The 115,122-nt window shown below is 39.9% G+C and overlaps 3 protein-coding genes across 8 annotated transcripts; 2 read left to right on the top strand and 1 right to left on the bottom strand.

The window, feature by feature from the left end:
* Positions 1 to 2,738: 2,738 nt before the first annotated feature.
* Positions 2,739 to 8,460, bottom strand: LOC146494959 (twist-related protein 2-like). The gene has a single exon (XM_085145305.1). It carries the CDS (start codon positions 7,712 to 7,714, stop codon positions 7,079 to 7,081), a length of 636 nt encoding a protein of 211 aa, XP_085001431.1. The 5' UTR covers positions 7,715 to 8,460; the 3' UTR covers positions 2,739 to 7,078.
* A 12,258-nt stretch (positions 8,461 to 20,718) lies between these two features.
* Positions 20,719 to 25,669, top strand: LOC146494958 (E3 ubiquitin/ISG15 ligase TRIM25). Its single transcript, XM_085145293.1, has 4 exons — positions 20,719 to 21,500; positions 22,314 to 22,453; positions 24,234 to 24,401; positions 24,583 to 25,669. The coding sequence occupies exons 1-4, from the start codon at positions 20,871 to 20,873 to the stop codon at positions 25,289 to 25,291; spliced, it is 1,647 nt and encodes a 548-aa protein (XP_085001419.1). The 5' UTR covers positions 20,719 to 20,870; the 3' UTR covers positions 25,292 to 25,669.
* A 118-nt stretch (positions 25,670 to 25,787) lies between these two features.
* On the top strand, positions 25,788 to 106,791 carry LOC146494957 (MICOS complex subunit mic25a-like). Of its 6 annotated transcripts, none has more exons than XM_085145299.1 (9): positions 25,789 to 26,108; positions 28,059 to 28,152; positions 29,059 to 29,173; positions 30,463 to 30,607; positions 53,288 to 53,311; positions 57,051 to 57,134; positions 69,423 to 69,493; positions 71,972 to 72,085; positions 73,064 to 76,786. In XM_085145299.1, the coding sequence occupies exons 1-8, from the start codon at positions 25,845 to 25,847 to the stop codon at positions 72,060 to 72,062; spliced, it is 888 nt and encodes a 295-aa protein (XP_085001425.1). In that variant the 5' UTR covers positions 25,789 to 25,844; the 3' UTR covers positions 72,063 to 72,085; positions 73,064 to 76,786. The 6 variants fall into 6 exon arrangements, with proteins under 6 accessions (XP_085001423.1, XP_085001425.1, XP_085001424.1 ...); XM_085145295.1 differs by lacking the exons at positions 71,972 to 72,085; positions 73,064 to 76,786 and adding exons at positions 80,791 to 80,926; positions 105,903 to 106,791 and having other exon boundaries at positions 25,820 to 26,108; XM_085145297.1 differs by lacking the exons at positions 71,972 to 72,085; positions 73,064 to 76,786 and adding an exon at positions 70,164 to 71,965 and having other exon boundaries at positions 25,788 to 26,108.
* Positions 106,792 to 115,122: the final 8,331 nt, after the last annotated feature.

The following is a 115,122-nucleotide window of genomic DNA, read 5'->3' as shown; positions in this document are numbered from 1 at the left end:
GTTGCCTGGATCTGGTGTGAAGCCGGCACTGCTGGCTGACTTCTGGCATGGTAAGATGGCACTGTTTATGTGATGGCATGCTACATCTGGCCTGATTGGGTGAATGTGACATGTTGTATAGAGCACTTTGAGTAATATGGGTGAGTAAAAAGGCGCTATATAAGAATGGGGCAAGATACTAACCCCGCGTTGCTCTCCGATGCATCCATCGGAGTGTGAATGTGTATGAATGGTAGATTACTTAGCACTTAGGTCAGAAAAAAGTGCTTGTGTGAATGGGTGTGATTGGGTGAATGAATTAGTTGTATAAAGCGCTTTGAGTGCTCAGACAGAGTAGAAAAGCGCTATATAAGAACAAGTCCATTTACCATTTACCATTGTCTTCACTGACTCGCTTTGAAATCCAGATTTTAATTTTGGAATATTAAGTGTACTTGTGGTTCCTATAGAATTTTAAGGTTGAACAGGAATCATCTCTCAGGCCTCTCTTCTGTGGATGCAGCTCACATCATTCTGTACAATACGATAATTTTTAATTCTACAACTGTTTATAACCTGCATATTTCACATTTGTGTATAGCTGTATATCTCATATTTCTGTATAGTTTTTTTAATTTCATATTCTGTATAGTTTTTCATGTTTATATCCTGTTCATAGCCTGTACATACTTATAGTTATAGCATATTCATAACATACCTTCATACCGTGTACATTGTAACATACCATAATAGACCCATTTCTGTAATATACTTACATACCTATATTATTGCTAATATATATTGTAATATATCTATATCATGGCTAAAGCACTTCTTGATGGATGCACACTGCATTTCGTTGCCTTGTACCTGTGACATGTGCAATGACAATAAAGTTGAATTCTATTCTATTCTATATTAATTCAGAAGACAAACACCCGTCTCTGCTTTTGAGATTAGCATTAAAACCCTCAGTTTTGACAAATAATACAGTTAGAGTGGATCAGGTGACCCTGAATCTTCCCTTATTTGTGCTGCAATAAGCCTAGGCTCTTGTGGGCTTCCCATCATGTATGAATTTTTTCCTTCTTTGCTCTTTCTGTGTTTATACACCTCTCTGCATTTAATCATTAGTTAGTATGTATCTCTTGCACAGTGTATATGTTGTCCTGTCTCCTTTTCATCAACCTCAGCCAGTCACAGTAGATGGCTGTCTCTCCTTGAGCCTGTTTCTGCCAGATGTCTCTACCTCTTCAAATGGAGTTTTTCCTTCCCACTCACACTAAATGTTAGCTCATATGGGGTACTTAAATTGTTGGGGCTTTCTTTGTATTATTGTTGTGTTTTTAACCAGCAACATAAAGTGTCTTTAGGTGACTGTTGTTGTGGTTTGGTGCTGTATAAATATAATAGAATAGAATCGAATAGAATAATGTACTTCAGACCGGGAGATTGGCAAAATGTATAAATAGGATGGTGATTAGGGGAATTGGAGACAGCTGTGTAACACAGCAGGGATACATTGGGAATAAGAAGACAATGGAAGTAAGACTCAACACAAGAAAGAGACAAGAGGCCACCAAACTAAAACACAGACTAAGACACACGAGCTTGACACAGACAAAACCGTAAACAGACACGAATACAAGACTGACTTTAACACTAGAGTGTTCCATCCACTTGTGGAATTCTAGTGCCATAGTGCCACCTGACAATTACCAGGAAATCCAACTGGGTGACAAGCCAGAGTTGTTTGCCTACACACCCACTGACTAGAAAAAAGGTCCAGGACTCTTCAAGCTGGGATACAGGCATCAAAGACAAAGATGTAACCAGATAGAAAGTCATCAGGAAGGCATTGCCTGTTGTTGCTGCTGCTGTCAGACTTTTTTATTCATCCACTTGTGTCAGACACATATTGAACAGGAATAAACATGACTCACTGCACTCTCTCACTTTGTATGCCACAATGTTTGCTTAGACACCTGTATGCTTATATTGTTTATTATATCCCAGAAACATTAATGTTAAAACTTGTGTTCCTATGTCTATATATAAGTTTATTTTCATATCTCTATATTAATCTATTTATAACTCCATTCCCTCACTTCATTTTATACAATTGCTTTGTTCCTGCATGAGAGCTATTTAAAATGGTTTCACACAAAGTGCCTCCAGATGAGTACAGAGTAGTTTTGGACAGCAGAGGCTGGAGAATGGTATTGCTCTCTGTGTGAAAAATAACTACTTATTTGAAATGAAGATGAATGTATGTTGTCAAGGCAAAAAAAAGATTTTTCTTTTAAACAGTACATTGCATAATGAGAGTTGGCAGTTCGTCTTGTAACCGGAAGGTTGCTGGTTCGAGCCCCAGCTCCCACAGTCTCGGTCGTTGTGTCCTTGGGCAAGACACTTCACCTACCGCCTACTGGTGTTGGCCACTTTATTACAAATTACAGCATTCTGTTTGTTTTGTAACTTATTGTTTCCATTAGCGAGAAAAATGGGAGGATAAGTCAGGCTCTGCTATACCATGTCAGTGTCGCTAACCTGTGAGGATGTAGTGTCGTAGCTGACAGCGAAAACGTGTCACTTGATATTTAAGAGACATTTAAAAATACTAAATCACTTAGTTTCAAGTCACACCTTTCAGATGGTTGTTATGGTTGGTAATTGATTGCTAACCAAACTTGCTAGCACTAGCTTAAAACTTAGGACTTCATCTGTTCATCTGAACAGTAGCGGTTTTTGATATGGGCGACACGGGCAGTTGCCCGGGGCGGCATCGTGGTGGGGGGCGGCATCACGGGCATCGGTAAAAAAAAAAATTGCTCGTACTCATGCTGCCCCAACATCAGCCAGCACATATTGGGAATGGCATAGGCACCGACCGGTTTTATATCGCCCATTTGCTGGGAGTAAGGGCGCCCTCCGTTTGCGAAGTGCGCCTGCTGCTTGCAACACAGGGAGGAGAGGGCGGGACGGCACGGGATTTATAATTTGCACTGATGTTTTTCCGAAATTCTATACGCGAAAAGTGAGCGCGAGAGCCCTCGGTGCGCCTGCTCGCTGCTGAGGTCAAAGTAAACTTTATTGTCATCTCGGCTGCATGCAGTACACTATAGAGAGAGAGGAGAGGACGAGGCTCCAGTTACAGCAGTGCAAGTAAACAAACAATAAATATAAGAAGAGTAAGAAAATAAATATACACTTTAGGACCAGGGGTAAAGGGATCAATAACAATTTAACATTTATATTTTATATTTTGATGATTTAATGTCTCACACACAACCCGTGGAAAGGGGAGGGAGACCTGCTGCCTCCAAATAGAGCACATTTCATTCATAATGTTGTAAATCCAAGCCCATTATGTATTCATGATTTGAATCCTGGGTTGTGTGAAATCCCAGAAATACACTCTAGACAAAGTGAATCTGTGAACTAAGGTGTAGGTCTATTAGGTTAAGTTGTGGTGATCCTCGAGTTGGGGGATTTGTGTTCATACTGCAGTCCAAAATTAAAACCAATGGAAGATGGACAAGAAAAGTTCAAAGCCATCAGGTGCTCAGTTTAGAAAAAAAGAGAAAAGAAGAGGAGGAGAAACGAGCAAAGGATACAGATAAGAAGATGTGTCATTGGATAATGGCAGGTCATCCTGAAACAATCAGAATCAGAATCAGAATACTTTATTAATCCCTAAGAAAATAATGTGGGTTACAGTTGCTCCAAGAAGAAATGGTAAAAATAGCAACAGTAACAGACTAAACTCCAAACAATACATTATGTTACAGATTTTAATATTAATTAGTCATTGTCAATTGTTGATTTGTCCTGTTCTCATTGTATGACGAATTATGATGGCTGTTTGGTAGCCGTATGCATACTCTCCCTCTCTTCATGTGTGTGTGTGTGTTTCTCTGGTGAACTTCGACAACAGTTTTATGTTAATGTACAATCCTTAATATGTTTTATGTGTGTGTGTGTGTGTGTGGGGGGGGGGGGCATCAGAGGGAGTGTTCGCCCGGGGCGCCAAACAGGTTAGGACCGCCACTGCATCTGAATATCGTCACTTTTGCGTCTATAATTCCAGCACGATGGCTGCTAACAAGCTAACACTAAAGATTAAAGTTGCTGGTGAGTGTATTTATGTTGTGTCAAAATATTTGGGTTTATATTTTTCTGTAAACCACAGCACATCAGAAGCTGTAAATTGGGGAGCTACATATCTTAGCAGACAGATATCACAAGTCTTAAGATCACGTTATTCTTGTTTTATTTGGGAGCTTTGTCATCACTGGATAGTTTGCAATTCAGGGTTTTTGTACCGAAATTCTTCACTTAGTTTTATACTGTATGTTCCCTTGCGATCATAAAAATGAAAATAAAATACTCTTACATTGTGGTGCAAAAGCTTTATTCATTTAGTGTTTGTTAAATCATCAAGTTGCAAAACAGTAACTCTACAGCACAACTGAGATGATAAAGCTATAAGTTATTATTTAGGTCTAAACATACTATAAATATTTCCTGAGCACTTAATTGCACTTTAACATGTTTCCTTTGGGAAGAATTAAGTGTTCCTGACCGGGCAAAGGCACACAGACCTTGTTAAAAAACAGAAAGCAGGGGGAGGCAGGAGGAAGGGAAAGGAAAGGAGACAGTTTAACAAGAGAGACAGGAGACAAGGAAGGCGTGGTGAGAGTATAAATCTGTGCACCAATCACTGAAAATAAGAACTTCAAGAACGTTTTGCAGATAGTTTTATTTTTCAGGAGTTTTCTGCTTATGATGCTTTACGAAGTCATACTGTGTCAGTATGTAAAGCATCACGCTGTACACATTTCAAGTAATAATTCATAAAAACAAAGCCTGATTTTAAAGTCTGAGAAGTGCACAAGAGATGGATACGCTAATGCACTCTGAAATGAACGCCTGGCTTCGACTACACAATCTTTTACAGCGACAGCTATAATATCAGCTTCTTAAAGGTACTACAGAAGGAAAGTGGTCAAAAAATGTTCTCCGTAAATGACGCCACTTTGTATGTATAGCTGATCCTCGTTTTCCCACATTACTCTGAAGCATGACATACATGTGTATGTAGTGCATACGCAGAAAGAAGAACAAGGAGCAGAACAGAGATTCAAAAGAAAGATCACAGTCACTTTATTCAGCAGCTGGTCAGACAAAGAAAGACATATTACTACTGTAACCACTTAAACACATCGGCATTGGATGTTGCGTATATAAAAATAATTCAAAATTCCTGTTTCCAAGTAAGAATGGCATTAAAGGCAGGATATAACTATATGTTATTCTAAGGCATCTCAAGCGAGAGATGAGTCACTTCCAGTTTCAATTTGATCCATAAATGAAAATTTAGAATACAACTTGAATTACATGACAACATAGAGAATAGGCAAGGCCATGCACTCATTTTTAATCTTTGCATTTCACATAGAAATGCACAGGGGTTGCTTTTTCTCTGTTGGCCCACAACTGGATTCTTTCTAAATGTCAAGTGTCTACTAACATGTCAGTGAAGTCTAGCCTTCAGAGACCGCACTGTGCTGACTGTGGGGCTCGGTAAACATCTCCATAAGTCTTTAAAAGAGCTGGAAACATTAGCTACCTCCCTGGGACGCCCTAATGATAGCTTGCCGGTCTTCATGTATTTTGGCAGTGAGGGGAGAAATGGATTGTCATGGATGTGCTTTGAAGCCAAACAGCATGTCAGTCCTGTTGTCTTGAAATAACTGTAAACCTTACACTTAATGTTCATTGCGTCTCACAAAACAAAAGCCTACAATATTAGAAAGAAAGGTATATCATTTGGTTATGATGTGGACTCCAATAGCATTTCCCTAGTGGAGCCAATGTATTGAAAAAAGTGTATTTTTTTAAGTGCATAGTTGCATGTATGCACCTCTACATTTGTGTGTATAAATCAGCTCTCACCTCCTCCATCACTACCAGTGGTTTATGGGAGCCCAGCAGGGAGCCACATCAGCCTTCCCCTTTGATGGTGACACATGATTCATGGCTTTCCGAGACCGTTTGTTTTCATTACGCCTCCTCGTCAGCTCACTAGCTGTATCGCGGTTTCGTGCAACGCAAGCAAATTCGGGCCAGAACGAGAGGAAAGAATGTCAAGGGGAGAGGTTTTTTTGGCACTGAAAGAAACAAAGGGGCTAGGTTTTGGGATGGACAAGAAACTTAAGGCAGGGGGACGGACGGCCTTGGCTGCTTTTCTTTTTCTTTCAACTTTTGCTAAGGTTCAGAGGTAGTCAGGGATTCGTTAAATGTCAGTGTTGGAAAACCCGGAGCTGAAAGACTACGGAAAAGTCAAAAGCCTGACAACTCTTGCAACATTCAGTATGGTGTTCGCAGTTCTTTCTTTCTTTTAAGTCCTCTGCTCTATAGATATTACACAAACCTTTATACACTTTCTACCTCAAGAAAGAAAGAAAGTTAAATAAAAATTGGCTCATTGTATGTAGACCTGTGGTGATGATTATGTTACTGATAATAGTGATAATACTGATTTTATTTAAGGTGATAAAATCAGGGGTGATGGCAATGATGATGAAACCAGCTGTCATGCTTCAGTACCTGAGAGAGCTGATGGGTCAGGGGGCTCCAGCAGAATTAGCTGTGCTGCTATGAAGCGTCAAAGACGATCGAGTCCTTAACCATCAGCTTGATGAAGCGAATGCATGTTGAAGCTTCCATTGTGATTCATGTAAACAAAATACACATGTTAAAAGAAAAAAAGAGAGAAAACGATCCCTAAATAAGCTAGCAGTCCCTGCTGCATTTCTTGAACTCATTGCATTTGCATTCATGAGCAGTGATAGCTGCTTTGGAAAAAGCAGACAAGTGGAATGACAATAATCCACGGTTACATCTCATAAGTTCATAACCAGTCAAACAAATGCTAATGTGAAAGCTTCCTCTCATGAAGTGTTACGCTGTCTTTTCATTGAGGCAACCAGATCGCAACCGAGGTGTCAAGTAGTGTGAATCCACTAGTGAGCAGACACAGTTTGGACATCTCCTCAGCCCCTTTGCATCGTACTTTTTAGGCTTCCAGACAAGGTTAGTGACCAGCAGACATGGTTGACCAGGCTCCCTCCATCCTCCAGACAGAGAAAGCATAGCTCAGTCTCTCATGGGCCAGGTAGTTACATCCTGCCAGCTTGGTGTCCATCTCATCACTCTGCAGAACCTGGTACAGAAAGTCAATGTAGCGTGACGCCAACTTAAGTGTCTGGATCTTGCTCAGTTTGTCAGAGGGGAGCGTTGGGATTATTTTGCGCAACGAGGCAAAGGCTTCATTCAGAGATCGCGTCCGCTGGCGCTCCCGGATGTTGGCGATGACCCGCTGGCCGTGTGGGTCCTCGAGGCCGCTTGAAAGACCTTCAGGGCTGGGACCGGGAGCAGGAGAAAGGGAAAGCGGGTGATGCTGAGGACTCTTCTTGAGCTTTTTGGGGCCAGTTGGATTGTAGCTCTGAATGTCATCTACTGGCTTGACCTTGCCGTCGTCTGCCGACATGGTGGGTGTAATTGCGGAAATGTGATCCTCCATTTGGGCACCCATCTGCCGCTTACGCCCGGTGATCCCCGCCGTCGCAACCACAACAGGACAGGCGTTAGAAAGTGGTCGTTTGTTGTTCTCCTTGCTGGACACCACCCCTCCCTCAGGATGGTCATTTGAGTGTTCCTCCTCTCTCATGCTTGGCCACGTTCTTCTTCTATCTCCTCTCTTCTTTATTTCACTGTATCTTTCACTCTTATTTTGTCCAGTTTCCTTTAATGTCTCTCTCCACTCCTTCACCCGTAACAGCAGTTTCCCTCCCTTCTGATTGCTGTCGGGAACTCCCTCAGTACAGCCACGGGTTTCTCTGATCTTCTGCTGGGTTCTTCTTCTTCGCCAACCAACTTTTCACGTTGTCATATCCAGACATGCCAAACCAAAACACGTAAGTAATGAGTTCAGTTTTGGATCAGCTCTGTCACGTTACATGTTAAAAATCTCTTCCCGTACTCGGTGAGAGAACGCTGCATCAGCAAAGCTAGAATGTTCTCATGTCCCACTCCCACTGCAGCATGTGAGACAACAGCAAACCGAATCAGACTTTTTAAAGCGGAGGGAGCATGAAGCTTTCAGCTGCCCACCCATCTGACTCACTGATTGGTCCAAAGGTTTCTTTTTCTGGGGGACAGCTGAGCACAAGACAACAGAAAAAAATTAATTCTGACTGATTGGTCGGATCAAAGGGATGAGGCGGAGACAAAGGTGTGCCATACAACCAAGTGAAACGAATCGCTCTGACGTTTCTGGTCCCAGAAGTTGCCCGAGTTTATAGGTTCCAGATTTCCTCTAAAGCAAGCCATTACCATCCCCCGCCTCTTGCAGACCGTTCTCTGTCGTCTCCTCTTAACAGTTCAGCACAGTCAACCATTGCCTTCAATATAATTAAAAAGAATGTAATTCATTAAAAAGAAGCTCCACCAATGTTTGTCTCTGATTATAAAGTTGGGCAAAATTCACCTTAGATTTTTCTGCCCCTAGGTTGTTTTTTGTGCTTTACAAATAATGAAATGTGGTAATTTTTTAAACACATTCCAAGCAGATGGAGTAATAGTTAAAACTAGGAGAAAAGAAAATTCAGCTAGTGTTGCGATTTTGGCCCTATGCAATGATTAAAGGTGTGGGATTAACAGGAACTGCTGTATATAATACTTATTAAATTACATGAAATACAATGATCTCTTGTATAAAGAGTTGATACATACTTACTTACTTACAATACTAAAAGAATGAAGACAGAAGGTTCTTGTTTTTGAAACAATACTGTTTTATTTTACTGGCAATGCCTTAGCTGTAGTTACTAAACACAGACCTGGAGGGAGGAAGGAGCTGGCATTCAGTCAGCACTGAGGTCTAATCACAGCATTAAGGAAAGAATGAGTACTGTGAATCAGAGGCAGGCCTGTGGGACATTTTGTTACTTTCATCCACTGCGCTTCAGCATGCACTGGTCCAGATCCAACGTGGGCTTTGGCTCTCCAAATTTCTGGGTCAGCCTCCAGTACAGCATGGCTCACAGCCACACCCTGACAAGAGAAGAGTCTATTGTTAGCATTTTGCATTTCATAGGAAAGATGCTTCCCTCTGATGAAAACACCCGGTTCATGATGAGTTTCTTTGACACTCGCAGTTAGGACACAGAGCTGGAAATTCTCAAACTCTCCCCACTGAGTTATAAGTCAGGTCCACAGTTAGAAGAGAAACCTCTATTTTCCTGATAATAAATGATGTCATTTCTCTTGTGCACACACCACTGCTCAGCATTAAAGTGCTCTTTTTGCCACAGATTTTTGTTCTAGTGAATAAATACTGCTAAAACAGTTTTTAATCAGAGTATAGGATGAAGTCAATTAAACGTCTGGGATATTGATATGCTGAGTTAAGTAGCAGAGGGGTTTTTTAATCTGTTTCTGTTGCTGTGCTGTTAATTCAATTAACGGCAGCTGCACTAGAAGGGCAACAATGAGACAATCCCCATCTGCTTTTAAAGTAGAGGCCATCTTTTTTTCTCTCCTCGCGTTTTCTTTTTTTTCCCCCCCTTCACTTTAGGATCAGAATACCAAAATTGAAAGATCCACCACTGGTGCCCTGTGATTTTCACAGATGAGAGGAGGTTCACCTTGAGCACATGTAACAAATGTGAAAGGATCTGGAGAAGGTCCACAGCAATGCCCGGGCTCATGCGGCAAGAATATGCAGACAGTTCCTGGAGGATGAAGGATTGATACCATTGACTGGCCCCCACGCTACCTAAAATTCAACAGAACACCTCTAGGAGATGATGTTTTGGTCCAGCTGAAACCCCCAGGTCGCATCTCACACTATCAAGGCCCTGATTCAGATCTAGGAGGAAATCCCCCAGGAGACATCTCATTAGGACAATGGCCCGATATCAGGCACGCATACAAGCACGTGGGGGTCATACAAACTACTGAGTACCAAATTTCAGCACAAAGGTGTTTTTGAAGTCACCTAGGTTGATCATTTTCACTTCCATCAAACGGCGTGGTTGTATTAACTTGAAAAAAGAAAGCAACTGGACAAAATAAAACAAAATAATTATTACTAACTAACAAAAAAACATCTGAGCAGACACGTCATGGACATTGTCCAGCTGCAGTGGGAGAAGGACACGTCTCTGTGTTACTATCTAGTTGCAGTTGTATCAGATTGCAGACATTGTCAAACCCAGTCCACCTTTTCCACAGTGGATTTAAAAAAAACAAAACAATTTATAACAAATTAGTCTGCAATTAATCTTTGTGATGCACAATATAAGTTATTCGTCCTGGTAGGCTCAAATAAATAAGGCTACCAGCCATCATGAAGACATGATCTGAATCCTTTGATATGATTTAAAATTAAATACACATAAATCATTTAAATGACTTAATTTAAATGACTCTGTTAAGACTATTCTCCTCAGTCATAGCCTCTTCATGCTTATCAAGATCAGCAGTGTCGGATGGGCATATCTGCTGCTCTGTAGCTACAAGAATATTATTCAGTATTACACAGATCATACAGAAATTAAAGCAACTGTAAATATAAAAAAAGTTGATGATGTGGTTCTGTGCTGTTTTGGTCTGGTTAGTTAAAGAGAATGTAACAACCACAAAAGTTTCTCTTCTGAATGTGTGGTTTTTAACAAGATATGCACTCCTGAGTATTTATTTAATGAAGAGCAGCTTGCTGCGTTTAAGGATCATGATTTAAATCACTATTAGAAGACTCAACTTACAGAAAAAAACATGAACCTGACTGATGAGATTCAAATGCCCATCTGACAAGAACAACTGTTTACCCATCTTTACATACCCAGGGATGGAGCAGTCAAGGCCTGCTTTGTAATTTCCCACTAAATCACAAAAAGCAGTAAGCCACTCTCTGATGGAGAGTTTAGCAATGAGGGCTTGATGGACGCTGCCTCGCTAATATGTCCTAAGAAAAAAAGAAGTCTTCAAAAATGTGCCCGTCTCTGGACAACCTGTAACAAAACGGATCGAGGGCACAGCCAGAAACACAGAGCTTCAATTGCAATACAGACAATTAATCAACTTTGCAGTTGAGATAACACCAGAGAATGGTCTGTTAATGGAGTTAAGTACATATCAAAGTTATTATAGTTTTGTATTCTCTTATTAGTTTTTTTTTTTTACTTTTCTCTTTTTAATTCCATTTTATTTTAGTTAGTTTCCAGAGCAGGTTTCCCATTTCACTCGAGTTTTTATTGTTTGGAAATGTCTTTTAAGTATTATTGTATTTATGGCAAATGCTTGATGCAAGATTTAGGAAAATCACTATGAATATTACAGTGTAAACAGAACTTTTTGAACTCACAGTCTTTTCAACATCCAGGTCTACATTACTAAATTAACAATAGACTTTGGCTGAAATGGGACAAATTGGCAGGTGTTACAAACCATGGCTTTTTATATGTGTAAATAATACAGTTAACATCAACCGAACTTTGCACATAAAAAGAGACACGCACACAAGATGTGTCATCTCTTTGGATCTACCATCATGCAGTAAATGAGCAAACATTTTCAGTAAATACATTTAACAAATCCTGATATATAAATCCTTTCTGTGGCAATCACCTGTCTGCTGTTCTTTGCATTTCTACCTGAGACATTGAAACTGACTTTCAAAGGTCAGGTTCAATATCTAGTTAAAGACTAGATTTCTCACACTGAACAAGGAAAAGGTGGAAAACTACATGAAGTCATTAAACAGCAAGCAAAATAGCAAAAGCACTTTTTTTAATAAAGTCTTTTAAATTTTGTAGAAATGGGCATTTTGTTCACTATAGTTTAGGGGATGATGATTAAATATACAGCAGGTCATCTGCTAATTGGAAGGTTGGTGGTTAGATCCCTCCCGTTTGTGCAAGATGCTAAAGTCAAGTTGCTCTGGGATGCATCCGAGTATGAATGGGTGTGCATGTTAGATTGAAAGAACAGAGAATGAGACAAGTTGTGCGAAGCGCTTTGAGTCCTCAGATAGAAAAGTAAAGTGCTATATATATGTATGTGTGTGTGTGTGTGTGTGTGTATATATATATATATATATATATATATATATATATATATCAGTCCATTTAATATGCCCATTTCACTTTTCCATTGCTAAACTGTAACATCTACAGTTACCGGTAGCAGAAAGAGATTAAATTAATATTTAGCAGAATTGAGTTTAGCTTATCGGTGTGCCCCTCCACAACAGTTCCAGTTTCCCTTTGGGGTAAATTAAATTCCCACCCCTGCTCTTGACTGAAGGTGGCACTTGGTTTTTCCACTTTATGCAAAGAATGGATCAAATTGCTAAAACTGTGTCTTCATGAAGCTCTGACTGGGGTTTATCCCAGCTAACAAAAAAGGAAAGAAAACCCTTGGCTGTGCTAAACTTGCTTTGCAGTCTGGTGTGGTGACAAGAAATATTTATATCAAAACTTGAATTACCTCCAGCTCTGATACATTGTTATCAAATTTAGCTTCCATAAACACTCGTGTGCACAGATTTCTGCCAAACTGGCTGAACCCTTTTCATCTTCTTCTTTCTAAACATCAGACCATGTGTCCCGTGTGTGGGCGCTGAGACACCTGTAATAGATCACAACAATTTACATATCACAGCTCACTTCAAGCTGCTCCTTGCTGTCTAAAAATAAATAACTCCAAGCTATGGTGGTGATGGAAATTAATATCAGGTCTAAATATAAACATATAAATTGGGGCAGGGTATAGGGGAGAGGCAGATCATGCGTGCACGGGGAGGCCTCCCAGATCCTGTGTTTGGAAAGAGAAAAACGTGCCGTACCTTGTCCGTCTGAGCTTCATGCTCAAATGAGGACTTACCATAAATATTTCCGACAACAGAAATGGGAGAATGTTATCAAACACAAAGGTTGAATGCACACACATGGCACACGCATGTTCAAAATACATGGGTCTTTAATGTGGCGTGTACAGTCTTAAAAATAAATAAAGACAAGCTTTAAAACTTTACATGTCACAGCTATGATTTCCTCCACTGGGACACTTTGATTGTTTATCTAAAAATAACAGTCTTCACAATTCGCACGGCAATAGCAGCCAAGCTCACACGGGAAACATTTTTCTTCTGTTTTCCTCACAGAAATGATCACAAATCTTAAACCCACAGAATCTGTGATCTAAACATTTTAAGGGGTTGTTCTAAATGTTGAACAACCCAGAGGACATTTTAGATTCTTTCAGCTAATTGTTTTGGTTTCACCTCGTCTTCACTCTCACTTTGCTTGTTTGGTAAATTCAGCATATACAGTAGTATACCTACCCAGCTCCAAACAGAGTTAGCATTATACTTTTTTAAAAGAGAAAGTGTGCACACAATGTCTCACTTCATGCTTGCTCTCCACCAACCTTCGGTGTCACTTTGTCATCACTCGTGTTGTTGTTATTGTCTTATTTGTTGCGATTTAGGGTCTGGGAGCATAAGCAGAGGTTTTTGCTCAGGTAGTAACTGTGACCTCTTTTTCAGAGGCTTCTCTAACATTTAATGGTTGTAAAATATGTCAAACTTTTCGATAAGGGGTTGCACTGAGGATTTTGAACGATGGTGTTTAAGTGTCGTCACTGCCCAGGATTCGTGGACACAGATTCTTGTTCACAAACAAGAACAAACACTTCTAACTGTACTTTGCTCCTCATTGTCTTTGAAAAGCAAGAGCTGATAAAACAGTTAATGCCCTTTTATCTTTAAGTTTGGTATCGTATTCTGTCTTAATCTATTTTGTGTTTTATTTACTATATGGAGAAAAGTCCTGTCAGCCCTGTGCTGAGAGGGCTGTGGTCATCAATCCATCCTGTTCTAATAAAGCCAAATTTCAGGAAGACTTTAGATGTGTTCAGTTTTATTCATATAGCACCACTGTCAACAAATCTTTTATCAAGGCACGTCATATTGTAAGGTAAAGACCCTACAGTGTTAATCTAGGACAAATGTTCACTCTGATTCATTGATGAAACGAATGCAAGTCAGTAATCAAAGGTGAGTTTTTAGCCATAACTAACTACATATGTATAGTATATCATGAGTGGACAGACATGGATGTAAATCACACCTTAACTGTTTGGCTGAGCCAAAACAACCACAGCAGTGGTCTGGATGTTGTTAAATGTGCAAATATTGTTTCATTTTTTTGTATGTCAGGTGTCATGTTTGAAGAAAGCACTTTGAAGCCACTTGAATGTATATGAACACATTTACATGAGGACAAACTGACAAAAAGGTTACGCTGTCATTATGTTTTAGTATAGTTTATGAGTTGAGGACAATAAAAGAATATTAAAAATCAAATGTACCAATGCTCTTGTGTATCTGTGCACTTGTGCACAGATAATTTTAAGTCGTTTTGGGGGCATAAAGTGTAGGAAATACACGTGTAAAAGTTCAGGTATCCCTTTAACAAGGCTTTTTCTATTGCTTGTGCCTTGATGTGGTAGAGATATCTCATTATAATTAAAAAAGAGAAAGCTTTTAATCACTGTAAAATCTGAAATTTCTATAGTTGTGAAATAACAGGAAGATTTCTATCATTTAATCATTTATTTATTACTTTGGTATAATTTAAATAGCTGTGAGGAAGGTCTTTATCAGCAGAGGAAAATGCAAAACTTATAAAACACAGTTAAATGTCCGACATTTGTGTTCTCCCTCACATTTTCCTTTGGGCCAGATTAGTCCTTGCTTGGCCCCTGGGCCTAACACCCCTGCACACACACACACACACACACACACACACACACACACACACACACACACACACACACACACACCTTTTTTTTTTCTTGCTGTGCGCCAACCAACTGATGTTATTTTAGCCAAAGGGACTAGTTTTTATATGCCACTATTTTTCAACATTTATCTCATTTTCACAGTAAAAACTTAAACAGTGAACCTGCAAACTAATCCTATGAAGACTAAGAGGAAAAAAACAAAAAAGGTCTTGGCACATGCTATTTTAAGACTTTTATTTCCTGCCACTAGAGGGAGACAACACTACATATTTGTTACCTTTCTTGATCACTGTACTGGCCTGTATGACAGTCCTCTATCATATTACACATAATCATTGTTAGGGTGATGGAAGACATGACCTAACAAGCCAGGTTTAGAGGAGTATTAGGTATTAAGGCAACATACTGTGATAATCTGTTTATTGGAGGCAGGATTTTATTACTCTGTAATGTTCAATAACTGGTATTGTAACTGGTATGTGGTTTCCTGCTGTCATTCTGTTGTGTCATGAATTGATGTGCCCAACAGTTCATGTGTCTTGTCATATGGTTATGGTTATATTACATACAACACTTCAGTGTAAGCAAAGCAATTGTCAAAAATTGAAAGTGAGGAGATAAGAGCTAAGATAGTTATCGTTAGCAGTTTGGATGTTTGTTTGTTTTTTTATGTACAAAGGTAAAGTAAGTAAGTAAAAGTAAAGTAAAATGTATTTATATAGCAGGCTTCACAGATAAAAATCACTGTGTGCTTCACAATACAAGTGCTTCACAATACAGAGAATGAAAATTAATAAGAATGAAAATATAAGAAGTAACAATGTAAAACAACATAAAAACAACTTTTAAATCAAAATTTAAATCGAGTGCGTGGGGCCACTAGCAGACTCTGACCTGATGACCTTAGAGCTCGGGAAGGTGAATGAGGTTTCAGCAGGTCAGACATACTGGGGAGCCTGACCATGTAGGGCCCTAAAGGTTAAAACTAAAATTTATGTAATCAGCAAACAGCTTCATGTAATGTCAGTGTAGGTTCTCAGTCATCCAGGTCATGGTAGTCTAAGAGCATGAAAAAAAACAACAACTGGACTCCTTTATGTTTCACCTGGTTCAGGAGGCTTCTTCTCTTCTAAGACCAAATGGTGCAGAGTCCCTTGTATTTAAACACTAGTGGGGATGGTCACTTAAGGGGGTCTTTAACCCACTATTCAAAGTCTAGTTGCTTTCTTTTCCAAGCTCCTTAGACAACATGTGATCTTCAACAGTACTTATTTGACTATTCAGATTTTTAATTATAATGTGATAAAACATATTATTTTACCATTAAAGGCTCTGTCTTTATTTCCATGTGTTGTATTTTGTCCCCATTTATCCTTTGTCAGGCATCCAATAGCTTCACATCAGTGTTTGTAATCATTTTCAAGTAGTAGGCCCAATGAGCTGAATGACTTCCGACCGGTGGCACTGACATCACATCTTATGAAGACTCTAGAGCGGCTCTTCCTCAACCTCCTCCGACCACAGGTACAACATGCCCAGGACCCACTACAGTTCGCCTACAAGGCGGGTGTCGGAGTGGAGGATGCCATCCTGTACCTCCTGCATAGAGCCCACTCACACCTCGATGGGGGAAAAGGCACGGTCAGGATCCTGTTTCTTGACTTTTCCAGTGCCTTTAATACCATCCGGCCCTGTCTGCTCCAGGAGAAACTGAACAGGATGCAGGTGGACCCCTGCCTGGTGGCTTGGATCTCCGACTACCTCACCGACAGGCCACAGTACGTCAGGCTGAAGGACATCACGTCTGACACTGTGGTCAGCAGCACAGGAGCACCACAGGGAACTGTGCTGTCCCCTCTTCTCTTCACCCTGTACACCTCTGACTTCTGCTACAACTCTGAATTATGCCACATTCAGAAGTTTGCAGACGACACAGCCATCATGGGGTGTATCTGGGATGACCAGGAAGAGGAGTACAGAAGTCTGGTGAGGAACTTTGTCGCATGGAGTCACACAAACAACCTGCAACTCAACACCTCAAAGACTAAGGAACTGGTTGTGGACTTTGGGAGGTCCAGAGCAGGTCCACTGCTGGTTCAGATAGAGGGGGAGGAGGTGGAGGTGGTCAACAAGTACAAGTACCTCGGGCTGTGGGTGAACAATAAACTGGACTGGTCATGCAACACAGAGCACCTGTACAAAAAAGCCCAAAGCCGACTGTACTTCCTCAGGAGGCTGAGGTCTTTCAACATCTGCAGGAAGCTCCTGAGGATGTTTTACCAGTCGGTGGTTGCTGGAGTACTGTTCTATGCTGTGGTGTGCTGGGGGAGCAGCACAGCAAAGAAGGACTCATCCAGGCTGGAAAAACTGATCAGGAAGGCGCGCTCTGTGGTTGGCATGAAGCTGGACACTCTGGTGTAAGTGGCAGAGAAAAGGACACTAAAGAAACTGCTGGACATTATGGACAATGCTGGGCATCCTCTGCACACGGCCATAAACAACCAGAAGAGTCTGTTCAGTGACAGGTTGCTTCTCCCAAAGACAAGAACCAACAGACTTAAAAACTCCTTTGTCCCACACGCCATCAAACTGTTTAACTCCTCTCTGGAGGGAAGAGGGAGGGGAAACAGGAGGACAAAGGAGGGGGGAACAACTAAGCTGTAGTGCCTCTCCACTTCACTGTGCAATTACCTTTTGTGCAATACTTTTTGTTAATAATCAGCGGTGCAATAGACTCCATATTTGAAATGTGCAATTCACTTGTATTTTTATTTTTATTCCTATTTATTCTATTTATCCCCTTTGTATATTTTATCTATATATGTCTTTGTATTTATATATGTGTGTATATATATATATATATATATATATATATATATATAATATTCTTAACTCTGTAACTTCTGTCGGTGCTGTGCTTTTTGGAAAACAAATTTCCCAGAGGAACCCACCCGAGGGATTAATAAAGTTTTATCTAATCTAATCTAATCTAATCTAATCTAGTTTTACCTGTGTAAAATTATTACTTGAAACAGTAAAGAAAGAAAAAAAAGCCACCTCTTTCCTATTGGTGGAAAAATGTACCATGTTGAGCAATAAAAAAAATGGCAACACATGAGATTTGGTTGTTTAGGAAAAGGGGAAAGTTTTGGGAGTGATGGCAGGGAGAAAGAGTTTTGAGATGTGAAAGATTTGTGACGTTTAGCGTGGAGCTTATAGTTTGTGTGTTGTGTGTCCGTTGTTTTGTTTTGAGTGTCGGTGAGGGTGCTAATGGATGTCACAAAGGCAGATTGCAATATAACACTGTCTCCAAATGGAAAACTGGATCCCTGTGGAGTTCTCTTCTGTCTGGTGGACAAACTTTTTTTTTTTTTTACAGGCACAAATAATTTGTGTGGCATCTTATTGTGACACTTGATCGTTCTCTCATTTTAGCTATCGTAGTATTTTTTTAATGGTTGTACAAAAAAACCCCACTACGTGCACTGGCCACATTTTTAGATAAATAGTTGTATATAACTTTATTGTTTACAAAGTTTGTGCACAAGTTTTCAAAATTTACAATTTATATTTGCATTTCAAGTTATGAAAATAATTCACTAAACGTGTCTGTGGTACTACTAACTACTACTCGGATTTTTTGTTTTTGTGTGATTTCAGATCAGTTGTGTTAATATAGTATGTCAAAGAAAAAATAACTATACATTCAGACATGTGAGGTTGAGCTGAACACGATGATACCAAGCAAGGCGAAAAAACCTGAAGGTGAAATACAAATGCAAAATTAAAAGTAGTCAAAAATGGTCAGTTATACAGGGTGGGCCATTTATATGGATACACCATAATGAAATGGGAATGGTTGGTGATATTAAAGTCCTGTTTGTGGCACATTAGTATATGTGAGGGGGCAAACCCCTCAAGATGGGTGGTGACCATGGTGGCCATTTCCTATTGAAAAAACTTTTGTTTTTTTTTATTGAAAAAACTTTTGTTTTTTCAATAGGAGGAGGGCCATGTGACACATCAAACTTATTGGTAATGTCACAAGAAAAACAATGGTGTGCTTGGTTTCAACATAAATTTATTCTTTCATGAGTTATTTACAAGTTTCTCTTTGTTGGTGATGATGAGCTCAGGTTTGAAAACGTTCCTTCCTGACAATGTCAAACCTTGTTAAACCTCTTGACACTGTCATAAAGAAAGTTTTGCTGGACCGGCTGAGTTAAGATCGAAGCCGGCTGTATGTGGCCCATAAGTTTGACGTCTGTGCTCTAGTGAATTTTCTGGTTATGACATCAGTAATATGCAGTGACATTCATCAAACAGGAGAGGTGAACATGCGGCTGAATGCAAAGCTGCTTAGGCGTACCGCCTCTAAAGTTCTCAGTGAAAACCTTTCACAGAATAACAGGTTAAATTAGCCTGTGTGTCACTTCAGCCGTTGTGGTGACTGTATAGATAAAACACACAAAAGTGGCATCTGCATACTAATTTAGAACAAGTGAGTATTTTACTTTCAACAGTAAAATTGAATGTTATGAGGAAATTAGTTCTCTATATTCAACACTAAATCCGTCTTAAAAATTACTCAGATTTATGTGAAAAGTACAGGTTTACTAAGCTAATGTAACCTGAGAGTGAGAGATATGTTAGCTGTTAGCCCCGTCCTCAAGCACATGAAGCAGGTATAGAGGAGATCCTGGCTCCAGACATCCAGAGACCCCCAGAACACAAGAGACCAAGGAAGACCAACAGAGGGGCAGCCGTGCCACTCTGAGGAGAGCCCCAGTTGAGGGGTCACTCAGCAGCCGCAGAGCAGAAGCCAGGGGGGGGTTGCAGTGACACGCCCGTGAGCTCCGCCGGCAGCCAGCTGTGCCAGAGTGACCGAGCCCCAGGCCCAGAGGCCGAGGGCAACCCACCCCCCGAAGGGGCCCGAGCGAGCCCAGGTTCCAGGCCCTGACAAGCAGCCACCAGGAGTGAGCCGGTGCGTACCTGGACGCCCATCCCCGGACACAAAGAACCACCAATGCACCGATGTCTGAGGGTGTCTGCCAATGGAAGAGGGAGTGGTGGGGGGAGATAGGCCTCCATACCTTGGAGGGCCTGAGATGTCCCTAGAGAGGTGGCGTCTGATACCCAACCTGACATATAGACACAGACAAACAGGCACACACAGATACAGACATCCATTCCCACCCTAATGCTCTCATATGCAAATACTCAGCACTCACCCAACGTGGAGACAGACATAAATAGACACTGTACACACAATCACATTCCCCAAGCGTACCCTAAGCCCCAGGTCTAGGTACCCTTGCCCCTGGAGGGGGAAACTGCACCAGACCCAGGTGGTGTTACCCTCTTCCCTGGGGTGGAGAGAAGCAGACCGCCCCGACTCCGCAGCAGCAGCGAGGCCCCACATTCCAGACCCCAATGGGACGGTCAACTCCTCCTCCCAGCCCAACAAAACTGAAACAAAACTGAGCTACTGCCAGACAAAGCCACAATTCTCCCTTCAGCTTGGTGATACTCTTTTATAGGTTGTGGAACTTTTTAAAGAAACTGAAAGCATTCCATTCCCCAAAATGGATTCTCTTTTGCACATATTAAGTATTATTTAACCAAAATTCATGCTTTATGGTTTCCAGCAGCATTCAGCATCCTCATAGCTCTTTCCTAAAACAGGTTCTGACGATTTGTCAGAAATATTTTAACCATCAACAACAGCCAGTATGATGGTGTCAGTTTCTGGCAGCACAGCAAACAAGGTGTCTTAGAACGGAATGTTGTCCTGCAAACATTTGTGGATACACCTCCTCATAGTCGGATAAGTATGCACTCACTGCCCTTCTGGCCTGTTCTGTATAGACTCACCTGACAGCTTGACGGTTGAGAAGAAGTGATAAGAAACGAGAAATAAAGTAAGATTAGTCAAAGGTATTTAAAGAAGACCTGACAAAAGAAGAGAAACTAAGCACGAACAAAAGCAGCTACCCGTCTCACCACCTCGGATCATGTCGCTGTCAAAGCCAGAGGACCAGCTAGCCTACGAGCTGAGCTGTCCCATCTGCCTCCAGCTCTACTCGGATCCGGTGGCTCTCCCCTGTGGGCACAACTACTGTCTGTCCTGTATCCGCAAGACTATTGACAGCACGGATAAGACTGGCAAAATCCTGCCGCACTGCCCAGAATGCCGTGAGGAGTATCCTGGCACGGATAACCTGCAGATAAATTTCAAACTTCGCAGCATCATTGAGAACTACAAGGCCAACGTGCTGCTGCTGCTGAACATGCAAGCAGACTGCGTGGATACCAAAATGGAGGTTTTCTGCGATCAGTGCATAGATGAGCAGTCGCCCGCCGTGAAGACCTGCCTGAAGTGTGAGGTGTCTCTCTGCTCCAGACACCTTCAGAAACACCACGTGAAGGAGTTGTTCAGGACCCACCCCGTGGTGGAGCCCACGACGGAGCTGAGAGTGAAGGTCTGTGCCATCCACCAGCGTCCCCTTGAGTACTTTTGTTCCAACGACATGATCTCTCTGTGCACCACGTGCGTCGTAGAGGGCCGTCACGAGAGCCACGACGTTCTCACCTTTAGCGTAGCTGAAGAGGAGATGAGACGAGCGCTGGAGGCCCGAAATAAGGTACTTTTGACTGCATTAACATTTTAACATTTTACCTACTGTTATATTGTTACCATTATATATCAGGAAGGGGGGTTATTATATATATGTATTGATAAATAAATTGATAACCTACAAAATGTGGACACATCTGGGTCAGCTGAGCTTGCACAAAAGTAAAAGTAGTGCTCAGACAGGGCTTGTAGACTGATAAATAAAATATTCAAGTTATACAAATGAATAATTCATGTTATAAAAATATGAGAATCCCATCAGGGAACTTACTGTTGAGAAATGTCAAAACCTGAAAATCCTGTAATATAATTTTGGAACAATGTTTAAAAGACTAAGCTCTATGCACATGGGACATAGACATGGGAACCGAACTTGTTTCACGTATAAATTAAGGGCTTGGCACCTCAGTGACTCACTGCCATTTTTGAGGAGTGGTGAAGACCTGGAATGCAAAACAAATCTGTCTAATAGGAATAACCTGATGACCTTTGGCAGAGTCTAAGGGAGTGCACAGTTTCGTGCTATACATACAATTCAAAAGTGCAAAGTCAGACCGTTGAATTTAATATTTTGGACCAGAAAATGATCAAACTTTGATGGAATATGATCATATATTACTTAACATTACAGAAAACATTTATAGTACTATATATATGTATATATAGATCTGTTTTCTCTACTTGTTTTCCGAAAGCCACTTATGAGAAAAGGGCATCCAGTTTTTCCAGATCCGAAATCTTTTATGCTTATACACAATAGAAAGAATCCTGTTGTGTGAAACACAAAAGATCTTAAAACATATTACATGTGTGTCTGCAGGTCATTTATAGCAGACTGCAGCTGACAGAGGGACTCCTGCAGAAGACAGCAGAGGATCAGGGAACCTCTGAAGCTGTAGGAGAAAAAATGGTCAGCAAGGCTGTGACAGTCATGGACAGCATAGGTGCTCTGGTGGACAGGTAACCTGCTGCACATTTGCTGCTAGTAACACTGCCTTAAAAAGTAGCAGGTGGTGTAATTAAGCAAATGCAGTGACCAAAGATGCACTTAAAGGCTTTGAAAACACATTTCCCCAATTACAGTCTGAACTATATGAGGTATGAATGCACGCTCAACAATCTCTCATAAAACCAAACACACCCTGTTCTGATAGAATATCCTCACGAATCTTTGACTTTAAAGCACTTGATAAAAATGTTTGCAGGTTTTCATTTGATTTTTGTGGTTAAACGTTAAACTCTACAACCATCACAATGTAAAAATAGATGGAATGATTTCTCAATAAAGAACAGAAATTATCTGTTTTTCCCAAATGCTTTAAAAGTCAGCCAGTGTTCGTGCACAGTATGTTTTCAAACAGCAAGACGACAAATGATATTGGCTTTAAAAAGGTGTGGAAAACCCAGACTGCATATTTCAGAGGTGGTAGAACAGTTTCTTCAGGAGCTTCTCTCTGACAGGATGTGGGTTAAAAGGTTTTACCTTATTACCTTGATAATCGCTTATGTTTAGCGTTATTTGAATTTCGCAGTAATGCCTGTACATAGCGTGTCAGCATTTCTTTAACTGGAACAAAGTGACCACATGAGGAAGTTGCTCAAGTTTAGACAACACCCACATGTATTGTTTCAACCCGTTACAAGATCGTTAATCAACTTGTTCCTCTCTGTCTTGCAAGGCTGCATCCTGTGCAGCCTCGTATGCAATCACCAGATAAGAAGTTGTTTTTTCCTTAACTTGTACTCCACCCATGAGTAAGACAGTATATAATAAAGTTTGAGCAGATGCTCGGCGCGCATTCCTGCACGACTCTGTAGTTGACAGATCGTGTTCAGGAATCGCCCATGTACATGAATTAACTCTGAGTTTGTGATTCTTTGCTTCCTGAGGTTTTTCTCCTAACAATGTGCTTCATATTTTCAGCAGTAAATAAAAATACAGACCAAAACTCAGGCCCCTCAAAGAATGTAGTAAGCATGTATGTAATGAATGCAGTTTATCTGCATTTTAGGCCTACCAGTGTCTGTTTTGTGGGGCAGATTCAAGGGTGTCTGTAACACCCTAATACTTTAGTAAGTTTCAAGAAAACTTTCAAGAAGGTATATCTTTGGAAGGAAGTAATGCTGAAATGTAGAGCTCAGTCACATTAGTGAGGCTGTGTGTGAGCTAGTTGTACGTTAAGTTAAATAAAAATATTGAGCATGCATAGCAGCAATTTTCCCAGGGCCGAGGGACTCTTGGATGAGTTTATTATGTCATAGGTTGTCAGTCCAAATTAATATATGGACGTTCATGCTGAGGGTTGGAACTTTCTGGAAGTTCAGGAACTTCTGGGTGTGCCTCTAAGCACATTTCTTATCATTTAAGTAGCCTACCAGCAGCATTTCAGCCAGTTTCATCTCACAGGCATTTTCTCAGTACCAGGTATTTATTGAAAGAACAAAAACAAAAAAACTCACATACATAATCAGATGCTATCTGTTTAGCATTTTTGTTTGATTTTTAAAAAACTATTTGGCTAGCTAGCTAACCTTATCTAATTAGCACAGATTATAACTTAGATTGTTGAATATTTTCTGAGCTTTGTGATTATTTCTCATTGTATGGATGCAATGGATGCATGTACAACTTTAAAGCAGACACAGTGATGAATCGATCTACCTGACTCTGTTTAGTAACATCACGATAATAAAAGGAATAAAACTGACCAGTCCGCTTCACTTGTGTGCTGTGATACAGGTACAGGGATCGCCTGCTTTTGCTGTTGGAGGAGGAGAGAGGACAGCGCCGCAAAAGCTGGCAGCTAGGCGTGAGTGCACTTGAGGAGCAGCAGCAGCAGCTGATGGAGGCCCAAAAGAGTGCCACAGAGGTCCTCAATGAGACAGACACATGCATCTTTATACACAGGTACAGAAATCTGCCCAGCTATTACAATTAAAAAGAAGAAATATATAGAACAATGTAAAAATGACAAGAAAAGTGAAAGTGATGCAGTATTCTTACTGATAAACCGACATTTAATTGTTTATTACCCATGGCATATGGCTAGATGAGTGGGGTAAGTAATAATAAATCCTTTGCTCTCCAGGTTCATGCAGATTGAACAAAAGCTGAGACATGTTGTCACCAGTGCCATTTCCTCCAACATCCCCTCAAAGGCTCCACTCAATAATATGTGCCTGCAGGGAGGTCTCAAAACCCAAGACTTCTGCACAGAAATGACCCGCCTCATGGATTCTCTTCATATCCTCCTCAACCCACTGGAACTCACCTTCAGCATCTTCACCGCCCACCCCAACCTGCTGGTGTCCAACGATCTGCGCACAGTCAAATACATCTCCAACAAGCAGTCGTACCTGGAGCACCCCGAGCGTTTCACGAGTGCACCTCAGATCCTGTGCAGCCAGGGTTTCTCTGGCGGCGAGCATGTATGGGTTGTAGAAGTGGGACCCAATAGCATGTGGTCATTGGGCGTGTGCTACAAGAGCATTCCTCGCCGTGGTGACCACAGCCGTCTGGGGCACAACACTGTGTCCTGGAGGCTGCAGTGGAAAAACGGCAAGCTGACAGTGTGCCAGTGCTCCTCGAATGTGGTCCTTAAGGAAGTGACCACACCACCGGTCAAGATTGAGGTCGCATTGGATTACGAGGGGGGAACTTTGACGTTCCACAGCACCAAAGGGCGCAGGGAACACCTCCACACCTTCAAGGCTGTGTTTAAAGAGCCTGTCTACCCGGTATTCAGTATACTTTCAAACACACCAGACTCCTGGATCACATTGAGCAGTGGGATGTGAATATATCCTGCATAGAAATTGCTTGGGTAGTCAGCCAAGTGAACTGCCTTCCAGCTAACACAAAAACCCACAATACGTCTGCTGCCTGGCATTGGTGCATTGTATAAATTTAGCATTACAATCACATGAGATTGTTTACAAAAATGTGTTATTCATGTTTTGGGTGTTTTAATAGAGTAGATTTATCAATACAGGCGCCTACTACCTTTGTGAGATCTTGAGGCATGAACATTTATGTCACAAGATCATGTTTCCATTTTGTGTGTTTTGTGTTTATTCTACAAATAAACTTATCTGGCAATGTTTCTGTGTGTCTTGTGACCAACTTTCTTTGTCTTTTACGGGTGCATAGAAATAATCTATGCCGTATATAGCCTTTGATTGGCTGTTGATATTTCAGCCATTCAACTATGACCCTGGAGTTGCCAGGTGGGCCTGTAAATCCTTGATTTTTTTCTTTTAAAAAAAGTGATTAAGCAATTTGCATTTTATCTGACTTCCCCCAGAACACACATGTAATAATTTCTTATTAACAATTTCGTATTCACACGCAATGTTATTATTTCCAACACACGATCTGACCTTTACACATGTGCAAGAGGAGGATGGTTCACGAAGAACCTGGCAACCCTATCCCTTCTGTCTCACATTCTGTCATTGGGCAGGACAGCAACATTATTTCATATTAGAAACATTTTTCTCACCACGAAAGCTGTGCGTTTGCAGCAGAAGCATGGGTTCGGGAGAGAGTACAACAAGAAAAGTGTCCTTCGGTGTCGACGATGAGGACAGGGTCAGAATTCTCCGTGGAGTCAAGGTAATGCTAATTTAGCTAGCACTTGAGAAGCCATGTTAGCATTACTTTAATGTGTCGCTTAGCGCTGACTGGCTATTGTCAAATTCAGTTGTTGCTTTGTTCAAGCTATCAGTCTACGACCGGTAGAGTGTCACTGCTAAAATGAGGAGGTACAAAGGTAGGAAGGGGGTGGGACAGGTTGTTGAAAGAGCTGAAATATGTAACCCCAAACTCCATTCGTAATAAGGTGAAAATAGTAATGTTCCTTGTTTACAAGTAAAGGAATATATGTGGCAGATGCTCTAAGAAATATAGAAAACTTTAGGACCTTAAGGTAAATTCGGCATATACATTGCCCACCTAGCAGGAAAACTAATTACCCGAAATTAAACATTTTAGCTGTTACCTACTCGCTGGCATTTGCTAACGTTAATGTCATAACACATTTAGTTTGCATTGAAACGTTAAAGTTGGCTGTTATCCTACTTGAACATGTCTGCTGCACAGTGTGTATCAAAGAAAAACGGGGAGAATCGTATAAATGTCATAACTGCCTGACATGTTTGTTTAACTGAGCATATGTTTAACTAGAAGTGGATGACTTGAAATGAGCAGATTTCAAACGAGGTGTGGTGTGGAGTTGACGCCTCTTTACAGTGTTGCTTTCACGTGCTGTTGGACATATAGAGAGCTTATACTTTTAACACAACCAAGAGTAGAGCGAGTTAGTGTATGCAAGTGAAACCAGTGAAACACTAATGCAGTTGCATATATAACTAAATTGTCGTCTTCTAAAACAGGAAACGATAATGAACAAAACAAAACAACAAATAGAAATGATTTTGAACAGGGTATAGGCTGTTCTAGTTTTGCTGAGCTTTCGGTCACCTGTCAAGCGCTGACAAAATCAGTTAGATAATCATACACCTCCATGTTTATTTATTTTCTGAACTCGTTTGTGGAGATTCTTGCATTGTCATAATGATGCAGATGTGTACTCGTTTCACCTTTAGCCTGTTGGCGTGCATGATTAAGTGGTAAATTAAAATTTTCCACAGTTAAACTTCTTGCATGCACACACATACAGAAAGTCAGCTGGTGTGGGTGTGTGCCTCCAAATATCCTGACATTATGAGGAAATGAAGACACCCTCAGATCCTGCAAAAACAACGACTGGAAATTAATAAGTTGCGGTGGAATGCAATGGCGTGTAATGGCATGCAATGGAGTTAGCAGGTTTGTAAATGTAAAAACAGTTTTTATGTAGTGCTTTTCTACTCTGAGCACCCAAAGTGCTTTTAAAATCTTTTGTGAAAATGTCTGTAAGAAGAGAGCCTGCCTTAGTTGCACATTCAGTGTGACTCATAGAAACAGTGAGTCAGTGCTCCCTCCTGTGGTTTTTGGGGTAGTAGTGCTTAAGGACTTCCCTGGATACACAAAGACACACACACACATACAGATAGACATACAATAGAGGTTCAGTGATCCTCTATTAATGGCATGTTTAAGAGGCTCATGCTTTTTTTGTTGTTGTTGTTGTTGTTGTTTTTATCTGAAGGATTACACAAATGTTTTTTTTCTCTGAAATAAATAACACACGTCGTGTATATCAGCGGTCCCCAACCCCCGGGCCTCGGACCAGTATCGGTCCGTGAGTCGTTTGTTACCGGTCCGCGAGAGTTGAGGCTCAGGTGTGAAATGTATGGTTTTCAGGGTTTTTCATCGGTTTTCAGCATTATTTTGTTATTGTTTTTATCGTTAACTCGGTTTTCCTGGGTCTTTTCATGTGTGTTATGAATAAATCTTATTTTTTTCGGTACCGGTACTAGTTTTATTTTGTTGTATTTATCCGCAACACCTTAAAGGCCGGTCCATGAAAATATTGTCGGGCATAAACCGGTCCGTGGCGCAAAAAGGGTTGGGGACCGCTGGTGTATATTATATGCTTTGTGGTTGACTCTGTTTGTCCAGCTGTCAGAAGATGTTCTGCAAAGAATGAGAGGAGTTGCCAACATTGCCCCAGACCGCACGTCATCACCTGCCTCAAGCCCTCAGACAAACACAGGTAGTGATCATTTTTGAGATTAGATTCTATTGGTGCCTCTGCACTTATCAAGTTTGCTTACAAGTCAGTTTGTTTTAATTATTCCCCTTTTGATTGCTGACAGTTTATTCTCTCTCTCTCTTTGTGGGAGTAGGTTTCACTGAATCTCAGTATTAACAGTTTTATTATCTCTCAGTGTGAACACACTGACTGGAACTCAGGTGTGAAAAAACCTCACCTGCTGTGAAATAGCAGAATGGCATTGTTCTGCCATTCTGTTCTGCCATGTGCAGTTGCAAGTACAATGTGCCAACATTGTGTGAGAACTTGATAAACTTTGACACATACAATTCAAGGGAAGTGGACAATTTGGAACTGGTTCTCGATTCTCATCTGTAAACGCACGTATCACATCAGCTGATAGTGTTTAACGAGAAAATATTTATTTTAAGAAAATATTTGTTACCTGAGCTTTTTAACTGGAAACCTGTGTCAGAATAAATTGAGAGCGGGAAATGATTTTGGCAGCCAGGGAAAAGTTGTGTTGTCCTCGTTTAAAGAAAAAAGAATTTCACTATTTTTCTTTTTCTTTAGTGGAATTTAATTTACTGAAATCGACTGTTGCTTATCAAATTGTCAGACATTGCCAGAAAATGTATAGGGTTTTACACTTCTGTTAAGAAAACACAGATTCACTGTCAACCAAATGTCTGACCTAAAGTAAATTTTGAGCCATGAAAAATCTTCTAGTTCATACAAACTTTTTTTTTCTTAAGAAAGATTACAATGTTTGATTATATAGTATTAATTATACATGTGCATTAGTCCCTATTTTGACAGTAAAGCTGTAAGCCACAAAAGTGCCAAAGTTGTTTTTACCTTGTGTGATAATCTTTTTTCCTTTGAACATTTGTTGTCTTTGTTCAGCCTCCTCTCACAGTGCCAGCTCAGGCTCTCAATCTCAGCAAGGCCCACAGCAGCGCGCACAACCCAGTTCGCACTCCAGCAAATCTGCCTCCTTCAGCAAGGAAGATCAGAGGAGGTGAGTTAAAGGAAATTCAGGATACAGATTTTAGTAAAGATTTCTGCCTGGTGACCATTTGTATGCATTGCAAATAGAATTGTTGCATATCGAAGCAAAAGGTTTTTTGTAATTTGTTATAAATCACAAGGTTGTGTTGCTGTTTGCATTGGAAAGAGAACAAAAAATGTGGAAGGTGTGCCACATTTTTTTTGAAGGCTCAATCAAAAAAACAGGATAATATGCAACACTGTGAAGGTTTCAGAAATATGATCTGATGCTTATCATTTCAGAGAGCCTTTAAATCGAGAGCTTCTTCTAAAAGAGTCCTGACTAATTTAACCTGCAGGGCATCATGCATGGTTTCACATTAAGTCAAGTTAAGTAAATGCATAAATAAATACCTGTAAAAATTATCAAGCTCCTTTTTCTATTCTGAGTTGTGCGATTGTACAACACATCTCTGTTTTGATGGAAGCTGTTTTTGTATCCAAAGAGGTTTGATTTTTGCAAGATGCAAGTTTGGTAGTTCACTATTGGTTAACAGTGTGTCTATATAAAGTAGTTTCACAAATTATTTTAGCTGTCATGGCCTTTGCTATTTATAAGCTAAACTCAGGTATCACTTGACATTTGAGACACGGGTTAAACTGTGTTGCACTTTGATAATTTAGTAGGATAAATCATGTTTGATAAGGACCTTTATTAATAGTAATTTTGTTCATTTGAAAATAGATAAAAGGAGGTAATTCTTATTTCATGCCAGCATTCTGATTCATGTCTAATGAATGAACTAAACTCCTGATAAGTTTGAAGCTACCCTACAATGCATGTTTCTAATATTCTATGGGGGGAGCTTAAATTGTGTCTATACTGCCCCCTAGTGGACATACATAAATATATACATACGACATCTGACTGTACTGTGGAAAGCCATGAAAAACAGTATAAAAGATTAGTGTACTGTAGCTTCTGGTGCCTTAAACCTCCATTCTTTGTAACACCTACTATCAGGCCATGTGAAAAGGCTTCTGGTTCAATAGAAGGCTATGGGAAAAAGGTCCTGAGCTGTGACCTCTGTAAAGACTTTCCCGATGACTTTATGGACTCAGTCACTCATTTCAGATTATGTTGCATTAAAAATAAAGACTTTAAAAGACCAAATGTTTTTTGTTTTTTTGCGGGTTTTTTTTTAAAGTGTCATAAGGATTATCTGTAATCCATCTTACATACTTTAATGTGTCAGTTTGCCATTAATGTAAGCAATATTCATTATATGTATGGTTTATTCATTATATGTATGGTTTAAGGTATGAACACCAACAGAAGTTACTGAAGGAAGAGTGGGCCAAGATGGCACAGCGAGAAATGGAGGCGGCAAAGGAAGAGATGGCCAAAGCCACGAGCCGGGAAAGACAACAAACACGGCTGGAAGCTGAGAGGACCAAACAGTTGGTATATACACACCCACACACCCATGCATGCGTCAGACATGTTTTCTATTAAAGTTTAAATCTCTTGTTTCTTTCGTGTCGTGTTGAGCTGCTACTGATAGTTTAAATAAGAGTGAAGTAAGTTCATATTTAAAACACTTTAGTCCAGGGGTCCCCAATCCCAGTCCACGAGGGCCGGTGTCCCTGCAGGTTTCAGATGTGTCCTTTATCCATCACAGCTGATTTAAATGGATAAATTACCTTCTCAGCATGTCTTGAAGTTCTCCAGAGGCCTGGTAATGAACTAATCATGTGATTCAGGTGTGTTGACCCAGGGTGAGATCTAAAACCTGCAGGGACACCGGCCCTCGCGGACTGGGTTTGGGGACCCCTGCTTTAGTCAGTCACACTGCACTAGGCAGGACCCTGTAGGAAGTAATTTCTCTGCAAGGGTTAATACAGATTTCTCTGAAAGTCGGTCAGTACCAAAGCTTTGGGAGTCTAAAGCAAGACAAGAGGGATTTGCAAAGTGGTAGGAGATTCAGATTTAATCCAATTAAAAATTGCCATCACATCCAAAGTTATGAAAATCAAAAAGTATTTTTTGTATAAAATAAAAAACTATACCCCTACAACCAACCTTATGTGTTATGTATGACCTAATGCAACCTGAAATGACCCTCTGGGCATTGCTGACCTTTTGCTGTATATACTTAAACAATAACAACTCTGTACTCCAGCTTAACTAATTGCCTCTTCTAGTTTTTCTTGTTACACCTAACACGCCTTGCCTCTCCTTCGACTGCCGCTCTATGTTTACAGAAACTTTGTGCATCATTTTTGTTAATATGATTATGATGTGAGTGAGGGATATGATGTTGCTTCCCCCTGCAGTATCTGCCAGTGACCCATTGAGGGAGCTGTTGCTGCCTGTTTACAGTTCTTTAAAGTTTTAGTCAGCAGTCATCCTAGCTCTGTTCACTGAAGAGGTCAGGTGTTGCACGAGTTTGTTGATAAAGTTGTGTAAAAGTGGATTAATCTGAGTGGGAGGAGATAGGTTTGACGTGGTGTCAAGATGTGACTCAGTCTGATGAGTTTGTCTGTGGTTAAATCGGAGTATTCATACGGACGCAAATTGGCTCTTGAGATTGAATTTGCAATTTCCATGATGATACTCCCTCTTCCTCCTCCTCGTCCTCCTTTTTATCCTCCCCTTCTCACGTATTACATCCCTGTTCTTTTTCTATCTACTCCTCTTTCCCATGTTCTCCCTCCCTCATTTCTCTTTCTTCTTTCCTGCCCTCACCCCCTATCTCACTCTGTCTTTCTCTCCTTTTCTATCCCAGCCCATCACTCTCTCCTTCCTGCCCGGGAGATGGTATTATCAGCGTAGTGCAAGCGGTAAATTGCACCCTGAGAGTTTCCTGGAGCTGGAGATAGGAGTGGTGTGGAGATGCCCGTGTAGTCGTGGGCGGGGAAGGTTGAGGGGGGGGGGCTTTTGTTGTACACATCAGCCGGTGCCTGTTTCATACAACTCTTCCTCCCCCTTCCCCTCCTATTACACCCCCTCCCCCCATCGCTGTAGCGCCTGTCTTATCTCCACTCCAACATACTCCCACTGCTAATAGAAAGCTGCTGGAGGGATGCGCTGAGCAGAATGACCGCTTGAGCAGGACTGGACCTCCTGATGCTGAGGGCTGCTTGTAATTACTGTTTCTGTGCTATGAAAACCTATATGCACATGCATACGAAGTGTGGGCAGACTTGCTCACATTCTTTACTCAAATTTGATTTTTTTTTTTTTTTTTTTTTTTGCTGTTATAGAGTCAGAGAGCATGATCACTCATCTTCCACAGTTCTTTGTCCTGTGCACCCTTGCATGGGTAGTTTTTTTTTTTTGGTCATTTATAAGAATGTGATATTTGGTATCACAGTAATACAGACATGGCAAAGAGTATATCTAGTGCATACTGTATGAGCAGTTTGCCTAAACTTTTGTATCCATTAATCACCTCCAGCCAGCAGATTTATTTATTTTAATATAGCAAATTTCCCATAGTTGAGTGGTTTCTGTGAATCTCCAACCTCTTGGAGAATCTCAATAAAAGGTCATAAAAAAAGAGAATAGAGGTATGTATTCAAAGACATGCAGGTTTAGTACCTGTTCAGCATTTAAAATATAGTTTTTATGTGGATCAGCAATACTTTGCTAAATTTTCACTAAAATTGCTCATTTAAGTTGCAGTATTTTATTTTTCTGAGCCCCAAATTACTGGAGATGGCCATGTGAAATATTTCAGGGCTGAATAGCACATTTACAAAACTGTCCTGAGAGTTCAAATGCACTGCAACTTGAAAAAGACAAATCAAGTGCTGCAAAAGCACACAAAACACAAAGAAAGTTGAAGAAAATACAATGGAAACAGAAAAAAATCCACAAACTCACAAAACCCAATGGCGGTGTTTTTGGGAAGACAACAATGTGACGGACAAGCTAACAGTAAACAGCTAATAGCAATAGTAAAGTGTTGCTTTTTGTTGGTGTTTTCTTAAGCTGCAGTGTGTTTGAAATCTAAGGACCACCGTACGTTTAAGCTTTATTAAAAATGTTTTAAATTTAAAACCAAATCGATTTTACTTTCAACCAGGAGCCACAGTCTAAGGGAATGTCCTATCTGTGACCATCTTTCATAATCAATATGGATTATGTTTTACTAGCAAAACTGGTACATGGCATAGAGCACATATACCGATACCTTGGATGTTCACTGTTTTTTCCGATAAATCAGTGGAGGAAAAAATGGGATTTGGGGTAAACCCTAAAAATGACATTTCACCGTGTAGGTTAGGTGGTTGATCTCCTTAAATCCTTAAACAGGATTTAAGCCAATGAAAGGTCCTATTTCTTCCTACCATTGTAATACCAAACCTGTGCTCACATTGTAGCTGTGATTACCAAATTCTTTTAGGTGTAAAGGATTTAGATCATTTTTAAATCTCAGTGGTGTCTCTGTGCTGCTTTGCTTTTGGGAACCGAAAGAGCATTAGGACCCAGAACAGGCTAATCACATCAGACATGACATGTACACAGTGTAGATGGACGCATGGACGAGTGTTTACAAGTTAAAAACATAATAATAAAAGTGAATATTTTGTTATTTTTAGTGATAAAAATCTAAATAACTTTCAAATTTAGATGGATTACATAGCTGGCAGCAAAGTAATCTGGCACCCATGGTCAGAACCAATGTACATTTGGCAGGGAGCCATATTAATTATGCAAGGAAAAGTTTAAAGCTGTGACAGTTATGCAATATTTCCTGAAAAGGGAAAATAAATGGATGAGGAAGACTGAACATATGAGACGATTCAAAATGGGAGCTGACAGCTGATTAAGCATTTACTAAGTAATTGGGAGCAAGAAGGATGTGAGGATGAAAAAGAAGTGACGGAACATTTTGTGAAGGGTTAGGATAAAGAATGAAGAGGAGCTGGGAATGAATGGGAGTGAAAGAGAAGATGACACGCATTTCCTGCGGAATAGAACTGAGGAGAAGGGAACGAAAAAGGAGCCCTTTACAAGCGATTGAACATTTCGTGAAGGATCCACAAGTAAGTGGAAGGGAAGCGCCACAATGGGTCAACGAGGAGGAAGGAGGGACTATTTGTAACGCTTCTTTGTCGCATTGGGAGGATGAATTGCAGAAGGAGGGTGTGATTTTAAAAGCGGGTTACAAGATGAATAAATATTTCGCACAATCAGGAGATGTTAGACAAGGAGGGATGAGGGGTGGCAGGGGTTGAGAAAAAATATGAAATCTGAAGTAGAAGGACGAGGAGGAGAACAAAGACGGAAAGAAAGGAATGATAGGAGCAAGAATGAAAATGACAGATGCCTCAGCACTGCATACAGAGGGGAGGGATACGTGCAGGGAGAGTTTTAAAAAAAAAAACAGCTGAGTAAATGCTTCCTGTGGAAGTTGAAATAAAGGAGATTTAGATGTAAGGCATGAAGACTGAAAGTGGCACCAAGTTTAACTAATGTTTATGATGATCATCATGATGATGATCCAGAAAGAGGACGCAGCAGGTGATCTGCACAATTGTTTGAAAGCGGAGGAATAGGAGGAGAGAGGAGCTGTGCAAATGTGTGCCGAATGGACGGAGTCGCGGTTTATCCTTGAGTGTCAGAACAAAGGTGTGAGGAGTGGGCAGAGAAGGTTGCTACAGGTGACTCAGTGCCCGCTGTCCTTGTGCGTGGTCGCAGCACTGAGTCACACATCAAGAAAGAGCCGGACAGCGAGGTGTGGTGTCCGCTCTTTAACTGCTTCTTTCTTTTCCGGTGCCTTTCACTCCCTCGCTCATTTCCTCCTGTCTTTTGTGCTCTTCCTAGCGCACTGCCTGATCCTTCTGTTCCTCTGGCCCTTTCCTCATCTTTCAAGCCAAGGCTCTCGCCCACTGTGCCACACTCTGTGAATAGTCTTTGTTAATAGCAAATCTTCTGCAGATTAATTTCAGAATAAGTGAGGGGGGGAGAACGGGAGAATAGAAAGAATAGAAGCAAGTTGAACTAAAGAGCTAAAAGGGATTTTCTCTTTTTATATTGTATTAATGGCCTTTTGGTGCGTCTTGAAAGGCCCACCCCCCTTTAAAAAAAAAAAAAAAAAAAGGTTATAAGTCACATTAGCATATGGTAAATTTCTCTCTCTGCCTCTGTGTTCTCACAGAACAATTAGGAAGACTATTTTATTAGCTGCCCTTTAACTTCCTCTGACTGAGCTTGGGCTAATATAAAATGCCAGCCTTGTTTTTCTCATTCTTCAAACGTGCCTTTTAAGCACAGGTGAGTCAGTTGCATCTTACTCGGACTTAATGTGACAGGGAACATGTAAGGTGGTTAAAGGGTATTATGCAGGGAATTTTTCATGTCAGTATAACACTTTTAAAACTATTTAAGGCTTCTGTTTATTCAGGAACCTCTATTTGGGAGGGAAAAATGTCCTCATCATCATCAGGTATCCTTGGCCAGCTGTCCAGTTTAAAAATAAAAAAATAAAAAATAAAATAAATAAAAAAAATCCTCAGGGCTTCACAGAAGAGAATTAATGGGCACTCGAGCAATCTTTACATCATGAGGAGATGTTCTCAGGCTTTGATTTGCTTTTAGCTCAGACATAAAAGCAAGATAAAGCCTGATTACATAATATTAAGAGACATTACGTATTATTAACATAAAGCCTGTGTTATATAAACGTGCACACATCTAATTCATAGATGTGGACATTTACCAGAATGAGATACTACTGCGTTGTTCTCGGAAATGTCCATGTATAAGCTGGTTAGATGCACTCTGGGTGTACTCAGTTTGAATCAGTTCCTCCAGTCGACACTAGATGGCAACAAAGCCATATGCCATATTTCATATGTTGGCCTGCCTGTCTTATTTTGCCTGCTGCTTTGTCCCTGTGCACATCATGCACAAAAACTAGATAAATTTGAAATTCTGTCACCAGAAAAACCAGTCACAAATGCTATTCCACCTGCTCCCCCAACACTAATGGAATCTATGTGTGCCCTCCTTGTACATGTCCTATTGTCTGCCATTATTTTTACTGTGTCAGAATTGCCTGTGGTACAGCACCAGGGCACATTGTAATGTTCATATTCGTTTAGTCTTTAAGGAAGCTATCATATATATCAAGAGCTGTTCATGCTCTTTGACTCACATGCTGTAGGGATGTTCCTGGATCTTTACAAAGAAAGCAATTATCCTTATTCAGATTTGCACCAGGTCACTGAGTGAGGGTTGCATTCTTCATATTTAATACTTGTGAGTTTTTTTTTTTTTTTTTTTATGTTTGGTTTCTTCCCCCAGTTGTTGAAGCGCTTATTTTGATGACACATTAAATTTGAGCCATAAAATTGCATGTAAAAAAGGGTTAAATTATATTTTCAATTAAAGTTTAAAAGTAAATTATTATTTTTTTTGTTTGGTTTTTGTTTTTAGGACAAAAACATATATAATGATAATCGAATGAGCTCTTGTACCCATGTGTACTAAACATCCTTCATTATAATTTCTTAGTATATGTCATTAAAAAAAACCAAAAAAATCCAAGTGCAGCATTACAACCTCTGAATCAAAACAACACCGTGCACACTGTGTTGGACTCCTCATTAATACTGACTGTGGCGTGTTACTATTTTCCCACCTTTAGCTTTTTTCCATGCTATTCTGAACAGTTACTGCAATATCAGTGCACAACTTTTTTTGTCAGTGTGGTTTGAATTGTGTGTATCTACAACTGACTAACACACATATCTGGCTTTTCCTGTGTGATGTGGTACTGCCAGGCATTTTTGCTTTAATAAAAGTCATATTTTATATGAAAGAAAAGTGCAGCGGCCCTGAGAGGTCAAAGGCAGTGCAATTTAAGAAAACACTAGCAAACAGAAATTTTGCTGCAAAAGTTTAATACAACACAACAAAAATAGAAAACAAAGCCACAAAACCTCACAAGAAAAAAAACAAAACCTGCAAAACACAGTCGTAGTGTTTTTTAGAAGACAGCAACAAGACTGAAAAGCTGTGGACGTAAGCTAACAGTAAACAGCTAATAGCAGACATGTATCAGTGTTCTAAACCATAAACGGTACATCTTAAATATGCGATTAAACGCACATTCCCTTACATCCATTTCGCCCTCACAGCACTGATGAATCCTCTGCCTGTTTTGAGCGTCTCCGTGCAGTCCTTCAAATCTTTTGGTTTCTGTCACTTCCGTAGCTGTTCCGTCACGTTATTGTGTCCCCAAATGCTCCAGTGTCCTTTCCTTTTCTTTTATTCATCTTCCATGTGTTGCGTGCACTTTTACGCTTTCGCAGCGCTCTCTTAAGTTGTAGTGCATTTGACCTCTCAGGACCACCGTAGAAAATATTTGAATCCATTTCTTCTGATATTCATCTGGCGGGGTAGTGCTCTTTATTTTGAGTAAGGTCAGGTTTTAGTGCTTTAAAATAATGAAGGATAACCCAATTTTATAGCCTTACTCCAGTGATTTTATTATGGTTGATTATTATGATAGTGGAATAGCCAGGGTATCATTAACTTCAGTCTGCAAGTGGTGCAAGCTTTAAAAACTTCAGAATGTTTAAATACTCAAAAGAAAAGAAATCTTCAAATGCATCTTTCAAAGTTCAGAATCTATGCTCTGCGATGCTTGGGTTTAAAAACTTTAAGCTTTAAGTTTAAACCAGAGTAACCCCGTTGAATTCAGTGACTTAAAGAGAGTTGTTTTGATACCATGCCAGTTAACGCTGGAAGCGTTGCTGAGGAGTTGTTTGTTTGAACTAAAAGAAGGCTTGATTTTAAGTTTGGTGGTCAAAGGGGAGAGAGCTTTGCTTCACAAAACCCATTTTAGCCTTAAAAAGGGTTCCTATGATCTTTTTAGCCATAACTGAATAATTTATAGACGAATATCACAAAGCATTACACAAATATCGAGTAGTTAAAAATAAGATGATACTATGTTGGTATCTGTAAGTTTTTCTGGCCAGTTTTAAATGCATAAGTTTTTAAAATAAGGAGACACTGACTATATTTTACATTTTGTAAGATACCAAAGTTGATGCTGTATTTGCTACGTCTTGCACTTCTTAAAGTACTTTGATTAGGAGATGCATATAAACACACTAATTCTAGTTAATTTTTCTATGGTCCTGAATTTGGTTTAATGATGAGCAACAAATCCAAGTTTTTCTCTGCTATAACTTTTAGGGTCTGTGGGTTTGAGCGCTCACACACAAATGTTCCTAAATGTAATGTCTCTGTTTACTCCCATTGCTCATGTCCCCCTTTTCAGCTGCAGTTGGCAAACTTTTAGGACCAAATGGGAGATCAGCATAAATGACAACTATCTGTTGAAAGCATTGGAGAATATAGCAGATGAAGAAACAGATGTTGTCATCATGTTTAGTGTAGATTAAAGCAGAGACTAAAACGAGTCAGCAGCCCAACACACTCCCACAATCTCCAAATCTGGTAGAGTATCCACAACATGCTTAGTCCATGGAGATCTCACAGCAGCAACCCACAGGACCCAGAGGATCCTCTGTTTAATGCCTACATTGGTCTCTTGGAATGAGCTTACCAGGGTTTTAATAGTTTTGCAATTTTCATTAGTTTTTATTTTTATTTAGTTTTGACCTCAGATTTTCAATTTTATATCAGTTTTAATTAGTTTTTACCAATTGTTTGCTAGTTTAGTTTAGTTTTTATTTTTTGAAAATCCTTAGTTTCAGTTTAGTTTTGATTAGTTTCAGTTATAGTTTTAGTTGTGTTTGCAATAATTAAGTGTAACAAAAATCCCAGTTTCATCATATCAGTCATTCTCTTCTGCTTATCCTTGGGTATGTTGCTATTCCAGCTACCATACCCTGCACCCTGGACAGGTCGCCTGTCTGCAGTGTTGCCAACTTAGCGACTTTGTCGCTATATTTAGCGGGTTTTCAGACCCCCTAGCGACTTTTTTTCTAAAAAAAAAGTTGCTAAAAAAAAGACGTGAAAGCGCATATCGCTTTTACTCTCAACAAACAGCGGGTGCTGTAACGCAGTCAGTTCTTCTTTTACTCTTATGCTGTTTTGTGGATCAGGTTTAAAACTACTTATAAACACACACACACACAAAGTAACTCCACCAGAGTGCCTATTTCGGGTCACTTTTGCCGGTCCAAGCCCGGGTAAAGGAGCAGGGTTGGAATTGTGACATTACAAAAAACAATAATTGCTAAAATAAATTTAATTTGTAGTTCTAAATAAATTCTAAATGCATTTAGGACGTTTTTTGCTCACTTTATGTCTCGTCCACGATGTTATTTCTCTCTCCAGCAGCGTAGGTTACAATTACATTAGCATGACCAATTATGCAAATTAGGTGATGACGTCATTTAGCGACTTTTAGGACAACCAATGGCGATTTTCCTTACTGAGGAGTTGGCAACACTGCCTGTCTGTCGCAGGGCTAACACGCAGAGACAGACAACTCACATTCCCACCTATGGGTTCTTTAAATAAATAAATAAAGGCAGATGAACAACCATTGATACCAGGCAACTATAAAATGTATATCTTGGCCCCAATGAGACTATTAACTCTTGCAGCACCGGGTGTTCGTAACTTTGGTTCAAGTGAATTGATAAACTTTTTGAAGGTAATTGACTCACACAGTTGTGTAGATATCCCCGTCCTGTTGTCTCGGGATGCATCACGCTGCCTTGCCTGGGGTTAGCTTCTGTTTTCTGGGGATGAGGGTTGAGTGTGCTCCCTTACCTTCTCAAGGTAAGCTAGGTTAGCCTTCTTGTGTGAGCTTTTCAAGTGCACTTTAAGGTTTGTGGGATTTTTTTCCCTTTAGAAATGTCCCTCATAATTTGTCTCTTTCCACTACAAGACACTTGCTTTATCCAAAACACAGTCATATTCAAAGTAATCCCAAATTGGACTCTGGCGCTTTCTCCCGACTTTTCCTGACATGATTCTGCGCGTGGACGGAGTAGCAACACAGACGACTTGACTAACGTACTTGCCACCTGCTGGCATAATGAGACACAGCTAGGGATGGGTATTGATAAGATTTTCACGATTCCGATTCCATTTTCGATTCTGTTTAACGATTCGATTCTTTATCGATTCTCTTATCGATTATTTTTTTAAAAAAAAAGGAGAACACTAAGGTCAATTAGCTTAGATCTTTGTTTTATATCTTCCCTTTGAACAAGATAGAAATTTAGGAGTAACATGGCCTTACAAACCCAACAGTGAGATCTTAAGAGATCCACAGCCTACAGCTCTTCAATGGGGTGTCACAGGGTCCCCAGGAAAAAAAATTGTGAATGTAAAATAATAAAATAAATATTCTTCTGTAGCAATTACACAAGAATATCCAATAATGTCCCTGCCTACAATTAAACACATTCACTTACCGAAAATCGGGGGCATCTGCTGTGGCAAATGGGTGCAAGCCTTTTACCACAAACTTAGTCACTGCTCGGTGACATTCGTCTATCCTGGCCTGAAAGGAGACGCTACCGGTAGACTGCAGCGAGAACTGCCAGCATCTGAGCCAGACTCTGTCTGTCTCATCAAGGTCACCTAAATGCACAGTAATGGCAGGTTTTGTAATAAGGCAGATCGCGCTAACATAATATGCACTGTTAGTTGATTATTTACCTGCCGCATTAACGGGAGAGGACGTGCAAACGTTACCGCTGCTGCTGGGTTGAGATTCACGAGTCCGGAGCGGAATTAAAAACACGACATTTATTTAAGGTCATCGCGTGTTTTGTGAGCAAATGCTTTTGCATATTCGTAGTGTTTCCTCCCTTAAATGAAATATCTACTGTGCAAGTATTGCAAGTTGCCCTGTTGTCATCCGTTCTCGTAAAGTATAACCAAACTTTTTAGCGTTTGAGCCACCATGTTTCCTGCCAGGTAAATGACGCTCCGCAACGTGGTGACGTCATTCGGGGCGACTGGAATCGATAAGGGAATCGTTTGCAAAAATGGCAAACGATTCCAAGGAATTGAAACAGTGGGAACCGGTTCTCAACAAGAACCGGTTTTCGATACCCATCCCTAGACACAGCAAGAAAAAAATCTGGAAACTAAACTTCATTTTCACCCTTGACTCTTGTATGACACGCACACATCAACGAAAACTAAACACATTTTTGCTATAAATTCAGTTAGTTTTAGTTCGTTTTGTGAACACTCATTCCAGTTTTAGGTAGTTTTCCTTTTTTTGTTTTTATTTTTATTTCCGTTAACGAAAATGTTTTTTCACTTCTAGTTTTCGTTATTTCGTTAGTTTTTGTTAACGATAATAACCTTGGAGCTTACACAATATTACACAGCATTTTGCTGTTTCTTGAGCTGTCCCATTTCAGGAGCGCTCCTCTGTTACTGTGAAGTTCTAGCAAAGACTTGGTCAGATGTCGCGCCTGGGTGCTAGCGATTGATTTCATCACGTTGTTGTTGTTGTTTTTATTTTTTGTTTAGTTTTTTTTTCCCTACCTGCCGGTGTGTTTGTCAGACTGCCGGAATGAACCAGATGTTTTCTCTGATTGGACAAACCAGCCTCACTTGTTTATACCTAAAACTATATAATCAGTTGGAAACTCTGATGCTGATGGGGTGACAGCAATGTCTCTCTGTTACACACTCAGGAAACTCATTCAGACTTTGCTTATCAGTATGAGAGAAACAGCTGTGTTTATGCTCACACTCACACACACACACACACACACACACACAGAGGAGTGAGGCAGACTGAGGCAGATGGGACATGCTTCATTATAGCACTACATATGAGTGAATTGCTTGATGTTTTATCATGTGCTCCTCTGACTGCTTATTTAGTCAGACATATGGTAACATGCTGCTATTATGCCATTTAGTTGAATGAAAAAAGGATAAATGAGTTGCTAAGTGCGCAGGCTTTTTCCTCCGTTTTCAGTGGTTTAGTAGCCTTTGATCTATTTTAACATTATTGCTCTTATTATGAAAAGCTGTAATCTTGCCTTGGTGTATAAGTTGGAAAAGAATTTATTAACAAAGATGTGCTCAGACATGCATGCTGTGCAGAACTTCCCATACTCTGAAAACTATTCCCAAATAATTTTCAGTTATTTTCAAAGAAGCGCAGCACCAACTCTCCTAGTTTCATTGGCACAGCTTCAAGAAGTTTGTTCCAAAAACATTTTTCAGAATTTGTCACAGTTCTCATGTGGATTTATTCGTCTCAGTTATCTTCAAGTAATCTCAGACTTACGCCATGATTTTAAGATCAGGGCTATTTGGGGGCTGTACCATCTGTTTTCCTGCTCTGCTATTTGCTCATGATGATTCAGATGCATTTAGAATGGACCGAATCTGAAGTGCTTTAACGTTTTGGACTTTGCTGTAAAACGTTACTCACAAATAATCGCCAACCTTGACCCAGTGTTTGGGAAGAAAAAGATGACAAAGGAGAGGAAAAAGAGGAAAAAATGTAAACGGTAATGAAGCTGAAGCAAGGGGGGCAAAGAGAAGATGTAGCGAATGACCAGTAAAGAGAGAGGAGGAGGAGGAGGAGAGGGTGCTTAGGAAGTAGGGAGAAGGGCTGTGTGCTGCTGAAGGAAATGGTGTGAAGAGAGGTGAGTGACGGACTGAATATAGGAGGAGAAGGAAGTTGTGGAGGCTCGGGTACAGATAAGCCTGCAGGTTGTATCAGTAATTGTCATCTGCAGTGACTGAAATGGTTCTGCATGTAAAGCTATTAGACAGACAGTGCGCTCAAAAGCTACCTTCCCCTAAATGCAGAGTGAGATGGTGAGGCAGAAAGCCAAATGAGAAGGCAGACAGACGGGACGTTTGAGGAGTTCTTCAGGTAATCTCAGTTATTACAATTAAAAAAAAAATGTAAATATTCAAATCTGTCCTACTTTAGTTTCCATCCATCCGTCATCTTCTGCTTCTCATGTCCTTAGGTTGTTGTTTTAAATGCTGAAATTTGTCAATATGTTTGTTTTTTTTTCTTTTAGAGAATAGTGTATCTTGTAGCATATGTAGCACATTTTTCCCAACAATGACAAAACAGCTGGCAGACAAAGAGAAAAAGAAAATGCCTGAACAAAAACCAAACAACAGTCTGTTCATCATATTCAGTATGTAGCGATCCACATCCTCAAAAGAAAAAGTCCCCTCCAGGGAAAAAATAAAAGGACACGCAGTTCAAGAACAAAAAAGGATTAAAAAAACAAACAAACAAGCAAGCAAACAAAAAACACCCCAAAACAAACCAACCGCATGTTTTACAGTAAAATCTTATTTTTTATTGAGTATTCTGAAAAAGTCACCAAACTTTTCTAGTTACTCCTTCAGTACAAAGCTTGTTCTTTTTAGTAAAACGTAGGATTTTCATTTATACCATTCACTGCTAAATGTTGGGACTTTTTTATGTTTGTGATTTTCCCAAACAAGGCTACTATCTTTTAGGCACTCCAAATGTAAAAGTTGATCTTTTAATAACTAGCTATCTACACAATCATGATACCAGAGGCCTGATTGCATCATTTAAGGTTATCCACGTAAATGCAGGGTTACTGAGAACAGTTCACTTCTTACATCGCTATAGTAACTTGTGCTGCAAACTTCGCCAGTTGCCATTGTTGCTAGCTTTCTTTCCTGCCTTCAGACTGGCTAAAATGTATTAATATATTAGTCTTAAAGGAAGTGCTTAAAGCCAGATATGTTGAACTTACTAGGCTCGGGATATTGTACCAACATCACAGAGACGTTAGCACACATCCCTGTTATTTGTTATTTCCTGCGAAAGAGCCATATTGTAATAATTCACATGCTAGGTTGAATAATGTGCTTTTAGCAGATACTCCTTCTGGTAGAACTGCCAAACTGAGCTCCTTTATAAATGGGGGTTCATTTTGACAGCACATGTGTTCTAATTGTTGATTTGCTTGACCTATCTAAACTACCACATCACATGACTGTGCAGACTGTGTGATAACAAAAACATTAAAGATTAAGTGTCAGACAGAAATAAATAAATAAATAAATAAAAAGCAGTCTGCATGAAAACAGTAACTATAGATGAAAGAGAGGAGGAGGAGAAGGGCCAGTGGCCCATTTGTCCCACTCTTTCTTCTGTGTAGTTGGCTGGCTGTAATTATCAGTCAGATTATTATTGAGTGCTAATTTATTGCCTCGCTGGGAGCTATGTGTTAAATAAACGCAGTGGAGTAAATAAAGAGAGGGGGAGAAAGAGGGAGAACAGACTGCTGACGCTATCAGATGGCAACCCAACACACACGCTGCCCACGGGGGAAGATGGAGATGTGTGAGTGTGTATTTATACGTGTCTGTCCCAGACATACTTACAAGCCCAAACATTAGTGCGCCTTGCCCATGTGGTGCGTTGATGATCCATTGCACTGTTAACACTGGGGCACTGAGGCTCTCTTCTTGTTTTTCCTTCTGTACTGGATCAGGGAGTTGGCCCACAATAGTTGATATCACTGTGAGAGACACACTGACTAACAGCCCAACCAGCCACCATCTGTTGTCCCTACAGCTTAACCTCAAAACTGGTACGACTGATGTAGGGAAGAGCTGTTTCAAATATTAAAATATGTCTTTTCCTTTTTCTTTTTCTTTGACAATCATAAAATGAGACCCAACTCTCACAGAGTTACACAACACCACCAATACAAAATACAGAAACTCTTGCCTGATTTAACTTCATTGGTCATTCTGATCAAACAGCAGTTTTTGTCGTGGTCCTCAGTGGCGATGGAACAAGTCAGGAGTTTACCCAGGACACAACACAGTCTCACCACTGGCCGACTCACCCTGTGGCTTTAACCTCTTCACACCAAATGAACACTGAGTTGAAGGGAAGCAGGAAGTGACACATTCTTGCAGTTATTTAGGTTTAATCCAGGCAGTTTGACCCTTTGGCTCCAGTAACCTTTGGTTCTAGTAAATGGTAAATGGACAGGTTCTTAAATAGCACTTTCCTACTCTATCTGAGCACTCAAAGCACTTTACACAACTTACCTCATTTAGTCCAGCAACTGGTCTCCTCAGTTCCCAAACATTTATGGACCGTTAACAGAAGCGGAAAATGTGGGTTTATGACATTCCTAAATCATAGTATTCTGGGTTTTTCTTTTTCACCTCTGTATGAGTTGATGTTGTATTTTCTTAAAATCTTTTAGCTGACATGTTTTTGTTGTTAAAGTACGCTGTTTTAAATTTGATTCATTTGAATAAGCACAGGCAGGATCCAAAGTGGCCTTCGTAGCTTTGTGGACTCTGTGTTTCAGAATAGGTTAAATCTTGCTAACAACTTTGTTGTCTTCATTTCTGAGTTGTGTTTGCTTGTTGGGGAAAAAACTAAACAAAAAAACAGTCTTTAACGTAATCACCTGTTATTTCTTTATACTTTGCTTGGGAAAAGAACAATGATAGTAAAACATAGATGAAAATGTAGTATACAAGCCAGAAAACATTTTAATGAGTTTGCAATTCAATATTTAGCATGACTATCTCTTTTCTTCAGCTCAGCCTGAACTCTCTTAGCTTTCTTCTGATTGCTTTAAGTAGTCTTAAGTAGTTTTGTTCAGAGCTCTGTCGAGATGATGTAACACTGCATCAGTGATGCTGATGTCCGAGCTCTGGGAAGGCCCGTCCGTGACCGATAGTGTTCCATTGTTTGTTTTTATCCATGTATGGTTTTAGTGCACTGGCAGTGTGTTTGCGACCATTGCGAAGCTAGAAAATGAAGCCGTTCCCAATCAGACGCTTCCCAGATGTTGCCGCGCGGTGATTCAGAATCTCCCACTAGGTTTATGTGTTCTTAATGCTATCAATTTTGATCGCCAGCACTACTGACTGAAATACAGCTCCAACACTGAAAGTATCAAATAATCATAAATCATTAGTAATGTATGATTATTGCATCACCTTCATTATAAAGTTGAAAAATATTTTATGGCTCAATTTTCCATTAAAAGTTGCCCAAACGTGGCATATTTGATAGTAAAGGTTGCAGGCCTCTCGGTATAAATAAAGCTTTTAGTTTAAGCTTTTTGTCACTGATCAGAACGGACAGTGGCGAGGATGTTTGCCTGTGGAGTTGGCGGAGTCTGCTTGTTAGTGGCTTGGTTGTTTCTATTGTTTATTAGGCTCAACCTCTGTAGTCTATTTACCGTGCATGTTTCAGCCTCATGGAGCTACTGTTGAACCTTTAAAACTGTCTTTGTCACTTATTTCTCAAAAAGGGGGGGAAAAGGGTCTCAGGCTAACGAGTCAAACTGCATTTCAACAATGGGAACTGTTTGGGCATCCCTGCTAGATTTCAGTTACACTGTCGGATGTTTTTCCTTCTCTTGATCTGCGAGCTCGCTCATTGTTGCTGTGATTTTTGTAATGGTATCCTTGTCATTTTTTTTGTTTCATACTTGTTATCCGTTAGACCTGTCTTCTGTTTTCCCCTCATCATTTCCAGCTCTACCTTCCCTCTCTTACTCCCGCTCGGGTTTTCTGTCTCACATTTTTTTTTCCTGCTGTCTCTAGCTTCTAAGTAGATGCTTGACACCTCCAGCTGTGCTCTGAATTGATTCATATGCAGAAGGTGCCTGGAGAGGGAAGAATATACGATAATACATTTGTAAGCTAATCTCCTGCTTAGCTCATGGCTAGTAACTGCCGTAATCAATTATGCACCTTGTTAATAACTGAAGTTATTTTCCTGCCCTTGCTTACATTTCTAATGCATTTGCTCTTTCTCTTGTCTCTAGTCATTTCTGTCATTCTCCTTTTCTTTTCTCAGCCAGGTATTTTTAGGAAAGTTTTAAAAAATACTTCAGGACAATATATTTAAAGCAACATGTAAGACGACGTGGTAAATTTCTCTTTAATGCAAGTAACTGGTCAGGCAGCAAAAAGTGTGGCTTTTGTGATCTTAATGGTGCTTTAAAGCTACATTTATTTATTTATTTATGTATTATTCTGTACATAATGTCTGTCTAACCCAAGTTCAGTGTAAAAGAAACACTGTTCTTTGTGATGAGTGCGTCTTCTGTTATCCTAGAAGCACAATGCTTAATATCCCTGTAATTTTACCGCGCTATGGACTATCTCTGCAATTTGAATCCCTTCATTGTTGATTTCAGATGTATAAGCCGATTGTAACTGACATAACACAATGAACAGGTGCACTGCGATAGCATTCATTTGAAGGGGTTGGACTGAAATCACCTTGTAAAGGTTTATTATTTGAGTGCCTTGTGTTGTTGTTGAGTCATGTAAAAGCAGTTTCTATTTTCTTTTGCGACTGTGGCAGTAACACAAATCCAGTTTCTTTTAAAATTAGTAAAACTCATGCTGCTGTGGCTCAAAGTTTTGGCTGTAACACAGAATTAGATTTTCATGCACTTTGCAGCTTCTGCTGTTGCTGGGGGAAGATAGGTGCTTTTAGGGACTTTCAATGGTCTAACAGTCTTAGGGTAAATAATGTCAATACCTGCTCATTTTGACCAAGTTTCAGTGTTTGCTGTACAACCCAGTGAACTAGGGATGTTGTTTTCAAGTCTTGATTATACTCGAGGCTGGGGCCATGATGAGAGTAGTCATTCCTGTCATACTACTTTAAATTCTCCTGCTTGGGACCCATTCATAGTTGATGCGTTGTAATATAAATGCTCCACGGACCAGTCTGCACAGTCACAGTAAACGATCAGATGTGGATGCCGCGTGGACCCTTGCTTTCACTGATAAATGACAAAATATATGTCACTTGGACCCAAGTGGATCCTAGCAGATTCAGGGATGCGGAAAGTGTAAGCAAGGCTTTAAAGCTGGGCAGTCTGTACCCTTGTTAAACAACTGATTAATGTGTAGTTTAAGGTAGTGCTGTTCACTAAAAACAAACTGCAGCGCTGCTGCTGCTAGCGAGAGAAAGAAAGGGAAACACCAGGGAGCTTATTTCTGCCCTTCCACCATGAACTGAAAAATACTGAATTATCTCAGAGAGCCTCATTCACATAAATGGAAGGATATCATCGGAACCACTAAAAGCGCTTATTTTTCCAGCACTGTTGGTCCCACATGACCTCATAAGTATAGGAGCCAGCCATATGAACTAGATGGCTCAGTGTAATGCATTCTTTCAGGACGATTGCTTCTGTAACTAACTTTGAACATCAGTTACATTGGATAGATTATGATTTTAATAGGAAAATTGTGACACTTATTCTCTACCAATGCTTGTTTCATGGAAAATGTATCTGGAATACGTGACTGTTTAAAAAGGTGATAACATTTAAAACTCTCCTTTTTACCTTATTTTGATACCTAACTCATCTTATTAAAATGTTTCCAGTATAGTCATAGCCCATAGTTTTCATGGTAAGAAGGTCACACTTGACTTCTTTACTAAAGCGGTAATTGTACAAAAAGTATGCGCTCAGTTTGCAATGTTTAACTGATTGTTATTTATTAAGTCATTCATTTCTGTAGACACATCTGAGTTTTGCAGTGATGCACACATGCTCAGTGAAACCAAAAGTTAAAGAAGCAATACCTGGAATCTTTGTCAGCACACCGTTATCCAGAGGTGTGGACCCGAGTCACATGACTTGGACTCGAGTCAGACTCGAGTCATTAATTTTATCACTTTAGACTTGACTTGAAAAAATGTTCTAAGACTTGTGACTTGACTTGGAGTTTTACACCAATGACCTGGGACTTGAATTGGACTTGAACCGGTTTACTTGAAAAGACTTGATATTTCACCCCAAATCTAAAATTTAACACGCATATTATATAGAAAGTGTGCACCATTAATTGAATTCATTCATTCATTTATTCAAACCACACTCGTACGTATGTGTGCGTGAGCTGTAGCACAGCCAATCAAATTATCCAGATTTTTTTTAAGAAAACAAAAAAACTCTAAAAAATGCTGCAAGGAGTTATTTTTTTCAGGTACATAAACTATGAAGTAGTCAACAAAAAACCGAAATGCAATATGCAAAACATGCAAGAAGAGAATCACAGACAGGGATGGAACAAATTCCAAAGAATGGTAGGTGGTGTTTTGCTTTTTTTGCTTTTTTTTTTCTTTTGCTACGATGAGATGGCTGACTTCATCTAACTAGCAAATGTTTTCCAGGCTACGTTGGTGATACAGTTTTTTTTTTTTTAATGTGTATGATATTTTTGTCATGTGATTTTAAAGCTGGCTCTACAAGCGCATCCAAGAATAACATGCAGCTTATCTCAGAACTGTCGGTGAAAATTATTCTTGGAACTAAGTTTAATTGAGCTGCATTTTATAGAGGTGCAATTTGTGTATATTTTTTAAGTTCATTATTTCGTCATGTGTTGAGAAAAACACAGATTTTACATTTACATGTAAATTACATGGTCTAATATTTACATTTAGCATATAACTGCAACGTTTTTTTTTTTTTTTTTAAAGACTCGAAAGGACTTGAAATTCAAAGTTTCAGACTTGTGACTTTACTCTGACTTTTACACCAGTGACTTGAGACTCGACTCTGACTTGCCTGACATTACTTGAGACTTGACTTGTGACTTGCAAAACAATGACTTGGTCCCACCTCTGCCGTTATCTAAACCTGTAATTTTAGTCAGTCCATCAGACAGAAACGCCCTCTTTCTGTTTTCTTTCATTTTATGATGATCGATCAGTGTAGCCGCTTACCACACACATTCATTTCAGTTATAAGCAGACAAGCCAACATTAAACTAGTGATTTAAATAAATGACTCTAAAGATGGTGTTAATATTGATTTCGTGCATTATCGTCATTGATTGTCAAGTTTCTAGCGATCACTCTGACCATCAGCACAGCACTACCTGTGTCACCTTTCTGCTGTTTGACCGTGTGGTCATGGCAGTGTTTCCCAACCACTGTGCCATCGTGACAAATGATCAGGTGTGTCGTGGAAGATTATCTAGTTTCACCTGATTGGTATTCTAAGTGACCGACGTGAGTAACAATCAGAACAATTACATTCTTTTCCACTAGAGGGCAGTACAACATCTTGCTCCAATTAAATGGGTTTCCAACTACCAGTAAAACAGAAGAAGACGAAGAAGAAATTACATAGTCATGAGACAGCGCAGCGCATAATAGCAATAAATTAATATTTGAAAAGAAAAAGTAGTCAGTTTGACCTGGGTCCTGGAGAAACTTCCGACCCAGATGACGTCCCTAGCATGAGTAGTGGTTAAAAGAAAGCAAAAATGGTATATTGGGGACAAACTGAGCCAATTCTGCTATGCCTGGTGTGTGGGGAAAAATGATCAATATGCTTTTTGTGACATTTTTGTTTGGTGGTGTGCTGTGTGATTTTTCTAATGCGAAATATGTGCTGTGGCTCCAAAAGGTTGGGAAACACTAAGTTATGGTGACTCTGATTTAGCATTTCCGCGTTGCCAGTTCAAAGATGGATCGAGCTAAGTATTGAAAGCAAAGGTGCTGTGTGGTGCTTAATATTGCTCTAAATACAGTCAAAAATAAGATTTAGACTTGGAGATGCTGATTTAGTTGTGGCTTTTTGTCTGGAGGGGGGAAAAAAAGCATCATTGGGTAACAGACATGAACAGACAACGTCAGGTACCCAACAGAAAAATGGACAGACTCAATAAACATCAGTGTGTATACTTGAGCCATCCTCTTTAAGTGTATCGTGGTGTGGTGCTGCGGTGTGTTGTGTGTAAAGCCACGCTTGGCTGGCTGTTATCTACCATAGACTTGCAGGTCCCTGGAGGGACACCAGAGGAGTCATCTGATTCACTTTCAGCCTCGTCTCTGACTGCAAATTAAAACGGGACCAACACAGACAGACACAGATAGAAAGGAGTGCAGCTGTTTTTCTTTTTTATTTCTTTTTTTAATTAAATCTCTTCTGATTCTACCTAATCCCCACCAAACCGATACTTGTCTAACATAGAAAATGAACACATGAACAATTTCAGTCTCTCTTTTCACCTGCATTAACATGCACCAGCTGCAGCCTTTCACCCGACAGTGGAAGCGTCTCTCCCGTCAGAAGCCCTCTCGCTCTTTGTCTCTCCTCAGTTAAGGTCTGTTTATGAAACACAGACGATTGGCTCTGATTTGATTTGGCGTTCAGCAGCCCTGATAATTATGATGAATCTTCCCCCCGCTGTACGTGTGTGCATGTGTGCGAGTAGACGCTCTTCACCTCAGTTACTTGCCGGCGCTGCTGCTTTTCAGTGCCACTGAGATCTGAGACCTGCGATACAAGAGCTTTAAAAATATTGATTGGCATTAATTTGCCTGGAGCACCAGATGTGTAAGATTTAGTGCATCAGGGCACTTCAGATAGTGACAACCCGTCAATCTCAATGATAGTTTGCAGGTATTATATTTTTCTACATATTGAGTTTTTCAGTGTAACAAATGCACCCATCTGGTGGTTTTTGAACTTTAGAAATCATGTGTGATGTTGTAGTGTCTATAGCTAATTATATACAGCTTTTCTAATGTGGAAACTTCATATATGGCTTTTGCCAGATGCTACAAGCTTCATACTAAGGAAACATATCTTGATATGACAATCATAAAATTCTCCTATTTCATTATATAATCAAATAGTGATATGAATATATAGTGAGTGGAACTTGCGTTGATGGTATAATTTGGAAATGCTAGCACTAACAAAAAGATAGGAGGTTAAAATTTAGAGAGGCAAGGTTGAGAAGGTTTGGACATCTGGATAGGAGGGGTGGTGAAGATGTTGAACACAGAATTTTGAATGTGGCGCTGCCAGGCAGGAGGTAAAGAGGAAGATCTTAGGGGATGTGAGGAAAAGAAGACATGCAGAGGGTTGATGTGACAGAAGAATGCTAGGGATAGCATGAGACTGAGACAGATGATCCATTGTGGTGACACCGGCGTAAAGCAAGCAGCTGAAAAAAGATGATCTAGGAGATCAGACAGAATGGCACGGGTCTCGCTCCCACTTGTTCTGAATGGAACCCCTTATGTTTCTAGAGAAAGCATGTGGCTTTCTTCATAGTCTGTGGAAATGCTGCTGTTGTGGTGGGAATGGCGATCTAAGAAGAGAGATTTGGCTTAAAGCTTTTCTAGGTGTTTAGAGTCACCTGTGTGTCCAAACGCTGTCCCCATGTTTATTTGCCTTTCTATGAAACTCTGCTTTGGCAACAGTGGGAAAGAAAAACTCCCTTTTAACAGTAAGAAACCTCTGTCAGAACCAGGCTAAGGCAGGGGCGGCCATCTCCCATGACCGGTTTGGGTTGGCAGGGGGGTGGCATGCTGAATTCAAATAGCTAACATGATTCAGATTGTCTGAACATTGCAGCTTTTCCTTTAATGCAAAAGAAGACAAATGAATCTGTCTTGGAGGCCTGGGTCATAAATTGCCTGTTTCTTCATTAAATTAGTTTAACTGGTGAATTGTTTTAAATTAACAAATTGGATCATACAGATTTATGACACTGGATGCCTAATTAAAAGCAGAATTGGTGGATCTGTTGTGATCCTGCAATTCTGGTAGAAGCTAATTAGCCTCTGGTTCAGATCATTTTATTGTGCTAAAAGGCCAATGTGCCAATATCAGTGAACAAGCCACATGTGTGCCAAACATCAGTATCACTGCATCTCAAATGGAAACCTGGATTTATTTAAAGACCAAACATTTGGAACAATAATGTCTTTAATCTTTTATTGATGTTAGTTGCACATTAATATTGTTTTATTCAAGAAATGCAGGTTAAATATTCAGTTATATGATTGTTCTACATTCTCAAAACATGTTGTGCTAATCTGGAGCTGTGGAAATGACAAAAAAACATGTATTATGTAAGAAATGTTTAATTATACTAGATACATTTGGTGTTACAAGGTTAATCTTTTGCAAATTCCTATTGAATTGTTTGCTTTTTGTTAGAGATGAATGTGATTGCATGCATGTTTCTTGGGGGAATCTAATCTGATCGCCTATGCTTTTGATTACATGAATTAATGGTCCTTACTGTTTGTGCTTCATTCTCTCTCTTTCATCTTTCTCTTTTTATCCTGCTTTGTTTCTCTTCCTCTTTCGCTCTTTCTCTGTCCCCCAACATATCTAGTCTGCAGATGAGATAGAATCAATGGTAAGCTTCATTCTGACCTTCAAAAATTCAGTCTCTTTTGTCCTTTCCATCTATTCCACTGCTTTCTCTCAGTGTTCCCTATTGTGCTCTTGCACAGGCTACAGGTCACTTTAAAACAAAATCGAAATTACCATTTATGTGTTGATTAGAGTCATTCTTAATCATTTCTGTTGAGCTGAAATCCTTGACAGCTGGAAGAGTGAAATATCTCTAAATTGCAGCATCTCGTGAATTAAAAAAAGAAGAAGAAGCAAAAACAACTTTGATTTGATTGAATTCAAAGCAAATTGAACCCCTCCTTTCCCGCTTCCTTCCTTCCTCCTTATTTTTTATTTTTATTTTTTAAACACACTCACTATTCTAGGCTCTTCATCTCTTCTCAGTTTAATAGCCCTTTCATTCAAATATTCACATACCTTCTTCCTACTTTTAACAGTTCCTATTCATTCTTTTATCTCCATTGCTTCCGTTCTTTGTTTTATTACTTTGACCTTGCTTTCTTTATACACATGGCAACATTTTTCTGCTGTATAAATATATAACGTCAGTCACAAAGCACTGGAATAAAATCACATTTTGTTACTATAATGTATCACCAGCAGTTTCTCTATGGCTGTAACAAATAATTGATTTCTTCAGTTGGTTAATTCAGTGCTTTTTAAAAGAAAATGCCAATGTTGGCCCTCATTTACAGTAATAACTATACGGACATACAAATCTGTGTATGTAATCACCCATACAAAAGTTTCACAGACAAATCATTGATTCATCAATAATTTATCAATAAATTTGTTTGTACTTAACAAAAGAATAAAATCCTGGCTGTCTTAGGAAATGTACATCTAAGTCTTTGAAATAAATGCTACTACTACTACTACTTACTACTACTTACTACTAATAATGATAATAATAATAATAATGATAATATGAAGAATAAGGCCATTATCTATAATTCTCTGACATGCCGTAAGACATGCTCAGAATTAATACAAAAAAATTCAGTTGCATTTAAAGGAAACAAAATGGAATGGTGCAGGCTTACAGTTTAAATTTAAACCTATTCCTCATCATTCATTAAAAACATCAAACACTCTTGTCTGAAAGAATAGTTTCAGTTTCTTCAGACTTGGAGTTTCTCCTGCTTCCTTGCCTCAGAGGTGCAGGCTTTTTATGCTTCACCAGGAGAGAAATGGGGTCAGTATGCAGCTCGCGTAAGTCTGTTGGTTCAGAATGATTCAGATTTTTGAATTTACGCTCAGTAGTAAGTGCAAAATAGGCCGGTGCGCACGTTTCCTAAATGCAACAATGATTGTATGCACTTGTTTTTTGCACAGGGTAAGAACGTTTCCGTGCACGTGTTGGTAAATAAGGGCCATTGTCTTTGCAGCTTTTCTTGCATTTCTCTTGTGTCTCATGTCTCTTTTGCGAGCTATGCTCCCTTTTCCATTTTTCTGTCTGCTCTTTGTCTCCAACACAATTTTTTTTTTTTTAAAATTAATTAATTTTTTTCTGCTGTCATTTAGTCCCTGTGGTGTAGATTTGCATGTGTATGCATGTCTGTCAGCATGCTTGCACTAAATTGCACTTGTTCATGTTTCTTTGTGTGTAACTGCCATCTTGCAGCTTCAAAACTACTTGTAAATAACATGGTTGGATGTAAGATGGTGCTTATGGGAGGGAGTAAAAGAGAATCCATGGTTGAATAAACAGAGGGGTGCAGGTGAAAAGAAATAAAAGATAAAAGTCTGATTTGAGAGCTGTGATTATATATGGCATTTTTTTTCTTTTTGCTTAATCGATACCTTAAAGCTGGACTTTGCACAGAGAAAGGACAGAGAACTTGTGTGTACCTGTATCACTGATGTTGTAGAGACACATCTGTTTACACTGTCACACTGTGAAGACTCTATTTTCTTGGAGACAAAATTGTGTCCCCATCTTGAGGCTGTTAAATCTTAGTGCAGTAAAAAAATTAACATATCTTCTAAATCTAAGTCACACGCTGATCTGTACTGCATCCATTTACCAGTGCTGTATTTGTACAGTGGTGTCCAAGAGACTCAGACCAGATCAAAACAAAACAGAGAACATATTCATCCATCCACTTTCTGACACTTATCTAGGGTCGGGGGGCAGCAGTCTATTCATAGTAGCCCAGACCTCCTTTTCCCCAGCTTCCTCCTCCAGGCATTTCAAAGCCATGTCCTAGGCCTGCCCCAGGGCCTCCCCCTGGTAGGATATGCCCAGAACACTTCACTCAGGAGGTGCCCAGCAGGCATCCTAGTCATATATCTGAACTCCCTCACCCCTCCCTCCCCCATTCCCTCTCTAAGGGAGAGCAGAGCCGCCTTTCAGGGGAAGCATCACAATCTCATTCACAGAGTCTGACTCAAGTAAATAAAATGGGAGCCACTGTTCACCCATCACAAGTATGGCTGTGCCCCAAGTTTCCAGCTGAACATGGCTTGCTATACTTTCAAAGTGAGAATAAGAGGCGGAGTGCCCAAAGTTGGATTGTTATTCTAAGCAAAGATTTCTCAGCATCGAATAATGCAGAGGTGAAATGTATCTACTTGAAGCTAACTAATTATCTTATCTTGTTTTGTCCATACAAAAACATAATTGATCACAAGCGCAAGGGAGATATATGTGGGCTGTTTCTTGGCTACAGGAACTGACTCCACAAGAATATATGATGTAATGCATTAATTAGTAAGCTTTCAAAGTATTTTTGGTGTCAAACTGTCCTTCAGTGGGTTAAAACTGTTGCATCCAAGGGACAGCTAGCCAGACTAGGAGTGACTGCTTAATCAACATGTTCATCAAAATTCTTTTTATGGAAAGATCAAACAACAGCTTCAGGACAGACATAGATTTTGCTGAATGAAGTCTGCAAATTTAGAGGACGTGCTGAGGAATATTCTGCCTAATCTGGAGTTTGATATCTGCCACAAAGTGACTCCACGGAGTAGATGTAGTACTTCCATGTAGTTTCCATCTTTTGAGAGAGATTCACAATGCAGCAACATAATGAACCCAAACATACCATACACACCGGTCCTGGTGCTTCTTGACCTTTGCAAGAAATACAGGCATCGGAATCTGACCCCAAAGAAAATTTAGAGTACTTGGACACTGAGAGAATTCCTCACATTACAAACACTTTTTGCTAGAAGGTCCTGAGTTTTACTCCACCATCTGTCCAAGACTTTTGTGTGGCATGTTCTCCCTGTGGGTTCTCTCCAGGTACTCTAGCTTTCTCCCACTGTCCAAATACATGCATTTACTGCTGTTAGGTTAAATAGTGATTCTAAAATGCCCATAGGTGTAAATATGGCTGTGAATGGTTGTCTGTCTCTTTGTATTAGCCCCAAAGAATTCAAAGAAAGTACAAAAAGCCAAAAATTGACAAAACATTTATGACCATGATGAGTGTTGGTAACCTTTTTTTCACAGCTGTATAAACTACAAGTTAGGTTACCAGTATTTTTATGTTAAATGATAACAACACATCTTTCCATGTCAGTTACATTGATTTTCTGATTTTAAAATCCCATTTCAATATGATACAACAGCATTAACATAACTTTTGACCTTAACTTGTGGCAAACCACTGCCTAAAATGTTATAACTATGATCTAAAATAATCTAATTAAGTTTATCCTGGATTCCATGTTTTTTTTTTGTTTTTTTTTTCATCCACTGTTCTGTTTGCATGCATGTGTATTTTTACTTGCAGGTTCAGCAGCTACAGAAGAAAGACTCACAGCTGAAAGCACTGGATGCCTTCTACAAGGAGCAACTGGCACAACTGGAGAAGAGGGTAAAACATTTGCACAATCACACAACTAACACATAAACAGGTTTCGAGCAGCATCATTTTAGGTTTCACTGGCTTTTAAAAACTCACATGGTTGCAGTCTTTTGCAAACCAAGTTATATGGGTGTACAGACATGGGCAGACTTGATGTACACACGTACATAAATATGGTCGAGCAACCAGAATTCAGTCAGTTAAGTGACTTTGGTGCATCAACATGGCAATAAAAAATGGAGTTGGCCTGCTATTAGTTTTGGACTGGGCCAAGTTGTAATAAAAATATGATTAACTGTAATAACTCTGCAACACTGTTATTGCCATAGATGTTAAGGAGAAATTAAAATGCACATTAAGCAGAAACAAAAAATCTGAAATTCCTCCACAAATGGGGACCTGGTTGCTATAGGATGGCAGTTTACTGCAAAATGACATAAGCTCTTGGCAAGTTTGTTTTTATATAGGCATGTAACCAGAATACAACCAGCTGACTTTATTGCAAAGAGACCTAACATAGATAAGTCGGCACAGACAGACTCAGACTAATCCCTCAGGCAGATTGACCAAGGGTTGCAAGCAGTCTGAGTCAGATTTGGAGACGGCCTCCCACCAGATGACCTGTGCAGTTGCCATGCACTTGAATGGGTGGTTGCACAGACAGTGTTGGAAATGGTCAACCTCTGGGTGACCACTTGGCAAATGGCGATCGCAAAAAAATTCAATCCAATCACCAAGCAACCAATCCCCCCCCCCCCCCCCCCCCCCGCACACACGCATGCACTACCACATCCTCCAACCACACACACCCATATTTTGCTCAATTGCGGTTTATTTCACACCTCAAACATTTAGTAAACAATTAAGCAAATACAAGTAAACTGCAGGTAGTAAGAAAATAAACTACTAACTCTTTTACGCTACGTCCACACCTACACGGGTATTTTCGAAAACGCAGCTGTTTTGTCCACACGTAAACGGCGTTTCAAATCACCGAAAACGGCGATTTTTTAAAACTCCTTTTTTGCATTTACGTGTGGACGAGGAATACAGAGTTCGTCACACAACGTCAAAGGTATGTACCTTTTTCACGTCAGCTGTGCACCACGTTGTTGCTTACATGAGAGGAATTGCAGAATGGCAGATAGAGACAAAATACTGTTTATCTTCAGGTTTTACACTCTTACATACAGTGGGGCAAAAAAGTATTTAGTCAGCCACCGATTGTGCAAGTTCCCCCACTTAAAATGATGACAGAGGTCAGTAATTTGCACCAGAGGTACACTTCAACTGTGAGAGACAGAATGTGAAAAAAAAATCCATGAATTCACATGGTAGGATTTGTAAAGAATTTATTCATAAATCAGGGTGGAAAATAAGTATTTGGTCAATAACAAAAATACAACTCAATACTTTGTAACATAACCTTTGTTGGCAATAACAGAGGTCAAACATTTACTATAGGTCTTTACCAGGTTTGCACACACAGTAGCTGGTATTTTGGCCCATTTCCTCCATGCAGATCTTCTCAAGAGCAGTGATGTTGTTGGGGCTGTCGCCGAGCAACACGGACTTTCAACTCCCGCCACAGATTTTCTATGGGGTTGAGGTCTGGAGACTGGCTAGGCCACTCCAGGACTTTCAAATGCTTCTTACGGAGCCACTCCTTTGTTGCCCGGGCGGTGTGTTCTGGATCATTGTCATGTTGGAAGACCCAGCCTCGTTTCATCTTCAAAGTTCTCACTGATGGAAGGAGGTTTTGGCTCAAAATCTCACGATACTTGGCCCCATTCATTCTGTCCTTAACACGGATCAGTCGTCCTGTCCCCTTGGCAGAAAAACAGCCCCATAGCATGATGTTTCCACCCCCCATGCTTCACAGTAGGTATGGTGTTCTTGGGATGCAACTCAGTATTCTTCTTCCTCCAAACACGACGAGTTGAGTTTATACCAAAAAGTTCTACTTTGGTTTCATCTGACCACATCACATTCTCCCAATCCTCTGCTGTATCATCCATGTGCTCTCTGGCAAACTTCAGACGGGCCTGGACATGCACTGGCTTCAGCAGCGGAACACGTCTGGCACTGCGGGATTTGATTCCCTGCCGTTGTAGTGTGTTACTGATGGTGACCTTTGTTACTTTGGTCCCAGCTCTCTGCAGGTCATTCACCAGGTCCCCCCGTGTGGTTCTGGGATCTTTGCTCACCGTTCTCATGATCATTTTGACCCCACGGGATGAGATCTTGCGTGGAGCCCCAGATCGAGGGAGTTATCAGTGGTCTTGTATGTCTTCCATTTTCTGATGATTGCTCCCACAGTTGATTTTTTCACACCAAGCTGCTTGCCTATTGTAGATTCACTCTTCCCAGTCTGGTGCAGGTCTACAATTCTTTTCCTGGTGTCCTTCGAAAGCTCTTTGGTCTTGGCCATGGCGGAGTTTGGAGTCTGACTGGTTGAGGCTGTGGACAGGTGTCTTTTATACAGATGATGAGGTCAAACAGGTGCCATTCATACAGGTAACGAGTGGGGGACAGAAAAGCTTCTTACAGAAGACGTTACAGGTCTGTGAGAGCCAGGGATTTTCCTTGTTTGAGGTGACCAAATACTTATTTTCCACCCTGATTTACGAATAAATTCTTTACAAATCCTACCATGTGAATTCATGGATTTTTTTTTCACATTCTGTCTCTCACAGTTGAAGTGTACCTCTGGTGCGAATTACTGACCTCTGTCATCATTTTAAGTGGGGGAACTTGCACAATCGGTGGCTGACTAAATACTTTTTTGCCCCACTGTATACACACGTAGTTACTGTCCCTGCATTTAGAAAGGCAGAGGCGTCACAATGTGATTATTTTACGTGTAGTTGTTTTTTTCCTGTGTAATAATATTCAACTTTGTTATCAATACATTTTTCAAAAAAATGCCTCTCTGTGCAAAATGGGTTCAAAAACATAAACAACTGTGGGATACTGTTTGTCCGTGATTTAGACAGGATCAGGATCAGCCTGATATTATTTGTATCCCACTGTAACTTTACTGTATGAAGAGCTAACATCTCTAAAATGTCAGGAGTAGTTAGTCATTACAACAGGTGTTTGTGAACTAAAAATCAAGAATGTGGGATACTGTTTGCCCGTGATTTAAACAGCCCAGCGCTGCTCCCGACGCAGGGAAAACCAATTTTGCAGGGAGACCTACCTCGGCACTTGTGCAGGTGAAACCAAAGGGAAGATATGCTTCATCATATTTTCTAGTCTTTGGCTTAGAATGAAGTTGGTTTGGAAACATATTCAGCTATGCTTCATCTCCTGCTTTGCGTTTGTGTGGGCGCCCCGTGCTAGCAGTGTCCAAGCGTTGGGTTTTTGTTTTTTTGTTTTTTTTCCGTTTTCATGCTGCGCCCCCCCTGCAATGGTACTGCGCCCCCCCTAGGGGGCGGGCCCCACACTTTGGGAAGGTCTGCTCTAGTGTGAGTGAGCCATTATGAAAATCATGTGCTGAAGCATGAGCACGAAGTGGAAACACACTTTTATGTGGACATATTCAACGATATGATTCACATGAATGCATATATTTACTCAGCAGCAACATTATGACATATAAATGATCTCCCAGGTTTGTGAGCAAACAAATGCATCTACAGTAGATTTAACCTGACTCATACAGCGGAATTCAATGCACAAAAAGTGTGTAGCAGAAGCACTCCACCGGTGTATCTGTAAATGTGATTCAAAAAAAGGAAACAAATTTGAGTCAGCCTGAGTATCTCCGGAGAGCCCTTACAGCCTTGCGTTGCCTTTCATCTTTCGGTCTGACATTTGCCAGGCAGAAGAGGTGTGTTTCAAGTTAAATCTCAGCCTCACCGGGCACCACACAAAAGGACCTTTTCGCTGTCTCTCTGGGAGAAGCACTCCTCTGTACTTCAGACTGACAAGACCTTTATAGGACATTATGTGTAAAATCCAAGTATTATGTTCTGTTTACCATGGATAATTCAAGCTTGACGGGGACAGGGTGGTGGCAGTAGACAGAGCCACATGGGACAACTGTAACATTGGAGTGTCATTATTCCCCTGTGGCTGAGTGGACACTTTACAGCCACTCTGCTGCTGTGTTACATTTTCTTTTGTTTATTTGTGATTTCTTTTCTGTTTTCCAAGTTTGGAATAGGTGATCCTTTAGTTTTAAAGATTTGTGAGCATTTGTGTGGTTGTATGCATGTGAGTAAAGGTTATGTTTAGTGCGCCATAAGCCACAATAAGCTGATAGTTACTGACTTGGGCAATAGGCAAGGCAAGTTTGTTTATATAGCACAATTCAACAGCAAGGTGATTCAAAGTGCTTTACAGAGACATTAAAAAATAAAAACAAATAAAAAGCATGATTTAAAATGGGGGTGGGGGGGGGGGGGTGGGAACAGTAGATAAAATCAGTAGTTAAAATGTAAGTTTTGAAATTTAAGCTTAAAAGTAAAACAGTGTGGATTTGGTGCTTTATTCAAATGCAGCTGAGAACAGGTGAGTCTTCAATCTGGAATTAAATAAAACTAGAGTGTTTCAGCTGATCTGAGGCTTTCTGGGAGTTTGTTCCAGGATATATGGAGCATAAAAGCTGAATGCAGCTTCTCCATGTCTGGTTCTGACTCTGGGAATTGATAAAAAAAAAAAAAAAGGCTTTATTCTGCTTGGTTAAATCTGAAGTTAGGGATTTTTAGGAAGTCCAATTCTTTCTGGCTAGCCTCTTTGCTGAAGACAAGAAAGAGTTCTTTCTTTCTCTTCTTTCTTTTTCCCGATTGTGTTCCTGTCTAGTTTAAATAACAGAAGGACAAACGCAAGCAGGCTTAAACCACCACAGCACAAATATGTATTCCGTTACCAACGCAGTCAACCTAAATAATCATTTATTACCTTGATGAATAGTCTCTACACATATTTGAATTAGCCACACACAGAGGTCTTGGTGTCAGATGCTTGGCTATTTGTGTTAGTCTCATTAGTAACAGGTTGGGTTTGCAGAGGGAGTAGAAGAGTGGCAGGCTGGCATACGGGTGGCACAAGCTGTGTTTACTGTAGAGCTTAGGATGTTTACAGACAGTCCTCAATGTGTGGGTATGTGCGTCAGGCAAAGGAAGAGGGAGATGTTTTGCATGCATACTGTATATTCAGGTGGATGTGTGCAGTATATGTAAATTCACGGGTCTATCTGAAAGCTCAGTGTGTTTGCAGACTACACCAGCAGTCACATAAGAGACTGGTCAAAGTGTTCTTGATGCCTGATGTTCAGTTTTCAGTAGATGTGAATAAAGATGAGTTAAGCAAAGCTTAGCTAGGTTTATGTTAATGCATTTATGTGCATTTCATATGTGCTGAGAAATTAAAAGAAGGATTTGTTTGTTATTTGCAAATACCTGAGTGGTGTAAGATCAAGCACTCACAATGGTTATGACTATTAATATCTTTGAACATACTCTGGAAAGGGATTTGTCAAATACAAAATGTTTGACATGTAGCTTAGTCTCAGTTTTCGGTGACAAAGAAAAAAAATTGCTAAAATATTTACTATAGGCTATTGCTTTTGCTTTTAAAGACACAAAACATAGTATTTGAACTTTAACTGACCCTAAAAGTCTTGTTTCATCTTAACGAATTGCTCAAGAAAAATCGTTTGCCACTATTTTGACAATGTCAGGAGCGACTTAACTGGATAACCTGGTTGAAGTGCGTCTGTCTTTCATTTGAGAAAATCAATACTAACATTTATCTGCCGTGGAAGCATATCTTTTGTTAGTTCTGCAAGCACTTTTTAATATCTCCCTAATTCTTCCTTTATTTCCCCCCTTCCTATTTCTCTCACTGGTGGTCTTGCACTCTCTGTCACACTCTTCTGTCACAGTATGGAGTATTGTTTGAAGCTGGTGGAAATAGAGCATACAGAAGGAGATAATAATCCTCCTCCAAGTCTGACAGGTTGCTTGACAGGCTGTCAGCAGGGGCCTCTATGTAGTGCACCAGAAATATCTGCACACTTAAACGCACACTCACTGCTTCACTCCAAATCATTCCAAAGGCAGTACCTTTATTCCTGGCCAAACAGAGGCGGGAGAATATTTCGGACGGCATGCACACAGACACACACTGCTGTGTTTTCATTATTTCAGAGGTCAGTACATCGACTTTGATTCATTCACCCTACATCTAACGTGTTAGCTGGTCATGCTAGCAATGAACGTTGCCTTCTTAATGAAATCAATTTACAATATTAGAACTTTTTTTCTAGACATTTTTTATAACAGATTTTCATGACAGATTTATATCCCCACAGCAGGTGGAATATAAGCACACACATATGCAGGTGTAAACATATAGATCTTTATACATATACACCCACATTGACGCTTACTGTATGTGTGATCCCAGCGCAATGGAGCCGTGCTGCTGTTCTGATCAGACCTCGAGTACTGCATTAAAAAAAAAAAAACACCCTCCGCTTTTTTGCTGTGTTGCACTTTCTTATGGAAACACATACACTCTGGGCCTTATGTAAACCAAGTCGAACTTTAACGCTTTCATCCTGCGAAAAGCTGTCTGCTCAATATGCGGCAGCGAGGGCTTCGGATCTGCTTATTAGTTGAGCTTGTTTGCAGTATTTCCACTGAGGCTGCACCCATCTGGAGATGAAGATAGCAGTTTCATAATGAGTTAATGTTACTAAACATTGCAGAGTTGTGGTTAACATTCCAGTTGCCTCATTATTCTTCCTGAGCAAAAGGAGCACTGCTATAACTGTGGTAAACACACACCATTAAATCCAGCCAGCAACATTCAAGTATGCAGTGTCCAGAAGAAGGCATAGTGAGACTGAAAAAGTAGAAAAATGATTCAAATAAATGTTTTTCTTTTCTTTGTTTTTGTTTTGCAAGCTTTGGTTGTTGACTAAATGTTACATGCTGTGCTTTTATTCTGTATTATGTTATATAACCATTCAGAGAAGGTGGTAAATTACACAAGGATATAACACGGAATAGAACACGATCCCCAATTATTAAAAAAAATATCTAATACATATATTTTAAATGTTTTTGGACAACATTTTAGCTGAATTTAACATTTGTAGCTTTTGTGTGACATGATCCCGCTATTAAAACAGCTGTAGCTGTACAGCTGCATAACACTAGGGAAATGGTAGTTTCGAGACTGTGGGACCACCCAGATTATTCCGACCGTATGCAGCAAACTTGCCATCATTTTGACCTCGTCATGCAACAACAGCAGCAGTGATGAAGAAGATCAGGTTAATTTTATCAGTATAAGTAAGATTTCACCGAATAAGTATGTACGCTATAGGGCTTTTTTTTTTAGTTTTGCAATGTTTTAAAACTATTTTGTTATAGGTAGCAAAGTTAAAATGTACATTAGAATTCATTATACAGATTGTAATAAAGGATGCAGCACAAACACACAATAGCAAACATATCTAAATAAACAATATGTTCTTAGGTAAGCTGGCTTGCTACCTTTGTTGTTTGTTTTACATTAAATTCTATGCGATCAAATTTACATGCTCAGCGGTTCTACGTGTAAGTGGTTGAATTCATTTATTTTCCCCTCCTGCTTGCATAGAGGTTGCCTTGATGTTTTTACTCTAGTGTGACTGAGCCATTAGAATCTGAGCAGTTGAAAGAAGTACAAATCATTCCCAAACATTGCCCTTACTCACATAGAGAAAACAGCAAGAGATGGTTTGCTTCAAGTGCATTCTCAATATTAGAAACTTATTACTTTTGGTGTTTGTGCTGACCAGGAGACCCACTCTGAATCCACTGAATGCAAACCTGTTCTGTTCCCACATAGATGACAAAATATATTTATTTAAAGATATAGGTCACACATACATGTGCATATAAAGAAAATGTCATGTAGGCCCACACATAGTCCAGGGTTAATGGTGTGAAACCATTAAAGATTATTTTGTGTTGTTCAGTGAATGCTGCTGCTGCTCTCAGATCAGTGTAACATGAAGTGGGAGTGTGTGTGGGTTAAAAGACTGCTTGTTTTACAGGTGGATCAAAGGGTGTGTGTTGTGAGTGCGTGTGAAGAGTAATTTTGCCACCTACTTCTGGATCAGTGTTTGTGATATCTCCTGGTATAGAAAGAAAAAGCATCTACATAACTGCGTTTGACTTCAGTGTTCCCAAACCACCAAATTTAAGAAATATGTTCCCATAGTTACGGGGGTAGTTGTAAACATGTGTAGACAGCTGGGGAAAATGGCTGCAATCATCATCAGCAGAGAAGCACAAATCTGTTTGGACTGATGACAGTAAAGTACAGCTGTTGCCACCTTTCACAGCTAACAAGCCTGTTGGCTCACCACTGTTATTTATTATTTTTATCCCTGTGCCATGCATATGTGTGTGTTCTCCTCAATTCTATACACAGCCGACATTTTTGCCAACGCAGTTTAGATGGAAAAGATGCACAAAAAAAAGGAAGAGATGCTTTAATAAACTGCAGCATTGGTGCGATTTTGAGGCCAGCTATTCAGGCTGAAGTATAGAAGAAAAGCTGACAAAAGGTTGCTGGGTTGAATGGTGTACAGGGCAGAGAGCAAGTGAACATAATGAGCAACCAGTGGGGCAGAAAAAAGGGTAAATGGCAATTAAAGCTTCAGGTGGCCTGTTAGTTGTAGCCAAATCCCTTAAAACTGAATGACGCAGATTTAGCTGTGTCTAATCCTGTCAGTCTGTGAAACATTTTACGTTGATTGCTCCAGTTTTTTGGTTCTTGAAAAAATACTTGACTTAAATACTTGGATATCATGAAAATGAAAACTCATTTTGAACATTTTAACAATAGTTGATCAGAGTTGCATGAAGTTTGTTGTTTTTTTACCAGGATTTTGTTTTAATGTCAGCTACCACTTAATATATGTGGCAGTAATGCACATATACTAAAGTAAATTGTTTGCCAACCTCCAGTTAAATAACACGAATGGATGTACCATGCAGTACTTCCTGGTATAGATTCCATATGGATATAATTTCCACGTCTGAAGTAAAGCCAGTGTGGAATAACTTTAGACTTTATTTAATAATAATAATGGATCTCAAGCATCAGACTTTGAAATCAACATATTCACACTTTAATGTATTAGTCTGCTGTACTGCAAAGGGACTTTGTTTAATGAAGCAATTACAGTTTAATTTAATTTACTTGGACATTTTTTTAAATGATGAACACAAACAGTTTTTATTGAATACATTTCTGTTCTCAGTTGTGTAGTTAACATAAACATTATTTGCAAAAAATAAATAAATAAATAAATAAATAATAATAATAATAATAATAATAATAATAATAATAATAATGGATTGCATTTATATAGCGCTTTTCGAGACCCTCAAAACGCTTTTCAATTCCACTATTCATTCACTCTCACATTCACACACTGGTAGAAGCAAGCTACAGTTGTAGCCACAGCTGCCCTGGGGCAGACTGACAGAAGCGAGGCTGCCATATTGCACCATCGGCCACTCTGGCCAACACCAGTAGGTGGTAGGTAAAGTGTCTTGCCCAAGGACACAATGACCAAGACAGACAGAGCAGGAGATCGAACCGGTAACCTTCCAGTTACAAGATGAGCTTCCCAACCCCCTGAACCATGGTTGCCCTGCATTTTTATGAGTTTAAGCCCTCATTGACTAATTTCAACTCTTACTGAATACAACATGATGGTTTCTTTTCTTTTTATTGTAATTGTCTTGTTAGAATCAACGAGGAGGTTAAAGTGTAAGAAACAATAAGCTCATGTTCTCTGGTCCTTCCCCCCCCCCCCCCCCCCCCCCACCTTTGACTACAGTGTGCATACAGTGAGCAGTTTAACCTGTAAAATGTTTTATTTTATTTTAAACTGATCATGGCCTGTCTTCCTGTTATAGCTGCGAAAATCACCTTGTGGAAACTGTCAGTGGTATCGCTTGTTAGGACACATATTCTACTTACTATACGTTTGTTATAAACTTCACAGTTTATTCATTTTTGATTTGTTTGTTGTTGTTTTTTTTTTCTTAAATCCTTTCAATTCTGGATTTTGGTTCAAAATTAATGGAAATACAAACAGAAATCTGTTGCTCAGTCTAACCAGTTGATAGAAGCTAATACACGCTTTATAGCTGGTTAGAATTAAGTTGAAATATAAAGGTAAAAATAATAGGGTGGGGTCAATTATGGTTCAGTATAAATGGATTTTGACATAGTCTTGGACTAAAGTTCTGAATAGTGCAACCAGTGTTTGAGAATTTTGCTTTCAACTTATGCAAAATTGGTGGATTGCTTTGCAGCTAGTGTCATGTCATCACGTCATCTTGGCAAGCACAGTTAAACAGTATGTGTGAGTTAATCACCGATGATAATGAAGGAATGATGAATGGTGGAAAGTAACTCCAATATTATGCGTAATCTGTGGAAGGAGGGGAAAACACATGTTTAAAAGTGGAAGAAAAAATGGAGTGGAGGAAGGATGGTAATGAGAAGGAAGGAGAATGATGACGGTTAAGCACTGGTGTAAGAAAAAAGAAAAGCAGGTGCTGGAAAATAACTCTCCCTTTATACCATGGTCCAGGTGAATACTTGAATTTTGCTGCAGGGTGTCTTTTGACAACAGGGACACAAATGATTACAATTTCTTACAGCGCAACACAATGCTAACATCAGATTAGTTACAAAAATGAGAGACTTTGAACTGATCCTTAGAAATCGCATAATGATAATACCTTCTTAGCGTGTTAGCTGTCCACAGCTACTTTATGCTGAAAGGGGAAAATCTCTCCTGTAGTTCATTAAATCCTTGCAGCCATCTGACGCAGCAGTACGGATATGTTGATAAACCTGCTGCCTGTGATTCAAGATGCTACACTGAAACACAGGGCTACTATGCCAGGCCAACAACGCTGTGTTTCTTGCTTCGGTCACAAGAAGTGCCATTGATTGCTTTGAAATAAGCATGTTTCTGTACACTTTAAATATATATTTTTATCCATTTATGCTGAAGATAGTGATAGATATACTTGAATTTTTATTGAAGTTTTTTAGAGGCGCTTATACTCACTGATGATAAACTGATGAGGTACATTTGATTAGCGGCAGCTGATTGCTTCTTACCCTCTTAATTCCTGTGGTTATTCCTATAGTTTTTCACATGACTGTATGATCATGCTGTGCCCAACTCTGTACTAAATAAATGTCAGGCCAAATGATTTCTCCCCTCTTTATTTCCTGCTACTTACCTTCATGCCTTCTGCTGCTTCTCTTTCTTTATTCTTGTCTTACCTTCTTTCTTGCCTTTTCTCAATTTCTTCCCTTCCATGCTTCCTTCCAAAGCTGGTACAGCTTGCTGGGTAAATATTTGTAGGGGATACAGGGTGCTGGAAGGCCTAAGCTGGGAGGATCAGCAGAGGAGAGGCTGCAGTTGTTGTGGATTAGCTGCTTGTTTTGTTATAATACCACTGTCTGCTTGCCTGGGTTTTGGTACTCACCAGGCAAGCTGCGAAATCAGAAATCACGATTTCTTGAAAAATGTATGAGTAATGCAGCTCATCACTGCTAGGCTTTAGTTCCACTTAAAGAGGCTGGAATCACAAAAAAAGAGGTCCTATATGTGAAGGTAATGTTATCTAATGGAAGTCAGACTCCTAAGTTTGAACTTGGAAGGAAAATCCTGAAAGTTATAAAGGGTCCTAAATCAGTGATGGACAAATGACGATCAGAAATGTTATTATTCAGTCAGATATGGGCACAGTCTGAAGTGATAACCAATTAAATATGACTTAGGAACAGAGCGGCTATTTTAATGAAATAGCAAAGCTTAAATTCGGGAAAATTATGATATATAGTTGTTTGTTGTGTCTATGCTCACAGTGCAGCAAAAAATCAGATATACTGCTTATAATATAGTTGAGCCTGTTAGCTTAGCTTAGCACAAACACTTGCTTTTATCTTCATGCTAAGCTTTCGAGTCCTTCATATTGCTTAATAGTGTTTCTTTTAAAGTCAAACATATACTTTCTAAATAATACATTATACATCTCTTTCTGCATTTGCCAGATCTTAGTTATCAGAGGGCACAGTTACAGAAAGGTATCTTGAACGGTCCCAGGGATGTATATATCAGCATTTTATAAGCCCTACTTACAATACTACAGTCACAAAGGCACACAAACACACACATTAACGCTGCAAAATCACACCTTTTACTAATGCTGTTTTTTCCTGTGTTGTTTTTGGTGTGCGTGTCTTTAGAATTTGGAAAGGTATCAACAAAGCAAAGAACAGTTCCACCAAGCTGCCTCCAAGACGGAAGAAAATGTCAGGTGAGACGCACAAACACTCGCACACCCGCACATCTTATACCGTAACCCTAACCTCGACCTGATTTTAACCCTCGCGCTAAGGTCGAGGCTCATTCTCTGCTCTCTGGTGTCGGAAAATGAAGACCTGTTAAAATGTCATAACTCACAAAGATAACCACGCAAATACACACAGGCACACGTTTATCTGGAGTCCAAAAATGAGGAGATATGATTCCTGGAGCCTCACACACACACCCATCCCCACACTCATACACACTGTGACTCACACTTATCCATGCACACAGTTGAGTAATTAATGGCAATAGATTGTAATATTTTTTTCTTATTGTTTAACCAGTTACATTCTTACCCTAGAGCAAACTGAAAATGTGATAAATGTTTTAATTGGCTGCTTTGATTAAGCTGCATCTAACGATACCTTATTTCCTCATCTTCACTTCTCATAGTGAACTTTTAATGAACCGCAGCTGGGAAAAGGTAGTTAATCGTTGCTGCTGAAATCAGTTTTTCTTTTTTCACTTTTTTTAAGGGGGGGGTGTGTCGTCTCAGGTGCCATTTGCATTAGAAGCCAGAAGTGAGTTTGCTGTTAAAGGCCGAATGCTCTCAGTACAGCTAGCTGGTAGTTCAAAATTCAGATTCACTGAACAGCAATTTTTATTAACAAAAGCAGGAAAAAACAAAGAAATTCAGGGAGCGACTGTGACAAACACAGGACCAGAAAGAAACTGGGCGCAGTCGGTCTGATGGCCACAGAACATGGGAACTGAATGAGGACGTCGAGCACTGTGAAGCAGGACAGCCATTGGCCAACTCACTGACAGAAGATGGTTTAGCAAAACTCAAAAACTGAACAACTTGGGTGTACAAACATATTCTGCAGTGCTCAGTTCAGACCCAGGCTATTAGTCCACTTGGGAACTGTATTAGGAAACTACCTGGCCTGTTCAGCCATCTGAAACCAGCATTATTACCTATATAATAATTTAAAAATTTAAAAAAGGACAATTGTTTGTTATACATGCCTGTCAGAATCAGTTCACAAATCTCTCTTTAAAAAACAAAAAACAAATCCAAACATCCTTTCCCTTAGATGGTTGAAATAAAAGAATTGGCCGTATCCTGCCTAATCTTTTATTCCTGCTCCTTGCATTATTTAACAAGCTTGCTTGGAGGTGTTTTGTCTAAATCTTGTTGAACTTATTGTTCACCGTGTTATTTTAGATTATGGGGGGTTATCTGCTGTTAGTTCCAAAATCTTTTAACCTTGGCTTTACATATGTGTTGAGTGGAGGTGAGTAAACACAACAGGAAGGCTTTGCACAAGCTCGATTTGTATTTTGGAAGCTATCAACTTGAACTAGCTATCAACTGCAGGAGCTCATGTCACACTGACGGTGGGTTATTTTTTTCTGTCAGAACAGGTGCTTTATCTACCTAATGTGTGTGTGTGTGTGGTTGTACCCAAAAAGGGACAAATACTGTATTCAGACCACATAAATTAACTGTAACAATGAGGAAAATGTATTTATTCACTTTATATTGACTAAACAGTATTGTTTAAAAGCACCCAAAGAAACTAACAGTCATGTGTAATGTTTATGAAAATCTTACCCTAACACAAAATTGAAAATTTGTACTAGTGCACTGCTTTATACCCATCGATAGTCTGATTTAACTGACATAAGAAGACTGTGCAGAAATCTTCCAACAGTGGAATTGAGAGAAACGTCTTTTATATTTTATATTAAACTTCAGGCAGACCTTAGTTTTCAAAACTATCCGAGGGAAGTTTCTGAGTGCTGAGGAGTAGAACAAAGCTACTGTAAAATAAGATGTGGGTGACTCGTAAACCGCCCAAGCTCCACTGTCCGTGTTATTCTGTGCTTTGTATAAGCACGTGTTTATGCCTGCTGGTATGTGTGGGATGCGTTTAATCCACAGTTTAATCCTTGGCTTTGGCTGGCAGCACTCTGGGGCTTGAGGAAGCCAAAGAGCACAGGGCCAATGTGTCACCATGCTCTGTGTGTGTGTGTGTGTGTGTGTGTGTGTGTGAGAAAGGAAAAAGAAGATGAAGAGAGTAAGAAATTCTGCAACCTGTAGCACTCTAAAATGTCAAACTCAATGGAGCATAATAGAGCAGCTTCAGTAACTTTCCTATCATTCCTTGCCTTTCATTGCTTTGCCTTCTTTGTCCAACTCTTCAGGCCTTCCAATTACAAATTACTTTCCCCCCCTTTATTTTCTAGAAGTTCACTGCATTCCAGATTATGTAATGAGAAAGATTTTTCAAGCATAGTTCACATTTTGATTATAGCTTACCATTTCATCTGCTACTACTTATCACAGATACCTACAGTTCAAGTAGCCAGCAATTGTTAAGTACTGTAAATCAGAAAAACATACAACACTTGCAAGTCTGTACATACGTATTTTAACCAGGTTATTTCCACTTTTCATTCCACTATTGTTTCATGACAGTCCAGACAAATTGGAATTCCCGCAGAAATCAGGGGTTGACACGGAGATACATGGTGTGTATAAAGAAACGGATCCAGACAACAGAGACTGATGGAGAAAAAAAAGCCTACTTCTGTGAGTGCACTGGTGTTTCACAGAGACGTGGCTACAGGAATTACCCCAGATTGCATTGTTATCATTGACATCTGTCAGACAGTTCAGTGTACATGGTACACCAGGGAGGGGCAAAGAAAGAGGCAGAAGGTCTGCAGCCTTTATTAATAACACATTGCGGTACCTTTGGCAGATTCCTGTGAAGGACTGTTTGTTTAGCCCAGATGTTTAAGTGTATCTGCCCGCGCCTAACACACAAAGAGAACTATCATGTACTGTCTTGGATGCTGTTGTCTGTCCTTCCACTAACCAGGCAACCACATATGTCATGTTGATACAAATTACTATATATATGGTTCGTACATTTGATGAAAGACCTCTATTTTGCTTTTACTGTTATAAGTTTTGTCCAAATACAGTTTCAGTAGTTGGTGAAATGGGCTGTGATGTTGATATCTGTAGTAGGACGTAGGCTTGTGTGGTTTATCAGTCAAATTGTCACAAAATAAGCAAATGTTATAAAAATAAGCTGTTAATTTTTGCCAACCCCGTCCAAGAGGCCCCCAGCCTCCTACCTTCCCCCTTTTCAGTTTCCTACATGTTGGTTAACAGTGCTGCACAATTTTGCAGTTTGCTTTGAAGAGCCATCAGTTTCACAAGCCTAAAACTGAAGTGCTGGCAGGTTATTTACTCTCCTAGAGTGGGATTACAGACAGTGAGAGATAAACTAAGGTAGGGTCTTGTTAGAAGAGTCAGTCAATGGCTCTCAATCTAAAACAGATTTCTGCAGTAGTTCAGAGCAGCTCAGTTTTATGAGTAGTGCACCACATGTGGCCTCTCTGTTTTCCAGCTGTTTAAATAAATGATGTCTCATATCGATGTCCTGTGGCTGTGCGTGTCTTTAGTTTCATAAAGAACGTTGTTGTTCTGAAACAAAGAGATTGATGTAGTTTCTGATATCCACTTAGCAAATATAAAACTCTTCTTCTAAATTGACAGGTTTTTCACACGTTGGCAGTAGAATTGGAGTGAAAGAGACATTGTGATGACAACGCCCTCCTCTTCAGAGTATTCGAATGGGAGTAAAATGGAGACAGGCAAGATATACTGTATACCCACATCAGATCACTCGGGTCAATAATCCAAGGTGTTTTAACAAGGCCAGCTGTCTGTTACAGTGGTTAGTCCAACTAGTCTTAATAGCCACCCTTTGTCAAATTCTTCCAACATGTGTCAGAACGTACCAGTCAACAGAGATCACTCAGTCATAAAGCTGACGAGTTGAGTCCAGATAGATAAGCAGCCTAGTTCGCAATTGTTGCTGTGCTGTGAGAGAAAAGCCAATCAAATACAAGTCTGGATTGCAAACAGATTTATAGCAACCTGAATTTGAATAGAAATGCTGTCAAATAAAGTTATGAAGATTAGGTGTAAGATTGGGTGTACAAATCAGCCCCGCATCAGCTACAGATGGATCTGCACCATACATATAAGCTTGCTGCATTTTGTATATTCTTGTTTTCTCTATCTTAGATACCTTAAACAACCTTTAGGCAGCTGCCTGCTGCAGACTGTATTTATTTGTGATCAGCAAATTATTGGTTAGTTAGGGTGCAGCTGCAATGGAAAATCATATCACCTGTTACTTTCAGTATTTCCCGATAGCAGAATCTTTTTTGCTGCAGTCAGAATTTTAACAGATTTGTCCTTCACACAGATCCACAGTTTTCTACCGCCTGTGATCGAAAAACTAAATTCACTACTATGTCCCACAACAAGCAGGCAATGACTGTACACCCAGCTATAATCTTTGTTTCTTTGGATATTTGTGCAGTTCACTCTGGTATAGCAGACTGGATTCACATTCGTGTATGAATGGATTTGAGAAGTTGCCGTTTCTAGTGAAGAATGAGAAATGATGTTGTTCAGTCGATTGTTTATTTATTTTTTGCCCAGTTTCCTTTGGAGTATAATGTTTAACAAAACAACAAAATAGTATTAAAATGAGACGTTTATTAGTTTAAGTACAACTTAAAATTGGTGATTAAAAAAATAGGATGACAGTTTACAAAAACAAGAACAGGCATAAATGAATTACTACACAATATATGGTTTTTATTTTAAAACTAGAAGATAGCTGGGCCGGAGTAGGAGCATTCATCTTTATTTCTATTATGCACGTTTTCCAGATGGACACACACGGATTTTTTACAGTATACATTTTTATGGAAATCTTTTGCATTACAGTCATCAGAGCCACTGTGGAAAGCTAAGTGAAATGATGTGTGCAGCATTGTTAAAGGACTGACAAAAGTGAGAGGGAGTCCTTTAACTTCAGTGTTTGCGAGAGACAAAGTGAAGTCTGAGCACTACTATATAGTGGACCCTCTCTTCTGGGTTACGGTTGTGAGGGAATAGGCGAGATGGGAGAGGATGAGTGAAGGAGTGTAGAGAAACAAGATAGGGGGGAAGGGCATATGTGCCCTGAGTCAATTGAAAAGCTGTCAGGGAGCAGGTGCCTACAAGCTACAAGCTAGAGATAAGAGGCAACCCTTTCTCTGTTGCTGTTTTCCTCTTCACCTGTCCTGCCCTATCTCTTTTTCTTATTATCGTCTTTTTTTCCACCACCATGTCAGTATTAATCAAACCACTAACATTAGAGTAGTCGGAGTGATTCAGAACTTCCAGTGTGCCAAAATGTCATTACCTGATAACTTGTTTACCTTCTGTTGTTGCTGTCATAGGGGAACCTCTCTGATGTTAGCACTTTCCACTTATTGGGAGACAGAGTTTTGATTCTGGTTTAAAGCTAATTAGACTTTAGTTTTTAAAGATTAGACTGCTGTAGAGCTCTTGGTCAACACATTGCCTCCTTTGTTTACATTAGCAGATATTAGATCAGCCATTAATTTATGGACTTGTTTTGCTTTTTCACCGTTTGCTGTTGGACCCAGGAGTTTGAGGTTTTGAGTACATCATGCTTTTTGATTTATGTTTCAGTTTTTCTTTCTTTTAGAATTTTGGTCAGTATTTATTTTACTATTAATAGAGTTTCTGTTTTATTTTGTTTTTTACTTGGGTTTACACATCTTGGTTATCTTAAGTTTGTTCCTTGCATCAGTCTCATCCCTCTCTTCTCTTTTGTCTTCTCCTGCGTCAAGCTTGTTTAGATCTTTTATGTTGGTAACTGTTGTTCCCTGTGCATGTGTTGATTTTCACCCTCCCTCCCACCTCTCGTTATGTTAATTATCTTAAGCTTTGTTCCCCACCGGTCTCCTCTTCCCTCATTACCTCTTGTATATTTTGCCAGTATTCCTTTGTCCTGTGTTGCGTTGTTGTTTGCATGCGTTCCCCTTCCTCTGCTTTGCCTTTTTTTCCTCAGGTATGTTCTGGAAGTTTGGATTCCTTGGCTTGGTGCCCTGTTAGCTTTTAAAAATTGGGCTTTGTGAGTTTCCTGGACCAAGAAACATTAAAGTTTTTTTCAAGTTTATTTACATCTTGAGAGTGCTGCGTTTGGCTCCATACGTTTTTGTCTTGTACACATTTCATCACACCATCACCATCTTGGTATTTTGATTGGTTTACGGAGCCTGACAGGGAAAAGACATAGTTTTGATGTTTTTTTGTGACATCACATTGCATACCACTGCCACAATGAGAAGTAAAGTTTGATTTTTTTCTAAAATGAAAAAAAAAAAAATTATAGCAACATTATAGCATTGTTTGGATTTTCTTTTGTTTACATAAATTATGATTTTTTTTTAGCACTATATACAAAAATAGCTGACAAAACCTCCAGGTCAGTGCCTGTGATGCTGTCAAATAAAGCAGCCTTAATTCCAATTAATTAAAAAAAATGCATTTATTGTAATTTAATTCTGAAATATAGCTCATGTTAAGAGCATGATTGTAGTTGGAGGCTATTATTGGAATAACAAAGCAATGTGTCTGCTCACACACGAGGTATTCCAGACTTCCTACACTACGTCATAGCATTTGATTCTCTCCGCTTTTGTTTTTTTCTCTCTCCTCGGGTGCTTATTTGTATGAGATGTTAACACGATTTTCTAATTACTTGCCTGAAACACATTAGAGATACCAGACCTTTGTAGTTGACAGGATAGAAATAAAATGGTGTATAGGACAAACAGTGCCTCATATGTATAGCCAAAGCCATTAAGGAAAAACACAAAAACATCACTCTTAACTCTGAGAGAAGCGCGGTTTCGAGGCGATAAAAGCATCTTCCTTATCAGTCTCGTAGCTTTCCCGGAGGCTTTTGTAGTCACTGGTGTGTTTTCGTGTCTCTTCCGTTTTCCAATTTCTCACCCTTTCATTTCTCTCCCTCTCTTTGTCTTGGTAAGCTGCGTGGTCCAGAAGTCTGAGGCCTCTGTGTTCTGCCCGCCTCCGCCTTCGCTGCCGGAGATTAAAAATAATGGGCAGCACCATTAATTAAGCGACTAATCTTACTGTTTATGTTTTGTCATATTTACTGCTCACAGATGCGTGGAGTACCCCACCACACCACCTCCTCCAAAAAAATGTAAAAATTGCTATTTCCACTCGCATTTAGAGTGGTTCTGCAGCACGCACACACAAAAATGAACAACAACAACCCCATACATGGCTCAGCGGGCTGTCAGAGATGCCACTTTACCTCATTCCAGCTAAAAAAAAAAAAAGAAGAAGAAGAAGAAAGAAGTCCCACCACTCCCCACCCCACTCACTCTCCTCCTCTTATTTATTTTCGTAAGCGGCTCAGTTAATATTGTTGATTTAAGACCTCACCTTCAATTTGGTGTAGCATGTGGACAGAGCTTTAGCTTTTGCTGCAGCTGAACCAATTTTCTGCTTCAAGCGCCTTTAATAAACCACGTAGCGCTATCAGGAGGCTTTGGCTTCCCTGATGAAGGCCATTTATTTCAAATTAAAGGAGAGTTCCTTATCTTTGGCGGCCTCAAACGGAGGGGGAGATAAAGATGGCACGCTTTGGTGTTGTACTCTGTGTTGTTAATGGTGGGACCAAAAAGAAGAAAAAAAAAGAGGAGGAGGGCGGGCGAGGGAGAGAAAAAAGTAAGAAAGAAGACAGAGTTGGAGGGAAGGCGAAAAGTGGAAGAAGAGCGATTAATCAGGAGATATAAACCATTGGAGGTTGTTTGGGGGGAACCGAGTAATCTGATAGGCTGTCATCTTCTTCAAATGGGCTTCTAAAAGAAAGCCAATTGATGCTTCATTCCATCCATCACTCTATCTCACTTTCTCTGTTTTTTCCTCTTCATCTCTGTTCGTTTTTCTCTTTAACCTCGATCACCTGCGCTCAGATAAACTCCGTTGCCGCATCCATGATATTTTTCCTGATGATAAAGTGTTTGCGTGGATATGGATATGCTGTAATTGAAACGATGGGGTCAGCTTCTCTTCATGAGTCAAAGTCTAAAAGAGTCTTTAATTTGGCTTTCAATTAAATCCGGTGTTAAACGCTCCTCGTGGAGAAAGCGAGCAGGGACACAGTGCGGAGATCGACGTGTTGGCATGTAGCGAAGCGCGTGCGTGCACGGAGCCCTTTGATGTTTACAGTGTACGTGTGCGCACGCGCCTGTCTATACCTGCGTGGGTGTACATAACTCGCTTGTCTCTGCTTCAATCAGTCAGAATCCATTACTGCGAGGCGCCCGGGCAGCAAGCCTGTCGTAGTTAACAATCACACAGATAGACAGGTAAAGACAAATTATAATACAGCCCACATATCAAATTAAACACGGCTAATTCAATCTCTCAAAGCACACTTTTCTGCTGTATTTGATCAGAATGATCCTGCCCACTCAATTAAGTACGATTTAGCGCTAATTGTACGATTCGCAGTGAAGCACGTACCATACAACCCATAGGTTGTTCAAACAGGTTGGCACGTCTAGGTGTGAATTGTTTCTTATCTTCACTGCCAATTTTTCTACTTTTTCTTAAAAGAGTTTCTTTTGTTCTGATCTGAGACAAAATAAAATTAAAAAGACATCTTTAACCCACAGCTTTAACCCAGAACTTGAACACAGCTGTAAAACAAGTGTTCAAAATTAAACACTACAGTTTGTTGTTTGGTATTGTTACAGGTATAGACAGGGGACACAATTGAAATTGGTACAGATGTTCATCTTAGCCCTAAGGTGAAAAACTGTGGAGAGTCAGGAGAAGTACTTTCAAGAAGACTTAAGAACTTCTAAAGCAACGAGAAAGCCGTGGAAAGTGTAGTTGTGCTGGCGCACCGAAAGCACCATCAACTGCTTTTCCCCCCCTCTAAGTGAGGAAATGGCATATTTGTGATTTGCATAGCACAGTTATTTCTCATCCTCCATCCTTTAAGTGTCTGTCATGCAAAAGGTCCAGTATAACAAAACAGCTGCTGCAAAGCTGCCGAATTGAAGTTCTGCTGTTTGATTCACATCAGTTTATGAAGTGGGTAACATGTAAACGTCCCAATTTAAAGAGTGAGTTTATTTTTTAAACCTCCTATAACACAACTGAGATTAAAGTTGGACGCACTGCTAACTTCATGCAGTCTTAATTGTTAATGGTGTAACCATAGTTGATCAGCGTTACGAGATGGGATCAAAAAGTTCAGGAGGAGTCCCTAAAAGATGATAAAGCTTCCCTGATTGTTGTGTGTGTAATGTCGGGGGGGCGGGTTCATTCCACTGCAGGGCAACTTGCCACTGCATGTGGCGAATAAAATTTGAACTTGAACTTGATTTAATCACCCTTCACGAAAAAAAAAATTTTTTTAGCGTGTCCAGCCAGCTTTCAGTGCAGCTAATGTTGTTAAGACTGCTCAGTCCTGTTCTCTCCTCCACATCCAGAGGAAATAAGAAGAGAACATGAAAGCTTCTAATTGCTTGGGGGATCCTTCTGCGGATGGAAGTTTGTGATAGACCAGAATCCTCGCTGCTGCACTGGTGCATTTCCCCCGCTTTTGCCAAATATGTCAGTGATGTGATCATTTTTTGTTACCGCTACCAAGAAGGTTATGTTTTGGTAGTGTTTGCATATGTGCGTGTTGTCATTCTGTCTGTAAACACACTAGCTTTGCGAGGGTGTAGAATGGGCTCATGTTAACAATTCATTAAAATTTGGCTCACCTTCACTAACGGCTTCAATGTCATCTTAATAATTTATCGCCTAAATTTGACGAAAAGACGTATAACTTGGAAACTTTATTGTCAACATACAGAAAGTATAATATAAATATTTAAAATAAGATGTCACACGTGACCTCTGACCTCGCTTTTACATTTAAGGATACCTTTCTTTAAAGTTGTCCCCAAAATATATGATATCTTTAAAGAAAGTATTAACTTATTAGCTTCATGTCCAGTTATTTACAATTCAGTGCCTATTATCCATGACCTACTCCTACATAATGTTTATATACAAAGTAAAACACCGTTGCCTTTAAAGTAAATACTCGGAGGGCTTGTTTCTGCTGCTACATCAGGAAGTGAGCACATCTCTAATGAGACTGATCACAAAGCCTGAGTGATCTAACCTGCAGTGTTTCATTACTGTCACTTAGTTTTCCTGCTTGTTCTCTGCTGCTTCAGAAACTGGTAGCAGTCTTAAAGATCCTCTTCCCCTCTACTAACAGTTATTCATCATCGATGATCTCTTTAAGGATGCCAGGATGCTTTGTAAATGACCTTTATCTTTACAGGGGTTTGTCTAATGGAAAAGTTCAGACAAAGTTCTTCGGACAGCTTGCTGTTGTTTAAAAGAATAATTTCAGCATTTGGAAATGCACTTTGCTAATAAAAGCTTTTTAAATAAGGTCCCCAAGAGTACTTGGAGGCCCTTTTTTATTTGTCTGGTACAAATGTTTACTTTGACTCCTGATTATAATTTTGTGATCAAAGCACAAAATCACTGCGACCTCCCGGCCATAACTAAGAAATTCTCATTAAGTAATTATGACAAAATTTCACACAGCATATGTTTTGATGCCAGACTATGATGTGCATACCACATTTTGAATGTAATGTTCTCCAAAAAGGCTCTTTGTGTCAGTATTTAAAACTGTAATCAAAAAACCACATTTCTGAAATGTTTCAATGAATGAATTCCATGAACAAAGTGAGCTGATGAAGTTGTTTTGTTTAGTCACTCTAGTTGACTCTGTCTTGTCTGTCTGTGCAAGCTTCTGCTTTTTGCCTTCCTTTGTTTACAGGCTAGTGTCTGTCTGTGAGTGTGCTGCTGGAGAGTTGGTGAATAACAGGTTTTTGGAGCTTTTTCTGCTGAAAATAGCCGTGCTGCCACCAAAACAGCAATAGACAGCTCTCTTGGATACTTGTAAACTTTCATAGATTGTAAATGCATTTTAGATGCTTTTTCTTGCAGCTTTTCTTCCCTCTAAGTCAGTCATGAATGTGAGACTGACAGCTAGAGTATTGATTTTTTTTTTAAAGTTGTTGTTTTTTGTTTCAATTGTGACCCAGCATTTTTCTCTTTTTCTGAGCAGCTGACCTACCTGAATTCATGTTACACTGATACTATGTCATCAACTAATCAAAGCTAAACTGATGAATAAAACGTTGATTTACAGAAGATGTAAGAATCTGAATGAATAGTGTGATGAGTTTACTTTTTTTTTTAATTTGAAAGCCCAATTTACACTAGCAGTAAGAAACAGAGGTACAAAAATGACAGTTTTTTCAGTCTCTCTTGTTTCTTGTCTTTTGCAGGCCTCGCAACACAGAGGCAGTGTGTGCTGGCCTGCAGGCTCAGATTTTATCCTGTTACAGGGACAACAAAGACCAGACCTTAAAGTGTTCTGACCTGGCCAAAGAATACATGCAGTGTATCAATGCTGCAAAAAAGGTGAGAGCTTTTTCAATCTGCAAAGATATAATAAAAAAGTGTCAGGGATGGTGCAAAGTGTTAATGTGTCATAAATGTAACGCTGAAAACAGAAAGATTTGAAATTTATTTTTACATGTTATGAGGACTCCACCTATAGCCATCACCTATTGTTTTCGCACTTTGGTTCCTCTACAGATGCAAAATAATCTAAAGTAAAAGTGCTTTTATTTTGAAAATGCATTTAGATTGTTTATAAGGATTTATTCATTTTTATGAAGTAGTAGGAGAGTAGGAGAGATTACAATAACTAATAGTCATTCACCTTAAAAAAAAATGTGTAATCCCGCCCCCTCACTGCTAAGTTCTTCTTTAATAGTCGCTTCAGGTTTTTCTAAGATTTTTTATTTTTTTTATTTTTTTTAAGTTGGGCTATACGAGCTACTTTTCAATAGTTGATTTATTACCTGCAGTAGATGGGATCGGCACGACCTGGTTTGGAGAAGCAGCCTGGGGTAATGCATGGAAGCTGAGCAGTGCATACATTAGGACTGGGACAGCACTGAAAGCCACCTTGATTTAAGCATATGTGATATTTAAAATATTTCCATTCTTTTGCTGTTAGACAGCCTTTGAGGACAGGAAGCTGAAGCCAGTTTCCAAAACAGCAATTTGAACTTGCAGGAGTACCGCTGAGTGACTTAGGTAGTTTAACACGTTTAATCAAAAACACCAAAGTCACACAATACCACAAACAAACGAACAGATCGAGCATGTCCCGTTTTCTGCGAGGGGAAAATTACTGTTTTTGTCAACAGAGTCTGGTGGCTTTAATGAGACTTCAGGCTTCAGTTCCCAGTATAAAAGGACTGTCTGTATAGCCTTCAAATAATCCAACCTAACACTTTAATGCACTTCTGTCATCAAAGGAAGTGCAGGGGAATACTTGATGACGATGTCCCTGCAACAATAGAAGGACCCTTAGAGTTTGCCTGGGTTATGTGGCTGATTTTATCGTTAACTTTGATTTTTCTGCGCAGAGGCCAGAACTCTGACAAAATTGCACTGCTAATAAAGATGCTCTGATGTGTTATGTCAAAAAACAATGTATAAAAGAGTGACACAAACACAGCCCCTTAACTATACGTTGCCTTAATAGCAATTTTTTTGTCAGGCAGTAGCGCTTAGTGCTAAATTTCAAGCATTGTCACAGGCGTGTGTTTGTTTTTGTTTGTTTATTTGTTTTTTAGCCATATTTCCATGTAACATAATTGCTCATACAAAGGTTAGAAACAGCAGAGTGCCTTCTTCACGTCTGATTAGCTGCCTTGCCATTAACTAAATTAACAGCAGAAACCCCACTGACGCTACTTCTCTCTGACACTCTCAGACCTTCACCTGAAAGTGCGGTGAACACTTACAAGGGGGATTTGTAGACAAAATGATCTGTGCAGTGTTTTGAGATGCAGTTTGGGGACAGTTGAGAGGTATAGTAACTTGTTAAAAAGGGATATACATTAACAGTCACTTTATTATGTGCAATTTACTAGTACCGGAAGATGGATACACTCTGGTTATAAATTCATGGACATGGTCAACGATAATACTCAGGTAGGCTTAGGTGATTAAAAGATACTCAGTCTATTAGTCTGTTAGTTAATTACTCAGTCAAGGGGCTTGATTTTGCCTAGAATATATTGCCCACACTATTATCCCCAGCAAGAGCTTGAATCTTTGACACAAGAGAGGATGTCTGTGAAGGTTCTCAGTCATCCAGGTCATCATAGTCAAAGGAGCTTGCAAAGAAAAGCGTCTGAATTTCTTTAAGTTGCTTGAAGACGTTTCGCCTCTCATCCGAGAAGCTTCTTCAGTTCTAAGGTCAAATGGTGGGGAGTCCCAGATTTAAACCTAGTGGGAGTATCCCCCCACAGAGGGACAAAAGGACCTTAGAACTGAAGAAGCTTCTCGGATGAGAGGTGAAATGTCTTCAAGCAACTTAAAGAAGTCCAGACGCTTTTCTTTGCAAGCTCCTTTGACCACAAGAGAGGATGGAGCCATGCTTTATTGTTGTTCTGACCCTGCCATCCAAATGCTGTAACAGAAGTAGGAGACTCATCAGACCAGGCAGCATTTTTCTATTGCCCAATTTATGAGTTGATGTTGACTTCCTATGAGCTTGAAGCAGTCTGGCCATTGTCCTCTGACCACCGACATCAACGAGGCATATTGATGGATATTTTCTATTTTTTGGTCCATTCTCTGTAAACCCGAGAGGTGGTTGAACATCCCAGCAGATCAGCAGTTTCTGAAATACTACACCAACAATCATGCCACATTCAAAGTTATTTAAATCACCTTTCTTCCCTTTTCTGACACTTGGTTTGAACTTCACCAGGTTATCTTGACATGCCTAAAGCATGCAGTGAGCTGCTACCATGCAATTGGCTGAGCAGATATCTGTGTAAACAAGCAATTGAACTGGTGTACTTAATAAACTGACCTTTTAGTGCAGTGGTTCCCAAACTTTTGCTGGGCCCCCCTTGTTTTACAAGAAAAATGTTCGCCCCCCCCCCCCCCCCCCCCCCCCCCCGCGCGCGCGCACGCACGCACGCAAGAACACGTCCTCCAAAGGCAGAGGCGTCACGGTGTAATTATTTTACATGTAGTTGTTTTTGTTTTTTCCTGTGTAATAATATTTAACATTGCTATCAATACATTTTTCAAAAAATCCCTCTGCAAAATGGGTTCAAAAACATAAACAACTGTTGGATGCTGTTTGTCCGTGATTTGAACCGGGGGAACAAATTGTGGCAGGATCAGCCTGATATTATTTGTATCCCACTGTAACTTTACTGTATAAAGAGCTAGCATCTCCAAAATGTCAGGAGTAGTTAGTCATTACAACAAGTGTTTGTGAACTACAAATCAAGAATGTGGGATACTGTTTGTCCGTGATTTAAACAGCCCAGCGCTGCTCCCGACGAAGGGAAAACCAATCCTGCAGGGAGACCTACCTCGGCACTTGTGCAGGTGAAACCAAAGGGAAGATATGCTTCACCATATTTTCTAGTCTTTGGCTTAGAATGAAGTTGGTTTGGAAACATATTCAGCGATGCTTCATCTCCTGCTTTGCGTTTGTGTGGGCGCCCCGTGCTAGCAGTGTCCAAGCGTTGTTTTTTTTTTTGTTGTTTTTTTTCCCTTTTCATGCCGCGCCCCCCCTGCAATGGCTCTGCGCCCCCCCTAGGGGGCGGGCCCCACACTTTGGGAACGTCTGTTTTAGTGTATTTGGGGATACTTTAAATCTGATATTTTTATTGAAAGTATGCATATTAACATTCTTATATGTTCTTTGGAGCTGAAGAAGACTTAATGAAGTAGCTGGTCTGCTTTTAAGTCAACAAGAGAGCATCACCCAGTTGATGCAGCAATAACGTCTGCAGAATTTTAGGTGGGTATGAAACCAAACCACCCACTCTGTAGACACTGTCTGACTGTAAATAAGATTATATAGTAGTGAGGATAGTTTTTATAGGCTTTTTTAATGATTATTTTATTTATCATGTTTTTAAGCTCTCTTTTTTCCACCTAGCCCCTCATAACAGTAAAGAGGACGTAGTTTATGTGATCAGGCATTACAGCCAGATTTGTCCTTCATCTTTAGTGTCAAATCATTTTTAAAGTAACTTTTAAAATTCCTCATGTTTCACTGCCGTTCAGCCTCGCACATAGAAAAGCAGTGATTTGAATTACGTTACACTGAGCTGTGCAGGTTTTTGAAGATAAATATAAAAAGATGCTGGAGCATCAAAAGGCAGTTTAAAGGTTACTAACAAGGTTAATTGATGATTAAATATCACAGAATACATTTACAATTGGAAATAAATAAGAGAGGCATATAAAGCTTTTTAAATTTGATCTAACTTCCAGTTAGTTGGAGTTACTTTACCTCCAGTAAGGCAGTTTCATTTCTGCCTGGCTCATTTTCTAAGCTCTTAGTTTTTCTTTGTTTTGGTGCTAATAAATTATTTTTTTACAGGCTGTATTTCTTATACCATTGTTTTTCTTTTACTTCTGTAGGCTCCTGAGATGAATCATCAGTATATCACTCTGATGATTTGGCTTGGGTTATCTACTATTTACTGAATCTTCACTCTTTTTATCTCTCTCATTCCCTTATATTTTTATCCACAATGGAAAACTCAGATATACATTCACTTAGAAAAATTGAACCTTTATACTTCACTTTTTGGCACCGCCTAATATTGAGTTCAACCTACTGCTGTTTTATTTAACAGCATCGAAAAGTCCTGTGTACATTTCTGCAGCAGCTACAAGCTGACAGAACGCTAGAGAGAAAATGTGAGGAGGAAGCTGCAGGACGGGCTACTCGCAAAGTTTGTGCGGTAGAAGCATTTGAAGGTGCTCATTATGCACTCGAGCAGCGTATTACTGTATCTCATGCTGGTCTCTGCTCACATCTCCTCTGTATTGCTCAGGGGCAGTGAGGCTTACCCTGGAACACAGTAATACAACGTGTAATAATCAGCTTGCTGAACATTGATACCTCTGCTGTTGTACTGCTGTATTGTGTGCATGGATACATGCACTCGTGTGCTCGTTCAGCAGCGTCTGAACTTCTGTTTATGTCTTGTATGACAGCATGCAGTCATAAATTCACATTTTTAAATATGCAGCAATGTTTATGTTCTTATATTCGTTGCTTACTAGGATTGTTTTGTGTGTGTGTGTGTGTGTGTGAGAGAGAGAGAGAGAGAGAGAGAGAGAGTGTGCGTGAAAGAGAGTGGGAGACTTTCCTCCATATATTAGCTGGTGTGAGATAACAAGGAGTGAAGGGAAGACTCTTTGAAGACAGTCTTTAAAGACTACAGCAGAGCATAATAATACGTATATGCGTGTGTGTTTGTGGCGCGTGAATAGCTTGCTACATTGCAGCTCGCTTCAACCTACTCATCAAGGTCTTTCCTCTTGATTGGCCCCCGAGGCATCTCCCTGACTTTCACCCTGTCAATTTGGAAGTTTATAAAGTTCTTCCTCCGTTTTGTGTCTTTAAAAGCTGTCACAGTTAGTTTGGTTATCGCTGATAACTTTTTCCCAGCGCAGTAGCAGTGGCACAGTAAACTCGCCAAGTGCTAGTGAGAGAACAATTAGCAGAAGCACATGGATAGTTTTCAAAGTTGATTGCTTGTGTTTTCTAAGAAGAGCTTTTAACTTACAGAGTATCAGTCTGTCCTGTTGTTACGACCATTGTGAAACCATTTGACCTGCTAAAGTTTGACAGCCGTTTGTTTCTTGTTCGTGGAGTTTGGTCATAAACTCCATATGAAGGTTTGTAAGTAATTGCAATCTAATATAAAAATGCAGACAGAGTACCAACATGTTGCAGTCCCTCTGAGTACGTAACCACCGATGAGTGCAACCCATTTTCAGCATGTTTCTTTGGGACTCGGCTAAACTCGTTGCCATATGGTTGTATTCTAGATAAAAGCGGTATTGCCGAGCGCCTCTGTCATTTAGCAGTTCAAGCGCTGTCCTGCAGCAAGTATGACCTTTTTAGAATTTCTGTTTCAAATCTATGAGGTTCTGGCTGAACTAATAGAGTTAATCACTGTGTTATCACAAACAGACTGCACATAATTTCCAAACTGGTCCCATTCAATCCCAAACTGATAGCCTACCGATTATCTCACTGATGTTTTATCTGCGTCTTCATGCACCAAAGACACTTTTAGAACAGCAATTCAATGCGATTGGTCGCACGCCTGCTTCCTGTTTTCAAAATCATTTCAATCACAAGTTCATTGCCCACAGTCACCAAAAAAGGCTGTAGCATAACTGACTTTGTGTCATTCACTTCATTTCTTTGAGCAGCATAATTATCAGCTAGGCCTACTTTGGTTTTCTAGTTGTGTAGTTGTACATTAGCTCTAGCATTGCTAATACTAAAAATCTCTGTCAGCTGCTAATGACACTGTTCAGCTAACACTTTCCGCTTGGCTAACAGCTACTGTGATAGTGTGACAAATGAGGGTTTTTATGACTGCGTAAAAGAGTACAAAATATGCTTATGTAAAGCTTTTGTACAGATATAAACTAAACATTACTCTTATAATGTATTTTAAAATGACTGCATCTTAAGAAGGCTTGTAGGCAGAGAGCCTGGGGAAAATTCATAAATGTATTTCATCTTGTTTATAAGCAGAGCTGATGAGTAATGTCTTCTCTTTTGTGAATCAAAGTTTTAATCCTTTCAAAATTTTGCAGTGGACTGGACCATGCAAGAGGGATTACACTACAGCTGGTTAGTTATTTAATAATGATAGGAAATAAGGACGTCTCCGGAGGGGAGAGAAACACATGGTGACTTTTCATTCCTGAGCTTTTAAGTGAGTGAAAGAGGGCTTAATTGGGACAAAATTGGTCCTGTTCCTTTTTTGTCTCTCAGCAGAGGTGACTGTGATGTGTTTTGATCAGTGCCACAGCAGGTCAGTAGACAGACATGCATATCGCAGACGTCTTCCTGCTGGGTTATGCTTCCATCTTTATGTGTACCCGTGTGCATGTGTTTGTGTGTTTGATGACAAATGAGAGGAGGATCCCACAGAGACGGTGCAGACAACCTCTAGTCATTATCCTCTGGGAGGCTGTGCCTGATGTGGGCACTACTACATGTAACGCTTACACACTGTCCAGACACTCAGTGGGATTCTCTAGTCATTTATCTGCACTCTCAGATGTGAATACATACACAACACACACACACATGCTGTCTGTGTGGCTGGTGGGATTCTCAAGTCATTTAGCCTCAATCTAAGAGACAGCCTGCTTTTGATCAATGTCAGACGCTCACGCTCACCGTGGAGAGAGGAGTGAAAGGCAAGAAACGAGACAGACATGAGAGAGTGCTACTAAAGAGATTTGTAAAAGTCATTTGGAATATGTGAGCAGAGAAACAGAACAGACTGAAAATGTACCAAAAGATGGAAAATACACATGAAAGAGTCCTTTAATCTGAACCATCTAAATAATGTGCCACTTTAGATCCTTGGTAAGTTTGTGTCATACGAAACATATTTCACAGAAGCATAAGTATTATACTAGATACTGTAGGGCTGTTCAATATAACGATATATATCGGATGACGATATGAAAACATCTATCATTTCATATCACGCTATCGTTTGTTTCGTTTTGTCACAAAATAAACAGTTTACAGCAATATTTTTTCATCATTTTGATGGTCACTGTATAATTTCTTAAAGTTCTCTCTTTCTCTTATATTTAATATAACCACACTATGGCTGGACAAGCGACTGCTTTTATGCGTTGTCGTTAGCAACAACGACAATAAAACCATCACATGGCTCCGCCGTCCGCTTGTTTATTTTCAACATAAACTTTTCACAATAAAGATGAAGATTCTGTGCAGATTTTTCAAAATAAACTGAATCCTGTGAAATAGTATGCAGAGTGTTTACTGACAAGAAGCTACAAAGAGCCGTCAGGGGCTAAAATAATAAACCTTAGAAACAGGCTTTTCCCTGCAGCACGCCGTGTAATAAATACTTACAAAGGAAATTGTGGCCGTTTCAACTTATGTCACACTTGACTCCAGGTACACGACGCCCAGCTGAAAACACTGCACACAAGTCGAGTTGCCCAAGCTTCACAGAATTTACAGAAAATGTAAAATATTTGTGATATATATGATTGTCTGTACCAGAGCAGGGACAATAGCACCAAAAATATTTATCACGATATACATTTGAAAATTTGAGATAACGATATAATTGACACTAGACAAAATACTTTACAACTCCACAATTTTATTAGTGCAAAAAACCCCATCAATGTATTTTTACTTAAACAAGCAGCTGTTTTTTTATGTGCATTGGCCGACATATCCTCAGCATAACCATGTATAATATCCACAAAACTTAAAAAGAGGTTATACACACTAGGGCTGCTCAATTAATTGAATTTTAATCTTGATTACGATCTGGGCTTTCAACGATCATTAAAAATGACAGAGCCCATTATTAGCCCCTCCCTCGTGCTTTACTCTCGCGCTGCTCCGTGTGGCAAATCGAGCGCACCTTTCTGCACTTTGAACACGTGTCACAACAATTAAGAGGACCCGAGGGAAGCTCGGAAAGCTAAGCAGAAGTTATTTGGAGAGGAGAGTGACTGCCGTTGGTTGAAAAGAGAGGTAAAAATAAACTTCAGTGGTGTGGAAACATTATGGTATGGAGTCAGACGTGGATCAAGTAGACATAGTGTGTAAACTTTGCTACGGTGTTGTAGCTGCACCACAGAGCAACACTGCAAAGTTCACTAAACATAGATGTTTACATTTTTCATTTATTTTTTATATTAAAAAAAAAATTGCACTGTTATCAGTATTTGCACACTATTTTATATTATTTTTTGACAATCTTTAAAGTCATTATTCAATACATTGTTATTGTTAAACAAATATCGTCAATAATCGAGATCTCAATTTCAGTGAAAATAATCGTGATTATCATTTTTGCCATAATCGAGCAGCCCTAATACACACACAATACGGTAATATTATGTTGAAGCACAGTACATATCACTCAGTGAGGCTCCTGCCTACGATAGCTGTAATGCTCTGACAATCCATCAAGCAGTGGGACTTTGTAGCTTAGCAAAGTTGTACTAAAACAATTGACAGATTTTCGAGCGCCGTGTACGACATAAAATCGTATTGAGGTCAGTAAACACAACCAGAATTAATACATAAGGCACACGGGATTATAAGGAGCACTGTCGATTTTCAGACAAATCAAAGGATTGATTTTAAGTGTGCCGTATTTTCGAAAAAACACTGTAATAACGACGGCCCCCTAGCATGTTCTACCAAAAATAGTGCATTGGTGTATCTGACGGACGAAAGCTAAACCAGTTCCACACGTATGGGCTCAAAATGTGGTCATAAATATTTTGTGTGTGTGTAAAAAAGATTTGTATGTGTAAAAAAAAAAAAAAAAAAATTGTGTGTGCATAAAAAAGATTTGTATGTGTAAAAAAAAAAAATTTGTGTGTGCGTAAAAAAGATTTGTGTGTGGACTTAGCCAAAAAAAAAAAAAAAACCCCTGCAAGTTACAAGTACGAATTTTGACCCTATTTCTCTTCCTTTCATCTGATTGGTCAATGTCATGTCAATCACAAATGTAACAATCCAATCAGAGAACAGATGGGTTTGGCTGTCGGAGGGGCGCTTTTTTTGAACTGCAGGTCTTTGAAGGGAATAAATGCCCTTTTACATGCCAACCCAGCGTTTTCCTTCATCACCACAAAGGAAAACAGTCTGTGGTCGTCCGAGTTTGGTGATTTTTGTGTCACAGGTCTACGTGTTTAATATAGGGACTTCCACAGCCTTTTCAACAGCACTGCGGACCGCGGGGTGGGGGCGGGCAGTGTTTTGGAAATGACAGTCTTCATTACAAAGCTTTCTTTGTTATGAATTAGCATAGATGTTTTTATTGAACATTTGAAGAACTAGCAAAAAAAACAGAAACTCTTGTAGAGGACATAAAGTCAGAGATAGAAAAGAGAAGGAGCAGGTGCATCTAGTACAGGTAGAGCTGCTGCAAAAACCCACAGAGCTCAGCAGCCAGCGCAACAAATTCTGGATCCTTTGCTTTTAGTTAGCAGTTAGCATTAGCAGCACATCCTGCGTCCGATGTGAAAGGACTTTTATGCTGCGCACTGTGACTCACAGCAATGGTCCCGCGTCAGCCCTGACTTTGTGTTAAACTAATCCTGAAGTAATAATGGTATTTCTAACCACTGATATACCACAACTTTATCCTTTCAACAGCTGCTGAAAGTTAGGGGACGTAGCTGCTATCGGATATTTATATAGAGATCCTCCAGCTTCAAACTGTATTACCCTTCAAGGACCTGCAGTTCAAAAAAGCGCCCCTCCGACAGCCAAACCCATCTGTTCTCTGATTGGATTGTTACGTTTGTGATTGACATGACGTTGACCAATCAGATGAAAGGAAGAAAAATGGGTCAAAATTCATACTTGTAACTTGCAGGGTCCACACACAAATTTTTTTTACGCACGCACAAATTCTTTTTACACATACATATCCTGATTTACAAGTACAAAACCGATTTACAAGTACAAAATATTTATGACCACATTTTGAGCCCATAAGCACCACTGAAGTTGCAGCATTTTTACAAACCAATTCTGGTTCATCCGTTTCATTCAACGATCCGCTTTCGCCCTTCTCATTCTCCGTCACCGCCATGCTTTTTCCGCCGTGTGCGTATGAAAACAAAGGCACTGCGCATGTGCGTTTTACCCATATTCTATCGCGATATTTCATTTTCTTATCGTTGCCCAACATTATACCGGTATTACCGTGAATGGTATGATATGGCCCAGCCCTAGTCTGGACGATAGACGATAGAGACTTTGGTCATATCGCACGTATTATACACACGTACTGTGTGTATAAAGTTAACCAATAGTGAAATCAAAATCTTGGGAAAAAAGTCACAAACAAGCTGTTTGTCCATCATTGTCAACTTCAAATGTTCAGATGTTAGATTTAAACAGCTCATGTGGTCTCTGTAGTTACGGAGAATTGAAGCCTCTCCCACATCAAAATTGGTTAAACAAGCAGTTTCTGAACATGCAAATGGAGTGCAATGAATTCATGATTCAGTCCAATATCAGGCAACATCGTGTTTGAAGTCGTTTGGCTTGTGGACCAGGAAGTGTGATCTTAACACGGGAAAATATAGATGCAGATATAATGAAGGATATGGCGCTATGTGTGACCATCCACAGGCGTGGCTCGTTGTATCCCAAACCTAGTTATATTTGAATTTATCTTTCAGTACCTTAGATAAAAACTGCATTAAAGGTGAAGCCAGCCTTTATAGCTTAACAGCTATAACACTAAGATATTTGCGCAAAGCTGCGGTTATGGTAAATGATACACAAATGCACAGTTTTTATTTCATTTCTTCTCCAGTGCTTTAGAGTCGCATCTTAGAATTTTGCCTTTCCCGTGTAGCCTGTTAGCTGTCCACGTTGACAATTCCTCTGCCCCTGACAGCCATGGAGAGGTGCAGTAGGGAGTTGGCGGGCTTGGTGATGAGATGTCAGAGTTGTCAGCTATCACGGTGTAGGAGAGTCACCCAAATAACCCAGCGTACTGAGACCGATTAGCCTTGTTTTGAGGAAGGAGCCATAATTAATACCTTAAATTCCCTTCTATGCTATTTTGTTTCTGTGTGTTTTCTGTTGTTTGTTTTAGAATTGTTCAATCTAAAATGCCATAGTAGGTCCTTAGACCATTAAGCAATCACTGACAGTCGTAGCAATCGAGACTGTGGGCAGGTAAGAGGCAGGACACCTGTCTGTGTGAAGTGGAGCTTTCCTCGGATCGGCAGCATCACTCACTTTTCTAATGTGCCCAGTTAATCTTTGCTCTCAGTAAGACGTGTGATATAACACGACCATCTATAAAAAAAAATGGATGAGATGGTAAATGAACCATTTGTGAATTATAAGATTTTAAATTGACACTGTTCCAGAGAATTGTTTGCAATACTCAGCCTCCCTCATTTATATGAAAAGGGATCTGGGTGGCTTCATTTCAGGGCTGCGTTGTAGTCAGTGAATAGGAGCATCCTGTGGACATACAGAGAAATGGTGTAGCATTTTTGTAGCAGGGAACACTGTTGTGATTCACAACGGCGTGGCCTGTCGAGCCGGAAGCTCTGTGCAGTTTCTGCGGCTTTGTGTGATGGTATGATTCTCAGTGGATAGCCCACCAGAAGATAAGGGGAAAGAGAAAATTGTTTCATCTTCTTTTGATAAGTCTATTTTCAAAGAAAGTCCACACTGACAATGTTGATATGCTGATAATAAATGTGTATCTCTAGCCGATCTGAATGCACAGCGACTTTCGCAAAGCCAGTGAATCACAGCAGTGTAAAACCTCATATTGATTTCTTTTTTTCTTTTACCTTCAGTTTTATTGTTGATTGAACAGGAGTCATGCCGGTACAGAGATCACAGCAGCTCAGTCACTCTGCTGGTAGATAACAAAATAGACAAACAAAGTGGAGAAAAATACAAAGAAGAGGCTCAGGACAGCGAATTGGACTGAAGAAGGAGAAAATACACGTTGTGGATACAGAGAGATCTGGAGCCGGCTAGATAAGGAGGCTAGATGTGAAAGGCCAATGAGAAATAAACAGAAAGGCCTTGAGAAGCATTGGACACAGAAAGAGATGGAGTAGAAGGAGAAAGAAATGAAAAGACACATTAAGGTTTGAAGTTAAACCTGAGATTAAATGGTGACATGTAGGGGCTGGAAGTTGGTTTAAGTGGAACAAACAGCTAAAGAAACTAAGAAATGTTCAGGGAGAAAAAAAACTGAGATGAATTTGTGTTCAGGACTGAGGCGAGAGACGGGCAAATAAACAGGAAGCAGAGTAGAGAAGAATGAGTAGAGTCGAGGGAAAGTAAAAAACATGATAGCAAACAGTGAGCAATTGAAGAAGTGAAGGGAGAAAATGGGAGAAGGAGAAAATGATGAAGAGGAGGAGGTGGACAGTTAAAGAATAGAGGTAAGGAGGCAGGTGATCGGGAAGGGGGGGAAAGCTGGACAGATGAGGGAAGGAGAGAAAGGAGGAGGGACGGGGAGGCGACATGAGGCAAGTTGGGGAGATGATGGGGAGAGAAATAGGTGACTGTCAGGAGGTAAAAAGCGAGAAGGGGAAGATGAGTGGATACCATGAGGAGATAAGTGTTTATGGAGGAAGGGTTGGAGATGGGCAGGGGATGAAGAGATGTACACAGACACACAGAGAGAAAGGGGCATAGACGTTGGCCCCTCAGCAGTCAAAACTTAATGAAGAAGAATGAGGAGCTTCAGCTTCCTGCTGGACCTGCTGCTGACCACACGCACATTCTCACTTAAGTATGCACTCCTCAAGTTTTGACACAAAATTTATGAAGCGAACAAATAGTTGGACTCCTTTCACCTCATTGCTATGCATGAATAAATATTACAAAGTGTCTCGTAGCTTTCTTAAAACTAGGCCTAATTAACGACCAGAGTTTCTCTCATTTCTTTGTATTTGTCCAGAGATAAACCGTCTGAGAACACTCGGGCATAGGCGTTTCAGACCAACCTTCTAAATTAGTGTGAGTTGCTTTAATTGGGACTGAAGTCTACGCAGGGCTTTTATATCCGCTTTCCAAAGGCAGAACTTTTCTGCAAAGTTGATGTACCATAGAGCAGATAGTACTTTTCATCTCTTAGCTCTCTATTTGTGACTCTGTGACTTCCTGCCCACTAGAGAGAACAGGAATAAAACCTACAAAGAAAAGATGTTAAATCATAACAAATTGTAAGGAAGCAGTGTTCAGTGGGTTTTTTATGAAAGGTGTTGAATTGATTTTTTAAAAAGTGACATTCATTTGGAGCCCATTTATGTCACCGTGTTTCTGTTCTGCTCTCGCTTGTAGGTCTGTTGTGCCTCATTAATGGTGACTGCCTACAGACACTGAGGAAAAAAGTCTTAAAAGAACTGTTGAACTTTTTCTCCCTCTCAGCTCACAGTTTTGAGCCAAAGTTGACAAAGACTCAACAAAACACGGTGGTATAACATGTTGTGTAATGATGGTCTGTTGACAGAAACAGGGGTTATTATTATTAATGTGGTACTATGAGTTTGGCATGTAATAAAGCAATTGCCACCATGCTTTTTTAGCACTGTTTTCCCTGCTGGACTCCTGCATGTTTTGCCCCACAAAGTCTAATGTTATGACTAGATAGTAGGGCTGCACAATTTTGCATAAAATGAGAATCACGATTTTTTTTGCTTAGAATTGAGATCACGAGTCTCTCACGATTTTCTTTTCCAATATAAATATTTATTGCACTTATTAACTGCACATCAACTTCGTAACAGTTGAGACTGAATATAAAAACAATAAATAAACATAAAAACAACAAATGTCTCACATTTTGTCGTTGCCGCAAAATGTTGTACTGCTTGAAATTCCATCTCCACCGTTGCTCGACACTGCGTGTATACAGCAGGTAGTGCAACAATAGAAAAATAGTTGCGGGACGGCACTGTGTAGTGTTTGTCTAGGGCAGGGGTAGGCAAGTCCATGCCTCGAGTGCCGGTGTCCTGCAGGTTTTAGATGTGTCCTTGATCCAACACAGCTAATTCAAATGGCTAAATTACCTCCTCAACATGTCTTGAAGTTCTCCAGGAGGCTGGTAATGAGCTAATCATTTGATTCAGGTGTGTTGATCCAGGGTGATATCTAAAACCTGCAGGACACCGGCACTCGAGGCCTGGCGTTGCCTACCCCTGGTCTAGGGTGTTGATCATTTTCCTAAATCCCTCGTTTTGCACAGTGTTGATGGGAGCCATATCTTTGGTCAGGTGATAAGTAATAGCCTCCGTAATTTCTTTGTGCTTGCAGGAGTTCGATGGGTATAGGGAAGCGCTGTATAAGGTTCCCGTTATTGATGTTTGGGTGGTTGGGTGGTTTGGGTGGTCCTTTCTCCTGTCACTTTCTTGTCATCCCTGACGTGCTCTCCGTTGTTTTTTCCCTGCCAATTTTAGCAGCCAGCTTCTGTATCACGTGGTATAAGGCTCCACCCTTGTCATTTGTTGAGCAGGAAGAGTGAGTGCTTGTTTTCATGCAGATTACGTCCTGGATCAAAATGCGGTACAATCGCATCGTCTTTTTTTTTTTTTTGTTTTTTTTAAATCGTCATTTGGAAATGAGATCGCACATAAGTATGAATTGAGATTGCGATATTCTAACGATTAATCGTGCAGCCATACTAGATAGCCAGCAAAACGCACATCACATGATTTTGTTTTACGTTTACATCATGAGGAAGTTACAGAACTATCATTCTGTTAGCCTTGTAAAATGGAAACTGATATAGAGTTTAGATGCTAGCTGTCACATGTTTCATGTAATGTTCAGGTAAGGGCAGAGGTGCGTAGTAACTAATTCAGTTTGCTCAGTTACATTTACTTGAGTAACCTTTTAGAAAAAAATGTACTTTTAGGAGTAGTTTAACTACACTGTACTATTTTTGAGTAATACTATTATGATGTATCGCTACTCTTACTTGAGAAAATATTCTGGCTACTCTACTCAGTGTGAATAACTTTAGTGAAAACAAAAATGAATCTTACTTTGACACAAACTTAGTTTATATTAAAGTAAGATTTGTTGTTTTATTTTTATTCTATCTGCTGAGTCTGTTGTGCAATTTGGAGAAGTATCATATATAACCTAACAAATATAGACCTATAGGGGTAGGTAATATACCTACTCTAAATAATAGTTTAATATTGATTTGGAAAAGTGTTTCTCCAGCTGATATTTATTATTTTGTAATCATTATTTATATGAAGCATTTTCTTTTCCTTTTCAGTCTTTAAAATACCAAAATTTGCACTAAATGTTATATTTTTGTCTGTCTGATTATCTCATTGTTAAAGATTAAGTCAGATGTTATGATCAGTTACTCACTACTGAAGTAGCCTTTTTTGCTAAATACTTTTTTACTCTTCAGTAATTCTGTGGACGGCTACTTTTTACTTTTACTTGAGTAAAACTATGTTGAGGTAGTGTCGCTATTACTTGAGTACAATTTTTGGCTACTCTACCCACCTTTGATGTAGGGTAACATTTACTGTACAGTGACATTAACTTGATGAATCAGTGAAATATACCCCAAATAATTCTAGTCAAATTTTACCAATTTTAAAGCTTAAAGCTGTCGGCTAGCTCTACTAGTTACTAGTTTAGTTCTAAAACCTAATGTTCTCATTTAAAAACAGAAATAATAAAAACATATTTTGACTCCTCAACCTAAAAAGAAAGACCAAATGATGGCAGATGCTAAACTTGTCAATATTTTCATAAAATCAGGCTCCTGTGATTTAGGATTGTATCAAGTATGAAATGCAATTGTCAAATTTGAAATCTCCTGACGTATCTGTTTTTAAACTTCTGACGTCTTATCTGATAGAAGATTCATTGCTTGTTTCAGGAAATCTGTAATGCTGCAGAACAAAGTTACAAGATTTTAAAGCATATTAAAATATCCTGAAGGTTTTTCATCTTTTTTCACAATAAGCTAAACGTACTATGACTGTCATTAATGTTAATGTTACATATCAGGTTTTTTATCTAACATTTCTACTGTTACATAATGAAGAAAGGTGAAATTTGATTATTATTATCATTATTATGAAACCACTATAAATATGAGAAGATATAAGCTTACAGTTCATGATTAAAAGTCAAATATCTAAATGTACATTGGTAAAATATAAAATAAGAATAAATATATTTGAGAGACCAAGGCCAATCAGCTATTTTTAACTGTCATGTTTGGATTTAGCCCATCAAAATCTGTAAGAAACGCTTTCTCACAAGCAACTTCTTAAAAGTTATTGCTAAAAATTCAACTTTACCTTATGCACAGCATTTTCTAATTTTCCAGATTCTTGATCAAATTACTGCAGCAAACATATAAATATATGAACATTATAACATTTAAGCTGCTGTGTGCCTATTAAACTAAAAAAATATACAGAACATAAAACTCTGTTTTTCCACCTGTGATGTTGGTGTATAAAAACTTTTTTTCCATTAGTGCAGTGAGTAAGTCACTCTCCCTGTGGATGCAAAGGTCAAAATGCTCACTGAGAACAACACATTTGTAAAAGTTCACATCCTTGCAGTTTGTTTGGAGTCTGTAGGTTGTTTTTGGCTGTTACATTGTCACGTTTTGTATTCATTGCTGCGTGTTTAAAGACTTTTGCTGACACAAATTCAGAAAAACATATAAAACATAACTTGTTTGTGCCTCATTGCATGTCGTCCGTGTGTGTTTTTATGTATCTGTGTGTTTTTTGTCGGGTCCAGAGAGAGAGAGTTTAATGCTGTTGTCATGGATATTTGAGTCAGTGAAGAACAGCCTTTTTTTTTTATAAAGAACAGAGGGATGGACTTCAGGACACTCTAATGTGTGTTTTTAAATAAAAAATAAAAAAATACGCCTCTGTTCTTTGGAACATCTATGCTTTGTTGTTCTGCCTGACAAAATGCCCACAGTGAAGGGGGAGAGAAAGAATGTCCATCAATCATCTCACCTTTCATGTGTAGACTTACCTTTTTATAGATACAATCAAATATAGACACATATACACAGTAGACATGCCCGGCTATATTTACATCAGGATCTGGGTTTTGTTCAAAAGTTTGTCAGTTCGTGAGTGTAAATGTTCATCGGTTTGTTTTTGCTGTACTCTTTTTTTTTTAATCTTTCTTTAAAGAATTTTCCTTCATCTGTCAGTTTAGTTTCTCTGCCTTTGCTTCATTTTAAACCAGCACCTTTCATCTCACTTCTTAGTCTGTCTGCAACTCTTTCTCTTTTCTTTCTCCGCGTCTTTCCCGCTCTTTTTGTCTCTCTTGTTTTCTTCCGTCTTGTCTCCTGTTTCTTTTTTTTTTCTTGCTTTCTCTCACCCGCTTCCTTCATTTTTCTCTCCCCTGCGCCGCAGCTGACTTATTGATTTCATTTTCATACTGTTGGCAGTTGTTCCCTCCTTCATAAACCATCAGCGTTGCCTCCTTTCAAGCCGGCATTGATCATTGTACAGCCGATCACAACCAATCTCCACTGAGCATCATTATCTGCTCTCGCTCTTCCTCTTTTGTTGTCTCCTCTGTCTTGTATTCTGTGCTTTGTGGGTTGTATTTTTCAATCTAGCTATTTGGTGCTGTGGGGTTCTGTACATTTAGTTATTTGGGTAGTGAACTTTTGTCTCCCCCCCGCCTTATATTCTTGAATATTATGAGAAACAAAACTAAGCAGCAGGCTTTTCTACCTTCAGAAGTCGGGACTTTAGGACAGGTTGTTTGGCGTAACACGTGTTTCTCTTCCACTAGTACCGGCTTGGCTAAGCTTGACTCAATTTTGGGGGGTTTTCATTACCTGGAACCAGGTACTTTTTTTTTAAGTAGGGTTCCAATATAAGTATGAGAGCATCGGGATTTGGCCAGTCCTCATGCAACTGGTGTTAATGAAAAAGAGTACTGCAATTAAAAGACTAATGTTATGTATTTCAGTCAAAAAGTTCTGCTTTCTGGTTTGCAAATCTCTTCAATAATCACAGTGCAAGTACGTACAACTACTTATACCAGCTGTTTTGTTGCACATTGAACTTTTTCTAAGAGCTGTAGCACACGTCTTTCTCCTCCTGCACGTCCCCTCTCTCCCTCTGTCTCTGTATTTCCCTTTCTCTGTCTTTTGTCGCGGTGCGAGGAGCGATCGAACATCCCATCAAACCATATCCAGAGCCTCTGCTTCTTCTTTCATCCGGTGGCCCTCAGACACCACAAAGCTTTCAAACAAGGGCAGAGTTGTGGGGGTGGGGTGGGGGTAGAGTTGAGGGTATTCTCAGCTGCCTCCTGAGGAGCATTTTCACCATCTTTTGTGCTCTTTGCTCGCTGTATCCTGACCTTTCTGAGCGCCACCACTCCCGTCGGCTCGCGCCACCAGACCCCCTACTCTGTCTCCCTCTTTCTGTTTGCTCCAACAGGGGTCCCGATAATAATTCAGCACGGTGCCGTATTGTGTACTATTGAAAGCCACCTAGGCTGCATAAGCAATTGACACACTTAGTTGGGTTTTTTTTGGTTGTTGTTTTGTTTTGTTTTGTTTTCTGGGCACACACCAGACCGCCATTCTGGTCGGCATTTTATCGGCCCCTCTTGTGTGTGCTTAGGAAGAGGTTTTGTGGAACCAAGACCACCAGCTGGGATAAGAGAGGACAACAGCGGGGCTTTTAGGTGGGTCTTTCACTGGCTTTTGTCACCCCCGAAACAGCCACAACATTATCGGAACAGTCCACTTTCTACCAGCCTCTCCTTTGTGTCCCATTGTGACTCAATCCGTCTGTCTCTCCACTTCTTTTTTTTCTTTATGATTTGAAGCCTGCCTTTCCTTTGTGATTGCTCTTCATTCACACCCTGTATTTCTAAAAATATCGATTTCCTTCTCTCCGTCTCTTCTCTAGCCCTATTGTAAATAAAAAAATACCAATGTTTTATTACCCACTTGCAGAGCTGTTGGTTTTCATGTGAAACCTGTTTTCATATAAATATACTGCAGGCATTTGACGTTCTTTTGTCCCACAAATCCACAAAAAGCAGCACGTTATATTTATTGTACTAAACAATGACATCTGAACTTCATTTACTGGATTTATAAAAGTCTCATTTCTTTAGATTTTGTGAGGAAAATAGGAAGTAGATGCAGATGTTTACTGAAATGGGCAAATATCTATAGAAATGTGTTGCATGGGGCAACGACAGAGTTTGTAGTTTTACATGCTTCAACATCACTTTTGGTACGACCCACTGGTTTCTTCATCCCAGCCTGAACTTTCAGGGCAGCTTCCTTGTCTTTCCTTTAAGTAGTTCTCAGGAATAGTTCCCCAGCTTCTTGAAGGACGTTTAAAGCTCTTCTTTGGATGTTTCTGCCTTTTGTTCCGTTCTCTGACATGATGTTGTTAGACCTTGGCTCGGGGGGTTGGGAAGCGTATCTGTAACCGGAAGGTCACCGGTTCGATCCCCGGGCTCTCTGTCCTGGTTGTTGTGTCCTTGGGCAAGACACTTTACCCTACCACCTACTGGTGTTGGCCAGAGGGGCCGATGGCACGATATGGCAGCCTCGCTTCTGTCAGTCTGCCCCAGGGCAGCTGTGGCTACAACCGTGGCTTGCCTCCACCAGTGTGTGAATGCGAGAGTGAATGAATAGTGGCATTGTAAAGCGCTTTGGGTGCCTTGAAAAGCGCTATATAAATCCAATCCATTATTATTATTATTAGAGTAAGGCCTTCCCCACATAATATCTCTTCCTGCTGATTTTCAGTTCAGTAGTTATATCAGGATAGAAATCTTGGATCAATCAGAATAACTCACAACACATTGATTTGCAGTGACCCTCTCTTCTAAAGAGATTTATTTTATTTCCTGACTTAATTTAATGTCTCCCAACTCATTACAAAACATCCTTCCCTCTCTTGCGGGGCATATAATTACAGATGAGGTTTGTCAACATAAAATTTGAATTCACTTTTTTAGCAGTTGCTTTCTCCTTTTTTCGTCATTTATCAAGAAAACACTGGAATCTTTGTCCTGTTTTTCAGATGGCTTGCTGCTTTCCTCGGCCTTATATCTTTGGAGTCTTTTTTTTCCCCACTAAGTGAAAATACTTAGTAGCTCCCCTCCCACTTCTTGTTTTTGATAGAAGTGGAGGCCAAGTGATGATCTAGGTTGCCTAAAATGAACTTTGTTAGTGGAGCCAATCTAGTACGTGTTCTCCTCCACCTTCCCCTCCATCTTCATCCCTCTGTCCCTCAGCAGTGGAGTGGTCAGGCCTATCAACCGCAGAGCCTCACCTGGGAGCCCCAATTGCCTGCCAGTCATCAGATAAAATGGATTTCCAATTGAGTCAAGGCTCCCAGGCTGGGTGCGGAGTGGGGAACAGCCTGACTCTGCTCTCCTACCTCTCCTGACTTTTTGTTGTTATTTATTTCTATCTCCTACAGTGGTCAGCCCCGGTCTCTCTTCTCCTCTCTTCAGTCCCTTCACTCTGCCTCTTTAATCTTCTAGCCGGAGCCACATGAACTGAAAATAGGCTCACTGCAACAGCCCATAACCATAACCAAGGCACTAGCTGGTCAAAAGTCTGAAAGAACCTCAGCAAGTCTTCATAGTCGGTGACTACTTTAATTTAGAAGGTGTCTTCAATTAGAGCAGGGGTCTCAAACGTAAAGTAGGACAAAACAAACAAGAAAACACTCAAATATTGTCCAAAAATATTGTTTTGTTTTTATAAATTTCAAATATTGTATAACAAGACAAAACTGCAAACGTGAACACAATCTTTGTTTCTTCTCACTCTTAACTAACTGAAGCCTTTCACTGAACTACCAAATAAAAACACTGGAAGTCTCCTACTGTTCAGACATGTGGCAGCACTTGTTATAAGTTTATTCGTATTTAACAGAATAAAAATAAGTTATAAGTGTTTTGTTTACAAATAACTCTCTCACTGAACTAACACAGCCAATCCTTCAACATGTAAGTGCTCTCTGCTCATATTGTTTTCATATTAAATCATTTTTTGCTTTTTAAATAACTAATTTAACATTGTACTTAACAACAAACAAATCCTCGCTAACAAAAAAAGGTTCAAGGGCCAAATTTCATTTGATTTCTTTACGTCAATATACAGGCCACAAGCAGGGGTGACATGGGCCACGAGTTTGAGACCCCTAGCTTAGAGCAACAGGTGGGAAATCCATTAGTTTCTTTTTGCTCGTTAGTACAGTAGATGTGGAAAAATACAGTTCTCAGAACTGCTCACAGGGCTAATTAATCTGTTTAATAATTTGTTGTGTGTAAACTTTGTTATACTACACAGGCCACATGTAGCTTGAGTGAGCCTGACCGGTGACATCTCCTCTCTGAAGTTTAGCTACATATCTAATCCCCGAGATTGTTAAAGTGAAGAAGGGGGGTCATTTCAACATCACATCTTAGTTTCTCTGCATTGTGTAAAAATGCTGTAAATGAAAGGAGTTTGTCAGCGTGACTCTTTCTTTCTCTTAAATTGTAATAATTGTGTCAAATTCTAGAGAAAGTCCCTGTAGTTCCCAGCCCAGACTGTCTCGTAATCATAAAACAACATTTTTATTAATTCACAGAAAATATTTAACTGTGGAAAACAATAAAAAAAACAAAACAAATGAATGTCAATCAGGAAGAAATGTTTTAACAGTTATGAAACACTGGTAAAAGTCCAAATGTTTGCCCTCCTTCACATTTTCCAAAGCTGTCAAGTGAGCTGGATCGAAATCCAGGTGGATTTTGGCTCCCTGCTTTAAATACTCACAAGACTCTGACAACAGAGTCCATCTGCTTTGAGAATTTAAATCGTACAAAAGAAAAATGATCAGGTGAAGTTGATCCTGGAATGTAAAAGATCCCATGTCAATGTTTTAAAGCCATAATACAGGTTCATTTGTTAGCTGGTTTGGAAAGGTGTCGTTCAGCATGCTGTACATTTCTAACTAGAGTTCTCGTCTCTCTTATAAGGGTTTTTCTTTTTCTTTGTCATTTTAGATGTACAGATTGTAATTGTGTCCTACCATTGTTCTGTTTTTCTATTTTGCGTATCCAACTCACTCTTGTTTTCTTTCACGGTCAAGACTCTTTTCATGTCTTTTCAATACGAGCCAGTATTAGATATCTTCTTCACTAAGGTAAACAACAGGAGAGGAGATACGCCTCCATGGCTTACATTATTATAAATGAACACAAACTACTCGTGTGAGCAAAAGTGTATAGAGGAGAATGAAGAGACACTGGAAGGGCAAAAAAAATCAGTGAAATAGAAGAGTCGAGGAAAGTGACAGAAGAATTGAAAGGGAATGGGAGATGAGGAGACTAAACCAGAGGCATCAGATGAGAGGACAAAAGAGGGGAGTCATATTGATCACACTGCTCTGTAAGTCTCTCTGTGGTTATAATGGTTTGAGTTTCACAGCTGGAGTGAACTCTGCAGTGCTTAGAACAGATACCACGTGCTCTCAGCACACACATGCACATAGAGCACATCCATATACGCAGTGTGTCTAGCAGGCGGCTTCAGGTCAATGCGCCCCCAGCTCTCAGTCAATTGAGCTCGTTGCATCGTTCCACTTGGGGTAACCCTCCTCCCTGCTGCTGTCTAGTCTTTGAGGCTAAGTGGGGCAGAGTTGGATCAATTTTTTTTTTCGACTTGGAAACCAAAGCAAATTTGCAAGAGATTCATTTTACGATAAAGAACCTTGGGTTAAAAACAGATTTTTTTTTATAGATGATTTCTGATCATAGAACTAAGCTTAATGGGCAGTTTGAGTTGAAAAATATGAGAGGATCAGTTATTGCTGTTCATTTTTAGGGGAACATCCATGTAGTGAGAGTTGCTGTTTGGGGCCTTTAGCTAAAAAATAAATAAACAAAGGTAAACACCTGTTTCTGTTTCCAACACAACATTCTCTCATAGTTTGTGTTGTCTGTACATGCAGCGTTGCGTAGTTGTTGCCATTTTTTTGTGTGACCTCAGTAAATCCAGGGGAATACTAATCACGCTCTGTCCACAGAATTTACCTGGAAAAAATAAAATTTCAGTCAGCTACAAAAGCGCTCTTTGCAAACGCTCGATAAAATTTCACACGAGCTTGTGCTGCTGTCTTATGAATGCGTTACATGTGCTTCCTTGTACTTAATTGCTTCACATTTGCACTTGAAAAATAATCATAGTATATCTGATCCTCCATTTACAGCGAGTGTTGAACTTTCCTGGGGAAATGAGCTTATATAATAGCTAGGAGTCATCTCGTTAGGTAATGTCTCTGTTTTCAAAGGAAAAATTCTGAAAGACCTTCACATATGAGACCAATTATCTGTCCATTAGTTTTATACGATATAGCTGTATATATTCTGTAAAATGTATTACCTTAGCATTTCAAAAAGCTGCCTTCCAAGGTTGTAGAAACAGCTCTGTATGATGTCAGGGCTCACGTCAAATTAGCGTGAGATTAGTTTAGTTTGTTGGTATCGCTCTTAGAATCACTGCGCCAGCAATTCAAGGTGTTAATTGATCGTTGCCATTTCACGTGAGAGCTCACAATCTGAGCGAACCCCTCTCATGGTACATAAGACAAGGTCGCTGGAATGATGGTGTCAGACGTGTCTTCTTTCCAGGATGATTTGTTGCTAGGGTTTCAAGGACCGCATTGATCTTAGGTTGAAGGATGAAGATTGCACTCCTTGGATCAATTGCATGCAGCTGTTTTTAAATAGCAGGAAGGTACGCCTGATAGGCTGCGCATGCTGGAGCTTGGAGGTCATTTTGTTTGAAAGCTGCAACAACTGCAGCAGAAAAGTGCTCGTATGACAGAGACTTTTTCTTGAAAGTTTTTTTTTTTGTGAATCTAGTGACCAAAAACTTTTTTATTATAGCTTTGAAGCATCAGCTGTATGATCTAAACCCTTTTTTTTCCTTCATATTGATTTAGATGGACGAATGTTTGAAGGCCAGGACACTGACACCTTCATCCCTGTTTGGTTTTGTGCTGCTCATACAAATACTAAATACACAGTGTACTGATCAGCTACAACATTAAAACCACCTGCCTGAAATCGTCCCTTTAATGCCACACAAAGACTCCATCAGGGCATAGACCCAGCAGCTCTTGGGAGATTCTGTAGTATCTGGCACTGGGACATTGGCTACGCATCCTTTGGGCCCGGTGGGATACTTAATCGAATTCAGATCTGTGGCGGTTGGAGGCTGGGTCAGTGCCCAGGGCTTTTTGTAAAGCATTACCTGAGCAATTTGATAGGTGGAGTTTTTCTCCATGGGGCTGGATGTGTGTACACAGTGTGTGTGTTCTTGGCCTACAACAACGTTTAGTTGCAGTTTGTAAGTCTCAAAGTAGCATTCGAGATGGTCAGTGATAGTCACTCCACTCATCAGTTGTTTAAATGTTGTAGCGTCAATTTTTTTTTTAAATATCCGACAAAATGATGACAGTTGAATGCCATTAGGATCAGCTGTCCGCTTTATTTTGTAATCAGAAACTTAAAAAGAGGGACCACAAAAACAAGTCAAGAATTTCTCATAAACCTCTTGAAGTTTGTTAGAGTAATCCCTAGTCTTACCCGCCTGACCTTTCAGCTGTGGTCAGTTAAAGGTGGCAGAGAATAAACAAAACGCGGACACCCCGTCCACCTAAGAACGCCTTCAAAGGTCAGCAGGCGTGGCTGCTGTGCAGATGGACTAATTCTCTGTTCTTTCTTCTCTCTCAGAACCTGCTGGTCAACCACGGATGAAGAGTGGGAGGAAAAGGGTAAAACCGTTACATGACAACAAGCTTTTACTTAAGCACTAATGGCAGCACTGTGGTCGCATTCTTGTTTTGCTTTATGAAAGAGATGGTTTGCTTTTAGCATGCCTTTTTTTTTGTGCTATTTTTTTTCTTATTGTGCTATTTATCTGCGGTGTGATCTGTTACACTATTATTCTGCACTGCTACATACTACGGAGAAGTAAACAAGAAATGAGTGTGTATATTAGGCTCACGGGTTGAGGCGGTGCACTTTCAATTCAGTCATTTATGAGCGCTGTGATAAAGTATCTGCACTCTTCATGATTCCCCTTTTTTGGTGCGTTTCTCACATTTACATGTTTCAGATCATCAGGCTTAGATGACTGTTTACTCTTAATAAATGACATCATTTAAACTCTCTGACTAATATCAAAATTTGCCTGATGATGTGAAGCATGTAACTGTGCTACAAAATAAGGAATCAAGAAGGGGGCAGATCTTTTTTGACAGCACTTGAATGAGATCAGTGGAAAATGTTTCTTAAAATCTGACTTGTAAAGATGCATTCAGGGGCACTCCTCCATCAGCTGAATGTGGAGATCAGGTTACGTCCAAACCCGTGCTAAATTTTGAAGGGTTAAAAAGACTGGAAGTCATTTAAGAAGTGAGCTGAATCAGGTGCACAGGGACCGTCCTTGTTTTGATCTCAGATTGAAAGAAGAACTGACTCACTTGTTTTTCTTTTGAGCTTTATAGATTTGTATTTTTTTAATGACACAGGTATATGCTCAGGTAATCCTGGCCATGACTTTAATTCATCAGACCCGTGATGTATTATATGAGTTTATTAAACCATTCATATCCTCTCACGGTTTTGTGTCTTTAGTTGTGTGTTTGTGTGCCTAATTCTGCCTTGCTTCCACTTTTAATAGCTGAGTGAATTTAATTTCACTGCAGTGATTTATTCATTTCTCTAAAGAAATGCAAAAAAAAAGGAACCTTGGGACATTCTATATAGATGAAGCACCATCCATGATAATCTATTAAAACCTTTCTAAGTCGTTTTGAAGGTACAGTTCAACTCAGGCTCAGTTTGAAAATGAAATGCTGCCATTGAGCAAACCGTTCTGTGACTTTTAGTGACTTTTTTTCCTAATAAATGTGTTTGAAATCAGTTTAAGAGACTGTGAGCTGAAAAATAAAACCCATTAACCCCCATTACGGGTTAAAAATAATGTCAAAAGCAGGTTTCCTCCCAAACATAACTCAAAACAGTGGAGATGAAGAGAGTCATGTTGATATTTATCGTCAAAGATCAGTGAGAAATCTTGGCAAAAGTAGATCAATGTACTTTGTTTTAAATTAAGAGTCTACCACCTAATTTGTCTTTCTTTTTTCAAATTGTGATTTTTTTAAGGCCTCTCAAGCCTAGAGACCAGTTAGCAATCCCCCACCAATGTCTGGTCTCGAGTGGTCGCTGGGTTCTCACAGAGCGGATGTAGCAGCAAAACCCTCACACAGTTTGTGTGAAACATGCTAACTTGTCGCTGACCAGTCTCCAGGCCTGCATGAATGCGCTTATAGCAGTTGATTTTACAGCAACAGCTAGCAACCTCCAGAAACTTTTTGCCAGTGAATACAAATTCTTCCCTACCAGTAAGTGGTTGCCAACGATTCTCTAGGCCTGTGTAAAAGGAGCCTAAAGGCTTTTTAATCTGTGCTGTTTTTACATGCCAAATGCCAATCAGCTGGCATGCAAACAGAGGTTTCTAAAGAAGATACAGAAACAAGTGGACACTTTCAAACGTTTTCACCCAAGTCACGTAAGAAATAAGAAACTGCTGTGAAGATTTTTTCCTGCTGCTACATGAATGGAATAGAAATATTGTAATTCCTGGTTTCATTGTTGTTGGTGGGGCCAGCCTCTCTCGCATCATACAGACTTCACATACTTGCAGGGTTACTGTTTTATTTTTTATCTCATTGCTATTACTCCACTGTGTACTCTTCCCTGTCTTAAAGTAGAATCAGATCCACACATAAAATGATTATGCTAGCCAAACACACTAGCTTTTACTGTTAAGGGCAATGCATTTTTAATTTGTACTGACTCGGTCAGCAGTGCACAGTTCCTCTCTGTAGCAGCTCGTGCTCGTTTTTTGACAGAAAGCCAGTTTTATATATTTCAGGCAGTAAAGCAAAAAGGAGCTGCCACAGAGAGCACGCTGCACCTGCTCATTAAGGGAGCTGACTTGTACTGTAAAGCTACTGATGTGTTCAGTATGAAATCAGATCACACAACAAAAGCTGATTATTGAGTGACTCTTTGATTAAAACTGAATGAATTTATTTTTGCCATACAGACACACCACTTACTCTTCTGCTGTGACGGGGCACGCTCAGTATTATCTGTACTACCTGTGCTATCAAACCCCCCTTTGTGTTATTGCTGACTGAGCTGTAAAATAACAAATAGAAGCTTTCAAATGTCCCTAAAATGCTCTGCATTACTTTGCTTGAGCCCAGAGAAGATTTTCAGACTGTGTGACCTCCAGTACCAAGTCCTAACTGTGAAGTTGTGAAATAGCAGCGCACAGCCTGCCACTTTTCCAGTCTTCATCCCAGTATAGGGAATGTTTCCTCTCATAAAAGTAGCAGATAAATGTATGTTGTTAAAACTAGAGCCGATATTGGCTATTTACAAACTATATCGGCACTGGCTAATATATTGTCTAATATTAAAATGAGTTCATATTAAAACTAAGTAATCACCACCAGAGTGGACTCTACAATTTATCCACTGCAACGTGTTCAGAACGCAAGAAACCAGCTGATCCGAGCAGAAAATCTAAACAACTAATCTGGTAAAGTTCATTTTTCAACTGCATTCTTATATTATCTTAGAAAGCACTTATAAATAATTGCACATAATAAATGTTTGGAAACTCTCTGCATGTTTCCTGTGTCTGAAAGAAAAAAATATCAGCCAATACGTCAGCCAGTGTTGGTAGTGGTTTGGTAACAGTTGTGTGATTAACACGAGACAACAGATGACAAAAAGAAGACACAATTATGCAGATGTTTGGGCATTTAATAAATAATGAAACCTCCTGCATGTCGTCATGTTTCAGGCTGTTTAGGTAAGGCTTGTAGACACACGTCAGGAGCATTTTTAGGAGGGACTGCTTTGCTTTTACTTTTTTCTTTTCTTTTCTACCAAACGCCCCGTCCTCCCTGTAGCTGTCAGACTGCTTGACTGCATGATAGCACGTGTAGCACTGTAATCTGAATGCATCGCTCGTCTTTACTGAATCTTTATAAAGGAAAAAAAAAATAAATCTTTTTGATTGCTTGAGGGCTTTATGGAAACCTCACTGTGTGTGAAGAGATGCATTTTTGAATAAGTTGAAGCATGATGTGATTTTTATATTTCAGGGTAGCAAAACAGGATTTGACACGTGTTTTATTTAACAGAAATTCATTTTCATGTTCAGAAAAAATGAAATAAGAGGAAAGAGAGCAGTACAGACGGTTTCATGGCAGTGGTGCAACTTGTACAGCTGGGGATGTTCCCTTTGTGCTCTGAGGTGTGCAGTAATGCACTTGATTGACTTAATGTAACAAGTTTGACTCAAGTGGCTACATTTTCCCTCCTCGGGGTAATTCCTCCTGAGTTGTAGCTTTAAAATCTGTATTGAGGCTGCGGTAATTGGCTTGGAGCAGGAGTTAGGCTGACAACGGCTCTGCTGCTATGCACCTCACAGTCGAGGTGTTGCGCGCGCGCACACACACATTTGGGCACTAGCGGCCAATCTTAATAAAAGAAATGACACGGAGGTGGAGGAGGGAGGGTAGAAGATGCGGTCTCGCAGATGTTGCTACGGTAACAGCGGTGAGCAAGGGCTGGGAAGCTGCAAGGCAGCAAGTTAGAATGGAGAAGTGAGGGAGACGACAGTCGGCGCATTCAAATGCGTCCTCGCTCTCTCCCCGTTGATCCCGTGTCATACCCAATTACCACTGCAGCGAGGGGAAGGGGGAAGAGAGTGGGGGATGTACAGAGAATACGGGAGGAGAAAGCGGAGCGTTCAGGGGTCTGCTTGAACCTTTCACAAATTTAAGAGATGCCGCACGTGCTCGTGCAGAGGTAAACACCCACGCCTGTTGTTACACGTTTGCAAGGTTGTGGGGGGGAACAGTGTGCTCATGAAAATAGAAGCATGTAGACTGCCAGCGCATCTCTGCATACACTACATACAGGCTTTCTTTTCTGCTGGCAGTTCGCCATGAAATACAGACCTCCCATTTCTAATTTGTTGAGTTCTGGCTGTGTGGGGTTTTTTGGTCCTCCTAGAAGTCATCAGTGAAACCTGGGATCATCAAAATTTCGCTGCAGGGGGGAAATATCACACCTGAAGTGTGGGTCCTTTGATGTAGCCAGGCCTCACTTATTTAAATGTAAATACACTGTAAACTCTGGCCGCTTAGATAATAACCAAGGATGGACTAGAACAATAACTTGATTCAGTCCCAGGCCCCTCTGTTCTATATCTGTGGATGTAACGGGTAGCCTATAAGGTTGGGAAGTTATCCTGATTACAGTGTGCAAAATGTGCTTTGACTCTAGGTGTAGCTTCGAAATCTCACTGAATCCACTGATCCCAGCACAAGGCAACACACACAAAACCTTTAGCGGAAACACTTTTTGACACAAGACCAAGAAGTGCAAGGCGTTGTACAAATGTCAGAAGTATCAAAAGTAATAAAAAAATAATAATTGCACACAGTCACTGAAACACAGCCTTGGCTACAGTTGGCGACCTCTGAAAGAAACTGCAGTTCCTCAAACGGCCACTCGGCACTAAATCATCACACAGAGTTGCATATTTAAAATGCACAGCGTGTTTTGTTCTCCAGAGCTAATGTCTCCCTTTATGACAGATGGATGGGGTTCTCTCTCTTTTTTACACAGCTGACCTGTTTAACTTGTATTAGAGCTATGCAAATTAAAGATGAGACCCACTCTGAGGGACAGGTGGGTACACTCTAACCTAGTTTTTATTGCCCTAAAACTAGAAACCCATTTAATATCACAGACACACCTCGCTAAGCTCATTAGCTAGCCAGTGGTAGATTTGGCTGTAGCTTCTAATCCATATGTATGACTACATCCAATTACAAGCAAAAAAAAAGAGATAGCAAACTCGAGGCTTGGAAGTGACATCACACGCTGGTTTGTGAGCCGCTGTCTGTGGTCGAGAGTTAGAACCACATGTGAGCCTCATCCTGAGAGGTCAGTCAGCTTTTTGCCAGTGCTGTATTATTGCTGGTCATGATGCATGATGACCGTGTGGTAATAACACTGTCCTAAAGCCTTTAGGGTTTGAGTTTATGATGCACTTAAGTGGTGTCATGTATTAAATGAGCACTCAGCAGGCAGAGCAGGCCTGATCTAATGCCCCTCTTCACCACAGTTCTCCTGAACTGTTCTTGCACAAGACACAAAAGCCCAGTTTCTCTCCCAGCAGCGAAACTGATGAGTAATTGATCATTATGATATTTTCGTGGAAATTCAATATAACCGAAGATTAAAACCAGGCAATATAATCCTTAAAGGACTGTTAGTGTTGCTGACTCATATTAAATACTGTGATATAAAGTAGTGGATCATTTGAGAAAGATCCCTTATTCAAACACATTTAACGTTTTAGATTCAAGACTGCCACCTCCACCAAACTCCATGCAACCGACCCCCACTCACAACCCCCCACCACATATGTTTACCCACATACACACACACACACACACACACACACACAGACACGCACATTGATGCCACACCTGCCACACCTGCCACAAGGGAAATCAATGAGTCTTTCTGCTATCTCTCCTCTCCATCAGAACACTGACATCTATTAGCCCAACACTCCATCTGTTTAGCAGTGTGTGTGCGTGTGTGTGTTTCCTCTGCAGAGGCCTTCCCTCACTACATTGCTCCTCCGATTAAATACTTCCACTCCTCTAATGCCATTAAAAGGATGAGAAAAGGTGAATGAGGAGATGAGAGAGAAGCAGCAGAACGGGACAGGGGGAGAACGGTCTGCTTAACCTCCGCCGTCCGACAGAGCAAGCAAACGTTTAGTGAGAGAATGATTTAATCCCCCTGTAGTAGCCCGGATTAATCCTCCGATTTATCACTGCCTCGCTCTTTTCTCTGGGCCTCGCTGTCATTTTCTCTCCCCTCTCAACCGTTTCTTCATCCCCTCTTTCTTCCTCTGTAATGCGTCTGGTTCTGAGTGGCTTAATGCCGTTTAATGTGGTGACTTCCCTTTATCTGCCCATTGTCATTATTCTCTCTTAGGGACAAAGGGTTGCTATAGTGAGGCTTCCAGTGGTTTAAAATGGTACTGACATCAGTTTGTGTGTATTGTGGACTGTTCAGGGCTGCTCACTGTGAGGCTGAAAGTAGGCAGCGTGCTGCTTGGTGCTGAATGCTTAAACCAACATGTTGCACTCTGTATGCTAGCATACTGATTAGCAGGTATTTTCTCTATGCCTATAATCTCAGTTTAACTCGTTGTCATGCTTTCCCAAAGCTATTGTGTAACCGAACCCTGAGAGCTGAAAAACGGTTGTGTTTTCAGTGAACATAAGACATTGGTGGACCACATCTCCCTCTTCCAATAAATAAATAAATACAAAATTATTCTGTCTGTCAGTGTTGTGTAGGCTTAATGTGAGGGTATGCAAAAGTGATCCTGAAATGCTGACATACAAGTTTTCTTTGGCTGCTTTTTCATTCACTTTCACTCCAATTCTTTTACCTGGCCACTTAGAATGTAATCATAAAAAAAGCATCTGAAACCAGGCATAAATCAATGTTTTTGATACACAAAACATGCAATTTAGCAAAGAGTACTTTTTTTTTTTACCAGCAGCCTGGTAAATGTTATTTATTGCCATTTTTTTCTACAAGAAGCCAAAAATGACACACTTTATCAGGCGTGGAATTCTATTTTTGCAACCAGTGGGGTGGTTTCAGAGCTATTTGCCAACAATGTGTCAAATCTTGGTGGTGTTTGGACAAAAGGTTTGCAGTGTCTGCAGCCATTGTGGAGGCTCTGTCATGGTTTCAACCAGTGGTGTTGGGGATTTTGTTAAAACTGATGGAATGATGCACACAGAAAAGTACTGTCAGATTTTGATCAACCATGCAGTACCATCTGAAAAGCTTCTGACAGACCGAGGCTTCGTGTTTCACTATGGCAACGATTGAAGAAAAAGACATAAAAACACAGGATGGAGCACTATGAATCATGGATTGGCCTCCCCAGAGCCCAGAGCAGTGTGGGATCATCTCGACAGAGAACGGAACGAAAGGCAAACAACATCCAAAGAAGAGCTTTGAATGTCTTTCAAGAAAGAATATTTAAATATTTAATAAGTTAAGTAAGCTAATATTTGTAATATAATGGGTCTCCAAATGTGTAAATAACACAGATGCACAAATGGGCATTTAAATGTTGAGTCTGACAATGAAGGTGAATTATGCAGCACTCCTGTAGACCCACAGGCGCATCAGGTACAGACGTGACAGTTCAGTTTGACCTGTAATTGTTGTTCCCGAGCAGAGCAATTTTTGGAAATCCCGGAACACCGCTGACATGCTGCATTCCCCCAAGACTGTCTGAATGTGATCAGGGGGCATCCCAGACGGTGCGTGTGACAGACAGACATCGCTCTACCATTCTTGTTAAATTTTACCAAACTGCCTACCGCACAGCTGCTGTCAGGTGGTTTCCAGTAAATGGCCTCCTCCTTGTTAGGCAGTTTGGACCTGCTGCCTCCTTATTAAATGTAGTTTTTAGGTAGAAAAGAGAATGGACCAAATGACACATACCATCCTCCAACCTTGTTAAACCCAGACAAATCCCTTCCTGTTGGGCATTCCTGGGTATAGGAATAGACCGCTGTAGCGTAACAGGCCCCTCATTTCACTCTAAGCGTTTCAACCAACACTTTCCATTAAATTCATTAAGAGCAGCACAGATTTTATAGTGTCACTGTGAAGGCTGCTGTTGTAAAATTGTTGAGGGAATTTTAATAATTTCTAGTGTGAACAATAGACTAAAAGCAGTGCTTATCCCATCCTGCTTGTTTACTCAATAGCGGCAATGAAAAGTGAAGCACAAGATAATGAAGATAATGAGGAGACGCTGGATGGCTGTTAGCTGTCCAGCCTGAATTTAATAGCTACATTACGCTGCCGTTTACACATTTAAGTAACACATGCATCGGCAAATGTATGTTGCAGCCTGTAGCAAAGCAGTGTGTCAGGCCTGTGACTATATCGCAGGTCATTGAGCAGAGGAGATCATTTAATGGCAGTTTTACCAATTTAATCCACAACCTGAAATTTCTTTTGCTTGTTTTGTACCTTTCTAATGGCATGTAATTGTTGCTCAAGATAATAGCACAGTCTGCTGAGGAAAAAGGTCTTGTGCTGTCTGTATTTATATCTATTTTTCATAGTTATTTAAAATGTGCCACAGGTTATTGTATGAAAGAAGATGTCGTTATAATGACCTTCCAAATAGTCCAAGACTATTTGTACATCCACTGGTTGCGGAGAAACATCATCATGATTTATCTGTATTTTGCCTATAAAAGTAAACTTCTTACTTTTTTTGGGCTTAAGGCCTTCACACAAACCTCCTGTCACTAAAACCAGGAACAGGAGGTGAAATTGGTGTCAAAAGGATTGTGATTGCTTTAGTCCCAACCAGTCGGTGGCAGTTTGCGTAGAAGACTTTGACTTGTCTGCAAACAGCAGCTAACTAAGCTCTACAACAGAAATAACAGGATTTCAAAATCTATACATTATAAGCAGAGAATATTAAGTGAAAAGCACACATTGCAATGTTTGTCACCAATAAATACTGTTAACTTAATAATTCTTATCTCTCCTTTTGTAGTATAGAAAAAATATTGATTGTTATTCTATTAAAGCAAAAAAAAAAAAATCAACATAAAACTGGCTTCTGAGTTCAGGTCAGGTCGTTTTCTATACATGCCCCCGCTAAACTTTAGTGGAACTTATTTAAAAAAAACAGCAAAGCCAGCACATGTGAAAAGGCGCAGTTTTTATTTTCAAGGTGTACCAATGTGTCTAGCTGCGGTTTGCTGGCGAGCAAAGCGATCAC

The sequence above is a fragment of the Neolamprologus multifasciatus genome, chromosome 20, assembly GCF_963576455.1.
Source record: "Neolamprologus multifasciatus chromosome 20, fNeoMul1.2, whole genome shotgun sequence".
NCBI lineage: Eukaryota > Metazoa > Chordata > Actinopteri > Cichliformes > Cichlidae > Neolamprologus > Neolamprologus multifasciatus.
Note: the sequence above shows the minus strand (reverse complement) of the source record. Positions and strands in the feature narration are given on the sequence as shown.

Excerpts from the sequence above, each read along its gene's own strand:
- LOC146494959 (XM_085145305.1), bottom strand. The coding sequence starts at position 7,714 with ATGAGAGAGGAGGAACACTCAAATGACCATCCTGAGGGAGGGGTGGTG.
- LOC146494958 (XM_085145293.1), top strand. The coding sequence starts at position 20,871 with ATGTCGCTGTCAAAGCCAGAGGACCAGCTAGCCTACGAGCTGAGCTGT. Across the intron at positions 22,454-24,233 it reads ATAGGTGCTCTGGTGGACAG|GTACAGGGATCGCCTGCTTT; the intron begins GTAACCTGCTGC and ends GCTGTGATACAG. Across the intron at positions 24,402-24,582 it reads ACATGCATCTTTATACACAG|GTTCATGCAGATTGAACAAA; the intron begins GTACAGAAATCT and ends TTTGCTCTCCAG.
- LOC146494957 (XM_085145295.1), top strand. The coding sequence starts at position 25,845 with ATGTTATTATTTCCAACACACGATCTGACCTTTACACATGTGCAAGAG. Across the intron at positions 29,174-30,462 it reads AGCAAGGAAGATCAGAGGAG|GTATGAACACCAACAGAAGT; the intron begins GTGAGTTAAAGG and ends GTATGGTTTAAG. Across the intron at positions 69,494-80,790 it reads AAGACGGAAGAAAATGTCAG|GCCTCGCAACACAGAGGCAG; the intron begins GTGAGACGCACA and ends TGTCTTTTGCAG.